This window comes from Natator depressus, chromosome 12, assembly GCF_965152275.1.
Source record: "Natator depressus isolate rNatDep1 chromosome 12, rNatDep2.hap1, whole genome shotgun sequence".
In the NCBI taxonomy this organism is placed as follows: Eukaryota; Metazoa; Chordata; order Testudines; family Cheloniidae; genus Natator; species Natator depressus.
This window is the reverse complement of record NC_134245.1, coordinates 11674386-11800185: the sequence shown is the minus strand read 5'-3', so window position 1 is coordinate 11800185 and position 125800 is coordinate 11674386. Positions and strand designations below refer to the sequence as shown.

Sequence of the window (125800 nt, the reverse complement as noted above, 5' to 3'; positions counted from 1 at the left end):
GCCCACAACCAGGGGATTTCTAAACCTAGTCATACTAATGGCACAATTCCTCAGCTATCGGGAAGCTCAGTCCACTACTCACACAATTACAGTTTGACATCAGATGATTGATGGCAGTGTTCTTGTATTATTCACTCTTGCCTTGGACGTCTACCCCACTCATTCACAGTGCAGCTCCTCAGCAGAAGAGGGGGTGTTCTGCTTTTCCTGTATCATACACACACCCAGAGCAGTATCCAGTTGTCCCACCCCACTATCCCAAATAGCTAGTGATGCACTATGATTAGTAGTCATCCTCACAGAGACTTATCATTCAAATGCATTGACTTTAGAGCACCAGGCTTATAGCTGCAAAGGACATGGGTAGAGGAAACACTTGTATGGCAGCAGGTGAATATCCTGAATAGGGATATTCCTTATCCCTCTTTGTGGGGCAATAATGGCCTCAAACTACACGTTTAAATGGCACATGTGCCTGGTGTGGGATGCAGCTGCTATTTATACACATAGGGTCACTTCAGGAGGATTTGATATTATACACTGGCAGCTGCACAAGAAAGTGGATTTTAGAGTTTAAGTATAGTTTGGGCTTGTAATGAACCAGGCATGGCCAACAGCCATCCATACATTATGTAGCATACAGTCGTTTCTATGTCAGCCCCTGTTGGCAGGGGCTCACAACACTGACAAATTTAATTAGAGCACCCTGTAAGTAAAGTCAGACGAGCCACAGGTGAACACCATGTTTTATTTTCATACATTGCAAATAAGGCAATACATCTATGCACTGGTGAGCCAGCACCGTGGACTGGTTCTACACCATGAAGTTCAGCTGCTCTCCCCCAGAGTGTACTTGTCAAACAGGTACTCTCCCATGCCGTTCTGGGGCATTCCCAAGAGCTTCAGGTTGGTGAGGTGGTCTCCCAGCTGCTTGATAGCCTTCACCTGCTCCTCCAGGTAGTCAGACTCCAGGAAGTCACAAAGCTGCAGGAGGATTACAAATAGGAGTTAGAAGTGCAGATTTTTAGCTATCACAGTTACTCATTAAATGGCATTATCTTGTGAAAATAAAAGGAGGACTTGTGGCACCTTAGAGACAAACAAATTTATTTGAGCATAAGCTTTCGTGAGCTACAGCTCACTTCATCGGATACCTTAAATACAGTTACTCGACCACTCTTCTTTTCACCAGCTCTATGGTGCCTTTTTAGAAAGGAGAGCTCAGTGCTAAGAGAACATTGAAGAGATGGCCTTTGAACACATTCAGCCTTGCGTGGTACCTGGCTTCATTCTCAAGGAGCTCTGGAACCATGGTTCTCAGAAATCCAATGCCAGAGCCCTGTAAACAGGAAGGATACCACTGTGCTTAGGAAGGGTTCCTCCCTCCCCTCAACTACAGCTTTCCAGGTAGCTTCTGACAAAATAACATCTCTGCCAATTGCAAACTGCTGCCTATAGAAGTCAGGGGGCAGAAGAACAGTCCTCTTGTGAGAGGTTACCTGGAAAGCTCTGTTTGAGAGGCACTAGACTGCTTGCTTGGGCAAGCTAGAACATGGCATCATTCTGCTTAATCAGAATCTTAGAGCACAGGGTGCTGACTTCTACTGGTGCCAGTGGGTGCTCCCACCCCCATTCCAGCCCCTTCCCCAAATCCCCACCCTGCCTCTTCCCCACCTCCTCCCCTGACCATTCCAGGTTCCCGCTTCTCCCCCTCCCTCCCGGAGCTTGCTACAGCTGTTTGGCAGCAGCCAGTGCTGGGAGATAGGCTGAGGAGCGGGGATGCGGCACGCTCAGGGAAAGGAGGAGGTGAGGTGGGATGGGGCGCGTGGCTGCCAGTGCGTGCAGAGCACCCACTAATTTTTCCCGGTGGGTGCTCCAGCCCCAGAGCATCCACGGCGTCGGCGCCTATGTCTTAGAGGTAAGAGATTTTCACCCACTACCTACAGTGATGGGGGAGACGGAATCTCACTGGTGTGGAAATACTGCCTGGAGAGCCAACAGTATGGCAGACTTGAGTGGAAGATAGAGATAGTTGGTTATTAAGTGACTATAAGAAAATAAGCTCATTTGTACGAACAGTACTTTCTGACTCTGTTTAGGGTAGTGGTTGAGGGATAAGACAAGAAGTGACTGAGCCTTCAACTATGATTGAGTGTTACGTGTCAGATTCCTGCTGAAGTGGGCATAGTCAAGAAGCATACGCATGTTATTAATGTGTAGTAGTTGGAGCACTGACAGTATTTTGAGTTCTATTGCCTGTAAGTACAGCAAAACTACACATGTAAGCCAGTTCACAAAATAAGGCCAAAAAAATATCAAGTTCAACTCAAAGCCATGTTTTATTCACAGTGTTTAGCGTTCAGTCAATTTATCTTCTCTGTGCACACAGATGTCACCAAGCTAGGTAGTATCTTGGAGTGAAGTTCAGCTGCTCTTCCCCAGGGTGAGCTTGTCAAACAGGCACTCTCCGGTGCCGTTCTGGGGCACTCCCAAGAGCTTCAGGTTGGTGAGGTGGTCTCCCAGCTGCTTGATGGCCTTCACCTGCTCCTCCAGGTACTCAGACTTCAGAAAGTCACACAGCTAAAGAGAGAGTTTATGAAGAATAGATATCACCTGTTCTGTTGTACTGTCACTTGATGTTTAAGTGATTTGTGTAGAGAGGACTAAAAATTGGAATTTCAGTCCTATAAAGTTTTGCTACTTCCATATTTCATCACAACTCAACCGGTAGGGGCAAGGTCCCAAGGGAACAAAATATATGAAGGGTGGAGGGAGGAAAGAAGGAATTCAGGAGAGCTGCAAGTTTCTGAAAGAAACAATATTAATGGCATAACAGTAAACTATCCCAATGTGGAGAAAAGATAGGAAGAGGCCAGTATGGCTCCATCAGCAGCTCTTTAATGACCTTTAAAAAAAAATGGAACCATGGACAAATAACTAAGGAGAAGTATATAAAAGAATATCGTACATGGATGAACAAAAAATCAAAAAAGCTAAGGCAGAAAATGAATTACACCTAACAAGGGACATAAGAAACAATAAGAAGAGGTTTTAAAACGCATGGGCAGCAAGAGAAAGAAAGGAAGGTATAGGTCCTCTGCTTAGCAGGGAAGGAGAGATAACGATGACGACCGCTAGAAAGTTGAGGTGTTTAATGCCTATTTTGCTTCAGTCTTCATTGAACAGGTTAATTGTTTTAAGCATCATGTCACAATAGGAAAAGAACATTTTAAAGAATATTTAGATAAGTTAGATATATTCAAGTCAGCAGGGCCTAATGAAATTCATCTAGGGTACTTAAGGAACTAGCTGAATCAATCCAAACAGGTAAAGGACTTGGGGAATTATAGAACAGTCAGCCTAACTTAGATACCTGGAAAGATACTGGAACAAGTTATTAATCAGTTTGTAAACACAGAAGATAATAGGGTAATAAGTAATAACCAACATGGATTTGTCAAGAACAAGCCATGCCAAACCAATTTAATTTCCCCTCTGACAAGGTTACTGGACATGTTATTCCTTGACTTTAGCAAAGCTTTTGATACAGTCTCCCACAGTATTCTTGCCAGCAAGTTAAAGAAGTATGGGCTGGATGAACGGACTATAAGGCGAATAGAAAGCTGGCTAGATCGTCGGGCTCAACAGATAGCGATCAATGTCTCCATCTCTTGTTGGCAGCTGGTATCAAGCGGAGTGCCCCAAAGGTCAGTCTTAGGGCCGGTTTTGTTCAATATCTTCATTAATGATCTGGAGGATGACATGGATTGCATCCTCAGCAAGTTTGCAGATGACACTAAACTGGGAGGAGTGGTAGATACGCGGGAGGGTAGGGATAGGATACAGAGGGACCTCCAATTTGTCTAGGATTGGGCCAAAAAGAAATCTGATGAGGTTCAACAAGGACAAGAGCAGAGTCCTGCACTTAGGACGGAAGGATCCCATGCACCGCTACAGACTAGGGACCAAGTGGCTATGCAGCAGTTCTGCAGAAGAGGACCTAGGAGTTATATTGGCAAGAAGCTGGATATGAGTCAACAGTGTGCCTTGTCGCCAAGAAGGCTAACAGCATTTTGGGCTGTATAAGTAGGAACATTGCCAGCAGATCGAGGGACGTGATCATTCCCCACTATTTGGCGTTGGTGAGGCCCCATCTGGAGCAGTGTGTCCAGTTTTGGGCCCCACACTACAAGAAGGATGTGGAAAAAAATGGGAAAGAGTCTAGCAAAGGGCAACAAAAATGAGGAGGGGCTGAGGGAACTGGGATTATTTAGTCTGCAGAAGAGAAGAATGAGGGGGGATTTGATAACAGCCTTCAACTACTTGAAAGGGGGTTCCAAAGAGGATGGATCTAGACTGTTCAATGGTAGCAGATGACAGAAAGAGGAGTAATGGTCTCAAGTTGCAGTGAGGGAGGTTTAGGTTGAATATTAGGAAAAACTTTTTCACTAGGAGGGTGGTGAAGCACTGCAATGTGTTACCTACGGAGGTGGTAGAATCTCCTTCCTTTGAGGTTTTCAAGGTCAGGCTTGACAAAGCCCTGGCTGGGATGATTTAGTTGGGGGATTGGTCCTGCTTTGAGCAGGGGGTTGGACTAGATGACCTCCTGAGGTCCCTTCCAACCCTGATATTCTATGATTCTACTGACCCAGAGGATGGGGGAAGCAGTGTAAAATTTTAGTAAGGCTTTTGACAGTCCCACATGACATTCTCAGAAGCAAGGAAAATGTGGTCTAGATTAAAATTACTATAATATCGGTACAAAATTAGTTGAAAGAACATACTCAAGGGGTACATTTCAAAGGTTAGCCCTCAAACTGGAAACGTTTATCTGGTAGGATACCACGGGGATCTGTCCTGATCAGGTACTAGTCAGGATTTTCATCAATGACTTGGATCATGGAATAGAGAATATCCATTTAAAAATCTGTAGAGGACACCAAGCTGGGAGGGGTTTCTAACTCCTTGAAGGACAATTTTAGAATGTAATACAACCTTGCCAAATTGGAGAATTGGTCTGAAATCAAAAAGATGAAATTCAATAGAAACCAATGAAGTACTCTGGACTTAGGAAGGGGGGGAAAATATGGGTACATTGGAGACAGTCCAGGGGAGAGCAACAAATATGATAAGAGGTTTAGAATACCTGACCTCTGAAGCATGGTTAAAAACTGAGCATGTGTAATCTTTAGAAAAAGAGCACAAGCAAGGATCCATAACAGTCTTCAAATAGGTTAAGGGCAGTTATAAAGAGGATGGAGATCCACTGTCATTTGTGTCTACTGAAGGTAGGACAAGTAGAAACAGGCTTAATCTGCAGCAAGGCAGATTTAGGTTAGGTATTTGGAAGAGCTTTCCAACTGTAAAGATAGTTAAGCCTGGGAAAAGGTTTCCAACGAGGCTGTGGAGTCCCCACCATTAGAGGTTTTAAGAACAAAGTTGCACAAACATTTGTCAGGGATAGTCTAGGTTTACTTGGTTCTGCCTCTGCAGAGAGAGCTGAACTAAAGGACCTCTTGAGGTCCCTTCCAGCCCTACATTTCTATGATTCTAGCTCTGGATGGAAACCTCAAAAAATTGGAGTTTCCTAATCAAGACAAGATTCCACACCCACACCCCCAATTCAGAAACATTCAACATCACATTTTGGCTAAGTTTGACATGGAACCTATCTGCCTGAGCTGCTGTGGTGGGACAGCAAATTGGGGCATGCCTTTTCCCTTTGGTTCTTGAGTCCAGCAACCCCAAATCACCCAAAGTCCCAAAAGTCCAGTGACCCAAAAGTCTCTGTCCCTGGTCAGGGCAGCCCCAGAGTTCGAAAGTTTATCTGCAGAGCTTTACCTCCCAACCTGGGTGGAGATGGCGGGGGGGTGGGGTAAGAGGCACCTTACAGGATCTGAAGCTGACCGCCCCACAGCTCCATAGGCCTTCGCTCCGCTCCACCAGCCGCCCCACAAACTGCTTCGCTCGGCTCCGCTCTGCGGCCCACAAGCCCCAATAACAGAGACACTGGGGATCCCACAGCAGCCAAAGTGACCATTTGGGCAGCTATGGCCTCATTCTAGGTGGGGTGGGTGTGCCTATGCCCCTGAAGTTCTTTTCCACAACTTGCCACCACCAGATGTCAGGGTGGAGCTCATCCTGACACTGCTTACATAGAAACCACATTTTCCATCAAAAATCATTGACAGAAGATTCCATTGTGGACAAGATCCTCATTTAGTAGAGGTCACTTTTGACGCCACTTGTCAAACCAGCATAGCTCCATTGAGGACTTGGGCCTGCTTCTCAGTGCAGGGTTGAGTGCCAAGCAGCCTGTTCATGGCCAACTACATAGGGAGAGATATTGTGTCAATAGTATGTCATTGAGCGCTTGCAGTTAAAACTCCCTCCATTTTGTGAGATTACCATTACATGGTGAAACTGGTAAGTTAGGGAATCTCAAAGAGATAAATGTCTTCTAGTTTGAAAGATTCTAAACAGGCCAACAGCTACTGTGGTCATATTAGAAATCTCCCACTTCCCTCTCAGAAAAGGTATATGGGAACATACGCTACATCTCCGCTTCAGTCTCAACTCACATACATACTCACATGAGGGTCATTCTGCTCTGTAGCCAGCTTGTGCAAGTCCAGCAGGGCCTGGTTCAGAGTCTTCTCCAGCTGGAGGGCACATTGCAGAGCCTCCAGGCTATTCCCCCACTCATCCCGCTCTGGCTTCTGCACAAGCCCAAACAGAAAATTATGTGCCCTTTCACAAATGGCCTTCTAGCTTCACTTACTGAAGTCTGTGCCTTCTGTAGTATGCAATACCGCTGTTTGGCCAAGCCCCCTGCTTCACTTTCTATCACCCATGTGCTTCACTGGCACAGGGACTTCACTCCCCTCACTGGGCTTTTGTTTAACTTGTTTTCTTAGTTATTCCTATTTAAAGATATATCCTTAATGCTGTATCAGACTGTGGTAACACCAGTTAGAGCTAAAATTTACTCAGGCTGGTGTGCTGCAAGCGTCTTGCACTGGTAGACCTGGATGACTATCAACTTGGCAGGACATTTACCTTGGTTTTCTCGTCCAAACGCTTTCCTCAAAACACCGCCTCTTTACCACAAAGATTAGCGGATGCCAGCCACCCCACTCCTCCAAGAAGAGACATGAATACATCTGTTTCTGAAGCCCATACCTCTTGTCAGAGAGCTAGGCAAATGGGTCAGACAGCTCTCTAAAATATTTGGCTGTTACTTTAGCTCATCGGTCACATTCATGTAGGAGTCCATCAATTACAGACAAAAAGTATACCTAAAACAAATATTTAGACTCCTTAGTTCCAGAGATCCTTCTCTTACATCCTGATTTGTTTCTCACCTTTATGTCCTGCAGGATAATACGTCCTCCTCGTCTGTTCTGGTATTTCAGGAACTTCTCTGCATGTTCCCTTTCCTTGTGGGACTGCTTCCTCTAGAACTGGGCCATGTGCCTCAAGGCCACGTCATCATGGTCAAAGTAATAGGACTGGGGAGAGGGACAGGAGATCAGTGGAGGAAATTAGACCTAAAGAGAGAGACTATATATTCAGATCTGTCATTAGACATGGATCCAGGTGAGGCACGAGTTGTCAGTTAAATGTTCAGCTACCTATTGAACGCCATGTGTAATAAGGTGTGTACACAATGGACATTGTCTGAACACTAGTGTAGGAACTGCCTGACTCTATAGCCCATCTAATCCAGTATCTCGTCTCTGACAGTAGCTAGCATCAGTTACTACAAAGGAAGGTCCAGGGACCCCACATTAGGCACAGGTGATGCAATCTGCCTCCCCATGGATGTCTCATCCTAAAACTAATAAGAAGAGATTCGTTTAAATGCTGAAATATGAGGTTTTTATCCATTCCAAAACTTCTGTATTAACTGTTTTAAACTCTAGGTATTCTTGTTATCCATATAACCATCCAATCCCTCTATGAATAATAATAAATTCTTGGCCAACATCTGTGGTAATGCATCCCACAGTCTAATTACACATTCAGTGAACAAATACAGCCTTTTAATTCAGTTCTGAATTTGCTACCATTTGCTTTTGTTGAATTATGTCCCCCATCTCCATATAAGAACACACTGAGCTGCTCATTGAGCAGATAGCTTCATTGAGTTATCCACAATGCACGCAGCCACACCATTTTAAAAGCAATTGAAACATTAAAGTGCAATTGGCACATATATTCTTAAGTGATTATACAATGGGAATTACAGTGACAGCCCCTTCCCTGCTACTGCCTCAGCCACCTCAGATTTAGAGCTCTCTTTTCCCTACTTCCTCCTCCACACTCTGGCCAACAACTTGCTTGGAAGTGCTGAATGGCCATAGTGTAACATGGGAGATGTAGTTCTCTATTCCAGACTCCCAGGGTGGACTACAACTCCCATGAGGCAGCTCAGGCAGATGCAGGTCATTGTCAAACCAACCTGAAACAAAACATTTTGAGTGTCCAGGCAAAATGTTACAGTGTTTCCTAATTGAGGCTTTTTGTTCTACAAAAATCTCACAGTTTCATCCTAATTCAAGACAAAAAACAAATGTTGAAATATCAGTTTCTCCTCAGAAGAATAAAATTATTATTTTCAAAAAGGCGTGCTACCTGGTAACTGCATACTACTACATAGTAACAATATACAGTTCAAATCTAAACTACACTTGTAACTGGATAGTATTTCCCTTCTATCTATGTGTGAGCACCCCATGCCAGAAAGGGGTGCTCAGTTTTGAGCTGCATATTTTTCAGAAGTTGTAGGAAAACTAGTCTGAGTGGAGTGTAAAGCAATAAGTATATTGGGGGGACTAGATTAATTAAATTAGAAATATTAGAAGGGCTGAATATCTACAGTTTGCTTTAGAGAGGACCAAGCTAGGGCAGACAGACATAGCAAGTCTATAGATATTTGACAAGTATAGACATCAAGTACGACAAGACATTTAGGCTGGTGCCTTGGAGGATAGCTAGGAATTATGTACAGACATAGACTGAATATCACAAAAGACTTTTGATAAGATTTATTAGCCTGTGGAAACTATGATTTAGGGCTTTGAAAGCTCTACAAACTAGCTACCAAATTTAAAAAGATAGAAGTATGATGAGAAACCATCCTGATTTAGCAGAGAGATCTAACAGGTCTTCTCCCCCCCGCAGTACTTTTTAAAAATTAAAAAAAATTTAAAACAAAAAAACTGCTTCTAAATTTTGCCCCAGACAGCTACAGTTCAGAGCATTGCTCAGGAAAAGAACTTTTAGAAGTGCTTCTGTTTTAAACCATTAAGCATACAGCCAACACTCACCATAGAGAGATATACATAGCTAGCATACAGTTCCAAGTTCACCATCTGATTGATGGCAGCCATACATTCACGATGAAAGTTTTGACGCAACTGGGACTCCATTACACTACTACTCATAGCTAGATATAAATTTCAGTATAAACTAACAATTTAAACACCACTGAACCCAGAGTTTGGGTTACGTTCCACATCTGGCATTAATACTCTTCAGAGTAGGATGGGTGTGCTTGTCATGGGCTCTCCAACCAATTGAAATTTCTCCCCTCATCCAAAAAACCAGTCAGCGTTCTGGGGATGGTTTGTAACAGCATTGCCCCAGCTGAGCGGATGATTCAGGAATACAGAGCAGCTGTTGTCCTGTAACTTTAGGGGTTTACTGATACTTTCTTAGAACAGCATAGTCACTAAAGGAAAATCTCTGGTTTTCTTGCACTGAGTCCAAAGAAAGGGAGTTAGTAATTACACCCAATTTCCCAAGGAAGAAGTGCTAGAATGGGAAGTTTGAAGGAATTATGCCTGTAATGGCATGTCTTATTGTTTCCAATACTATCTTTTGAATGGTGTCAAGGTTACTTACCTACCAGAAAAGCTGTTTGATAATCTGCCTATTATATAGAAAGCTCTGAAGTCCTGCTTCCCCTGAACCACTTAGTTCAGGGGTCTAGATCTGGAATTTTGGGTTGACCCATTCTAGAGTGGAGCCAGCTGCAACATCCAGACCCAGATCTGAACATCCTCAGAGTTCAGGTATTTTGGGATGTGGGGTTTTGGTTCAGACCCACCTACAGTTTCTGTAGGTTCAGATCAGCTGATGTCTGTCACAGAACACAGAGCAGTGATAGCGGGGATATCAGAGAGTAGTGATGTGAAATCTGTGGTAGGGACAAAGAAAAGCAGCAAAAACAAGTGGAAGTGGCAGAAAATCAGGAACTGCTGAAACACTAGTAAGAATCTGATGTAGCTGACAGGAGCATCTTCAGAACACAGAGGAGTAAGAACGGTCAAGACACAGAAGGACAGGGAAAAAAATCAAACTGAAGTGGGAATAAGAAGAACGTGCCATGATGTGACATGTGCTAATGCATTTGTAAATATCAGTAGCTTAAGTAGAAGTGTAGTGGCCACAATGGTTCACACACTGGGGATTGAATTGGAGAACCTCCAGAACTTAAAAATTGAGCAACTACAGTTTGAGTTTAAAAGCTAAAGCTTTCTCAGTGCGGCTGTAACAGACTCGTATCCTCTATGAAAGGGACACTGTGCAGACCTATAACACACACTCACCTGGGGGTTACATGGCTGTGTTTGTAGTTCTTGATATTACAGATGAGTTCTTCAGAGGGTACGCTCTCTTTTTGGATTTTCTGATGGTCGCTGCAGAAACAGGAACATCCATGGCCAATTTTCTAAGAACACCAGAAAATGGAGCTAATGGATCTATTGGAGAAAACGTACTCCAATATATTTTTGCAAAAAAGGCACCAACTCAAGGAACCCTCATTTCATTTATAAAAATATTTTTATTTATGTGTATTATGCATATGCTGGAGAAATTGTTCACCGGGCACATGGTGCCATTGGATTCATTCTGCACTGTAATTTCCTCAGCCCCCCACTATTTGATTTCCTTTCTCAGGAAACAGCCGTTCACCCAATAAGTCCAGGCCTAGTTTTCAGGAACAAACTCTACAGAACTCACTTAAACAATACAATTCAGACTTCTATTTAAATAGGTTATAGACCTTGTGAAATAAACAGATGGGTGGAAAAACTCAGCTGCCTACACAACCCTCATTTCTCCCCCAACTCTTACATATGCTTTGGGGTTGTATGATTACATAAACCTTGAGTTTATGCCATCAGAGCCTCAGAACTTCCACGTCCCTGGAGTTAATCATGGATTTCCCAGAATTCCATCATGTAAGGAATTCTCCCATATGGAGTTAATAGTACTTGTCTTTCTATTAAGAGACCTGGATGTACAAGTTACTGTAATACTGTGTTTGTTGATGTATGACTTTGATACAAGCCGTTAGCAGAGGAGTTTTTTAGTCAGTGTAGTTCTCCTCAACAGCCTAAAAGTGTCCTTAAATAGAGATTGAAAATGAGCTGAGTTTGTTTTGTATCCTGAAAGATCTAACCCAACAACCTCAATGTTCTTACTAAAGAGAGCACACCTGTATTCACTTACATGCTTACACCATTAAGAGCTACTAATCAGAGAGTACTAGCCCTAACAAAACTTGTTATCCTCAACCAAACATCTTTACAAGAATTTTCTTTTTGTCACATGTCTACAATGCATTGTACTCTCTATTTTAGAATACGAGAAGAAATAAGGCCTTACCATGACAAGTAGATATAGCTCTAGGTTCACTATGTGATTAACAACAGCCTCACACTCAGAGTGAAAGTTCTGACACACCTGGGAGTCCATATCTCTGTCTAAAAAAATATAGGTATAAAATACAAACTTAGAACCTGTTCTAAAACTACTGAATGAAGAACACATCCCCAGAACAAATGTAGATGCCTCTACCCTAGCACAGTTGGTACTAATACCATCCCCAACAAGGTGGGAGTGTGACTGGCAGCTACTGCCACCCAATGGAAATATCCTTCTTCATCAATGCCACTCAGCATTGTGGGTGGGGCTATGACAGGATTTCCATTGAGGAAAAAAGGACTCCACTGTATAGTTAGCTTGTTACAATGACACGGCTGAGGAGAGAAGGACCATATCAAACACAATGCTCTCTGGTTTCTTGGTTCTTTTTTAATGCATTATGCAGGTAATGATTACAAGTCGCCTAATAAATGTATCTGCCCACAGTGGTCTGCAATGAGATAACTAAAATGTAGAGCGTGGGAGCGTGCATGGCGTTTTTTGTGATATTTCCTAGGCATCCATACAGTTCCTCTATATGGTTGTTAGTTCTCTGAAACTTTGCTTCCCTGTTGCAGTGGAAGCTCTGGAGGGTCTGCACTGTTAATTTAGCTCTCCCTACAGTAAGGCCCCTTACACACTCATGCCCTGGGGTCATGAACGGTCCACAACCTGATGACAAAAGGGACAGTTGGCTGCTAGCATGCCAGAAAACTAGAGCAGAGATAAGTACTGGCAAGACTCCTTAAATTCTCTAGTAACTAGGATGATGGTGGAGGAGACAGTTAGCAAGTGGGTTTAATCTTACCCTACTACTTGCAGGAGAGGGACATCTGATATGGCTGTGATGTTAGATGTGACATTGGGGATGGACCATATGAGTATTTAAGGTAAGTAGGAGATGAGAGAAAGGTGTCATATTAATAGCCATGACAGAAACATTTATATATAGTTTTAATAGATACCACCCCTCTGGGATAGCAGGATTTTGCTGGCACTAGCACCCAAAGACAGTGTGGGAGGAACGGGCCTGGTATTTCCAAATCTGAAAGTTCAGATCCCCATAACTGAGCACAAGCAACAACATGCATTTACTCCAGTCTGTGTCAATCACTTGAGCAAAAACCTTTTGAGAATGTTTTCCTGGTTCCATCCATTTGTGATGTGTCTTGGTTTCTGTTGGTTTACTGATTCTGTAGAGTATGAGGTTAGGCAGGCACAGGATAGTAGACTAGCCAGGAGCTAGTGGGAATTATTTACATATATTGGCTGTATTTTTTTAACCATTTCTGAAATAAGTATCTGCTTTCATGAAGTGAGTAACCTGAAGAACTAAAAAGACAGAAAGCTACAATATATGTAATTTAGCATAGCAGAGAACAGTACAGTTTGGTATTAGCATATACACTAGGCAAGGTTAGGCACTCTAGCACCTTGTTCTCTGTAAGGTCCCAGAGCAGCAAACACATTGAACTTTACTAACCTAAGCAGTGCCAGTGAAAGCAATAGAAGTACTCCTGGTAGTAAAGTTAAGCACATACGTACGTGTTTGCAGATTGGGGCCTTCATCATAACTCACTGGGGGGCAAAAAAAAATCTGTGCTTTGGAACTGAAAGTCTCCATCTTTAGTCTTAGCCCAAAAAGTGAGTTTCCATTTTCATGGAGGGAAGAAGAGTGGGGAGTTCAAGGAAAATGCCCATTTCCTTTGTATTATGGGACATGGAATAAAAATTTAAAATTATACACAAAATGTTAAAAGAGACCCAACTTTCAGACTTGGGTGCCTAAATCTGTACTTTGGCCTCAATCTTGCAACAAGCTCCCCTATCTCCACACACAACCTCACGGACCTCCATGGTGTTCTACATGGGTAAAAGGATTCACCAATGCAGGAGTGGGAACTTAAATACATAAGATACCTGATATTCCGGGGTGCTGGCCATCTACAACTCTCTTTGGCATCAAGACATGAGCCATGTACAATTGAAAATTACACCCCCATGTTTTATAGATACTTGTGGACCCAAGAAGAATTTTTCACTGTGCACACACATCCTCTTGAAACAGTTTAAACAACCTTCTGTCACCATAGCCAGCATTGTGCTGGCTATGAGTATACATTTAACCCAGGAAGACAACACACACAACTGGGATTCGATTGAAGTTCTACTTTGAAGATTTCTTTTGAAGAGACAGAATATTAACTGAACAAAGTAAATGAAACCAGAACAGCCACAAAGTGTGATCTAAAGGTTAATAGCAATAAATCATATTATCAAGAGATCAAACACTTTAAGAAATAGAAGACAGCATTCTATAAAAGTCCATAAGGGATAGGATAGAAATTCTATATATAAGTGAAGGGAGTATGAACAGCTAGTATAGTTTTACAGCCCAGTTAAGTTTATTCGTTAAATTAACCCAATAGTGATTTTAAGTGGAATGGGGACTTATGGATTATCTTCTAGCTTCTTCAATCCATGTCCCTCCTTCACTCCACCCTATTTGTCTTGTACATGGGAACTACAAAAAATGGATTCACTTCTACCACTAAGAAGTCTATTTCCACTTATTGCAATAATTGCACTACAGCACACAGAGTGGGGAAACAAGAAAGTAGTAACAATGAACCAGGTTTGAGAGAATGAAACTACAGTAGGGTTACTACATGCCCACCAAAAGCATGGTCCCAAGGACAATCCATGCAGCTATTGACTTCCCCAGGGTTATACTGAGCAAGAAGGCACTTCTTGTAGCTATACCCTGTAGAACATTCTCACTGCAAAAAAAAAAAAACCACCCCACACAAAACACTTGCTTTATTTAATGAAAGCAAATGACCCCACCCCTTAACCTACAGAAACCAGAGGAAATTGTTCTTTCAGAAAGGTTCCTGATCTGATCCTCAGTGCACAGCAGAAGATAGGCCTCACGTGTGTTACTGTTAATTAACAAACTTTTATTAACAAGAAGAAAGTATGGGTCATTTAGATGAGTGGAAATAGGTCTCATCCAACCCAGGAGTGCATTTAAGGATGATGGCCTAGTATGGAAGGAAAGTGATGGGGTAGAGCCCAGGAGCAAGAGACAGACAGACAGACTGCCCCAGGGCAAGAATTGTAGTTCCTACTACCACAAGCCTATGCTGCAGTTAGATGAGAGTCTCTCCCTTCTCTTAGGGAGACAGTCTCTCAGTGAAGATGAGCCCCAGCCAGTGCTGGACTTCAACAAGATAAGGCCCCATCCTGCTGTGGGTTCCAGAACAATTATCTGATGAGGCTCAGCACCTCCCTTTGCTGCTATGCCTGTCAGGTTTCCTTCTGGGTGGGGGGGGGGGGAAGGGGTTAGAACTCCTTTGGAGGCAATGAGTCTCAGCCCACCCCTCCACTGAGTCAGATTCCAAGACTATAAGGAACCATTGTGATCATCTACTGTAGAAGACAAGCCCAGGAACTTCCCCAAATTCCTGGTGCGTCTTTTTTTTCCCAAAAAAAAAAGACCCAATATCTTCTAGAAGTTGGGAGTGATTGAGAACCTACCACAACCCTTCTTAGGTTGTTCAAGGATTAATTATGGTCACTATTAAAAGTGTACACCTTATTTCCTGTTTGAGTTTGTCTAGCTTCAACTTTCAGCCATTGCTGTGCCTTCTAGAGGTATTGTGCCAGCACCCACCCCTTCCTGCATTTGTCTTTTAGGGTAGGAGTGGACTTCACAAGTGGCTTCACTTTGCAACAGGTGCCCAGGAGGTGAGGTGGTCCTACACCAGAATACACCCTTTTAATGCATAGTTAGGGCAGGGAACATAGGTTTCCACCAGCCTACCCTGGTCAGAAAACTGGAGGCTGTTGGTTTGTTCTATCTAAAAAATCAGAAGGGGCAGGTGTCCCTTATTGTTATATAACCAGTGTGCTATTCCAATGCAGCCCTGATACAAGGCCTCTCAAAATACTGAGTGACCTGCCAAATTCTGGTTTTATATTGAGGACACTAGCTAAAGTGCTACAAGACTCTGCAAGGAATGTGGAATCTTCCCTCCATCATCCCCCATTTGGGTTGGGTTTTTTCCTGATACACTCTTTAAGGTATCATAAGGGACAAACCCTGTATGTTAGGTCATTTCCTGGAATTAGTTTGCTTTGTACTAGTTCCTAGCGAAACTCTTCCTCTTCAACACTGCTCTCCCAAATGAATGTTGCTATTTGTAATCTGAGCACCATCATTCAAACCCACTTAGGAGCATTAAGTCTCCACCCCATTTTCTGCTGCCACCACTACCCATAGCCAGTCCCACTCTTGGATTTATATTTCTATTGCTGGCTGATCCGATTAATACTACATTCACAGGGATTCCTCCTGATCTTCTGAAAGAGGTGGTGTATACACACACACACACACAAATCTATGTGTGGAGGAAGACTGCATGAATAAATGCCTCACAGGGTCACATCTGTTGCTGTATAGAATGTTAGTTGAATTTCTTGGTCCCTCATTGTTGTCACCTTATGCCCTCCCTTGCTTTGTTCCAATACAATTTAGAGCATCCTATATATGCCAGTGAATGCCATGTTACAGACAAAACAGCTTGTATTCTTCTTTATTTTGAGCTCAGGTAATACATATTCCTTCTAAACACAAGAACCTGCACTGCATTCAGCTGCTCTCCCCCAGGGTGTGCTTGTCAAACAGGTACTCTCCCATGCCATTCTGGGGCACTCCCAGGCGCTTCAGGTTGGTGACATGGTCTCCCAGCTGCTTGATGGCCTTCACCTGTTCCTCCAGGTACTCAGACTCCAGGAAGTCACAGAGCTAGGGGAAAAAGACAAAACCCTATAAAAATGGAGATAACACATTCATCTCAACAAGTCAATATTGCAAGACTCCATAGTCCACTGGGGGCCTGGAAAGGAAGACAGCATGGAGCCCCCATTGCCAACTTCAGCTTTGAGGAAGGTCACTAAAATATGGGCAAAAGAAATCTATTCCCACCATAGTGGAGAGGGTAGAAGAATGTGAAATTAGCTTACTCCGCTGCACCTGATCTGCAATGGTCAAGCACCAAAAATGAGGGACCCACACCAGAGTTTTAACAAGCTTTATGCTACTAAAAGTTGCATGGAAAAATATTGTAAGCAAGATAAGGAATAATTCCTCTGCTCTACTCTGCGCTTATTAGGCCTCAACTGGTGTATTGTGTCTAGTTCTGGCCGCCACATTTCAGGAAGTGGACAAGTTGGAGAAAATCCAGAGAAGAGCAACAAAAATGATTAAAGGTCTAGAAAATTTGACCTCTGAGGGAAAGTTAAACAAACCCAGTTTTTTCCAGTCTGGAGAAGAGACCACCAAGAGGGGACAACAGTTTTATGTACTTGAAAACTGCTGTTACAAGGAGGAGGGAGAAGAATTCTTAACCTCTGAGGATAGGACAAGAAGCGATGGGCTTAAATTGCAGCAAGGGAGGTTTAGGATGAACATTAGGAAAAACTTCCTAATGGTCAGGGTGGTTAAGCACTGGAATAAATGGCCCTAGGGAGGTTGTGGAATCTCCATCATTGGAGATTAAGATCAGGTTGGACAAACCTGTCAAGGATGGTCTAGATACTTAGTCCTGCCTTGAGTGCATGGGACTGGACGAGATGACCTCTCAAGGTACCTTGCAGTACTGATGGGAATTTCTTTACTAATCCTAGAACTGGAAGGCAGGAAAGATACTGTAAAGTTGTCTCATGCACATGGCATGAGACTGCACAAGCCTTTCCCACCCAAACATCCAGGTAAGGTAAGAGGGAGAGAGAAGAGCTGGTAGTTCAAATCTGTCTCCTCTGAGTCATACACCTGCATTTCCTTGTGCTTTATTTCTATTGTGGCAACACTGAATGACACCAACCAGGGAGCAGATGCCCACTGTACAAAGAGTCTGCTCTGATGGTCTCTTAATTTACAATTAACCTAGTACTCACATGGGGGTCACTCTTCTCAGTAGCCAGCTTGTGCAGGTCCAGTAGTGCCTGGTTCACAGTCTTTTCCAGCTGCAGGGCACATTGCAGGGCCTCCAGGCTGTTTCCCCACTCATCCTGCTCTGGTTTCTGTCAAGGCAACCAGCCATAGAAGACAAGACATCCCACTGGTCTCATTTCTGACTCACAGATGCAGGCTCCTTTTACAATACACTGCACCATTTCTGAAGAATAAACTCAAGCTATGTTGTCCTTTTTATTTCTATGAGTTACTCCATTACTTAGCAGGTCATGTAGGGGGAAGGTAAGCCAAACTCAGGGCCAATTAAGCCTACTGTAGGATGCTCTGCCAGAGCTGCTTACTCCTGATCCACCACCTCCCCAACCGTACTACTTACGACATTCCCTACCTCTGCCTTCATCACCGAGTGTGCACTGCAAGAGGTTTTACTGCAGGAGATTGGGAGCCTCAAAATGCAGCTCCACTCAGATGTTTTTGAAGAAACATGATTGCACAAATAAAGGTTAGTAGTCTTGTAGAGGAGCAAATAGACTACAAATCCATTTGCCACTAGTAACATGCAGAATAACCCCCACCTCTAGAGTTTAAGAGATCAGCTGCTTTCTGGGTACTCACTGAAATATTTATTCACCTTGATATCTTGAAAGATAACTTGTCCCCCTCGCTTGTTCTGGTAGGTCAGGAACTTCTCTGCATGCTCCTGCTCCTCATGGGACTGCGCCTTCAGGAACTGGGCCATGTGCCTCAGGGCCACATCATCACGGTCAAAGTAGTAGGACTAGGGAGAAAGTAATGCAGAGGATATTTTCCTTGCAGTATCTCAACTCCTTGTGAGTAGTTATAAAGGGGCGGAATCTTGTCTGCATCCCTATATCACCACCTTCTGCCCTAGAAACAGTTACAGGATTCCAAGTCAGTCTGTAATAGCAATCAATCACCCCCACAACCTATAGAAAGAGGTTAGGCCTTTGAATTTTAACAGTTATGCTACATGAAAGATGGGTGTAACACCTGCACATGATACACTTCTCATACAGCACTTCGCTCTGAGTGAAAAATTCTGCAATGTGCTCAGGTGACAACAAAAGTGTCTGTTTGTTATTGAGATGGTTTACAGCATCAATGCAGTTGTCCCATTCCCACCTCCTCTTTCATTTTTCCACTACTTCCACCAAGGTGTCTTTACTGTTGATTTCAGCATTCTAGAGTTATCCAAAAACTTGATGGAGAAAAAAGGAAGTAGCTGCCCAGAATTCTAGAAGAGGGACAATTAGAGCCCTCACCACTCATGAGTGAATAAGGTTGCTTGCAATAAGATAAATACCTTGCTATGTTTTGCTCCCTTCGGCAATCAGAAGTTAGTAACCTTGACATTTCAATTACCATTAAGTTTGAAGGAATCACATTGAGAAATATACCCTCTTTTGAAACCACCAGCACATTAGGAAACACTTCTCCAATAAATTACAGCTACAAAATTAGAGCCCTATTCAAGACAAAGTTTTATATGATTTTAAGACAAAGCTACTCACCATAGACAGGTAGACATAGCTGGCATACAGCTCCATATTCACCATGCGGTTCACAGCAGCCTCACAGTCAGCATGGAAGTTCTGACGCACCTGGGACTCCATTTCCCTACCTCTAAGGTGTAAAATACCAACAGGAAGATATTCTACACAACCACTATTGAAGCAAGAGCTCAACCACACAAGGATATAAAAGCCTGTCTCAGAGCACCTGGTATTAATACTGTTCTGAGAAAGACAAAAGTATGACTGACAAGCTGCTGCCATCCAATGGGAATTTCCTTTCTCACCAAGCACCCAATCAGCATTGTGGGTGGGACTATTACTGAATTTCTACAGGTGAAAGAGGTTATTAGCCATAAGACACACCTCAACAGTTGTTATGAAACCCTTGAAAAGCAGGGAGCAATGGATACACTCCGAGAACAGCCCAATTGACCCGTTTCTTTATTGAGAAAAATGTGGCTCACTAAGTATCACTTTTATAGGACTCAGCAATGCCCATTTTGCCCTAAATGGGAAGATGGTACAGAATGGAGAATTTGAGAGACTAATACCTGCGATCCACCTAGCTTAACGTTGTGTGCAATATTTTCTTAGGTATATCAGGGCCTATACAGAAGCTCCTTGAGCTCAGGAAGTACGGGTTACTATGGTTTGTTATATCAAGAGCTCTGGAATTCCCGCCGTGGCATCATGATCTGTCCCCATATCCCAAAGTCGTGGCATAGTAAATACTGCTGCAAGGACAGAAAAGGGGCATCTGAGCGAAAGAAAAAAAGATTTGCAGAGACCAGGGGAATACAAAAGGGAATCACAAGATACAGACACAAGAAGCATGTCCTGGAAGATGATAACATCATGAAGGCAGGATGGGACTAATATGTAGAGAGGGATGTGGTTTGGGGCAGTTGGCTCATGTCAGCACATCCTGTAGGGTTCCTTACAGGTCCATGTTGGCACTAACAGTCCAAGAGCAGGACCCACTGCCCAGACGTACATCTTGAGGTAGGACTGACCTAGCTTCAAGCAATCTCATCTCCTTTTGAGTGATGTATGCATGAACGTTTTGGAAACACTCAAATGGCACAACAGAACTGGCCCTCCATTTGCTTTACGATACGGAGTTTCAAATTTCTTTACCATAACTACAGTAAAGCAACATTATAGTTAACATCCTGCAGTCCACAGTCAGCATAGTTGTGTGTTTTTCTGCATAGCAACAAGGCAACTTTTTGTCCATTTATCACAAAGGCAGCACTAGGATGGCTTTACATCCTACTGCATTTGGCCTTCATGTGAAAGGCGGCACACACAGACCAACTGCTTGGAGAAAATAAGTTTATATTGTGACAAGCAGATTTAAATCTTTACCATTGTTTGGTCTGGGTTTTTTTATATCTATACACACACACACACACACACACACACACACACACGTCAATTAAGAGAACAGAGAACAAACAATTTGTATTAACCACCTGGGTTGAGTTTTTCAGTGCAGTACTGCTTACAGGGCAGCAGGCTGCATGCATATCACTATATCCTGTTTCACCATGAGGTGTTTTTGAGTGTCAGAGTGGTGGAAACTCTGCTTGGCTGGAAGGCAGTTCTGCAGTTTGCCCAAGCTGTACAGTATTGTTAGCATCTTTGAATGGGTTGGTAATAAGGAAGTCCTCTTTTCCTGAGGGTGGATTAAACCCTCCCAGAAGTGGATAGAAATGAAAAGCTAGAAGATGTGTCTTGTCTTTAATCTGGCTTGAGAAGAAGTCTTGAACACAAGGATGGATCCCTTGTCAGATATGGGCAAGTGGAACCTAGCATGGGTGCTAAGCAGAGTGCTGTTGTCTAGCAAGCCAAGGAACAATGGGAGAAGCCTGCGTACTGCAGAGCCTGCTCACATGATATTTACACTAAAGCTTCTAATTCATGTTTTGGCCATCACCTAGAGTGAGTGCCACCAAAATGAGACAGTTTCATGAAGCAGGGACAGCAAGATGTTGTACATTTTAAAAAGCAAGCGTTGTGTTGCATTGCAAGAGGTAAGGAAAGATAGCTCAAAAATAGGTTTCACTCACCAATTCTAAATGTGGGCTTTGTCATTCCCACAGCAGATGCAATTATTGTTACAGGTGAGTTGGGAGTTCCTCTAACAGCCCATGAAGGGATCTTTTTTAATAGTGATGGTAAGCAGCTCAGTGTTTCAGCTATCCAACATACTGTGATCACTGCAAAGAGGTCTGATTTTGAGAAAGCATGATCCTACCTTTTGAAAGTCAGGCCTTTTTAAGGCCTCATACTTAGCAGAAAACAGACAAATTACTCTGCCAATGTTTAGCCCTATAATCTGAGGAAATGGACATCAGTAATGTAGTGTGCTTTATTCAGCTCAATTTCACATTCATTGTCTGATTAAGCAGCTATTAGACTACTGAGAGGACCAAGTGATGAGTAAGGTTAACTGATTAAGGGCAGAGTAGAGCCTTATAATTATGTAGTCCAACATCCTGTCTGCCACTGATGAGCACTGTTTCCCAAATGCAGCCACCAGGGAATTTTTCTGCAGCCACAACAGCCCCCAGGTGGAGATGAGCATGGGCAAAGCAGCAGCCCCTCCCTGCAGCACCCAGCTGTTGCTCCTGACTGCCTTGCTGTTTGTTGTCACCGCCAGCAGGGGGCCAGCAGCCTGCATCACACAGCCTCTGGGGGGACTCTAGGCCACACAGGGCCAGCGTGTGTGCTTAGTGGTTTTGGGCCATGACAGCAGGGGGTCTGGTTTAGAAAAATATTCAGAGCAGCCACTAGTGAGGGTTAGTGGCCACACTCCGAGGCCACCAAAAAAAATAGTTCCGAGACCCCCTGCACTAGAGAACCTCACTTCATAAGGTTAACCAGAGACCGATAAATTTACTACCCACTGGTTAGTGAGAGTTTTGCATTAAGTTTGACAGATATTTCTGTGCTGTAGAAACTACTGCAGCATATTTACCTGCTAGTTTAAAGCAGCTTTGTGGTCCTCACCCAGGGGTCTGGTTTTAGAGATTATCCATATGTCCTAAAGATAGGAAGGACCTTATAGCTTCCCTCTCACTCTAGTACAAGATCACACACAGAGAGAAGATTTTGCAGACAAATTGCAGCAGTTGTGCCAGTGAAACTATTTCCCTCACCTACCAGTCTTCCCCCAGCTGATTTTTTGAACCTTTCTTCCCTTCAGCTACTCAGCTTGAGCCCCAGACAGAAGACAGTACAGCTACAGTAGAGTGAGAAAAAAAAATAAAAATACCCACATCCCCCCAGGTTTTATTCTCAGACAATAAAAAAAAAAAAAAGTCAAGCAACAGATTTCAGCTCCGCTATGGGTGTCAGTCTTCAGGACCAGCATGCAGCTGCTCCCGTCCAGGCTGTGCTTGTCAAAGTGGGACTCTCCTGTACCATTCTGGGGCACTCCCAGGTTGGTGAGGTGGTCTCCCAGCTGCTTGGTAGCCTTCACTTGCTCCTCCACTAGTGGGACTCCTAGAGTCACAGCTGCAGTAAAAGGAGAAACCCAGTCCAGCCCTTTTGCACTTCACAGTCATGAAGAGACCAGGTCAATATTTTGCCACCTCATTACTACAGAAGATAAAATGCAGAGGTTGGTTCTGCCTCAAGGTCTGGCTGCAGTAGCTAGTTTGAGGACTAATGAAAAAAGCCACTGGAAGTGATAAACAGCTGATAGCCTACTGCTCAGGCACCCTTGACCCAAGTCCATGCAAAAATGGAGACAACTGGTACAGCAGTTGCTTTGTAAGTAGGTTGCCACATCTTGGAGGGACCTGGGCTCCTAGATGGAGAGTAGAACCTAGGCCACTGTGGTGAGGATTGGGGGAGAGAGAGAAGAACCATATAACAGGCGAAAACTACAGCCCATGTATAACTGGGGCCAGAAAAAAAAAAAAAAAAAACCAAACAACACTGGAACCTCAGCTCTAGAAATAGGACTGTGTGGGGTGGGAGGGAAGATCAGATCCGATCCTCCACACTGCAAACCTCTATGTTAGTAGCAGATTGAGACTGGACCCAGTCTCCCCAGAAAGCAACATGTGTCTTCCTTTTGTTTCCCCCTCCCTTCCCAATATCAGTGTCTCTCTCACACACACACACCCCCCCCACCAGCCGGGAAGTCAGAGGTTTCCTCACACAATGCTAGAGGCTCACAGGACTCCTCCCCACTGGGATGGATCAAAGAGGACTAGGAGTTCCCTTACACAGCACAGATAACAGTAGGGAACTTTAACTGCATAACCTTGCTTCTAGCTGCAAACACATCCAAAGCAATGGTTCTCAAACTTACATCCCCCCCCCCCCAAAAAAAAAAAAAAAACCCATACCTTATGGCCACCCAGCTCTGAAAGCAGTGCTGAGCCAGCCCAGGAGTAAAGGAGGCACTCTTTCACAGCAGGCTTGGCACCCTATTGCCACCCTTACTTCCGCACTGGTTCTGCCACCCCAAGCCTTGCCACCTCCTGGTGAGGGATTGGGGTGGAAGAGCTGTAGCCCAGGTGGCAGGGCTCTGGCTGTCCCCTTTATCCCTGCTTCCCAGGTGTGTGCAGCCCCTCTGCATGAGCCCCAGCCATCCAGGGTGGCCAGCCAGAGCTAAGGGGAACTCATGCTGTGATTTCACACCACCACCCCAAAGTCACTTCCTGGCAGACAGTTCCCTGCACCATTGCCCCATGGAGACACTGACCCATCATAGCTCTTCTACCACCAGTTCTTTAGTCTCAAAACACACCACTACTCAGGAACATGCTTCAGTCATTTCCCCTCTCACCTCACAAGATGCCTGCTCTTCTTAGTGAGTCACTACACATTAGCATTCATCCACTACAGTGTGTGTGGAGAAACCAGCCTGCATCCCCAGTTTGATGCATATCACATGAGCCAGGTTACACCAGAAAGCAGAGATTTTATTCTTGGTATTTAGGTAAGACAAGGCATCTATTTTCTGATCTATATCCAGAGTAATGCAGCTATGACATCATGATCTACACTATGGGTCAGGTCCCTAGTAGGGAGCTCAGCTGCTCTCCTGCAGGGTGTGCTTGTCAAACAGGTACTCCCCCATGCCATTCTGGGGTGCTCCCAGGCGCTTCAGGTTGGTGACATGGTCTCCCAGCTGCTTGATGGCCTTCACCTGCTCCTCCAGGTACTCAGACTCCAAGAAGTCACATAACTGCAAGAGGAAAGAGGGACTCACTCCTGCTCCTATAGGCACAGCTGCCAAACTTAGAAGCTACAACAGTCTTCTAGTGACCAGTATAGGCAGGCCTGAGAACCATGTGTTTAACTCAAGACTTCACCCATTGGTTAACTGGCCCTCATTTCATACGTTTCTATTTCACCAATTTGACTTTTGAGGACGCTCAGTGGCTCAGTCACTGAGCAAGCAGACTTCTACATCAGAAGAAAGTATTAGGGCCAGCTCTTGTAGCAGCTCCAACTCTATAAGACTCAAAAGGTGCACGCTGAGTCCAGCGGAAGGGTAAAAATATTCCATGGGTCAGGGATGTATACCTGAAGGGTCAGAATGAGCATTTGTGCAAGTGCAAGTTCCTTCTTGCCCACCCCTGCACACTCGTCCATGGCCAGGTCTGAAACCTCAGGGTAGGTCTCTCCCCCTCCCCGACAGCAATCTAACTAAAAGCAAAGCTTTCGCAGGGGCAACTTAGCCTACGGATACACCCTGGTCAGTGGCCACACACCACATAGTTCCCATGTGGAAGCAGCCTGTTCTGGTGCCAACACAGGGATTGCTCCCAGGGAAGAGGCGGCTAACCAGACAGCTGTAGAAGAGTTAGCTGCAAAATAATCTCTTGCATTTCCTTTCTCATCCTTACCCTCTCCTGCCCTCCCACATTAGGTTTTTTCAATCTGCAGTTAGGGGGGAGGGATAGTTTAGTGGTTTGAGCAGAGGCCTGCTAAACCTAGGGTTGCAAGTTCAATCCTTGTGGGGGCTATTTAGGGATCTGGGGCAAAAACTGGGGACAGGTCCTGCTTTGAGCAGGGGGTTAGACTAGATGACCTCCTGAGACCCCTTCCAACCCTGATATTCTATGATCTATCTTCTAAAATGCTGGTCCAGACAAACCTTCTCTTCTGACACCATCAACCCACGTAAAACAAACAATTAACTCACATGAGGGTCATTCCTCTCCATAGCCAGCTTGTGCAGGTCCAGTAGCGCCTGGTTCAGAGTCTTCTCCAGCTGCAGGGCACACTGCAAGGCCTCCAGGCTGTTCCCCCACTCATCCCGCTCTGGCTTCTGTAAAGGAGGTGGCCACGGAAGAGAACCAGACATCACTCTCCTGGTTACCAAATTGTAATTTTGCATCCAAAATAGCTTTCCACCCCCACCAAAAACAGCACTATTCATCCTTGTATTTAAGGTTCTATAATTATGCACTAAAGCCATTGCTTATGAAGTGATGGAGCAGATGGCCTGGTCACAGCTAAGCAAACCTAGTCTGTGCTTTTAGCACTATCAGAGGCCCACCCATGCCTTCAGATACCCTTTACTAGAGGGTCAAAGACTGATGCTTTTGAGACATGCAGCTCTAATTTACCACAGGAATAACTCCATTTGGGATAATCAGATCTCTCAAGGAAGGCCCATTGCTTTCCCCTTAGAAAAAGCGAGTTCTACCTCTACCCCCACACATGGTGATTAACCTCAGTCTAGAGTCCACTCCCCCACCCTCCCAGGGAGGCACATTGATTTGTTACATACCTTGATGTCCTGTAGGACAATGCGGCCTCCTCGCTTGTTCTGGTATTTCAGGAACTTCTCTGCATGCTCCCGCTCCTCATGGGACTGCTCCTTCAGGAACTGGGCCACATGCTTCAGGGCCACATCATCACGGTCAAAGTAGTAGGACTGAAGAAGAGTCCAGGAGATCAGTGAAGGTACTACAGCCTCAAGCTGACAACAGCATATAATCAAGCCTTAAACTTAACAAGGAACATGTCTGCTCATATTAACAAGTTTTCCCACAAAGAAGCCTCAGAAATGGCTTGTAAGAGTCAGACTCAGAGGCTTCTCCACTAACAAGTCACAAAACCACAAGTGTCAGAAATAGTCTTATCCCCTCACTGCTCTCCTGTATTGTCCACTCATACAGGATAAAAGGTACAGCATACAGCTAGAGTACTTTAAAAAAACATACAGTAGCAGACAAGCTAGCTCTCATATGAACTAAAACAAATTGATTTGAAAAAGCCTAACAGCACAGCTCTTGTACTACACTCACCATGGACAAGTAAACATAGCCGGCATACAGCTCCAGGTTTACCATGCTGTTGACAGCAGCTTCACATTCAGGATGGAAGTTCTGGCGCACCTGGGACTCCATTCTTCTATCTGGAAGATTTAGCTAGAAAGGATCTCAAGAAATTTCTAGGGATACTAAAAACAGAGCCCAGTAAAATACCAGAAATGTTCTTCTTCACAGATGGTATTAATGCTGTCCAAAGCAGGGAGTGGGTGTGATTAAGAGCTGCTGCTGTCCAATAGAAATGTCCTTCTTCCCTACAGCACCAGTCACCTTTGAGGGCTGGATCCTAACACAGTATCCACAGGTGAGGGCATGACTCAGCAGTAGGACCACACTTGTTGCCACATTACCCCTGGAGCAATGGGGGAGATTGACAGTTTGTTATTAGATGAAAATTAGGAGTATTCACCAAATTAATCCAGTTTCCTACAAACCCTTCGGATACAGAGAAGGTGCCAAATGGAAGGCTTTATTGCTTACCCCTTCCCAAAGTGTCCCTAGGTCAGTGTTTCTCTAACATATTACATCTGGGGAACCCTGGTCATTTTCTTCCAGTATTCAGAAGGCTCTCAGACAACCGATGAAAATGTTATTAAAGACACGGAGGCCCTGTCATCTGAAGACATATTGAAACTATTTAGTCTGGAGAAGAGATGAAAAAAAGAGGGGACCTGAGTGAGACATAAAATAAAGAAGGTATGGAGACTTTAAATTGGGTGCTCTTTCATCATTAGAAGAGAACAATGATATATCCAATAAAATGAAAGAGATTTAGAATGGATGAAAGGAAATGCTTCTAGGCACAGTACATATATATCCTGTGGATCTCACTGCTGGAAGATACAGGATTGAGGGCAAAAGCTTAAAAGGATTTTTATAAGATATTAAATATGTATATGACTGAGAACGTGCAGTTTCTTTAGATCAGATAAAACATGGTTAAATGGGGGAGATGGCCCCTCATGCTTTAGGGCATGTACCAGCTGCCAGTGTCAAAAGTTACAGAGTTGATTGGCTCATGCCTTTTTCTTTAAAGAAACAGAAAACTGCAGAGTTAACCCCCTTGTTCCACCCAGAACTCTGAGCAGAACCTATTTTTGGTCCAATAAAAGGCAGCAGCTTATTTCCCCCTGTTAAGTGTAATCTAAGCATTTTGTATTGCTGTACACTTCTCTCATGCTGGCAGAGAGATTGTTGGGGGTCAAATTTTACAGGAACCCATGCAACCTGATGCAGAACAGGTTTTAATTCCTGTTAGCTATGCAATAGACCTTGGCCCTTTCAGAAGCTGTTTAGCAAATAAGGAAGAATCACCCCCTGGGTAGGGTATTAACTTGGGACCTCAAAGACCTGGGTTCAATTCCCTGCTCTCCTACAGGCATCCATAGGTAAGTCATTTAGTCTTCCTGTGCCTTCTGTAAAATGGGGATAATGTACTTTCTTGCCAGGGTAGGTGTGGGGTGTTCTGAGAATTAAAACGTTGTGAAGTGCTCAGATACGACAGTAATAGGAGCCAGATGAGTGTCTTAGATAGGGGGGCTGGATTATATGACTTTGGTTATTTCAGCAGTGTTCTATGGCTTCCTTTCTGTTTTCCTCACCTTGGTAACCTTGAAATATTGCAAGAGTTAGGGCAGAATGCATAGTCCATGGGAGAAGTTGAAGGCAAAGTTGAAGCTCACTTTATTTGACCGACTGGTTACAAATATATAATCTCAACTATATGGTGTCCATCATTGCATGGTTTGAAAAATCTAATACTGAGGTTTCAGTGCTCATTGGACACATCACTTCATCTCTTTCTGCCTCCACTAACGCTCAGTACAATTTTTATATTATCTCCCGGAGAGTGGAGGTTAGAGAAATAATTATTGTTTGTAAAGCACTTTGGGAGCTATAGTGAATATATGCTAGAGAAGAGCAAAGCGCTAGCTATTAATCTGTGATCATGTTTACACAGCAGTACTCAGCTTTTCTATATTCTGCTTGTGACTGAGATGTCTCAGCCATTTTGTTTCTGGATTCTTTTATCTCCGCTCCATTGTCTAGAATATAAGCAATGAACACAAAGATTAGTCAATTATTAGCTGCTGCATCACCTAAAATATGGGCTGCAAGATCCTTTGGTCTTTTTATTGCCGAAGCAGTTTTTTCCAGAGAGAAGCATTAAGGGACAGCACCTCAGATGGTGCTCAACTGAATATCACTGGCTCCTGTCTTAGATCTCTCACAGGGGCACTCCATTCCTGTATCCAGAGCTGCTCCTTGTGCGACAATTTGAAGACCCATTTTTCAGAACCGTTTACTACTCTGCTTTCAGATGTAGTCTTTTCGGGACCTATTCAACGCTCCTTACTCACGTAACACTCCCATTAAAGGCTACACGGGCAAAACGCAGCACTGGCCTACAAGCAGGCACAATTCCCAGTGCCGTTAATGGACGTTGTGCCCATTCATACCCATGCTGAATTTGGTCCTGCAAAGTTTATCTTTACAGAGTGCTGGATGAGGCTTGTGTCTGATTCTTCTCATTGCTGAACTCTGCCATAGAAAAGGGTTTTCTCCTTTTATTACAGTGTGGTTGTGCTTTTCCCCCACCATTTTATTCATGCACTGGGGGTGACGATTGCAGCATTTATGCTGGGTTGTAAGGGAGTTGCCTTTTTTTAAGTGCCACTGATAGGAATACCAGCTTTTTACTAGGGGTAGACCATGTCTATGGGGCAGAACTGGAGATGTTTTTTATCCTTTGTCTCTGCTAAAGCAGCAATAACTCAATTAAACCTGGCAGGGTCCTTCTGTCCTTTGGAGCATAATGACTGTGGGAACATTAGCACAACCATGTCTGACACATTGCTACTGACTGAAACAGGAGCTGGACATTTCTACTGTCATCATGTGTTTGCTTCTCTACAGTAAACCAGGAAACATGAGGAACCAGGAATTTGTACCACTGCACTGGTTTCAGAGTAACAGCCGTGTTAGTCTGTATTCGCAAAAAGAAAAGGAGTACTTGTCAGGGGCCACAAGTACTCCTTTTCTTTTTACCACTGCACTGAGGTTTCAAATATCCATGTGTAATTCTGGGAGCAGGGGGGTTGGACACAGCAGCTTCTTTAGCAGTAATGATGCAGGAAAGCTGCTCAAATGGATTTGTACTCCCCTTTTTTCTGGTTTCATGTCATCTCTATTTGTACTCCCTGAGTTACCTGTGGAGCTGGTCTTACACACTACAACATGCATCCAGGTCCACATTTCAGCCATTAGACACCTCCTCCCCCCCCCCAATTTGCTTGACACACAGCTCAGGTTTGCTGAAAGCGCCACCAGTCTGCAAAGTCCTCGCTAAATCTCAGGGCTGTAAAGAAACTTGAAGCCACAAGCACTGCTTTAGCGGGTTTGGAATCTTATTAAAACTATTTTATTCAGGTCTCTTTGGTGGTGCCAATAAATCAGTCAACTGAATAGGCTTGTACCAGGGACTAAAGAAAGCCCAAAGGATCAGTTACAAAGTTCAAAAAACACATTTCCTTTGCCAGTTTCATCACCCTGATACTGTGACAATCTCTTTATCTTAACACATAAGGGGATTTCAGACCTATAAAAGAATATTTTAGAGGCTTCAATCTGTCAAGTGTGCAAATTTCTTGTTTTTCCTTTCCCCTCCATCTATCCATTATGTTGGCAGGACTGTCATCGCCACATGTTTTTGGTTTTAGAAAACTTTCACAGGTCCCCCAGTTTGGAGACACTATTGAATTTCCCTCAAATACGAGGTCAAGCAAGATGTATTAGGCAGGATTCCATTGTGGAAACATGGTTAGTAATGAGACTAATTAGATTTTGATACTTCAGACTGGTATGGGCAGGGTCAGTCCTCTGATCTTGTTAGGTTTTAAAGGGATTATGGGAATGACACTTCCCCACCACCCGTGCCGTATTTCTGCACTATAGGCCACCTCAAGCTCCTCTTTAAATACAGTGTAACTACAAACAGATGTAGCTAAAGTTTGGGTACATTATGCTGTTTTCTAAAGTACAGAATCACCAATCATTTTTAATTTTAGGGAAGTAACTGTACTGACTTGCAATATCAAAAGAGCAGCTGAGGCTGTTGGATTGTGTCTCCTCCTCCCAATACAATTAGAATAAACTCATAATTGCCCAATTCTTGGTGTTCTCAGAATTGTGCAATTAAACAAGCACTCTCAAGTCTAACTGGATTGTGTTCTCTGGCTTTAGACCTCCGCTGTAGCGGTGAGTGGGTAAAGAAATAATGAGTATTTTCAACATAAGCTTATTTCTGAGATTTCTATGACTTTCTGCTCTTGTTTAGCCCAGAGGTAACAGGTAAAGAGCCTCTCTCTCACTATGGCAGCACTTTTGCTTTCAGCCCCATGCAGAAGCAGAGTGGTCGGGAAACAAACAAGAACGGTGCTCTGAACATGTCATACCATGGCTCTGAGGATATGTCATCTTTTCTGACCACATGGCACTGCCCCTCGGCCCCTTCCCAGAGCAGAGGCACTAACTCTGACTGTCCTGGCCAGATTTTGGTAGTAACATTATCTGTCCTCTGCAGTTTGAGCAGCATAAATTGTTATGACAGCTCCTAACCCTTAAACAATTGTCCTGTGTCACCCAAGCAGATGCAGATGGATGAAGTATTCTGTGGCTATAGCTGAATCTCTGTCGTGTTACTCTTAGGGACCCTTGCAGATGAAAGATACTATGTAGAACTAAGATATTAGAAAGAGGATAAACCCACTGCCCCACAATTAACTCCCTGCAAGGCCTTCATTCCATACAATCATTGTGCCAAGCCTTACATTCTTTTTGTGATGACCCAACAATTAATGTCTGTTACATAGCAGAAGATACAGACACTGTAAATGGAGTATTCATACAGCCCCAAGGCAGTTTTCACATTTCTATTATGCCTCCTAAAGATCTATGGCCTGAGTTTCAGAGATGCTGAGCGCATGTGGCTCCTATTGCCGGCAAAGGCAGCTGGAGTTTCTCAGCACGGTCTGAAAGTCAGACTTATGGTTTTACCCAGTTATGGCTGTTTTAGACCTACTTCCTTCCATGCAAATACTGACTATAGGCCTGCAGGAAGAAAACCTGGGTAAAGGGAATACTAGGCACAAGTAGAAACACACAGCCTTTAAAATCTAATATTGCATTTTAGATGGACAAAACCAGAATGGATAAGTGGCCATGAGCAACTGAGAACTCGTGAGCTGTAGCCACAGCAGTGTCCTTACAGATTGAAAGACTTGGGCCCAGGGGGAATTTAGGTTCCTAACTTCAATTAAAATCCTGTATTAATGGAAGTTAGGAGCCTGAATACCTTTGAGGATCTGGCCCTCAGCATAGAGAAGAACAAATGCATGGGAGTTACACAGCTAAATCTGCCTATTGTATTAATTTAGATGGAATATATGGGCTCAGAGAGTCAAAGGTGTTAACATAAGCCAGTCACTGTCCAACATTAAATAGTTTTCAACCAGATTCGGGTTTGGTATACAGAGACTTCAGCCTGCTTAGTACCATGGCAAACGTCTGCTAAACCTTTTACTAAGGATGCAGAAAAGAAGGAAAAACGGTTCAAGCATTTGAAATGTAAAGTATTAAATAAGTCTTTTATTTTATCAACACCCTTTATTCCCTTTCTCTCCAGCTAGAGGGTGAGGGAGTTTATAAGGCAAAATCCCTTGTTTGACAGTCTTTTAGATGGTATTTTACAACAGTTTTACAGCAATGTTGTAAAAATATACAGTTTTGATCAGCTAAGCCAGACACAGAAGGAAAAAGAGAGATGGGAAAGAGGAGAAATAAGGGGGGAGTAGGTCTCACGTCCCAGGTGGTCCCACGAGTCAGCCAGAGCCAGTGGAGGTGGCAATATCATCTGGGTCCCTCTTTCTGGCCCGGCTAGAACAGCTCTCAGGATCCGATGACAAAGATCCAGCAGGGTTACAGGGGATCCCAGCTTCTTTCACTCAGTAATTGTTGCACTCATGCTTCTCCCCCTGATTTTTCAAGTATTTTGAGGCCCCCCAAATGAAGAGATGGGCAGAACAGTCCATCCTCTCATTATTTTATCCCCCAATTAAGCCTAATTTCTGATACATTGATTTTGATGCATTGATTTGCAGTCCCGCACTCCCTCTTGTTTACCAGGCATGACACATTCCTTGAATTACATCAGTAGGCTTTTCTATTTAGACTAATTCAGTCGGTCTCTCCTTTGCACCTTTTCCCATCAACATTTACTGTTACAGGTTATTGTGACACTTCATAAACTTTCTCAAAGTTGAGCTAACAATTAAGGTAAATATGAAGATCGAATTGCAGCAACATACCATAGGACAAAGGAAGGGAAGAAGAAAGTGCTTGTTTGATTTGTATTTTAAATATTCATTTTGGTTTGCTAGCTCAGCTGTCCACTCCTTTACGTTGGGAAATGACCTTCATTAATGCAGACAAGTTGTCAAGAATGGTAATGAATGGAACAGCACCTAACACACCTTTTATGAAAGGTAGTGGTTAAGCCATTCTGGCAAGACAGGAGTTGTGCTGGTTTAAAGTCTCCAGACAATAAACAGGGCCGTGCTTTACCCCTGGTACAGCTGGCCTCTGAGGAAGTACATTGTGCTTGTCCTTGAAAGAGAAAAGCAGCCTGGCCCACAAAGCATTTTATTATGGGAAATGCTTATGTGGATTCTCAGGTGAAAGCAGATGAAAGGGACCCATGGAAAAATACATTCAGCCTTGAATATTGCCAGCTTATTATGAGGCAGTGTAGTTACATATTTTATTTAGCTCTTTAATGTTTCTCTGCCCTCTCCCACCCCCCACCCCCCCTTTTTTTTTTTTTTTTTGAGCTCTGGTAACTGCTGTTTTCCATCTGAGAACCAAATTGAGGGTTTAACTAGTAAAATATGAAACTGAAAGCAGAGCATGCATTTATTATCAATTCAGAAAATTGTTTCAAATAAGGAGACATTTGACAGATACCCTGCATATTCAGTTACATAAAGAGGGCTGTGTCATTTTTGCAAAGTGCTACATTTAAGTCACTTATTATTCTCATTAAGTCTTTAAATTAACGTTTGTATAACTGTTTCCAGGCCCAATAGTTCTTGCGACCCAGCAGTATATTCTGATGCTGTCTGTCAAACCTTCAGGGAAAAGTTGATCTGTAGCCTGCCTTAAGGCAGTCATCCAATAGCATTTTGAAGTCCTGCCAGATGATGGCCCATTTCTGTTCTCAATCATACAAAAATAACTTATAAGTAGGCAAACCAGCTGAGAATATACACATCAAGACATCCTCACGCAAAGCTACTTTTGGGTGTTCAAAGCTTTATTTATTTAAAGTTTTTCATTTCCACACTCCTGGGTGTAGTGTCTGCTGGTGGCTGACACTGAAAAGAAATACCTAAAGGTGGATACTGAGAGAGCCCATTCCTGAAGCCCAGTTGGCCCAGCTGAAAAGCAAGAAATTTTATGAGGGGGCATGGTTTTGTGAGATTTCCTGCATGAAGTCTGGATTTTTATCTAAGCCTCTAGACTCTGCAACATGAAGGAATTGATCTAAGCTCCCAGAGCATCAGTTTGCCCATCCTATTCCAATTAATCAAATCTCTACCATATAAAATGTCAGGGGCTCCCTAGCGTACTTGCTCAACATGCCCTCCAAAGCCACATACTTGACCAAGTCGTTAACATGCCATCATTCCACCGGCAATGGGATGGACAGCTTGCAGCACTAATACGACTATGCAATACCGCCAGATTAATGATAACGGTGGGACCCACCCTTGGCTGCTACCCTCTGACCCATTGTTTCCAGGGTGTGCCAGACTTTGACTTCCATCTGTCCTACAAAAAAAGGGAGGCACGAAATGGATGATGTCAGAGAACAGCCTAACCCCAAAAGTAAATGGGCCAGCTCTCTTTGCACTTTGTGTTGAGCAAATGGAACACAACACCCCAGTTGTTAGAGCAGAGGTGGGCCAACTACGGCCCACGGGCCACATCCGGCCCGTGGGACTGTCCTGCCCGGCCCTTGAGCTCCTGGCCGGGAGGCTAGTCCCCGTCCCGCCCCCTCTGTTCCCCCACCCCAGCAGCCTCAGCTTGCCGCGCCCCCAGCGCAGGAGGGGGCTGCACAGCGGGGGCAGGGGAGAGCAGGGAGGGAGGCTCACCTGCAGCCCCAGGGGAGTAGACGGGCAGTGCCGGTGGTGGGAGCATGGCAAACGCGGGCAGAGGGCTCAGGAGGAGCACTGGGCGGCTGCAGAGCCGGCCAGAGAAAAGCAGCACTTTGAAGGGGAAACTGTCGCTTCTCTCCGGCTGCCCCTGCTCCTCCTGTGTCCTCTGCCCATGTTGCAGGGCCGCATTCCAAAAGGGGCTGGGGCGGGGGGGGTGGATAGGGGTTGGAGGCCCGTGGGGCCCGTCAGGGGGCGGGGGTGTGGATGGGGTCGGGGCAGTCAGGGAGCGGGGGGGTTGGGGATTGGAAAGGGGGTGGGGGCCTGTCAGGGAGCAGGGGTGTGGACTGGGGTCAGGGCGGTTAGAGGCGGGGGTCCCAGGAGGGGGCGGTCAGGGGACAAGGAGTGGGGGGGTCGGAGGTTCTGAGGGGGAGCAATCAAGGGGCGGGAAGTGGGACAGGTGGATAGGGTTAGGGTTTGGAGCAGCACAGCCTTCCCTACCCGGCCCTCCATACAGTTTTGGAACCCTGATGTGACCCTCAGGCCGAAAAGTTTGCCCACCCGTGTTAGAGGCTGGAGCCTGGGATGTGAGAGGCTATAGGGAGAGATTGTCTTCAGACCTGTCACCTGCCATGTTGTGTTGTAACAACTGCTGCGGCCTGCCATGACCGAAACTCACTGTAGGGGGGCACCTGGTGTTTGGAGTAAGGCAGCCGGCATTGTTTCCTCTAAAATTACTGAGCTTTGAATGACATCTTCTTAGCTACTTCCTAGGCCTGCTGTAAGTTTGTGCCCAGTTTTTACAAGAGGATTGTCTTGGAGATTGTTATGCCTTCAGCAAGTGCTGTGCTTGTTGAATACAGAAAACCAACCACTCCCCTGGTTTGAAAGTACAGCTCTGAATTTAACCAAGCATCTAGCCTTGGCAGTATCTTCCGACAAAACAGTGGCTAAATGATGAGGGTATAATTGCTCCAGAGTAATTTTAATCTGTCGACCTTCAGAGCACACCACAAGGCACTCCTAAACAAACAAATATTGTTAGGATGATGCATGGGGAACTTGATTTATTTTTGTCTGAATGAGTGGGAGTTTTGTTTCTTTATCTAATTACATGCCAGGTACCTACAGTAAATAACATGAAAAATTCAATAAGAATGGAGCCTCAGCAGTGGTTTATAAACAATCTGAAAAACTGCCTGTTTCTTCAAGTGAACAAAACTCCCAAATGACTGGCACTCTAGTTCCCTCTTGTGGATTTGAGTGTCTAAACTTCAACATGTTTTGCAGCATCTCTCCCGCTATAAAAGCTAAGTTTCAATAGCAGAGTCCCACTGTGGTCTTCAAGGAAAATACTGCTCCATGGTGAGTTTCGTAAAAAATGGTGCCTACGAGTGACAGCAGAGATTCTGATGCTTGTAGTGCATTAAGTCTCTGTTGTCCCAGGCAGGGGGAGGACGTGCAAATATTGGTATCTTTTCTTTCAAGTGACAGTAAAGATTGCCATTTGCAATTTAAAATGCCAGCTCGGCCTATAATATTTACATTTTTGATAAACAATAGTTTGCCCAAAGAAGAAATTTCACCTGTGAGCTTAGTCTTAGCCCCAGACTTATGCTAAATGTTTGTCAGCTTGTTATAAACTGGATCGCTGCCAGTGTGAACAAGTTTTGTGCATCTCCCCCATTACTGATGGGCTTGTAAACATGATCTGATGTGAACCCATTACATTAAAGTTAAAACACCACACCCAGGGGAAACATGAATAAGTGCAAGCTCTCTGCTTGAAAGAGAAATCTGGGTAGCTTAGGAAGGGAATGGAAATACCCATTCAGTTCCTCAACAAGCAGCAGGTAAGATGATTCAACTAGATGATACCTTTTTGCTTTGAATGTTTTCCTGTTCTGCCTGTTCCACTCCATCTCTCCCACGAGTTTGCACTGGACTTCTGCCACTCCCCCCCCTTAAATCCAATAGGAGAGGCTGAGAGATTGGGGAGGCGGGACTAAAAAAAAATTAGAGTAAACACTTTTGAACCCCCTATAGTAATGGTTCTCAATTATCCATAACATTTACTAAATAGTAATGACCAGACCCAATTTTGTGTTTGCTGTCTGTATATTCCTTAGAAGTCTTTTTTTTGGGGGGGGGGACAACCCACGTTGCACGCTTCCTTCATACATTCTAACTCGGCTAACACGAGGTGTTCGAGAGCACAAGCAACAGACTTTAGCAGGTTTCAGAGTAACAGCCGTGTTAGTCTGTATTCGTAAAAAGAAAAAAGAAAAGGAGTACTTGTGGCACCTTAGAGACTAACCAGTTTATTTGAGCATGAGCTTTCGTGAGCTACAGCTCACTTCATCGGATGAAGACTTTAGCAGTTAAGGATAAAGTCCCACAGTTTACTTGAACATGCAGTAGATGGCACTAAAACCCTTTAATAAAGTGGAGGCCAAATGCCACAGGACCACGATTTTCCATGATGAACAAACATGGTTATCTGATTCTTCAGCGTGGTGTAGCTGGGAAGAGTTTAAATATGGTGTGCTGAGATGGGGACAAAAAAGGGTAATTCCTCAGAGCTGTTCCAATAAATCCTAAGGAATAAACCAACAAAAATAATACTCTCCTATTACAGTGCATGCAAATGAGTGATTGTGATCAGCTTAAATTTATAGAATGCTTTGCTCTTCCACAACATCATTCATGGGAGGATTGCTTTACAAACGTTACTGTGCACTTCACATGCTCTACCTTTTCAACTTGTTCTAAAACAAAGAGTAAAAATGATTCATGCTGCCAGAGCCTGGGCTCCAGTAGAGTTAGCTGTTTAAGCAAAAAATCAGTTCTCCAGTACAGAGCAAGCCCCAGGGTCCTTAATTGTGCCAGTGCTCTTCAAAACTCCATCCCACCCCAGACATATTTCACTGGGAGGGACCCGTGTCCTTTTCCTGAAAGGGAGCACTTCCTTAGACTAGGGTGTGAATTGTCTTAGTGGACATTGCTCCTTGGAGGGTTGAGAAGGGGGAGAGAACAAGCATGGAAATGTGAAGAGCAGTTCAATGTAGTACCCGCCCATCAGTGACTTGACATGCTGGATTGTTTTGCCAGAGTTCTGGCATACACACACCGATTACATCCGGGATACACTGATAGCAGTGGAAAGAGCAGGAGTGCTCGCAACAGGAAGAGGAGATCAGACAACCAGAATATTTGATATAATTCCATGATGATACCTCTGTGCCCACACTGGGTAAGACATCTCTATCCACCCCAGGTTACACAATTCTCACTGTGCTCCACACCATGGCAACCCCAATATACACAGGGATAGAGATCAGCATCTCCTAATTAAAAAAAAAAAAAATCACAGCCCCTGCCATTTCACTAAAGGATACTTTTGTACAGCATTAATTGTAACCATCCAGTAAAAACACCTCGGTGTCATTATGACCAAGTCAAAGAAATATTTGCATAATGTGAACTGGCACATTATCTTTCTACAACAGAAGAAGAGGGGAAGGAAAGAAGTTAGCGGGTCACACATTTGGAAACTAGTAAGTGTTTAATACAATGTATCATCAGTCTGTGGAACTCACTGCGACTAGAAATCAAAACATTTATATGATTATATCAACTGCTATCCTAGACAGAATTAAAAAATGTATCAAGTGTATCAACCTTAATGCTTCAGTATATGCCAACCACTAACAGTTAAGGTGAAGAGAAAGTCCCTCCTGTTCCTCCCATAAATACGTTAGCGCACAGTTATCTATTATGGGGTATTATATACCAGGCAATGTCAGACAAGACTTTGGCTGGGGTGTCAGTTCTTATGTTCCTTTAACAGTTAGCAGTCTATACAGCTGTAGTTGAACAATCCCAATTCCATACAATAGAGAGAGTGGGGTGTGCATACTAGCTATTGCATTACAGCATATAGAACTCCACATTGTTTAGTAATTAAGTGTATGCTACATTTTATTGAAAAAATATGATCCTTCTGTACAGTAAGTATAATTTAATGGGCTTAGTAAAAGCCAAGCCTACAAAAAAGCAGCTCCTGCACTTGTGCAAGTGCAATCCATCGCTGTGTGCAAGGCAGCACCTCTATTTCCCTGTACTGGATTCTCAATATACTCAGAATCATACAATGATGGGCCGGAGGAATTTAAAATGGGGAAGAACTGCACAGGACTTCTCTTCAATCCGCTGATGGTTTGAAATTGATTTAAGAAACCTCTCTGGGAAACTCCTAGACTATTTGCATCTGTGTTTCCAATGTTTCTAACAAATAAATATAAAAATAAATAGGGACCTGCCTCCTCCACAGAACCATAAGTCTCAGAAGCTACACACTGTTTGTAGCAATCTACATACATAATCAACTATATCAACATAATTTATTTAAAACTATAAATGTATTAAAGTATAAATTCTTATCCAATACTCGAACTGTAGTTCTGGAAACGAACCCACAAAACTGTAGCTTTGTCAGTCAGTTCTTACAACTTCGTGTTTTGTTTAGAAAATGCATTATAGCTGAACTTCAAAAGAAACTAGCTTTTATATAATGTAGTCCTATCCCCATAAACAAATATAAAAGCTTTTAAAATCTTGTTACAGTAACTGACTTTCAAGCCTTAACTTTATACACAGTTTCTAAAAACACTGCATGTTAGCACTGTTTTCTAAAAATAGGTTTAGTGTTAAAACTACATTCACAAATGCCAGAGTATCAAAGCAGAAGCCGAGTAATATTGTAGATTCATGATTCACTTGTGTTGCCAGTTGGATGGTGTAGTACTGCAATACAAAAGATATGTATGTAGCAACTGGAGTGTCACTTGACAGAAAACCAATGGAATCAGTACTAAGATCTACGGTATAGTGTAAAGGTTGGTGAGAAAAGTCTAGTAGTCATTCAGGAGACTGGATGGATGATGGAAAGTCTGTGTTTGTTTGAGGGAAGGAGGAGAGAGGAACCTATTTTCTTCTCCATTTACAACTGGAATGTCCTTTGTCATCAAGAAGGTAAATGTGCGATGGGGCAGAAAGCTGTATTAAATCAAGAGTAAATGGTGATGACTTCACGACCACCTCCTCTAACAAGTAATACTCTCTCCAAGCCCTCTGTCAAAACCTCCAGGAATTCCATATCTGTATCAGCGAAGTCAAGGACAAAAGATATTTTATAACTTAAATGCAGACACTGAGTCACTAGCATCCTTTTTACTGAACAGTAATACAATAGCAATAAGCCTAATACATTGAGTGCAACTAAAAATCTTGAGCAATTTCTTCAAACAATCCTCCTAGATTTCTTAAAAATAAATTTATTTGTATGTCAGCTGCAATCTTGGGAGATTGAGTTCTTCTAAATAGTATGGGCAAACTTTTTAAAGAACTAGTAGAGTTAAACTTTTGAAGAACTGGTAGAGTTTAAGTTTCTTAAATTGATATAAACATTTCATATTCATGGCTCAATATACCTTGTAAATGTTTATGCTTTGAAACCAAATGAAAGGCCAAATTACATTTTAGCAGTAAATTAATTTATTGCAATTTGACTAAATCTGACAGATCTGCGTTGTCTTTGTGGACCAATATAGCATCAAGCACAAGATGTATGGGATGCCTCAGCCATATTTTGAGTCATGTTTCATCTACATCCTAAATGTTTTTCAAACACTGCTCCCTTCAGAGTGCAAACTGGGTCTATAACAGGGCAGGAGTGGACAGTTGTCCACCATGAGATTTTAATCTAAGCCAAACGGTAGGGGGAGCTAGGGAAAGCAGAGGGACAGCTGATTCATGGACAGTATACTACCGAGAAATTTCTCCCAAGCTGCATCTATTCCTTAAGCTGTGAGCAATAGGAAGCTATTTTAGTGTCTCACAAAAACTCAACATTTTCCCTGCTTTAGAAACATACCTGAAGCCACAAAATGTCATATATTACCCAAGCCACTTCCTGGGGATGATGTCCATACTGACTCCTAGGAACACGCTCTCAACCTCTCTGAAAATGTGAACCTCCCTGGAAGTGCATCTTAGGCCTTGTCTACACTGCCACTTTACAGCACTGCAACTTTCTCACTCAGGGGTGTGAAAAAACACCCCCTGAGCACTGCAAGTTTCAGCGCTGTAAAGTGGTAGTGTAGACAGTGCACCAGTGCTGGGAGCCGCGCTCCTACTGCTGGTAGCTACTCCCCTCGTGGGGGTGGGGTTTTTATAGAGCTCTCTCCCAATGCTGGTGCCTCGACTACACAGACACGTTAAAGCGCTGCCACAGCAACGCTTTAACGTTGCTAGTGAAGACATACTTTTACTCACCCCTACAGATTCACAGTTGTAAATGTCAGACTGGCTAGATTTCAGTTGTTATGAAATTACAAACCTAGGGCCAAATAGATGATAGATTTGAAGTTACCATGTCAGAAGTAGATCATTTGTTAGTTTAATTATACTAAATGCCTCTTTAGAATCCATTCAGGAAGCGTTAACCCTTTTCCCCCACTCTCCTTGTCGATTTTTGGGTAAAGGAGTTCATTCTTATTAATTGCTTCAGCGTACAATAAGAAAAAGGTAGCTACTATTCCTTGAAAGAGCAAAACATCACTTCCATGTGAAGTAATGTCAGATTGTTTAGCCTTATTCTGCAGGAGGCAAAACTCCTGCTACTGAATTTCCTTACCGTTGACAAAGCTTATGAAGGCAAGCCCATCAGAGAAAATGAAACTAATAAAGGAGTGTAGACAAGACAGGTCAGGCCCTATGACAGGTGACGTTAGCAAAGCATCCTGGGTACAAAACAGGAGAGTGGCAAGAGCAGACGTGACTTTCCCTTAAAAGTATTTACTGTATCTCAACAACCATGATTTACTACTTTCATACACAAATGGAACACTAAGTTACACTTATTTCGGTTTAAATAAATATCTTTGATAGGCAAAGTATAAGAACCTGGTTAGATAGAGAGATGCATATTTTGAGTATCGCCTTGGCTTTCCTTCAAAGGATACAGTTTTCATCACCATCTATGTTCTTTGGAGGGCCAGGCATGTTGAGAAGAACAAGTCTGGCATCATGAGATCTATTTACAATTACTTCATTTAACTTCACTGCTGTGTGCATTCTTCTGACATTTGACTGGTTCCTGTTGAAGAATCACATGTTTACTATTAGAAAAAAACTTGTAAAACTGAACTGGAAAAAAAATCACTAGAAAAATACCTTATCATGATCATATCTACGAAATGCTATTTAAAATGTCACCTAATCAAACATGCACATTTTTTCCAGATTTTATTTTAAAGGTACAGAGTTATTTGTACCTCTACATGTTTAGAGTTAATACTATTCCACTAGTTTTTGTGATCTGTGTTCTGAAGGCATCATTTAACTCATTTCCCATTCCACTGCTGTCCTTGGTCTCTCCTAAGCAGCTATTGCCAGACTGCATGAGATAAGAAATTCACCTTAAGATCACCAATACAAATATAAACTCTATTGCACTGAGGGCCTCATCTACTTACTCATTGATGGCAATGGTAAGAGTCTCATTGACTTCAAGGGGCTTGGGATCAGGCCCAAACTGAGCAAGACATGGGCTGGAGTGAATGGTTATTGACTATTAAAAGTGGAAAATACCACGGTCATCCACTGTGACCTCAGATTAGAGTTGAGCTGGAATTCTTGAAGTGAGTGTCACAGTCAACGACTTGTAACAACCTAAGGAGCATTCCACCAAACCAGCAGGGCTTTCAAGCAGGGCATTATGCTCCTACACCAAGGGATAAATCACTAGCCCTATGCATCCGCCCAAGGGGAATAAGGCACCGCCCCCTTCCTCTCTTGCATGGGCCACCCATGACTTGAGTTTCAGTGCAGAAAGGAAAGCAGACTCTACAGAGCCATTACTGCTCCCTTGCACAGATGTGTCTGCTCCTGCCAATGGGCCAGTCAGCAAAGCCAGCAGGGCAGGTGTGGTACATTGTGCTGAGTGTAAGCCTGGCAGAGTTTACTTCTGGTCCTTAGGCAGCATAACTACATACGGCCTCTTTCTCAGGGCACATTGCAAAACAATAGCCCAGGTCACGCTGACCAAAAATCCCCCACTCAACACAGTAAAGTACAGAAAAAATCCTCAACTCTGAGAATTCCATGTCTCACAGATAACTCCAGAATAGGGTGACAGCAACACCGGCCCACATTTCTAAGAAGTGCACCTGTGTTTTTTGAGCTGCAAAACACTCATATCCTCACAAAAAGCGTCCAGGCTTTATTACACTGAAAATATGATCACATAAGACCAATCCATGCTGAATAAGAACTGGAGAGTCAGGGAGTCATTTTTAGGCAGAAGATGTCTCCTTCCAATAGGAAATTAACTACTAGTGTGGTTAAAAAGGGAGAACAAAACAAAAGACAGACAGACAGATGCAGACCTAAAGGAAAAGTCAATTATCCTTTGCAACTTGGAAAATGATTTCTTTATTACTATTGATGCTTTTCAGTCAAAACCAGATATTTTAGGGAAAGGGGTTAGATAAGAACCCATTTTACATGCTACAAATTATGGTAACAGGCCTTACTGAACTCATTTCTTTTCTGGAGACTTTTTTGTTTTTGAAGTCAGTTTAATTTTAGCTTTTGTCTTGTGATGATTTATGGGGTTGCATGTTCATTGACATTTCGTAAAGGAATAAACTTCCCAACACATTCAGGAAGTGGCAGATACACTGAGATAACTCATTTGCACCACCTTACCAAGAGACAGTACTGCTGCACAGAACTATTTAGGGGCAAGATTTACAACAGGGTTCAACTTGCCCCGTTTGGAATACTTTCCTTGTGATGTCATGCTATGGGTGCAGGTTTTATTGAAAAAGTGAGCACAGCCTCTGCCTCTTCCATGTCAGAAACAGAAAGGTCACCGACAAGGGAGGCAGGACATCATTGTACTACAACAATGGGAGATGACGAAGGAATTGTTATTTTTGTAATCAACTTTTGGAAGAGATCCAAAGAGACAAAAATAAAATTTCAAGGTGACCCTTAAAACTGGCATCTATCCAGAGAGCTGAGAAAATGCCATTAACTGTGGTGTAGGCAGGTAAGGAATGGTTCACCCAGCCTCCAGGAGAGACTATGAACAGTGTGATTCCTCTGTTATATGAGCAGCCAATGAGAGTTTGGTCTGAGGATGTACAGCTTCTGATTGTGTTGACACCCTGCCCTCTAACTGATGTGTAGACATTTGGGCTGGGGCTGGAGCCCTAGTTCTGGGACCCTGCAAGGGTGGAGGGACCCAGAGAGCTTGGGCTCCAGCCCAAGCCCGAACATCTATAGAGCAATTTTTAGCCCCGCAGCCCAACCCCTGCAAGCCCAAGTCAGCTGACCCAGTCCAGCCACAGCCATGCCGCAGGGCTTTTACTCCTGTGTTGATGTACCCTTAGAGACAACTATTCTCCTCAGCTGAGCACTAACAATCTGTGAGAGGTTGGGAGGGGAAAGGCAAGAAAGAGGAATCGCCCCACTCCCACAAGTTACTGAGCCAGCCCAGAGCCTGCTGCTGCAGCCTATGACCTTAGTGTTCTCTCAGCAGTTGGGGTATAAAGGACTTGGAGGATCCAATGAGCTGCAGTTCTTCCAAATCAGCACAGCCTGCTACAATCCCCATTTGTGCCCCGTTGTGCAGGAAGCCCTGGACTGGACCTGATGTTCCTTTGGGGACAGGATTGGGGGCACGTGTAGACAGAACTGGACCTGAAAAGAATCTCATTTCAAGCTGCTATGCAAGCTATTGCAAACAATGGAGAGTAAAAACATTCAAACGATGGTAAAAGCACTTTGACTGTGTCTTTTGCATATCATATTTAAGCTTGTGAGAAAACTACAAAGAGCTAGAGAAGTTCAAGTCAGCACTGTCCTGAATTTCTGTTCTGTACGACAGGCTGAACTTTGGATTTCCCACCATCTGATATTGTGCCCCAACACACACACCCTTTGATCACCCACATGGTGGTATGCCATTCTTGAAAACACAATTAAATGCTCAAACCTGAAGTTGTTTTTCCCTGAGTCAGTCCTGGTTAGACAGAGTAACTCTTGCAGACTTTGCTTTATGCTATTTCTAAGATACCTATCGCCTTAAGAATTAAGGACCCAATCTTGCACCCTTTAAAGACAATGGCAAGTTTCCCCTCAACTTCAGGCATGCAGGATCAGGCCCATTGTACAGCATCACATGTAGGCTAATAATGTCATTCCTTTTCATCTAGGGAGAATTCTTGATCTTCTCATTCCCATCCACAGAAAAGCATTTTTAAACAATTAGCAAAAAAACTTACAGGTTTTCCCACTCTCTGAAAGCATGAAAGGGAGGTAAGAGTACATTAGTTTAAATTGAAACACAAACACAGAATTTCTATGGCTTTTTAACAGTAAAATATACTAGAATTACCTATACCAATGAATAGGAATTTCAAACACTCAGGAATTCTCACTGAGTTACTTAGCAGTAAGTGATATGATCATCTGCCAATAAACTAGTTCTGGATGGTCTCAGATACACATATATTACAGAAGGGATTACAGACAATTCTTCCGTCTTATATGAAGCCACAACTTAAGGGCCAATTCTAAAACTTTGGGGATACGTTTTAGTATTCATAACCACATCCCACCTTTAATCTTAGGGTGACTAACTCTGCTGACTTTCCACTATTAAAGCCTCTAACGTTTAAATGCAAGAGAGACCTGAGCAGTACTAAATCATTTTTTTTTAAAAAGGAAGTCAAGGTGTTTTGTCATTAGGGATGGCATACAGTGGACAGCAGCACAACCGGACTTTAACCCAAAGTGGTCTGAGATATGGGCCCCAATGAGACTCACGGTTTAATACTGATCAGTTCTCTGAAGTTTTCCACTGCAGTGTTCCGGTTCCGTTTTTCAGAGTCACATTTCTCTTTTGTCCATGTCATCTGAATTTTATCAGGTACTGTCTCCCCCTCATCTTCTTCATCTGAGTACAGGCTTTCCAGCCGTATTATAGAGTGTCTGTCCTTTACCAGCTGGGCCTGAGAAGTGTTTAAATGGCAAGTTGAATTCTACTTTCACAGGTTAATTTTATCTTTTCTGGATCCCTTTCACCAATTAAATAGCTCTCATTTCATTGTACTCTTCACCTGTGTTCAGGAGAGGAGCCAGAGCAGTTCACTAACACAAAGAGCAAATAGGGTTATGGTGAATATGAGTCAACCAAAATTTGGACCAGTGGGAGTGTCTCTATACAGAGAAAGAGAGAACTTGACATCGTAAGATAGTATGGAACCTGGCAGCCCAGACTGACCCCAAGCTGATGAAAACTGTTCTGCTCAGATGGAACAGGATGATACAAATTGAACAGCTTTGGTGGCCAAGTGAACTAGTTGCCTTGTTCTACCAGAATCCAAGACACGACATAAACCCACACTAGCAAAACAGGATGTGTCATGAAATGGGACAAACCCAGGATATCGCATGTACCGGAAACTCTTGAGACTTTCAAGAAACCTCCTGAGACTTACATTCTGAACTAACTGGACACCACATAATCATACAGGGAAATGCACAAAAGGCTTTTTACAGCTTATGTGACCGCCATGCATTCTTTCCTAGGACAAAGCATTTCTAGCATGGCTCCATGAGTGCAGGCAAGATGTTAACCAATAGGAATAAGCCTAGTTTTCAGACACAGCAACTGAAAAGGCTACACTGAATGTTCGTTTTCTTCAAGATGTGGGAGATGTCTGTATTAATTCATGGAAGTTTTACTATGCTATATGAAGGATATGAAATGGTGCTAGGAACAGCGCTTGGATTCATCCACCTTAGCTTTTTCTATAGTGAATGACATACCTCCCTTTCCCTTTCTGTTTTGGTCAGTCTCATTTGCCTCAGCATCTGAGATCTCTGCTCCATCATTAGGGTCCGCTCATAGGTATAAGCTGAAATATCACTGTTTTGCTGCAGAAATAAGAAAAATATTCCTCTTTGTAATCAAATAACTTACTAGCATTCAAACCTTAAGGAGAAATAGGATCAATCCCTTACCATTTCTACAACTTCCACCTCTGCCTCTATTCGTAGGTGATAAAGGAAAGTAGCCAGGTCCTTCTTCATCTGAATGCTGTTGTCATCCATCTGAGCTACTGTGAAAATTCTCATTTTACACTTTCTCCAGACCTATGGGGGAAAATACAAGTTCTCAAAACATGTGAACCAGCAACTTCTTTTCTACACAAAACAGAACTGTAATAAATATAGCATCCTTGTTTTTCAACAGAGTTACTGTACTGGGCTCTGTGGATTTTTTTTTTAAACACATCCATACTATTGACTTTCCCATCAGCGCAATCAAGCATAGTTTAGGAGCACTGCTGATGCATTGTGTTGACAAACTGAGATGATTATCAAGCATGACTTTAACAAACAGGGTTAATGAGCGATTAATGCAAGGCAGGCCCTAAATTTGTATCCAGCCTCTCTTTTGGCTTAAAGATAACAAAGAAAAGCCATATGAGGCCAGCCCAATGGTCCTATGAACTACAACATAAGAAAAATCCCAGTTAGGTTTCTCACTAGTGAGTCTGCACGTTTTTCACTGCTATGTTTCCCTTGACAAAACCCATGACCTGTTTTTTTTTTGTTTGTTTTTTTGAGGGGGGAGGGGATACCTCAATAAAACATTATTCATTCACCCTGGTCTGCTCGCTGGTGAGACTGCCACAAAATCTTGAAATATTTCATTCTTCTGGGGTGTTTTATGATCTTTATATTCTTTTAAACTTTAAAAGAAACTAAACTTAACACTGATATATTATATGCCAAGGGTTGTGAGATTAATTTTTTTCTTGTATTCTTGTCATGACAAAACCAATCATAGCCATTACATTAGCTGATAAGTGTCCTGGCCACAACAAGTGACCCCACTGGCCAAAGCTGAAGTGGCTCCAGCAGGCCTAATATTTTCCCATCCAGCCTAAAGCCATGATGTAGGGGCCAGCAAGTTACCTGCAGAGGACAAACTGGGAAAAAGTCACCAAAAAACCCAAGGTCAGTGTATTTTAAAATCACAACATTTTGGACACAATGCGCATAAATGCTGTCTTATTTTTCAAAGATACTGTACTATTTAAAGACCTTTTCAATCTCCTTATTTTAACCGTCTCTCCTCATGACAGAGAGGTTAGTGGACTCCTTTCACTTAAGGAGACCTAGGTTCCTCTTCTTTGTCTTTAAGAAATAACCACCACACTCTGTGTGCTCAAAATTTCTCAAAATAATCAAATTTGATGAAGAAGTCTATAGTTTTCATAATTTGGGGTCATTTCTCAACCAGCTGTACTACCAACACTATTGTGGTCCCTCATCTTCATGATCATATTGACTTTGTTAAATTCAGTTTAATTTCTGGTACTACACCCACTTAATACAAATGAATTCTTTCTTTGCTTAAATAGTACACCATCTTCTGAATTAACACTTGCTTCATAACTTGACAGTGTTCCTCTTTTGCATGCATATAATCCAATTATATTGCAATGAAATACATCTAGAGTCTAAAATTAAGATACTCATTAGGTCCTATAGCCCTTGTGAACATGGTGTCCATAAGCAGTCTGCTGAGTCCTTTATGGTACACGTCTTATTAAATTTACATAGCTACCAACAGAAGACTGAGCAAGTCTCAAACATAGCTCCAGGAACTCTGCCTTTTCAATATAGTACCTTTCATTTTTTTTAAAGGTAAAGATTTGTGTGTTTGTATGACCATTCCTGCTATGATCACGTAGGAAATATACATTCTGCTAATATAAGAATGTATTGTACATGAGCAGAATGTACATGTGGGTCAAAAACCATTTTTTATAAATATATAATACAAGAAAAAACTTATTGGGAGAACAGTATGAGGATCTTCACTTATTCTTGGCTCACTGTTCCACACCATACACTGATGCATACAAAGCAGTCGGCAGACAAATTTGTTCTCTAGCTCTTTTCATCCTTACTTTATGCTGTTTCAGTAGAAAAGGAAGCAACATCAACATGCCTCCATCATGCACAATCCACCACACATCAATGTTGCCTTCGTTGTAACGCTCATGGTTGCTGGGATAGAAAGACACGTTTTTGGGCACCAACAGAGCCAGATGGGCAGCAGTTGTACAACGCACAGTGTCTGCGGGGAAGGGGAAGAAAGCAAACAGTCACTTTTCTATGGTACTGTAAGAGAAAATAATAGTGGAAAAGGCTATTCAGTGAGCAAGTGCCACTTACCTATAAAATCGCCGCTCACATTAAATATATGTATTTACTCCTTTTGTGTAACTGTGCAACTGTAAAGGCTTTTTAATTGAAAAAATTATAGTGTTTATTAAAAAAAATTTGAAATGGCCTATAGACACATATACCTGTCAATGAGTGCCATTATTTTACATTTTACTTTTTTTGTTAATATTCATGCAAATAGTGGGAAAGTGATGCTGAACTTGCAGAATAAATCTGTTCAATCAAAAGTATAGTGTGTGTAGAGTAGTACACAGAACTTGGTTCTGGGTGTCTAACCACATGACATATCACAACTAACCTATAAATGTTTTCCATGCTCTTGCATCTTCACTTTGTCTCCAGCCATACGGCCATCCCAAAACCACAGTGTTGTGTTTCATGCCACCTAGTCCACAGGACTGTATCAAGTGGGCAATTCCTTCTCGAACCTTGGTGGCTACAACTACTTGACAAAATCCTTTCACTTTCTCAATTTCAATCATGTTCTTAATAGTCTGGAAGATAGGCAAGGGGAAAAAGTTCTCCATTAAAATGAACTCAGGTCCTCTATATCAACTGATTATACTTCTTACGCATGTTCATACTGTAATCTACATATACTCATCGGGGCAAAAGTTTACTGCCCTATTTTGAGTAATGAAGGACAGGAGAATCATATGTAGTATAAGGCTTCATTTGCTATAAGCCTTTATAACAAGGCTGCAACATATAAAGAGAACAACAATTTCATCCTTAGCAAAGATGTTATCCCAGAGATATATGAATTAGCTTTCCATTTTTAAAGTACTGTCTCCCACCTCTTCAAGAGCTGCTGGGGGGGCAGGGAATGTCATGGTATGCTGTGACTACACAGATGTAAATGATTAAGCATTAGGAAGGGTGCAAAGGACTTTATAAGTCTTCTACCACTACATCGAATAAGCAAAATACAGCAAATGGGGTGGGTTCAGAATAGCTACTGTGATGTTCAGAAAATTACAGAACACATCATTCTTTATGTGAATCAGTCAACATCATGAAACATTAGTTCTCTCAGTTTGGTGACAATGTATCCTGTTAAATGAGTTAGAGATGTATACACATAAGATCTAGAACATAATGCAGCAGCCATGACTGCACTTAGGCATGTCTTTAAGCACTTTGGGCAACAGGCATATAGTACGCTTGTGTTTAAGAGCTTTGTTTTACTGGGGCCTGCTTTATTTTCCACAAAGTTTAATAAAAATTCACTACAATTGTGTAAAATCATTATTATATGTCAATATTTAAAGCACGCACCTGTTCAGCAGCTTGGGCCTCTCCATAACTCTCCAGGAAATTCCCTTGGATCACTGTCCCTATGATAGTCAAACCTTTGCCAGCTTTCAGCTGAGAAGCAAATGTTAACAGCCTCGGATACTTCACGTGCAAATCTTCATCTAATTTCAGAAGCACCAGCAATTGAGGCCTAGAGGAAAAGAAAAAGCAGTCTGGGTTATTCTTATAAAACTTTTTTAAAAATGTTTGCCTCACTAGTTATCTTAATTATGCTTTAACATTAACACTGATACCCACAACAGTGAAGTACTGTCTCTGTACCATATGCCCAGAAGTGCACTACTTGATATTTTATTTCTTTAGACAAAACAGATTTGGAATACTGTCTGGAGAGTCTTCTTCCATGTGGTTTTGAAGAAAGGATTTTACTAGTCTGAGAGGTCTGCATTAGCATTTTACTGACAGAAACTGATTTTCAAGAATCTGCCCAACACAAAATATATTGCATACTCCATTTATGCAATAACGCTACCTTCTAGGTCTATATGGATATTATGTACCAAACACGTGGGATTAAGATTACATTCCAAATAGACAAATGAATTTTACCTTCTTCTGACATGTGAGATACATGCAACTTCAGTCTGACATCATCAACATTTGCAAAAAGAAAAGGAGTACTTGTGGCACCTTAGAGACTAACCAATTTATTTGAGCATAAGCTTTCGTGAGCTACAGCTCTCTTCATCTGATGCATAAAGATGAAGTGAGCTGTAGCTCACGAAAGCTTATGCTCAAATAAATTGGTTAGTCTCTAAGGTGCCACAAGTACTCCTTTTCTTTTTGCAAATACAGACTAACACGGCTGCTACTCTGAAACCCATCAACATTTGGATTTTCTTTCCCAACATTCAGCTATGAGTAACGGAATACCATGATGTATAGGATTTTGTTTGTATTATTTAAGGTAGACTTCTACTCCTCTCAATATCTGGAGGAGTGCTCAATATCCCTATACAGTAGTGCTAGTTAGCAATATAACAGAAGCTAGATTGAGCTATGCACTTCAGAGGTGAAAGTCATGGAGAAGTACATGCTTACCTTTCAGCTAATGAGGATTTCTCAGCCCCCTAAGCCTTACTATTTTCCAGCTGCTGCACGTAGAACTCAGCTCTCTCAGAGCAAAATGCATGTTGCCCATGTAATCTGGCTTCATGCAGCTGGAGTGCAGAGGCTAGAAGGAGAAATCCTTGGCCACTATTCCAGTATTAAAGATGGAGCCACATCAGCAACCTCTGTGCCACTACTGCAGGATATTAGGCCACTGCATCCCTGGAATCACACATCTTGTGTGTCATTCCCCAACTCCACTTTCTGAACTAGCCTACACAGGGCCTGAATCGAGACACCATCCACATCCCAGACAAGACAGGCCGCTGCTCTGTCTCTGCCGGGCACCCCCAGTGTAGTTAATGTAGCATGGAATATCCTACATGGGCTGCATGCATTTCACACTAAGTGTGCGGGACTTACTCACGTGCTTTGACTCCCATTAAAAGAGTTCTTAAACTTCTTTTGTATTTTAAGATAGCAAAGCTACTGTCCAGTGTCAAGCTAGATTACTTACATGTAAATTGTGGGCATTGTTTTGAACCCTGCACATGCAACCTTCAGGTTTGCACATCCAAAATGCTTACCTCCAGTTCTTGGTGTGGGGAGGACCTTCTTCCAGTCTTAGCAAGGCATATCTGGCAGCACTGAGTGACAGACCCCGAATACCATCGCCCCATTCCTTCTCTGCACTGCAAAGAAATCACATATTTTAGTGAATACATGGTTTGAGATCTGCTGATGAAAAGCGATATATATGAGCTAGGTAGTATTATTTCAGCAGTGTTTATCTTCCTTGCTCTTGCATGGAAGTCACAATTACTTTACAACAAATTTACGGATGTGCTTCACAACCTAATGTACTCACAGGGATGAACTGCAAGATGTATTTCAAGCAAACACATCAGGCAGAGAATCATAGAACTGGAAGGGACCTCAAGAGGTCATCTAGTCCAGTCCCCTGCACTTAAGGCAGGACTAAGTATTATCTAGACCATCCCTGACAGGTGTTTGTCCAACCTGCTCTTAAAAATCCTCAATGATGGAGATTCATTCCACAACCTCCCTAGGTAATTTATTCCAGTGGTTAACCACTCTGACAGTTAGGAAGTTTTTCCTAATGTCCAACCTAAACCGCCCTTCCTGCAATTTAAGCCTATTGCTTCTTGTCCTATCCTCAAAGGTTAAGAAGAACAATTTTTCTCCCTCCTTCTTGTAGCAACTTTTTATGTACTTAAACTGTTATCATGTCCCCTCTCAGTCTTCTCTTCTCCAGACTAAACAAACGCAATTTTTTCAATCTTCCCTCATAGGTCATGTTTTCTAGACCTTTAATCATTTTTGTTGCTCTTCTCTGGACTTTCTCCAATTTGTCCACATCTTTCCTGAAATGTGGCGCCCAGAACTGGACACAATACTCCAGTTGAGGCCTAATCAGCACGGAGTAGAGCGGAAAAATTACTTCTCGTGTCTTGCTTACAATTCTGCTAATACACCCCAGAATGATGTTTGCTTTTTTTGCAACAGCATTACACTGTTGACTCATAGTTAGCTTGTGATCCACTATGTCCCCCAGATCCCTTTCCACAGTACTCCTTCCTAGGCAGTCGTTTCCCATTTTGTATGTGTGAAACTGATTGCTCCTTCCTAAATGGAGTACTTTGCAAATTATAAATCACTCCTGTCTGTGGTTGAGATTTCCTTGGAACATCATCATGCATGAACCACACCATGTGCTTCACCATCTGATTTGTGAAGATGAAGTTATGCGGCCAAACTACCAGTCTAAGAGACTGAGAATAGTAATCTAATGTATCCCAAGCAAGGCTGAGTTTGGGTGCTGGTTATCTCCCTCAAGACTCTCTAAAAACCCTTACCGCGTGACCAATTTATGAGCCATGTGGAATGGCTCTAGAGAGGGCTGCATTCAGGCCTCCTTGGCTAGAAGTAGTCAAAGGTCAAAGAGGGTAAAGTGGAGCAGGGAACTAGATGCCCAAAATAGACCTCCAGTTCCCGCTATCACACAGATTTCAAGAAACATCTTGCAGATGCTTACCCAAGATGCTTACATCCTGATCTAATAAATTCTTTTTGGAATCATCACCGCAAAGCAGTTGCAAAAATACTCCCATGTAGAAAATGAATACCATAGACACAAGGCAATACCCATTCATGTGCCGAACCAATAAATGGTAAGTAAGTCCAAGTCTCCTCTTACCCTGCTCCTTCTGAAAATACTTACCCTTGATATTCAATGTACTTGTAAATCATGCCTGCAATGAGCATAGCCACCAGAGCATAATACCAGGATGAAATGAACATCAACGCAAGACAAATACTCATGCCTAAAAATGATAAAGCCCTGGGAGGGGAAAAAATAGATATTAGCAAGTACCTGGGGAAAAAGAGCTAAAATCTTGAAGTATCTGCTACAAACCCATTGGTTATTTTAATTGCTTTCCCCCTTAAAGTTTTTCACCTTCTGTATCCTCTCTCCTGAAGAGATGGCAATAAAAAGCAACCAATAACTCCCATCACCACTGTTGTAATACACTATATTGTGGGGATGATGCTATTACTACATTAATCACCACAATTCTGGTCCACACTAAACAGAGGAGTTTCTTCCTGCATCCCTGACTACTACTAGATGGATGGAAGAAATCCAGCAGCCTTAACCAAGTCCCTCCTGACAGCCCCAGGGCACTGAAGAATCTTTCCATCTTCTCAGCCACCCAAAGGTGGCCCAAGGCACAATTTCAGAAACAAGGTGCCTGAGTAAGGCCCTTCAAGACTAGCTGCAAAAGCCACCTACAGAAACACTCCATGCCCATGATCAGCAGCAGAGACACACACTAACATCCCCTCTATTAGGAAGCTCTTCACCTCATACGAAGGGTTAACAATAGTCTTCCAAATCCCCTCAGTAGACCACAGAATACGGACTAGAGTAGACCAAAGTCTACACTGAGTCATTTGCTTACCAATGATAGTATTTAAATCGGGGCCGCCAATTTGGAGTTCTTAAAAGTGTTTGTACTGCACATGCCAGATTGACAAAGAGGTAACACATCAAGAAAAACCTGTAGAGAAGGAACAATTGAGCACACGTTAGTTTTTGACACAAACTGTAAAAACGGAAAGGTCTGAATGTCACTCACATAACACCAAAACCAATATCTGTTTTGCCACAAGAGGCTATACCTCCAATTTGTTACTAAAGACAGGCCTAAACTGTTAATACAAATTAGGTGTAAAGGTTAGAGACTCTTTACGAATGAATCTAACCACATTCCTCCTGTCCAGTTGCTGAGCACCAAACATGATATTGTTTTCTAAAGGGAGGCCCAATTCAGCTTTATCAGAAAAAATGTTCACTCATGATATATTTCAGAGGCATGACAATTGACATGTTAATTAAGATGGACGTCAGGTCATTTGTAGTCCTTAAATAAATGGAACTTCTGTTCCAGTACCTATTGTATTCATCTAAAATTGAGGTTCTAAAAGGAAATCACATTAACAGAATTCACAGTGACTTCTGTTAATCTTGTAACAGTGACTCTGTTCCTTACATAGAAAGAATTGGAGCCACCATGTCAAGGGAAGCTATAAGAATTCCGAGTTCAGCAATTAATGCTGTTAGCAGAAGCGCCCATGTTGGTTCACCATTTGCTTTCCCATGACCGAAAACCTAAACAAAAAAAAGAAAAGGAACATTATTTATTTGTACTATCACACTTGACTCATAGCTTAACTTGACACTGCTTACAAATATGTTCAGTAACATTCTAAAACAGAATCTATTTCCCACTTCAAAGATAGCATGCAGCGGGTGATTTTCATATCTTTCATTGAAGGACAAGGACAGGAGTCCAGCTAGCCTCTAAACCCAATCTCTACTCCATTGAGTTTGATGTCAGACTCCTTAATGATACAAAAAATACTCATCTAAATCCTCCCTTCAACGCACACCTGCCTTTTATTTTAAGCACAGACCCTCACTTTGAAAAGGCGCAGCGTGCGAAAAATCTAGTTTTAGAGTGGGGAATCCTTGTCCGATCTCCCTTTCTTCCCGTTTCTAGGAAGAGCCTTCCCCTGCTTTTGACAAGATTAAGCAAGAAGCTAGTCGGAGAAGAGGCAATAGTGGTCTGGGGCCCTACTCTAGGAGAAACACTGAAGAAGGGTGAGAGATGACCACTGACTCTCAAGGTCCAAATATCCCATAGCGAGAGGGGCTGGAGGAATCTCAGCAGTCCCACTCCTCCTAGCACTAGATCAAAGTGTAGGCAGGGTTAGTAGTGGGGCTGGTAGGCTTGCGAACAGGGACTGGGAGTTTGAAGCTTAGTGGCCTGATTTCTGTATAACCAGCCTGCAACTTGGCGATCAGGTTTCTGATATCTGCCAACTACATCTACATATTCCAATTTCCTTCTGTCAGTCTCAAGGAAAATAACCTTAACCCCACTGGCTAGGCCATGGGGTTCGTGTATGCTGCGTGCAGCACAATGAATGTTCTTTAATATTTACAAACCCATAGGAAAGGAATAATGTTGTCCTTGGCTATAGCTTGCAGTAGCCGTGGGGCTCCAGTGAGGCTCTGTAAGCCTGCTCCGCAGGTAGAGAAGAATGAGCCTATCACAATGACCCATGGTGAGGGCCAAGAAAGTGTGCCCACCACTAAGTTCTTGTTCACCGCATCACCATACCTGTAGGATAAAGAAAGGTTAGCCAGTCCTATATTTCACTTGGACAGAGTCTGTCTTATCCAAATGTAAGCCAACAAGAAGTAGGTTAGATTTTATTTAACAAAAATTTCCAGCAACTTCTTGAACAGAAAACTGCAATATAGGAAAAATCTGAATCAGTAGCCCAAGCGATCCCCTACAGCAACATAACCACGACTGGAAAGAAGGTTGCACCCATTTTCCAAGGACAACCATCTGAAACGTCGCTTCCGTCTTTAAGTTATTGATAACACTTCTATTGCCTTGTTAACCGAGCACTCGTTTCTGTTCATCTGGTGAGAAGCCGTCCTTATTACATTGAAACTGAGCTCTCCTGTTTATTTAAACAACCAGTGACACCTACGTTTTTCTGCCCTAAGTCTTTTAGCATGCAATAACCACCATTAAGTACAGACACTGGTTGTACAATCCCCAATATCAGACTCATACAAAAAGCTTCAGTGACGTTAGACCTTTCCAACCAGATCATAGCCTCATGCCAAACTTTATGAACAAGCAGTTCCCTGCTTGTCCCCTGACAGATGATCCTCCTGGGAGCTTTCAGAAATGCTGTGTGCAGATTCCAGCATTAGGATAACTATAATTACTCGATTTACAGGGTTAAGAACCTGAGGGTAAGAAACATGATCGTCAAACATGGCAACATTTTCCTAATTATAACTGGCTGCTTGGATTTGACCATGTTCATGTCCCCTTTTTATTCTTAATTCACAAGCAGGATTTTAGTCACAAGCATTTAAGAGAAACAGCAATCCTTCATATAAATACCCGTATGTGAGCAAGACCACATATGAGCAGACATGATCATGCACTATCTTAATGAGCAGTCATTCTGGATTAAAAAGTTTCAGCCATTCAATCAAAGCAAAAAAACATCCTCCAACTTGTGCCCACACTCCCCACAAGTAACAGAGAACAAACAATTAATTTTAACAACTATCTGCTAAGATCACATTGGCCCAAGACTGTCTATACTATTAGAAAGAACAGGAGTACTTGTGGCCCCTTAGAGACTAACAAATTTATTTGAGCATAAGCTTTCGTGGGCTACAGCCCACTTCATCGGATGCATAGAATGGAACATATAATAAGAAGACATATATATACACATCTATATATACAGAGAACATGAAAAAGTGAAGTAAGAGGCTAATTAATTAAGATGAGCTATTATCAGCAGGAGAAAAACACTTTTGTAGTGATAATCAAGATGGCCCATTTGGACAGTTGGCAAGAAGGTGTGAGGATACTTAACATGGGGAAATAGATTCAATATGTGTAATGACCCAGCCACTCCCAACCTCTATTCAAATCCAAGTTAATGGTATCTAGTTTGCATATTAATTCAAGCTCAGCAGTTTCTCGTTGGAGTCTGTTTTTGAAGCTTTTCTGTTGCAAAACTGCCACCTTTAAATCTGTTACTGAGTGGCCAGAGAGGTTGAAGTTTTCTCCTACCAGTTTTTGAACGTTATGATTCCTGATGTCAGATTTGTGTCCATTTATTCTTTATAGAGACTGTCCGGTTTGGCCAATGTACATGGCAGAGGGGTATTGCTGGCACATGATGGCATATATCACATTGGTAGATGTGCAGGTGAATAAGCCCCTGATGGCGTGGCTAATGTGATTAGGTCCTATGATGGTGTCACTTGAATAAATATGTGGAGAGAGCTGGCATCGGGCTTTGTTGCAAGGATAGGTTCCTGGGTTAGTGTTTTTGTTGTGTGGTGTGTGGTTGCTGGAGAGTATTTGCTTCAGGTTGGGGGTCTGTCTGTAAGCAAGGACTGGTCTGTCTCCCAAGATCTGTGAGAGTGAGGGATCACTTTTCAAGATAGGTTGTAGATCTTTGATGATGCGCTGGAGAGGTTTTAGTTGGGGGCTGAAGGTGATGGCTAGTGGTGTTCTGTTATTTTCTTTGTTGGGCCTATCCTGTAGTAGGTGACTTCTGGGTACTCTTCTGGCTCTATCAATCTGTTTCTTCACTTCAGCAGGTGGGTATTGTAGTTTTAAGAATGCTTGATAGAGATCTTGTAGGTGTTTGTCTCTGTCTGAGGGGTTGAAGCAAATGCGGTTGTATCTTAGAGCTTGTCTGTAGACAACGTGTGGTGTGTCCCGGATGGAAGCTGGAGGCATGTAGGTAAGTATAGCGGTCAGTAGGTTTCCGGTAGAGGGTGGTGTTTATGTGACCGTTGCTTATTAGCACAGTAGTTTCCAGGAAATGGACGGCTTGTGTGGATTGGTCTAGGCTGAGGTTGATGGTGGGATGGAAATTGTTGAAATCATGGTGGAATTCCTCAAGGGCTTCTTTTCCATGGGTCCAGACGATGAAGATGTCATCAATGTAGCGCAAGTAGAGTAGGGGCATTAGGGGACGAGAACTAAGGAAGCGTTGTTCTAAGTCAACCATGAAAATGTTGGCATACTGTGGGGCCATGCGGGTACCCATAGCAGTGCTGCTGACTTGAAGGTATATATTGTCCCCAAATGTGAAATAGTTGTGGGTGAGGACAAAGTCACAAAGGTCAGCCACTATGTTCTCTGTATGCGTGTGTATATATATCTTCTTACTATATGTTCCATTCTATGCATCGATGAAGTGGGCTGTAGCCCACGAAAGCTTATGCTCAAATAAATTTGCTAGTCTCTAAGGTGCCACAAATACTCCTGTTCTTTTTGCAGATACAGACTAACATGGCTGATACTCTGAAACCTACACTATTAGACAAATTCTAACAAATAGTCAATACATTTGGAGAAATCAAAAATTAGTTTCTCAGAAGGAAAAAGGGCTGAATTCATCAGATAATTTATTTGCAAGGAAAAATTTCACCAGGTCTAGTAAGGAGGCAGAGAGGGAGAACAAGGGAGCAAAGGGGAAGTTCAGTGTTCAGATAACATCAGTGGGTTTTGATTTTCTAGGAAGTCAACTGTAATGGCAAGAAATTGATCTTTGAACCTAGTACCTCTTGGAACTCAAAAGGCAAGGCAAAATGGGTAAAATGTTCTTCTAGAGATTGGAGGGAGCAGTCACACAAAGCAGAGGGAAGTGCAGAACCCATTCGTCCAAAGTATCCTTTACATTTTGAATGCAGATATGCCTAAGAGGCAGTTCTAGTCAGGTGTGAAGACGAAGGCAAAGACTAAAAGATTCACTGGCCAAAGCCAGGGCACAACTTCCCCTACCATGTGATAAGATGAAAATATTTTCATCTTACTTACTTATCTCTAAGAACAACACCCTCTATGCAGGCTCCAAATAGTAATACACTGCTGAAATCTTGAGTACAGAGTACATTAAGGAAGGTAATTTTATTTAGACCTTTATTTATTTAAATCAATGCAATTATATTGAACATCATTAAAGCTCTATGTTTGCCCCTGTGCAAATGATTATGATACAGTGGTATCCTCTATATAATCAGATATCATGATCACTTGAGGTATGTGGGGCAGTGAGTTGTTAATATCACCCAACGTACATATGTATCTTTAATAGTTAAGAGACAAATATGATTAAATTGTTGTTCCAAAATTCAAATTTAAGAAAGACTGGATTAAAGAGACATGGTTAATGTTTTTAATAAAATTAGTTTTACACTTCAAAACTCCCCAGTGGGAGCTGAAAGCCCTAAAGGAGACTGCTTTGAACAGGACATTAACAGACCAAGGGAAGCGTAAGCCAGCAACCATGCCCCAAACAGAAGAGCTCCAGTCTGGTAGGATGTGACCCAGCGAAAGTGTAACTTGGAGTAGATCAATTACTGATCTAGACACTTTGACAAACCCCAAGGGTCCTGGATGGGGACCAGGTGGAGTGCGCCTGGGTCGCCCTACCGTGCCTGCATGCTCCCTTGTAAAAGCAGAACTAAGGAGGGATTGAGGCCCGCTGCATACAATTTGGCCGGGATGCCCTCTGAATGACTACGCCGTCAGAAACTGTAAGGCCACTGCCTGACCACTAAGCCAGCTGGTCACCAGACTGTCCCATTACATCAACATACAAACAACAACTTCTGGAACAAAAAGGTCCACTCCAGAAGTGCCACATGGGAGCTCTCTGGAAGACAGCAGGAGTATGCCATGGAGTACATTGTCCCTTGACTTTCCCCTGATCTGCAGCTTGGCAGATGTGCCAGAAGACACTTGCAAGTTACAGTTCATATGCCATCCTGGTTCACATTTAGTTTTCAGAAGAGTTTATTAGCAGAATATCAGCAGCTAATTTTAGAGTTGTCTGGTCTACACTGATTCCTTTTATTCCAACTTTCCGTCCCCACCCCAATTCCATTTCTTATTTAACAACCTTGCTACTACATCTTGCCATCTCTGGCTACTTTGATGATCCTTATGTGCCCTTTTACACAGACATTCGCTTACAAATTATTAGACAGCACACATTGCCCTCCCTTTACTCAAAATTAAAAACCTATTTGTTTAAAAAGGTACTGTGATCTAGAATTTCCTGCATTTAAGGTTTTTCCCCATCTTACCAGCTGGCAATGGTAATGGATCTCTGCATTCTGCCAGCCCAAGATACCACTGACTGCTAGTCAGCTTTATTAAAGGAGCAAATAACAGCAGCTAGAAAGCAAAAAGATAGAAAGGGGAGGAAGTTACATGCTCTCAATTGAACCAGTGTTTATGTTCTTTCACTGACATATGACAACCATAGGGGTATTTATAATCAACTGAAAACAGTGCAATGAACCAGGAACACAAATAATAATAAAAGTTCAATTGAATCACAATGTGCTAGAATTCCATTCTACTTTTAAAGGATACAGACGAGTGACGTGGTGACAATCGCCAGAATTGTTCCAACAGGAATAGATTTTTGTGCATCTTTGAGGTCTCCTGATCTGTTTGAACCAGCCATGATACCTAAACATAGATTTCAGTTTAAGAAAATGTTTTTGGAAACACCACAAGAGATCAAAGAAAGTTAATTAAAAATCGCACAAAACCCTTTCCCAGTATTCACCAGTCACTGAAGGGAAGAAGATGCCAACTAGTACTGTGAAGGAAGTGGCTATATCCGCAAACACATAAAGGTGAAGGTTGCTTTTCAGCCCTGGTACATCAACTGATGGATGATCAGCTTTTTCCAGTATCTCTCCTTTCTCCATATAATTGCTCCACAGATTATCTGGGGGGCGGGAGAAAGGCAGGAAAGGGGAGTTACCACCACAAAAAGAGAGCAGTAAATACAGGTTAACCCAAACCTAATTTACTGAACTCTTAATTATCTACTCAAAGCAATAACAAGCTGGAGTGAAACTTAGTGGGTTACTACAGTTACAAATCTAGACACACAAAACGTCCAAAACAGAAAACGTTTCCATCGTATTTTCATGCAAACTTTTCACAAGAGCAATGAACATGTTTGGATTATCACCACACAAACCAACTGCCTAGAAAGGTTTATGCAACATTTATTTTTTGATTCTATAAAGTTAACGAACTGATGTTATATCATTCTAACATACCACTTAAATAGACTTGCTTTAACCAAAGCAACATAAGTTTAGCATTGTCACATAAATTAGGCATATTAAATGAAAGAGTGTACATAACTGAAGAAACCTAGGTAACCCGGACCAGATATCTGGATGGAAGTTATTTTATTTTTTAGGAAGTGGAAGTATTATGACACCGCATGGATTTGTATTTAACTAATGCTTCGACAATGCATGGAATAAGCAGTGAGTATGTCTGCTAATTTTCCTTGTTAAATAGGAACTTTATGAACATATAGACATCACCTGCACACAGCAAACGTTCCCTTTAATTCTTGTTTAGAGTGAGCATTTTGTAATATTATATACTGTAGCTTTGCAGTAGGTTTGTAGAGAGCAAGGACACATAAATCGTGCTCATGCACACACTTCTATGCTTCTTCCAGCTAGAATCTACTATGTTATAAATCTGAATATGTAACATCCTACCACTACTCTCCAACCCAGACATTTTAGCCTGGTTTTGAAGAGTTATATAGTATGCCCATGTTAATTCGCCCTACAATATTAATATAGTTGAGTTTCTATTGCAAATATCAGTCTCATTCAGTCAATTTAGTAGAACTGAAACTAAGCCTCTTATCTAGAAAAGTGATTAACAGCATCTACTCTTTACAGTATTCTAACAGTTTTCTTCAAAAGGGTTTTCTTAACTGTAATTACATTTCTTTGGTGCTTTTTCTCTACAAGTATAGAACAGCTCAATCCACCTCAATGGCTATACATGCCTCTTAACAAGAGGATATCCTTTGATCCAACCGTGTTTTGTATCATACCTTTTAAAATGCCACTTGCAGCTCCAGGAATACCTGCTATCTCCGTAACGTTGTTGAGCAGAAAATATTCATCACAATTATCAGTTGTTAAGTTAGAACTATGGCAGAAGAGTTCCCAGAGCTTGGTGGCCACAGTCATATTGCCCACAATTGTTGTTTTGGCACAAACATCAAAATGATCTCTCGTCAGGGTCCTGTTGCCGAGCATGCAAATCCTGGAAGGGGAATGAGAGAGTCATTTAGAACCACAAACTAAGCAAAGATGGTTACTCACATCAGATGTTACTTGGAAAGTGTAGCTTTTCCCTTTTCATACACCGCGATTTTAAAGTGGTTCTCCTCCCCAACAACACATTCCAGATTTGAGACTCTCCTGGGCAGCAGAACCAGGAGTGTATAAATTGATGTTGTTTTGTTTTAATATTCAAAATGAAAATATATTTATTTCTCTCTCCATTTCCCCTCAGTGTCCCACTTCTAGGCTGCAGCTCGGGATATTTGCCTATAAGTAGGGCTGGCAGTTCTGAAGATCAGCAGCATCTGAAGGGTATGTGCCACCTAATGCCCCTTCCCCCATGAGGGGGATGCAGAACAGATGGAGGGAAAGGATTATAAGGCACAAGCCTTGGATTTGTGAGACCAGGGGGTCAATTTCCTCCTCTGCCACAGGCTCCCTTTGTGTCCTTGGGCAAGTCTCTTAGTCTCTCTCTCTCTCCCTCAGTTCTCTATAAAATGGGGACAATAGCACTTCCCTATGTCACTGGGGTGCTCGAAGGATAAATACATGAAAGACTGTGAAGTGCTCAGATACTAAACTAATGGGGCCATATGAGGTACAGTCTGACCAAGCCTAGATCACCAGTGTGAATATCGGGTCACTGCTACGTTTCTCCAGCTGGTTTGTCAGGAGTGGAGAGAAGAGAAATTCAGGAAGTTTCATTGTGGCTGTAATCCATGATAAAAAAGATATCAGCCAACATTTTTGCTCTACTTTTATGCATGAGTGACTGAAAGACCGTACTTAGAGTAGTTACCAATGGTTCACTGTCAAACTGGCAGGGGGGAAAAATGGGGAGTGTGTATACAATAGGGACCCACAGGGGTTCATCCTGGATCAAGTACTATTCAATATATTCATTAATTACTAGAACAACAGAGTGGAACGTATGCTTATAAAATTTGCAGATGACACCAAGCTAGAAAGGGTTGCAAGCACTTTGGAGGACAGGACTAGAATTCAGAATGACCTTAACAAATTGGAGAATTGGTCTGAAATCAACAAGTTGAAATTCAATAAAGAGAAGTGTGAAGTACTATACCTAGCAAAGAAAAATCAAATACACAAGAACAAAAGGGGGAATAACTGGCTAGGCAATAGCACTGCTGAAAAGGACCTGGTGGATCACAAATTGAATATGACCAACAATCCAATACAGTTTCTAAAAAGGCTAATATAATTCTGGGGCGTATTAACAGGAGTGTCATATGTAAGACACGGAGCTAACTGTCCCACTCTACTTGGCACTGGTGAAATTTCAGCTGCGGTACCGTGTCCAGTTTTGGGTGCCATACTTTAGGAAAGATGTGAACAAATTGGAGAGAGTCCAGAGAAGAGCAACAAAAATGATAAAAGGTTTAGAAAGCACGATCTATTAGACAAGGATTTTTAAAATGGCCATGTTTAATCTCGGGAAAAGAAAGCTTGGGGGGATCCCTGATAACAGTCTTCAAATATGATATGGGCTGTCATAAAGAGGACTTTCATTAATTATTCTCCACGTCCATTGACAGTAGGACAAAAAGTAATTGTTTCCAACAAGGAAGATTTAGGTTAAATGTTAGGAGAAACTTTCTAACTATAAAGATAGTTTAGTTCTGGAAGAGGCTTCTAAAGAAGATTGTGGTATCCCCTAACTGAAGGTATTTAATAATAGATTGGAAAAAAATCTGTCAGGGGATGGTCCTGCCTCTTGACTCAAGATCCTTTCCAGCCCCACATAAGTGCCAGCATGAGTAGACAAGCAGAGGGAAGCATTCGCTAAATAAGAGAAAGCCGCAGGGAGAGAGAAACACTGTATTTTAATTTATTCCTGATCATTTGTATGTGAGTTTGTTTTTTATCCACTTCCTTTGAAGTCAGTGGTAAAACTCCCACTCTTCACTGCAATGGTGCAGACTGGGCTCTACGTGCAAAGTGGGGGCCAGCAGAGGTTTGTGGCTACTCATTTAGCATGACACTACTTTTGTCAAGTGAAAAATTTGTCTGATTAAGCTACCCTAACTGCACTGCATAATCCCCTGCTACCATTGCCGGTGCTGTGCATTCCCTGGTACAGCATAAGCCTGCATTGAACTTATAACAAAAAGGACTAAGTCAACTGTACTCTGGCTCAGAACTAAAGCAACTCTGCAACACAAAATGAACTGATGCCATGTGAGGAAAGTTTATGTTGTATCTTGAGTATCTGCTTCTCTCTTTCTGTATGTGGGGGAACAGGTTAAAAAGCGTCAACATCCATCCATCTTCCTCTACCTGTGCAGAAGACACTATCCTAGTGGAACTGGCTGAAGATGGTAAAGGTTAACGATGTGTTTATTTTAGGCTAAGGAGCTTTGTTTCATGGGTTTATCGAACTATGCTCACTGCAACATAAAATTTATCATTCCTAAAGTAAATAATTTTTATAGCACATAAGTGCTGCCATATTTGCTGGGTAACTTTAATATAACTTCCATTGAATCAGGGCTTCCAAATGGCAACCAAAGATATTTCTGACTTGCAGGTTGACATACCCAGCCAGCAAGATTACTTACGGAAATGCAGGGGGATCGAAGATGGACTTGATAGCTCCAGCATAAATGGACAATATGGATATTATTACACAGGCCAAGAAGAGAGAAGCAAATTTGTTAACATATTTCACTCCTACAAAAACTACCACAGCCATAAAGGTGAGGAATATGGTTCCATAAACTCTCATGTTGTTCAGCGTAGCACTTGATGTATCATGGGCACCAGTGGAATGAAAAATTGCTGCTTGCGGTGCAATGTATGTCTGAAATAGAAAACAAAAAGTTAACTAAAGGCTGCAGTAAGACAACAAGAGTTTCAAATATACTTTCACTTATTGCATGTTTCAATTTTAAATAAGCATTACATACCCCGAAAATTTATTTCCATGTAAATCAATTCTCTATTTGCAAAATACATTGAGCTAGGATTCTTCACTTTGTAGAATAGTCAATCGATATGGGCAGTTTTGTAGTTTTACTTCCATAATGCAATTAACTAACCTTAGCTATGTCACTGACTCACTGGGTGGCTTGGAATGAGTCACACTTCAACCTACATTTTCAAAAGTGAATAGTGATTTTGGGGAGTCTCTGTTTTTTGATACCCAAAATGAGACACCTTCAAGGGCCCTGGCTTCCAGAGGGTGGACACTGCACTTTCTGAAAGTCAGGCCCCTAGAAAAGAATAAAAGTGGCACCCAATAATCACTTTTGAAAATGTAAGCCATCATCCTCTATGCCCCTTCAAAATGAGAATAACTCTATCCCTATGAGGCAGGAATTCTGCAGTAGTATCTACATGTGAATTGCCACACAGGCATTTCTACTCACCAATAAAATCTCAATGGCACCAAGTATGTACATAGCTCCTGCAAACGTTGTTCCCAAGTAAAAGCACAGTCCCACAGCTCCACCAAACTCTGGACCTAAGGACCTTGAGATCATGAAATAGGAGCCACCAGCTACAAGACAGGAAAGGGAGGTGGTATTTTCCAGAATATTTTTATATCACAAACTTCACATTTAAAAAATCCAGAACATTCATACAAAGTAATAAATTGCATATCTAGCTTTTTTCAGATCTTTACCAGAAATAACTTTGTTTACACAATAGCAAACTAAACAAAGATAGCTCTCATTTGCCTAGGCAGCATTCAGCAGAAATACAGGATATTAAATCAAGCCTTGTATCTTGGCTCAATCCAGGTTTCCTCCTCAGAAATGTATTTAATAGTTTCTGTCAACTAATGCTTCAAGAGATTTAAGTTTTAAATCTTTTACAGTTGGGGACAACTGCACAGGTGGGTGCGAGTAATTTGCAGTGACCAAAATCCTGAGCGTGCTTATGGTATTTAATCTTATTCTATTTTGCAATTTCCTATTCTATTCAAATTTGTTAGACTGAAAAACAAATCATATTTTCACCCTCTTCAGATAAGAGAAACAGTCATATGGACAGACAAACTGGGTAAATGAAGGGTGTCATAAATATAAAGGGAAGGGTAAACCCCTTTAAAATCCCTCCTGGCCAGTGGAAAAATCCTCTCACCTGTAAAGGGTTAAGAAGCTAAAGGTAACCTCGCTGGCACCTGATCAAAATGACCAATGAGGAGACAAGATACTTTCAAAAGCTGGGAGGAGGGAGAAAAACAAAGGTCTGTGTCTGTCTGTGTGATGCTTTTGCCGGAGACAGAACAGGAATGGAGTCTTAGAATTTAGTAAGTAATCTAGCTAGGTATGTGTTAGATTATGATTTCTTTAAATGGCTGAGAAAATAGCTGTGCTGAATAGAATGAATATTCCTGTCTGTGTGTCTTTTTTGTAACTTAAGGTTTTGCCTAGAGGGATTCTCTATGTTTTGAATCTAATTACCCTGTAAGGTATTCACCATCCTGATTTTACAGAGGTGATTCTTTTCTTTTTACTTCTATTAAAAGTCTTTTTGTAAGGAAACTGAATGCTTTTTCATTGTTCTAAGATCCAAGGGTTTGGGTCTGTGGTCACCTATGCAAATTGGTGAGGATTTTTACCAAAACTTCCCCAGGAAGTGGGGTGCAAGGGTTGGGAGGATTTTGGGGGGGGAAAGTCGTGTCCAAACTCTGTTTTTTCAGGAACCCAGATAAAGTTTGGTGGTGGCAGTGGAAATCCAAGGGCAAAGGATAAAATTAATCTGTACCTTGGGGAAGTTTTAACCTAAGCTGGTAAAAGTAAGCTTAGGAGGTTTTCATGCAGGTCCCCACATCTGTACCCTAGAGTTCAGAGTGAGGAAGGAACCTTAACAAAGGGCTACAACACAGATGAACTAAGTTACATGTAGTGCAAATCTGTTTAGTGTCCAATGAAAGGTTAGCTAGTATCACCATTCTGAAGAGCGAGCTACATTTTAAATTCCTGGATTTCACATTTTGTATACACTAAACTACTTTTCTTCCTCATTAAATAATAATAGTCCCTCAATCTGCTGTGAAGTTCAACTTGATGAGATCTGAAGCAAAAAAACCTTAGAAAAATAGCAGTGAGACCATAGCAATGATGGATAAGTCAGTACAGAATATGTTTCAGAGTTGTAGCCATGTTAGTCTGTATCAGCAAAAACAACGAGGAGTACTTGTGGCACCTAAGAGACTAACAAATTTATCTGGGCATAAACTTTTGTGGGCTAAGACCAACTTCATCAGATGCATGGAGTGGAAAATATAGTAGGAAGATATATATACATAGTACATGAAAAGATGGGAGTTGCCCTACCAGTTCTAACAAGACAATTCAATTAAAGTGGGCTATTATCAGCAAGAGAAAAAATCACTTTTGTTTTGGTAATCAGGCCCATTTCAAACAGTTGACAAGAAGGTATGAGTAACAGTAGGGGGGAAATTAGCATGGGGAAATTAGTTTTTAGTTCTTGTAGTGACCCATCCACTCCCAGTCTTTATTCAGGCCTAATTTGATGCTGTCCAGTTTGCAAATTAATTCCAGTTCTGCAGTTTCTTGTTGTTTTTGAAGTTTTTTTGTTAAAGAATTGCCACTTTTAAGTCTGTTATTGAGTGTCCAGGGAGGTTGAAGTGCTCTGGAGTACACAAGTACTCCTCATGGTTAGTACAGGACAGGTTTCTCAAATAGGTGAGAAGCTGTGTTGCCAACTCATGATTTTAGCAAGTCACTGTGTTACTTAAAAACCTGAATCTGGGAGGCATGTGATATGGGGAGAATCTCAGCTTTTGTTTAAAATAGTTATTAGCCCTTATGGTAGCAGATCAAAGTTTGAAAATGTGACCTACCCGTACCTTAAAGAAAGGAAAAAAAACAGGTACTTTTAAAAAAAAAAATGTCATGATTTTTAAGCCAATCTGGTAGGTTCGGGGAGGCGCCTGGCTCATGATATTTTAACACTTGGGGTTGGCAATTCTGGAGAAGGTACAATACAGTTCTTCACTTGACATTTCAGGATATTAGTTTGCCTTCTCATCTAATTTCAATGGAAAGCAACAAAAAATCTACATTTATTAAACCATAATCTTCTAGTTAGCATACAGATTTGCACATGTTTACAGTTGTACTTACAGAGAGGAAATGTGAGTCAAAATGGATTACAGATATGCTATTCTGACTGAAGTGAGGAATTTGCTAATTACAATTACCTGGAACAACACCATTTGTTGCTATTGCACTCATTGATATGGCTGTCAGCATAGTCTGTGGAGAACAAGACAATGGATATATTTACATAAGTAACAGTCTCAAAAATACAGTTCTTTCCCTGTACAGTAAAATAAGCAAAACAGAAAAAGTTGTCATGCTTAAGTATGAATTTACAGCATTCTGTTCTACCCCACAGAGACAGAACGTACCCCTGTATTCACACCATTTACACTGCTTACTCCTGATGGCATTCTGCACCAAAAAATTAAATATTCTGCGCACATTTTAAAATTCTGCAAGTTTTATTTCTTAATTAATAAATTCAGAGACTCCAGCACGGCATGGGTGGCACAGGCCACTGGTTCTATGAAGGTGGGAGATCATCCGGGACATGGGCTCTGTGTGGGGGGATCCAGGTGTGGGGTGAGAGGATTTTGTATGGGACAATCTGGGTGCAGGCAGCTCAGCAGGGGGTCTATGTGTGGGGGGATCTAGATGCACAGAGGCTTGTTGCAGGAAGATTCCAGGTGCAAGGGCAATGGGACTCTGCAGGGGCTTCCAGGTGAAGGTTGTTGGGGCTCAGGGGAGGGGTCTGGGTGTGGGGGTCTCAGCAGGGAGGTCTGGGTGCTGGGGGAATGGGACTTGGTGAGGTGGGGATCTGGGTGCACCTATTTGGGGATCAGTGGCATGGGGGTCTCGATATGGGGGCTCAAGGTGGTACAGTGGGATGAGGCTCGTCAGGGTGGAGGTTTGAGTGCAGGGAGCTCAGTGGGGGGTGGTCTGGGTGCAGTGGTGTGGGTCCGGAGGCAGGGGGGCTCCAGATGCAGGGGTTGAGGTTCAGTGGGGTGGGGTTTGGGTATGGAGGGCTGGGGGGTTCTGGGTATATGGGGTGAGGCTTCGTGGGGGTGTCTGGGTATGGGAGGTCCAGATGCACGGGGGTTGGGCGGATGGGGGAGCAGCTCCCCGTACAGTGACCCCTCCCCCCACAGCTAAGGAGTGATGGGGGCTGGAAGCAGGGGAGGATGCTGAACTTCCTGGAGCTGGGGGAGGTTTCTGGGGCCACTCTTTGCAGGGGAAGAGGAAATCTCATCCTCCCCTTCCTCCAGCCCAGCTGGGACTAGCAGCTGATCCCGGCGCAGAGTAGGAGCCACTGGCTGGGGTGTCCCCAGCCCTGCAGTGATTTACCTCTCCGCCGGCTGCTCTGTGTGCCTGAAACGATGCACCTGTGCAGCTAGGGAGTGGTGTGCAACTGCTTTTGCAGCTTCCCTTTGCATCCCTGTCAAAAAGTCATTTTTCTGCAGGGAAGCAAAGAAATCTGCACGCACAGTGGCGCAGAATTCCCCCAGGAGTAACTACTGCAATAATCTTTGTACAAAGTATGCCTTGTAAGTTACCATTTGAAAACTCAATGTGTTGATCAATATTGTTCTGATAAAATATGTGTGGCAACACTGAAGTTATAAGATTCTATCGTATGGTGTTATTACCAGATGGACCAAACTGAGGTTGGCAAACAGGTGTATCTTAAACGAATGTATGCTCTGATTAATTTGCATTTAAGCAGTAAACAGAGTCATCAAGCAGGAAGGGAAACAAAGGAAGCTCAAATAAGTGAGGGAAAAGCAGCAGGGAACTCCTTTCCTACAGACTTTTTGTCTCTAGTACACAGCTGGAAATGTTTTTCAAGAGGGGGACTGAAACTATTAAAAGGAGGGACAAACACCCCAAAGTACAAGCGTGCGCGCGCATGTGCGCGCACACACATATACATCCTGAAGCAACAAAGAAAGCATTCACTGGATTCTGGGAGAAGCAGTCCTGGCCTAGGGGATTTGGTCAATAAGAGAGCTGAAAGCATATGGTGAGAAACTTTGCTTGACTCTAATATAATTTGTCAAGTTAGGCACAAGTAGCATTTTAACTTTATTTTCTTATAACCATTTCTGACTTTTATGCCTCATTACTTGTTCTTTAAATCTCTCTCTTTGTGGCTCTTTTGTTGTTTTACCTAATCCGGTGTGTTTAAATTTAAGTGTCTGGGAAACTCCATTTGGGGTGGCAAGTTGTGTGCATATTATTTCTACTAAAGAAATAACACACACTATATAATTTGTATTGTCCAGAAGAGGGCTGGGAAGTACAGGACATACAATTCTGGGGGGGGAAATCTAAGACTGGGGGTGTGTTGGGGTCACCATGAAGTATAACCCAGGCTGGTGAGAGCTGGCATGCCCAAATGTAGCTGTCCAGCTGCAGTTACACACAGACACACAGGGTGTGGCTTGCATGCTGAACGGCTGTTTGTGAGTGGCCCAGGTGGGAACTGTTTCAACCAAAGCATTGTAAGGCACCGAAGGTTGCAGGCTAGGGTTGCAGAACACAGCTGCTCATTAGTGTGTATTGTACCCTGGTATGTCAGACCCTCCAAAGGTCATTTTCTCAATGCAGAAAACTCAATGATTTCACAACTCTTCAGCCTTTCATGTGGGAGATGAGTGCGGCTTGCACGTACAGCGTAACAGATGTGCCAAAGAGCTGAACAACAGCCAAGGAGAAGAGCTCTGTAAGACTTCACACATTTACCGTCACATTTACTTGGACAGTATTGCGGGATCTGAATTTCCAAACCCCTCCTACAAGAGCATGGCTGCGTAACTGCTTAGATTGCACATGCAATCTGAACAATTTATATTAGCACCGCAGGGTAGATTCTCCCATAGATCATGGCAGGGCTTCCTTCGCCACTCTTCACTACACAACGAACTTAGGCCTGGCCTACACTAGAACAGGTTTGCTGGCATAGCTATCCCAGCAAACCTCCTAGTTTAGTCGCAGCTTATACCAGCAAAAAAGTGCTTTTGCTGATAGAGGTTACACCGTTTCCCTGAGTGAAATAAGGCTGCATCTGAAGTGCTTTACCATCATAGGAGTGCCAATATGCTATACTGGCAAAAAGTTCCTACTGTGGACACAGGTATACCAGCAAAGCTGCACTTTGTAAGTCTCCCACCCCCACAAGCAAAATAAACATATCTGTAAAGCACCGACTCACTGATACTGCTGGAGATTCTGCCAGCCACAGACCTCTTCGCATCCTGACCAACAGAGCTATACCAGCAGAAGTCTAGTGTAGACACAGCCTAAGCTACACTGGCAAAAACACTTGTTCGCCATTAAAACTGCATCTACATTAGGACTTTTACCATTATAGTAATGTTTACCATCCCCTCCCACACCCACCCCAAAAAAATCACACTCCTAATTGACATTGCTTTGCTGCAAAATGTTTCTGGTGTAGTCCTGGTCTTAATCCTACACACATGTATAGTAAACCCCCTTAGAGGGGCATAGTAAAAGCTTTGCAAGAGGTGCACACGTGGTATGAGAAGTGTCTTAATTTGATCATGTACTCACACAACAGCAGCAAATTAAGACTATCAGGAAGGACTGTAGAACTCCTGCTGTTCCTACCATCCATGTCAAGCGAAGGAAGAGAATAACCCCAAAGATATTCTGCATACATGGAAGGTACACTCCCATCAGGGTGCCCATGCTGGGTGACTGAAAATAAACACATACATCAACTTTCATTCGCTGAGTAACTCAAAATAAGGGTTTAGAACACAGAGGAGGAAAATAGATTTCAGCTATTTAAATGACATCATGTTGTGGCAGATTATAATAAAAAGATGCACAAATGTTACAGTGCTGTGCTTACAAAAAACCTCAAGAGAATGGTTTAAACCAAAACCATTGGTTGACTGGCAACAAAATTTGGACTAGGATGCTAACTCTTCATTTCAGCCCCGCCTCTCCAGCAGTTACATATTTATATTATTTATTATTAGTACTGAGGTAGTACCTACAAGCAAGGCGCTGGACTCTGTTGCGTTAGATGCTGTCCACAACACAGAACAAGAACCCAGCCCCTGTCCAAGAAACTTACAATCTAAGTAAAGAACAGGTTTATCCCAACAAGTTCAGTGTGTTTCCAGTTACAACTACCAAAAGATTTGGAAACAGCTTTGAGAAATGTGCCATACATTTTCCATATCTTTAAATATTCTGTTTGTACAGTAAAAGCTGTGTTATCCAGCACTTTACCAACCGGAAAGCTCTATAAACCGCCATTTCTGATCTTCATTGAAAGTCCAGTTTATAGTCCGGTTGGCTCGGGGCCGGCAGGCTCCCTACCTGGCTCCGCGTGACTCCCCAAAAGTGGTAACATGTCCCTACCGCTCCTAGGCGGAGGAATGGCCATGAGGGATTCGGAGTGCAGGAGCGAGTGCAGGGCGTGGGCTCTGGGAGGGAGTTTGGCTGTAGGAGAGGGCTTGGGGCAGGGAACTGGGGCACAGGGGGGGTTTCAAGGTGCCGGATCCGGGCGCTGCTCACCTTAGGCAGCTCCCCGCAAGCGGCAACATGTCCCTGCTGCTCCTAGGCAGAGGCGCGGCTAGGCAGCTCTGCACGCTGCCCCCGCCCCTCCCCGAACACTGAAACTACCAACTGCCTTGTTTTCAATAGGATTTTGCATCACGTTGCTAATGTGAGGTAGCTCCACACTTCTAGCAAAGACCAGGCCTTAGGGCATGGGCAGAGCAATTCTCAAGGAGACATTTGGGAGGCAGGAGGGGGAGAGACCAAGTCTAAAGAGTCTTAGACTGGATTTTGTGATGTTTATTTTGAGCTCCTTCTGTAACTCAAGCCAACCCAAGTAATTTTTTAGCCATTGCAATTTGTGTGGACTGTTTGGAGCAGGGAGTGGGAGGGAGTGGGAAGGGGTAGCTACTTGTTCTGTTCTATTAGGCTGCCAGAATGTGGCTGATTAATGATGCAGTCAGTAACTGTTACTTTGCTGCACCCAGGTCCATCAGACAAAAAAGCTATCATTTGTGTAGCAAATAGTTATTGTACTACAACACTAACGGAATCAATGTGGCCCACTATGAAAATATGTTTTGGCTTTTTCCTTAGTGTGTATGAAGAAGCAAGAGATCATTGTCCCATGATGCTAATGGAAGCTGTGCTTGTGCACAGACATCCTAATTAGAAGTGCCCTAATTCAAATTTCAAAAAAGCTGAACACTCATTGGAAGAGCTGTTCAAATTATTTGTTACAAGGCTCTCGGAAAAAAAATTATGAGAATATTCTTAGACTCTTCCTTCCTTCACTGTTTTATCTTAAATTGTGTAGATATTAAATCTAGGAGGGTGCTATGTAAGGTTGTCTCTATTCACTGGACTGAATGTGCAAAGATCCAAAGACTTCCAGATATCATACTAATGTCTCTGATTTGAAATTAACTGCCCTTGCATGCTCTGAAGCACAATCTGGTACATTACACTCACATTTTAGTATCCCCACTCAGTCTGACAATCTGGATAAAAAAATGTATGTCTATTCAGATACTTTATTTTAAAGGTCTTACGCTCACTAACAAGAGAAATGTCTTAGAAAGCATCTAATTAGAATGTCCAGAAAGGTTGTCATGCTGTATGTAAATTACACAAAACATTTAGTCTTTGACATGAAACCAAGAGATCTAACTTTCCGTGAATTTGCACTGAACTAATTCCCTAGCATACTACTTTTGTTTACTTGCCCCAAGGCCTGCATCATTTCCTCTGCTAATTCTGGCTTTTGTTTTAAATACTCACTCCTTTTTCCCCTCCAGAAAACAGGATGGTATGAGGTGCTTGATATTGTTCAAGGTTTTTAAAACTTCAACCAAATCTGTGTGCATATAATTTGCATTTGAACGTGTTTGAAATGTAGTGTATAACTCAAGGATTGATTTGCAAACTAGACTGCCTGGCTGTGGCAGCAGGAGCTAAGTTTACAACTGCAAGGTTTTAACAGAGCATATTGAAGCTTTCAGTCCATATTGACAGGTTTCAGAGTAACAGCCGTGTTAGTCTGTATTCGCAAAAAGAAAAGGAGTACTTGTGGCACCTTAGAGACTAACCAATTTATTTGAGCATGAGCTTTCGTGAGCTACAGCTCACTTCATCGGATGCTTTCAGTCCAAATCAACCCTAACAGTGTTGTCAACTCCCAGCCTTTGAGGTGTTTTTCTTGTAGCCCAGCAAATAACGACCGAAAAATTATCATTTTAGAAAATCTCATGTTCTGGAGTGCCTGGGTCACAATTTTTCAACGCTTGGGGTTGCAATACTATTAAAAAAAAAAATAACTTGTAGCAGCTGCCATTAAATTTGCAGAGCTCAAAGCTGCAACGCAGTCTACTCTCCTTTGGCTAGAAAATTAAACTTCACAATGACAGAACAGTGAGTAAAACTGCCTTTGGTTTACTTGACTATCTCCCCCTCCCCATTCATTCAGAGCACTAACACAATCAAATTGAGGCTCAGTACTGCACTTCTCCCTGGTCCCAACCCCTTCACCCCCGCATTGTTTGTGTGCTTTACAGCAGCTTGGGCCACCCCTTTCCCCCTGACTGGCAATTTCCTGCTTCCACCTCCTCTTCTCTGATTGGCATCTCAACTCTCTTGCTCTGGTCCCTCTTCCCCCTCCCTCTGCAGCCTCTGCTATGCCAAGTTACAATCTCAGTCGTAAAGGGAAAACATTGTGCATTTATTTTATACTTTGAGAATGGCAAAGCAGTACAGCTTAAGAGATGCCCAAATCACAGCATTACTAAGTGCACCTCAGACATAAGTCGTCACTGGGTTGTTGGTTTCTTTACCCAAATAAATATACCGCAAACAAAGACATGAAGCAGGAGAAGAGCTTGCACCAGCAAAACATTTCTATCAATGATTTGCAGTGACTGAGCCCTTTTCTACATCCTCTTATATCAGCAGATGCCACTATTGTAAATGGTTATATGAAACTAGTCAATAGAAGGCAATCAGAAATAGCAAGGGCAATATTATACCAAAAACAGACTTGTCAGTACCAAAAGAGAAAACTGAAATACTACTCTAAAGATTGCACGGAGCTAATAAGATATTTCAAGCAGATATACTGACAATCGGCAAATGGTAAAAAAAACCCTCATATCTTCTATGAAAATTATCTGTTTTCAGCCAGGCAGCCCATGCTTCTACATGTGTGGTATCCACTTTGATCAGCTTCAAACACGTAACTGACGCAAGTTATTGATTTGAGTTAAAGGACACCACTCCCCTTGTGCTAGCCTGATTGGTTTTCCAAACAACTGGCTGCAGGGCCCAAAGAAATTGACAACTGCCATTACCAGCCACCCAATACAAGTAACTGATGATGCCACAGAGCAGCTCCAAAAGCCATAACAGATATTTGCATAAAGCTGAACTGCCCAGTTACAATGTAGAAACTGAAGTAGTTAATCTGATCTCCAATATGGGAAGTAGGAGTTTTATTATTCATGAATCATTGGTCTGGAAGGGATCTCAAGGGCTAGTCCAGTCCCCTGCACTCATGGCAGGACTAAGTATTATCCAGACCATCCCTGACAGATGTTTGTCTAACCTGGTGTTTGAAGCACCATAACTGTGTCATAACTGTGTCAGTACTTTACTACAGACAGTATTCATACTAACCTAAAAAGCAAAACAAAACCCCTGCTGCCCTCTTAAACAGAGAGAGGGTAATTGGTAATGTATCTTAACACAGGGTATGTCTACACTGGAAACTTCAAAGCACTGCCACGAGGGGATTAGCTCCGAGCGCTGGGAGGCCGGCTCCCAGAGCTCGGAGCCTGTCTACACTAGCGCTTTAAAATGCTCAGACTTGCTGCGCTCAGGAGGGTGATTTTTCACACCCCCGAGCCAGCAAGTTAGAGCGAGACAAAATGTAAGTGTAGACAAGCCCACAAAGCGAGGAGCTACAAAACAACGTAACACTGAATACTAAAAACTTATGGCAATACTGAAGCAAGGTGAAATAGTTACAGTGAGCCATACTCCATTTAAGTTTGTCTGTTCTTGACACTTTCACAACTGAGCAGGTTTTCTATAGGGGATTTTCTTTTCTTTTTTCTGGACAGAAATTCCATATAATGTATTTTCCACACTGCAAGTGTTTGTGAAAAATTTTCAGGTCTCCTTCAATCTTGTAATTTCAGTAAGACCAGTACGACGCAAAATTGTCTTCAAAGCCAAAAGCACCACATGATCTAGCAGCTTAAGCATACGATTATCTTTCCATGTCTGCCATTCACAGGTCTTTAATACTTTGCATTTGCATACAAGTGGGTTTTTTGATTTTAAGTGGCAGTGATTTTGGAAAGGAGAGTCTGCCTGTGCTAATATGGCTCTGGTGAAACCGGTTGATACCGACAAGCATAGCAGGAAGCAGAATTCACTGAGAGATTTGTCCTCTGTTGGCAGTTTGTGGAGATATAATTTTTATTTATAGAAAAGACTGAATTATTCATGCAGCTTGGCATGGCACATCCAATGATCAATTTAGGCATATTAGATGAGGAGGTGGAAAAGCCAGACCATTAAAAATTCACACCTGCAACATGCATCTAACAACACATATTGAGATTTTAAGGAGCTGGGCAACAGAGATTCACAAAGTCCAAACCAAAAGAGAGCTCATATTCCTGTTCCAGCATTTCCCTATGGAATGTCAATTCAAATGACTGAAGAGACAGGGTAGGTGAGATAATATCTTTTATTGGACAAATAAGTTCTCTCTCTAATATCCTGGGACTAACATAGCTACAACAACGTTGCATAATTCAAATGACTGACATGTCAGCACACGCAACTTACTTTCAGCCATACTAGGTAAGTACATTTGCTGGATGTATCTGGTGTATCATCCAGCAACAAATCAGTTAACAATGCTAATATTTAATAGCAGAGTGTCAAAGTTTAACTCCCAATCAAGATAAGTGGGGATTTCATGCCTCGGTGCTACTGTTTCCTTATGTCAGTATTTACACTTCAAAAGGAGAACTAGAAACTTTTTAAAATAAAAACCGGAAGCCTGTAGGAAAATCCCATTTCCACAGTTTCTGGAGGCTCTCTCAATGCAGGGGACCTCCATTGTCTCTGCCCAAGATTTTGCATTCCTTTTTGGTGACTTGAATTAGAATTTCATGTCTGTATTCAACTCCCTAGTTTTAAATTCCAAATGACATCTGACATCCTCACAGCTTTAATGTTATTTGAATTCCTCCCCCCATGCCAACTACAATTTAATTTAGATTACACACAGTGGGACCTTTACTGTAGTGTCCTTCCCAAAAGACAGACACTCTAGGCAGAAATTCACTAACTGGAGTTCCAGCATACACAGTGTACTGAAACACTAGTTCAGGATAATGTTTTCAAAAGATTTGAGTTACCCAGAGACTACAATACAAAAATTTAACACTGTGAAAACAGATGTGCCAGAGGCTAATGCAGGAACAGTGGGTTTTTTTGTTTGTTTTTAAAAAGTTCAGTCCTACCCATACAATGAGAACAAAATGTGCTGTAACCATGTCAAGTTCTACCATGGCAGGACCACAAACCACAACAGTATAGCTTAAAATGGGACAACTGAGACTTAGAGCTTGGCTACACTTACGAAAAATCACCCCGAGCTCAGCAAGTCAGAGCACTTTAAAGCGCTAGTGGAGACAGGCTCCGAGCGCTGGAAGCTAATCCCCTCGTGGAGGTGGATTACCAGGAGCGCTGGGAGAGCTTCCCTCCCGGCACTCACGCATGACCACACTCGCACTTCGAAGCGCTGCCGCGGGAGCGCTTTGAAGTTTCCAGTGTAGCCATACCCTTATTGTTATCACCCAGATGGAATTTCACTATATACAAGTTCACTTTAAGGGCTTGTCTACACTTACTGCACTGCAGCTGCGCTGCTGGAGCACTTAGCAAAGTCACTACCTGTGTGGACAGGAGACCTTCTCCCATCAGCATAGGTACTACACCTCACTAAGAGGCGGTAGCGACATCAACGGGAGAAGCCCTCCCGTCACATAGCGCTGTCTACACCAGCGGTTAGGTCAGTATAACTGCATCCTTCAGGGGATTTTCCACACCCCAAGTGACGTAGTTATACTGACATAAATTGGTAGTGTAGACCAAGCCTAAGTGGGTTACACTATATATGCAGTATCTAAATACAGAATATTTGACACCACCATGAATTACTCTGCTAGGGACTAATAATACCTTCTCGGCTTCCTATCATTGCCTAATCTCTTCCCCATCGAGGGTGGAACCAGCTATCAAATTCTCTGAAGTCTTTTCCAAAGGGAAAAGAAATGGCTGGCTTCCAGATGGCCAGTGTAGAATACCAGTGTGAGGTGTCATTTAATCATAAACCATCTTTAAATAACGCTAACAATGGCCAAAAAAGGTGTCATTTCAAAAAGTTAAGGATTTACCCTACCCTATTTCCCTACATTCTTTATTAGAGTAATTTCTCCCAATTTTTTAGGAAGAACAGACTGAATAATCAGTTGAGATTAGGCAATCCCATAAATTAACAGGAAAAGACAACAGCTCATGCTTGATTTTAGTATTATGCCCAGACAAACAAACTGATATATATTCCCTTTTAGGCATATCCTTAACGTATATATATATTAGTTAAGGTTATGCCTAAAAGGTAATCCATATATGTTAAGGTATTAAAATGCACAAACACCGAAATAACCTAACTCTGTCCTTTAGCGATACCATAATAACCACAACATTGAGACATTTTAATACTTGTGGTCCCAGATTAGAGTAAACTACTGTTTTTAACACCTGTTGGGTTTGGTGACTCTGTTGAAATCAGAAGGGACTACATGTGGAGTGAGGGTGCTGGAGTCAGACTTTTGGCATGGATTAATGTGCATTCCCTTTGAAAGTGAATTGGCAATCTTCAGTGTTACTGCCTCTGTCTTTCAGAGTAACAGCCGTGTTAGTCTGTATTCGCAAAAAGAAAAGGAGTACTTGTGGCACCTTAGAGACTAACCAATTTATTTGAGCATAAGCTTTCGTGAGCTACAGCTCACTTCATCGGATGCATACTGTGGAAAGTGTAGAAGATCTGTTTATACACACAAAGCATGAAAAAGTGAGGGGAGGTATTTTTTCATGCTTTGTGTGTATAAAAAGATCTTCTACACTTTCCACAGTATGCATCTATGAAGTGAGCTGTAGCTCACGAAAGCTTATGCTCAAATAAATTGGTTAGTCTCTAAGGTGCCACAAGTACTCCTTTTCTTTTTGCCTCTGTCTTGTTTCAGTGGGTCAAGACTTCTGTATATATGGCAACACAGGATGACAATAAATCTGCACTGTTCAAGTTTCACAGCAGTTTACTTGAAAACCTTTTGCTGAACCTTTGCTTGAAAACCAGCAAGCAAAGCAGCAAGACCTTTAAATAGGAAGTTTAGCCTTAATGTGTTGATTTTTAGTACCCTGTTGAGGCATATGGCTTCATTTTCAGAGACACTGGACAACTGCAGCCCCTACAAAAAATAAAGGGAGCTGCTGGTGCACAGCACCCTCAGATCAGGCCACTAAATCTCACCTGCTAGAGTGTTATTAGAAATGGGGCTCAAACAGGAAGCCTAAACACATACACTTCTGCCTCTAAAATGGTTTTGAAATCAGTGTGACAACTCAGAGACTATGTTTCTATTTAAGGTGAATAAGGGTGGCAGAAACAGGTTGTAAGACTTAAATGCATGATTTTTGTGACATTGTGACCTACTTAATCAAACTTCCTGAGAATAATACATACTAAGACTATCCAAGTGCACTGGAGTGGCTAGATTGCTTAAGCATTACTTCACCTCTGATTTTCTGAGGAAAACAGCTTCAGTCTAGAAACAAGAAATTACAAGCAACTCACTGCGTTCATTTGGGGCCCAGTCCTGCTCCCAATGAAGCAATGTCATGTCATGGCTTCCATGGCAGGGGTGGGGGGAAGAGGATTAGATCCGTATTCAGAAATGGTGACGAAGCACAAGGAATTTCAGAACTCTCCAACTGCACACACAAGCAATCTCAGTTACAAGCTGGCCATTGAGAGAAGTTCTACTTACTTTTGATACTTTCCTCTTTGAACCTTCAGCACTTTCTGCCTCCTCATGTTCTTTGGCTCCCTGAGTGAGATTTGTGTAGTTGACCAACTTACCAAGTAGAGAAGATACCTTTGGTCGTATATCCAGTTCCTCCTGTGCAGGAAAACAACTTATGTAAGCCAAAGCAGTCAGAAAGAACGGGGTGGATCATATACCTTCTTGGCAGGGCTGGAGCTGCTGATAAACTCACTGAAAGAGGCTGCAGTAGAATAAATGAAATATCAATTTTGTCTGATTTGGCTAGAGGACGTTTGGGTTTTGAAAGCTGTCTTAGAAAAAAAGAGCTCTGAACTCCATGATTGCAGGAAAGTGAATGATTTGCAGTTGGCTAATATGCATATCTTGGGTTAACATTAAAAAAACATTTTCAGGGACAATTCTTCAAATAAACCAGAGATCTGGTACCCAGAGTCCCAGCCATTGCAGTGTTATGGGCACATTCTGGTAGATTTAATATCAATATCCTAATCCAGGGCCTCCGAGAGGTTTGAGGTTAGATAAACCTCCCAAAATCTGTATGTTTTGTTTGACTGTATGAAGGTCTCACGATCCCCTCTCCCTAAATTCCCCACATCCAGCAGGATCCCTCTTACCCTGTGCTTGTCTTTGAGGGTGGGGAAAGCCCGTGTGTTGGTACTTTGCACCAATGCGCTCGAGGAGCGGCAAGCAGGCACATTCCCGTATTGCAGCTTCATCCTGTCTTCTGGAGCAGTATAGCAGGAGTGAGCCACTTGTCTCATTTTTATACCAGCTGGGATCTTTTGCAAAGTGTTTAGAGAGTGCTCTGATTATTCTTACAGCTTCTCTTCTCTGCCTTCGCTCCATATTCTTTCCTGCATTATCTCCTAAAGATCCTTAAAATAGTTCTGTTGTTCTGAACTTCCTGTTCTGCGCCTCCCCTTGTGCCTGCCCCACACGCAGAGCACGCCTGTCAGGTTTAAATTTTCTCAAGCGCCTACCCTACTACTGCAATAACTAAAAATTAGGGAAGTCACCAGTGAAGCCCACATTCTCACCAACACCAATCTCAGCAATCATAATTTACCAGCCACATAGACCCACAGGCCCTGCAAATATACAAAGTCCCTTCGTTCTAACACAGCCACCCACAACACACCTGATCCTGCTCAAAAGCAAAACTCCAGCCTCAGACAGATTATGATATCTTTCCTGGAAGACATGCATTTGAGAGAAGCAAACATCTGTTATCTGTCCATGAACTGGCATGAAGTCTCAGTGAAGGTTCTGCTCAGAGCGAGAGTGGCAGGAATTGGAGGCGGGCATTGTGACTGGTTCTATCTTACTGGCACTAGACTTCCTTAGCACAAGCCTCTACATGATGGGTTGTCACTGTGGAAACAGGGTGTGCTAAAATGGAGTTTTTGTGACCTGATGGAGCAGCTGCTCAGCAGCAGCTAATCTAAATGGCCTGTTGGGAAAGCGAGTGCTTAAGAAAGCTTGGAACATGCTTTCTCATGAACTGAGGCATCTGGATGGAGGGCTGAGAATTCTCCCTTCAAGAAAAAGTCGAGGATTCTTGCTTCTTTGGATTCTATGGGAGTGGCACAAACAACATGCAGTGACAGGAGAAAACTGGAAGCAAATGGGAAGATTAATGGGTTCTTACAATTATATTAGGGCCCTGGAATTACTGTCTTCTTTAAACAAAATACACACACGCACTCAAAGATGACTACCTAAAGTTAGCCACCTGTGTAGCCTGATTCAGAGGCACTGAACAGCCACACTTATAATTGGAGTTGATAGGAACTGGAGGTGCTCAGGACCACTGAAAATTGGAACTCCTAAATAACCAACTTTTGGCACTTAATTCTGGCCTTCATTTATAGAGCTTTCCATTATAAAAATGTGGCCTTCCCCATGTAAATCAATGCCCTGCTAACCCAGCCATGCAAAACAAAAACAAAAACAAAAAAAAACAAGCCAGAGCAACCAATCTGCAGACAAAGAAGTGGTACTGGTATGAAGTTACTCCTCCTCCGTTCTGTGTGAACCTCAGAACATACTCTCAGCATGTCAAACTTGCTAAAGGATGAAGAGGCACACTATCATACACTGCCAAGAAAAGGAGTTGGGCATGGGAGAAGCCACCATCCAGCTAGCTGGCAAAAGCGAATAATGGCAGATGCTGGTAGACTGGGTCAGTGTGGTGCGGCTGTATTGAACCTGATCTTCTGGGCTCTTTAGAGCCTCCTGGGCATCAGAGCCCAAACATGCTATTTTTTCCCACCCTTCCCTAATCAGTAGCTCCTGTCATTCCTTGTTCCCAATCTCTGGAACCCATGTTCCCAATCTTCAGCCTTCTGGCACTAGGTCCTGACAGCAGAGAGGCTGAGATAGAGACAGTTACACGTGAGTGCATGGTACCTGGGATGCCAGCTGTTCCCTCCGCTCTCTACTCCACACATCACCGGCCGAACAACCGCCCGCAGACACTGCCTGGGACAGTGGCATTATAAGTGTATGTTAACGGGCCTGACCTACCAAAGGCCACTCAACACTTTAAAAAGATTTTTAAAAGGTACGAATGGCATGAAAGGTGTCTGACTGCTTGACTTTAGATGGGAATTAGGCATCTACCTGCTAGTTGTAGCTTTGAAAGTCTCCATCCCCTCCCTCCACAGAAGAGAGAGAAAGACCTCATCTCCTATTCTCCATAACTCAAGATCAAGGATGCTCATGCCCAGTGGTCTGGAAAGCAAAATTAAAGTTTACCTCAAACAAGGCCAAGTTTCGATCATAATAATCGCTTCCCTTGCCAGCTTCAGAACTGTTGAGAAAAGGACTGTTTTCTTTATGGTTGCCATGACCTGCAGAGAGAATAAAGAAGTAGTTTTTGGTAAGTTTGGAAGGGAGGTAAAATCTGAGGAGCATCTCAACTCCCCAAGGAAGATTGCTCTATACAACAGCTGTTCTATTCAATTTTTAAAATCCCAATTTTTGTTCAGCATATAATTTTAAAATGGCATAACTGTGTTAGTTGTTTGATTTACCATGACACAGAGAAATTGAAACCATCATTGATATTGCTTTCAGAGTTGAAAGTAATCTTTTTTTTAAAAGACAAGGAGTAACACAAAACTGCCTCAAGGGGAAGTTTACAGGTAGGACCACTGCCAAGATGATGTCTTGGGCCTAATAACCTTGACAGTTTCCTTTTTACGTTTTTTTAGTAGAGTCTTATGATTAATCAGAAAAGACAGTTCCTGAGATCACTCACAGTTAGAGATTATTGCTGATTTGTAACACAATTTTCTGTTTAAGCAATAAGTAAACAAATCAGATAGATCTAATTGGCCTGATTCAAAAAATATTTAGTAAGAATTGTTGCAGGCTAGTTAAGATAAAGCCACGTCAACTAAAGAGTATTTTCCTTCTATTTTATTGCAAACTCTAAATTCTGTAAGTAAATATGCACTTTCTCAGTTGCACTAAACCAGTGGTGAGCAACCTGTGGCCCATCAGGGTAATCCACTAGCAGGCCGCGGGACAGTTTGTTTACATTGACCGTCCACAGGCACGGCCACCTGCAGCTCCCAGTGGCCGCAGTTCGCTGTTCCTGGCCAATGGGAGCTGTGGGAAGTGGCTCAGGCCGCAGGAACATGCTGGCCGCCACTTCCCACAGCTCTCATTGGCTGGGAACAGTGAACCGCGACCACTAGGAGCTGCGGGCAGCCATGCCTGCAGACGGTCAATGTAAACAAATTGTCTCGCGGCCCGCTAGCGGATTACCCTGATGGGCCACAGGTTGCCCATCACTGCACTAAACCCTTCCCCATCATGTTGTTTTTGTTCATAAAAAATTACAGGCTTTGGGGGATAAAGACTCTTCTTAAGAGTCTAAACTAGCATCTAGCACATTTGGATAATGTACAAACAAATAATTCATAGCTTTTATATACAGTACAATGTGAAAGAAAATTTAGCATAGCACCGAGGACCTAAAGAAAGTTTTAAAATAGTTTCAGTATTAAAACTTCTTAAGTGCAGTGCAGCATAAAATGATGTGATATTCTGCACAACTGAGCAATGGTTCAGGTTTTCAGAAATTCTCAGCATCTGCAACTACCATTGGAGCTGTAGATGACCAGCATTTCTTAAATTCACATCTTTTCTTTAGCACTCTGAATTGCATTCCCTGTGTTTCCCAGGTCCAATACACAAGGCACAGGTGTTTACAGGTTCATGTCCCAAAAAGAAAACAAATATAACCTAAAAGATATTCTAGTCACTAATTTAAAAAAACTAAATTACCAAAGAAAGTGAAAGAATATCAAAGACCATCTTAACAGGAACATATCCCTACAAGTTAAAAGACGGAATTGTATGTTGAATTTGTAAGAAAAAGCAGAAGATTGAGAAGTTGAAAACATTTCTTCAAAATTAGATCTTACAACTAATTCAACTATGGTTAAACCAATTTAAATCAACTGGGTTAGCCTCTGTTGAATTAGCACTACATAAGTGAAGGTATCTGTTTTGATATTATGAAACCTGGACGTCTCACAAAATTACAAAAATAAACCCAACTGGATAAGTAGTTGGCAAGCTAAATAGAAGGCTCCTATCTGTGTGCAGCATCACATGCTTTCAAGTGTATTTAAACATTCAACATGTTTAGTTGGATAATTGTTATAGTGAAAAGAATCTGTTCATATCTTGTTATTTCAGCACCATTCTCATCAGGGGAAGAGTTTGGAAAAAAGCACAGCTGGTTTGCTGGAAAGTAGAGACACATTGTGTGTCCACTTGTTTTGGTTAGTAAAAGCTAAACAACTAGCAAAAAGATATTCAGATATAGGCAAAGCAGTTTGTTTTATCCACCAAAAACAACGGATTGGGTGGCCCTTTTCTGCTGGAATTAAGTTTAGACTTCAACAGGTGCCATCACATCAACAGACACATATCATCAGGAAGACTTGAATCTTCAGATCCAGCATACAGACCTCTGCCACTTGAACTAATGGAGTTACTGGTAGCAGTAGTATGTTGCCATTCTCTATGTGGACCAGCACTAAAAGTTGATAAACTTTGCCAGCTGGTTTCACAGATTTGCTCGCAGGTATCTTGAGTTCCATTCCAGGATCTGGAGGGGAGTGTGCTCTAGTAGACACAAATTCTTCCGCCCATTCCACACCTCCATGACCACCTTCTGCTTGAGCCCTCCAACCTGTGCCTGTCCCAGTCCCATCTCTTCCGTACTGTGGCTTCTTATCACAGTCCCCTTGCCCAGCTATTTCTAATTTCACCACCATCACTCCCAACTCCTCATACTATCCATCTCTCCCCACAACTCTGGCCTTCAGTTGAAACATAAACATGTCCACACTGGCTCCCAGTCCTAATCTCCCGTCATCCTCAGCTCCTTATCCCACTCTTTACCCAGCCAGTCCCAGTTCTCCCTTTCTACCCCAACTTCTAGTCAGAGCTGTCTTCCCTCCCACCTCACTGGTTCTCAGTCCGTCTCCCCGCATCTCCACTCCCCATCCAATATTCCCTCTCCTAACCTACCATCCTCCAGCCACAGTTTCCATTCCAATCTACTCCCACCCACCTTCGATCTAACTTGTCTCCTTTGCATTCAGGTTGAGAGCACAGGAGAGAGCCTCTCTGCTGTCAGTTCAGGTTCCCAGATCCAGCAGAGCCTGCAACAGCTCAATTGCAGAGAAAGTCCTGTTTAGCTCAAGGTATGCCCAATGCAGACGGAATCTTCAGGGAATGCGGCTGCTAAAAATCTAAGAAGTGCAGGTGTAAAATCTGAGCATGTGTAAAAAAAAGATTTTCTAAAGGTTTAAAAAAAATTGGGCAGATTTTCAAGGAGCTAGCACAAGACACATTCATGGCACAAAAGTCACACACACACACACCCCCAACAAGTTCAAATCCCTTCTCGAAAACTTTGGGGGCACTAGAGGCTTTTCAAAGAAAATATCATCTGAACTTTTTAATATGGGCACAACATTTTGTCACTAGCCTCATTCTCACAAACAGCTCAACTGTTTTGTCTGAAACTTTCAGAAAAATCCCAACTGAGGCAGTCACTCAGCCTGGAAAATTTCAGCCCAAATTGTTGAAATTTGGCAGAGATATAAACAACTGAACACAGGGATTTATGAGAAGTGTTGAGCAACTTTAAGACGCAGTACTACCAGAGCTGTCTACAATCCACACATAGTACATAAGACTTTTTGGAACTCTTCAAGTAAAGAGACCCTACATTAACAACACGTCTATTACCATTATATCCCAAGTCCTGCAGAGATCGTTAACTAGCATTTCTGAAAAGGTGGGTTCCAGAGGAACAGCCGTGTTAGTCTGTATCCGCAAAAAGAACAGGAGGACTTGTGGCACCTTAGAGACTAACCAATTTATTTGAGCATAAGCTTTCGTGAGCTACAGCTCACTTCATCGGATGCATGCAGTGGAAAATACAGTGGGGAGATTTATACGCACAGAGAGCATGAAACAATGGGTGTTACCGTACAGACTGTCACCAGGGTGATCAGGTAAGGTGAGTTTCTCCTGCTGGTAGTAACTTTTCTTTTTTCATAGAAAGGTTGCAGTTCATTTTGGGGTGGAGAATGCAGGCTACAAAACTAGATTCCCATCCCTCTATATTGAACTATTTACTTAGGGCCCCACACCACAGTGGTTTTACATGGTTACTTGGCTACAGGGCTCGATCATTTGAAGTGTTTTAAAAACAAAGCAGGTATTCTCTGTTTAGAACGGTTTGAATGGCAACATTTTAACTGGTAGGTATCCATGAAGGAGCAGCACCCTGCTTGCTGCCACCCAAAGTGCAAAAGATTCAGACTGTGATGACTATTGAGCCTGCATGAGTTTAAATAGGCTTTGGATAAAAACGGTAAAGGGCTAGGGTCTTTGAAGCCCCCAGATTTCTGGAGGTAAAATAATTTAGTTCTGACGTAACTGAAGTATAGCCTGTTCTCCAGAGGCATAAATTCAAAGCTGTACTTTAACTATTAGTTGTCAGAAGTTCATTAAATTGGAACTTGTGTTTCGAGACCCCAGGGTTCTCAGAACCCGAGAACTTGGCGTAGTCAATGGAGCTAGCCCATTTAACAGGGCCTCCTAATTTCTAAGATGTACACAATCAAAACCACAAGTAAATCACCACCTGAAGGGAGCAGGGAGAATGTAATAATTTAAGTCAGAATGGTTGAATAAGTCATCTTAGAGTTCTCCTAAATGGAGATGGTAATGCCAGGTAGGTTTTCTGTAATTTGTTAGCATTACAAGTTCCCCAAATCATCTTTTAAATGGGCTAGTTTAATTATAGTGATTTTGAAGCAAGCCCAGGAGCTGTGCATGTTCCTTTTTATGGTTCTGCTAATGTACTGAAATCTTAACCAGTAACAGCTTCTGGACTCCTTTCACTAGGCTCTCCTGAGCGGACTACATTATTGCAAACCCCAACCATTCAAAACTCATGGATCATGCCTGTAAAAATGGTATGAGATTGTTTAAAATCTCTGGCTTCAAAATCAGTTTTATTTGCCTCTGGGTTTTGAGCTTCCAAGGATCTACATTTACAAGATTTCTACCACCACCTAGAGGACTAGAAATGTTCATTTTTTAAAAATGTGAAAGATTCTCACATAATCACACCTCTCCAGGAGCTAAGCTTTACGAGAAGACAAAATATCCCAAGATTCCATAAGAACACTCGTTTTGGCAACAGAGTGTCAAGCTGAAATGAGATGTTTCTTGACTTTTTAAACAGAGGAAAGTGTCTACTGGAGACTAAACTGAAAGAACCACCCACTCACTGCACTTGTTATTTAAGCCAGTTTTCAGACAGTCTGCAGTGGTGAATGATAATTGTAATAAAAATACTGCCCCACCTAGTTCCTCAAAATTTTGGACCACGCTGTAAGAGGTTATTTTTCTCTCAGACAGTTATTATAGCTTTGTCTCATGCAGTACTTAAATTGTCTTGATTATTTATCTTCTAGGGTTGCTCTGGTAGATTGGAAGTTTTAAAAATGAGCTAGTAGGTCATTTCTTAAACTGTACCTTTGCTGCTTGAAGCCTCAGGAAACCCTCCTCTGCAACAAACAGTTAGATTTTGTGTTTCTCTTGTAGCTGCAACATGCTACTGTCAGAAATATCTGCTGAATGGGATATGGGTTCATTTTTAATATCTCTGGGAATATTTCTAATGCTTTCTGTAGAAATGCCTGTGCACTTTTTATCTATAAAAGTCATGTGATTGATCCTTTTACTTTTATGTAAATTAGATTAAGTATGAACCCAACAAGCCCGTTTGCCCTCTTCAGTCCTTCGGTCCTCTCATCACTTTTCCAACACTCTTACCCCAACCAGGGTTTCACCAAACAAAAGTGGAAAAACCATTCCCCACTTCTCCCTGGACCTCGCTCAGATGATTAGTGTATCAATAATGGGCTGAAAATTTGTGTTTCATCGCAGTATTAGCGTTTAGGGGTGGCTACACTTCCGACATCTTCAGAAATAACTAGTACAATCAGCCAGAAATAGCACGTGATGCCTGCCTTCCGCAAAATTATAAGGGTAAAGCAAAACCACATCTGGATCACTTTCTTCTTCATGTATACAGCATTTGCTCCATCCGCTTGAAAGAGCATGCAGAAGTCACGAATTACTGATCGTGTAAATTATAAATGGGCCTCTGAACTGTATTCTTCCACTCGTCCAATGGTTAGCCACACTTTTGGTCTCACTTCTCTCCCCTCTCAAATACTGCAGACTTCACCAATAGTAACCAAAAGCTTAGAGGTTTACAGTCAAGATCATTGCAAGGACATCCTATTTTAACCTCCATCAATAGTTAGATTTGGCTGCTGCAGAGAGGCAGTTTGATGTATTTGTTATACTCTCACTGGGAGTACTGAATTGCTCTATTAGATACATCAGTGGACCAAAATCACTTTCAGCATAACAACTCTTCCTGAGCAATCTGCACATTTTAGATGTGTTCTAATCCACAACACCAAAATGATCTCATTTTATCTGGTTTTTGCTTGCTTCCAATGCCCTGAGTAAGACCATGTAAACTGACCCCATTTCCTTTATGAAACAAGAATCAAACACATTTGTAGCGTAATTTTCTAATGTACAATGCAAAGTAATTTTCACAGGATTTGCCATACTGGAATAGAGCATTAGTCCACTACCTTGCCTCTGTTAATGGGAAATACCTAATACATTAAACAAAAAAACAAAAAAAGCCCTCTGTACATGTGGCATAGGAAAGGGGTTAGGAGAAATTCCTTTCTCAGCCCCACATGTGATCAGCTGACATTCTGAAGCATGAAATATATCTTAGCATTAGGACAGGCATCACCACATGGTACTTTTTTTTTTTTTTTTTTTGCTAAGGATATGAGCAAGTGTTCAGTCTTAGGTAGATATATTAGGTGATAACAGTTTGTTATGGAAGGCTCTGTGCAGAGGTCTGCCAATTTCGGCCTGTGTAAGTCCCTAAAAAGTCCTACGATTTGGACATGACCAGCTGACCCAGGCACTCACCCAATTCCCATCAAAAGGAACCGACATTGTCAGGCTCTCTCTAAACTACAAAGTTTTGCGAGCATAGCTATGTCAGTTAGAAGGGGGAGGGGGAAATCAAACTATCACGCTTCTCAGGGTACCCAGGACTGAGAGGCACCTCAGTGCCACCTGTCCTTAGCATGAGGAAGCCTTGCTGTGCCTGCCAGGGGATCAGCTCCCCAACTCCACTGTCCACAGACAACACAAATACTCCCCTCTAGGCCTGAGCAGGCCCACTCTCTTTCTACAGGTTAGCAATAAGCACATTCCTACCCATGAGCATCTCCCTGGAGTGTCCAGCTCCTGGTCCACTGAACACTCACAGTATTCACAGATCCGCTGATCCCAAAGGAGCAGTATGTGCCAGCTTACCAGTTACACCTCAGATCACCACTTCGCTTAACACACAGTGCTTAGAGATGTTCATTGTTAAATAATTTTTTACTCATCTTCACTAAGTATAGGGATGCAAGTAAAAATATTGGAAATAAATGGTTACATATAAAATAAAATCATAACACGCATTCTAGAACCTAGACTTACTTAGTTAGATGCTTCCCCATCTTACAGAATAATGCTCACCGAAAGTCCTTTCAGCATTTTACAGCCAGCCTTGTCTGTGATCTTCTGTTCATGAGACAAGTCGCCCTCTCAGTGGAAGATGCAGGATGTCTGTTGGTACCCTCAGATATATCAGCACAGTCCTTTGTCCAACTGGACACCTGTTGCTGATTGTTTTTGTTTTGTTTTTTTCCCCCTGTGGCCTCCCTCTTTTGTCAATTTCACAACCTTTTGATAAGCATCAGGCTCAATATGCAAATAAGACCACCACTGTGAAGTTGACAATACACAATGACTAGACAGGGAAATAAGCATCTGTTACCCCCTGCCTGAAAGGAATCAGTCCAAGGCACCGGTGATCTGCCCTACTTAAGAACAGAGTTTGCAGTATATATACATAGCTTCTTAAATATTAGCCTTACATACACATCACAATTATGACAACCAGTGGGCTACTGGCTCTCAGTACAGACCTCACCCTTTGGTGAATTACTATGCATATATCTGAGCCAGGGGATCCCTGTAAAACTCTATACACTCCCTGTGCTCTCTGCCAATTGGCATCAAGAGGTCCCTGGGTGTCACAAACTCCTATACCAGAGTATCCTATCTGACACAGCTATACCCCCGGTGTAGACACAACTGTGCTCACAACAGAGTGCTTCTGTCATCTTAGCTAATGTCATTTGTGGAGGTTGAGTAGCTATGCTGGCAGAGCTACTCCTGTCAGCTTCTGCAGCATCTTCATTCAGGGCCTCTGCTGGCATAGACATACCAGCAAAGGCTCTGTAGTGTAGACATGTCCAGACACATGCTTCTCAGGCTAAGACAAGTTCAGCAAAGCTTCTAATGTCATAATTACAGGGAGTCCCTTCCAAACTCACCTGATAAGGCAACTTCCTACAGTCTACAATGTGAGATGACTGCATATGTAGATTCCAGGCACAAGATGGGGAACTCATGTCTACACTAGTGACTGACAGCTGTCAGCTAGGAGCATGTGGCATACTTGTCCTAGCCAGCAGCAATAGCTACCTCTAGTTTCAGTAAGAAGGGACAATTTAGAAGCTAACTTCCACCAATTTTAGGCCTTGTTTTAGCCTTCTCCTGCCCAACAATTCTACCTCAAATTTCACATATCCTGTCTTAGTCCAGAGTAGAATTAATTTTAAAAGTTTGGGGTAAACTGAAGAGTTTTGGAGATAATGACATTTTTGCAACACAAGAGGCTCTCTTGTATAAAGTTTTAACAATCTTTGTATTTAGGTCTTGCTGATTGTCAAGGAGACAACTTACTAGACCGTCAGAAATTCAGTGGTAGTCTATCCATCCATCAAATACAAATTTATCTCTCCAGAAACACAAAACCAAATCCCTTATTTGTGATCATGCTTTGCTTGTGTGGACCCCATTACAGACGTGCACTGTCTGCTGAAAGACACCTTCATAAGACAGACTGCACACCAGGGACCATCATGCTCTACTGTTCAGAGTTATACTAGTTATACTAGTCCAAAGGCTCTCAAACTGTGGGTCAGGACCCCAAAGTGGGTCGCCACCCCGTTTTAATGGGGTCACCAAGGCTGGCGTTAGACTTGCCGGGGTCTGAGGCCGAAGCTTGAGCCCCATCGCCCAGGGCCAAAGCCCAAGCCCAACAGCTCCAGCCCTGGGTGGAGGGCTCAGGTTACAGACCCCCTGCCTGGGGCTGAAGCCCTTGGGCTTTGGCCTTGGCGTCCTTGCCTGGGGCAGCAGGGCTCAGGCTTTGATTTGGCCCCCCCACCCAGGGTGCCTGGGCTTGGGCGGGCCCAGGCTTCGGTCCCCCCTTGTGTAGTCCTGTAGTAATTTTTGTTGTCAGAAGGGAGTCACAGTGCAATGAAGTTTGAGATCCCTTGTACTAGTCATTAGACACAGAGCTGGAGTGTCTACATATACAAACCTAGACAGGAGTATCACTTAGACTCAAACATATGCATGTGTGAAAGCAATTATAAAACCAAACCTTTGTGGTTTCAATATTCTGCCTGCAGAGGTACAAGTACATTGCCTGCAAATTTAAGATTGGAATAGCAAACCCTTGGCAAAAGAGTTAATTTTGGTTGGGTGATCTAATCTCCAGCATTCTGTATTTTCTGATACAAAGTGGAAACTTAGTAGCAAACTCCCAAGTTGCTATTTGTATTTGAGAAAACTACAAAACTCTCCAAAAACTTTGTTTGAAGTGATAGTGTGTAAATGAATTTTTAAAAATCTATTTTGTCTGGGAAATACAGAAAAAGATACTGGACTCCACCTTATACCCTCCTATACACATTTATAAAAGAGATAGGGATCAAACAAATGCAATCCAGTTAGATATTGTTCAGATGCAAAAATTAAAGCAGTGTTCAGAGTCACAAACAGAGTTCAGCAAGTTAGCTTTAACAGACAGTTATGGTTTCCTCCTACTCATCTCAAAAAAATATTGCTGATCTTTACTTGATTTTTTTCCAAGTTTGGTTTAAAAGTAAAAGGATAAAGGCATAGAACTTATTATCTCCATCTTCTCCGTCCCCCTCCAGTTACCAGAGGATCTTGGTATTTATGATTATTTTAGCCTCAGTCCTGTATCAGGCACTTTGCAGACATGAAGGAAGATACAGACATTCTCCCAAAAATCTTTATCCGCGGACCAGATTCTGCTCCCATACTCACAGGAAGTATGTGCTCAACAAACAGCTTCACTGACTTCTGTGGAGCTACTTGATGAGTACAGTACTGCTTAATACTATTAAGATAGCAGAATCTGACCCTGAATCTTTGCCAGTATGTATGCCAAAAGTCTTGGTCTTCATACTGTGGAATATTTTGACACTACAAAACTATTCAAGCCTATTGTTTAAAAATACCAGTGCACCTCAATGTTATGCTAACCTCATGCCTACGTAGAGAGACACAGTAATTCACAGATTCAAAGTGTGATGACCTACTCTATTTGAAGAATATACTTACAATAGTCACACATCGTGGTACTGTAAGGTATAACTGGAATTGCAACTGTCCTTTAACTGTTTGCTCTTGTTTACCAAACTTCTTCTGGTTCCATTACTACAGAGAATAGCATGAGGACTTCTACTGAATAAAGATATTTCCCAAAGCCTCGGTAAAATTCCATGGCAAACTATTCAATTAGCAATTGTTCTATTTTCTTCAGAGATTTCCAAATGTAAACTGCACAACTGAAAATCACATTATATTTATTTTTGAAGTTATTGGCTTTAAACTGCTTTAAAAGGCAAAAGAAATCATAATCCAATTATTTAAATAAGATTCCAAGGTGACTAAACTATAAGAGAATAGAATTTAGAATCTATTAGAAAAACACGGTTGGTTCTCTCTAGACAACAGTGAATAGTGTTTGCATTAAAATGTTTTACATAATGCAAGTTTCTGTCTATAACACATTTACACTATCTCTATAAACAGCTTACATCACAAATCTGATGAGGAATATTGATTTATTTTTGCTTCAACTGCATTTTGATCAATAATTAAATTGTCAGAGGCATTTTTCTTTAAAAATGTAAAAACAGTTACCATGGCTGTACGATTAGATTTTTAACCTGTTTATATTTTTTCAGAATTGAAAAATATAAATTGTTACATCTTAAGGCAATCAACCTTTTGGTGATTCATGTCTGTAGGCTACACAGATCAAAGACTCCTGTTGAAGTCTAGCATACTAAAGGGAATGAAGGGTTTAATGCTTTATTTTTTAAAATCATTACATTAAACACATCTCAAATTGTGAACAGCAGGAAATAAAAATGGGACTTTATTTTATAGAATACAACTTTATTTGATATACATACTGAGATAAGTACTGACAGTGAAATGACTGCAGGGGGGAAAAGAAGCCATTCTGAGTTCAGCAACAGCTCACCATCCTGGACTTCAGAACCCATTTCACTGAAGGAGAAGGTTGAGGGAGGAGCTGTTGAGGAATTGTTGACTGCTACTCCAGGTTTATCCTCTATTTTAAGACATGGTCACCGGGAAAAGCCAAATCTGTCCTGGATTATACCCCATGCACCAAGGGCAGCTGTATAGGATAGGGTAGACTTCGGCCTGGGATCTCTGATCTCTACCTGGGCTGCTTTTAAGCATGCAAAAGGAATCACATTGTACTTTAAACACAGAATTGAATTCCAGAGGTTACAGATACATTTACTCTTGTACATCATTATCACAGATGTGTCTCCATGAACCACAACAGCTTAAAGCCCAGTAGGAAAAACAAGCTATTAACATTTATAGATATTTTAAACAGACAAAATTGTTCACCACATCTTTTAGCCTACAATATAATGTTATCCATCTCAATGCTGGGTTACCACTATAACCAAGACTTTGTACTTAATGGATGTTACCTGGCAAAATAAAGGTTGATTAAGAACAGCTCAATTTGCACATGACACTGCATATAAAACATGTAAGAATAATTTATGGCCAATAACAGCTTTTGCATCTGAAAAGGATTTAATACAAGCAAACCAGAAATTTACAAATGAAATACTGTTTAAAAATGAGCCACTAATATGTTTTGAAATATATAAACTGCAATTTCCATTTCAATATTCCTTAAGATTTTTTTTTATGGTTTGTTTACAATGCAGGTATAACACCAGCCCTATGAAATCACAGAATCCACCTTTCCCAGTATTTTGAAAGACTGTGATAATACCTTCACAGCCATAGCAACAACGAGAACTGCACAACTTAAGTGATTTAGCACTGAAATGTTTGCGATTAGTGATTCAACAAGTCTCTCTATTTTACTCCTCATAAATAAGCCACACCGATACCTTCAGAGCACTGCACCCCTTCATCGTATTAATATCACATGCTATACTTACGCCTTAGCAGTAATTCTTTGCCATTTTCTGTAATTTGGCTGATCATTCTTCTCTATTCTTCAGATGACATTTAGTCAGCACATGCTTTTTTAGGCAGCCCTGAAGGACCAGAACAACTAAAACAAGTAATACTGTACTTCCAAAGTAACTGTTCACTATTTCCAGGGACACACTGACTGCTGGCTGCTGCACTGCACAGAATTGATTTGGTTCATAAAGCAATATGCTTTCTCACAGGAAGACTAAGCAGACATTGATATAGTCCTGAAACTATAATCCTTTCAACAGAGACGAACTATATAAATGTCACTAACATACTGAAAATGCTGTTGCTAAAATCCCAAGCTACTTTTAGTCAGAAGACACATTGCCTACCATCTTCCTGTGGCAAAAATGAACTCTGGAGTTCATCGTGACCTTACAAATATTGGAGAAGTCTCTTTTCCTGGGAAATCCTAGTGGAGAACCATTAAAGACAAGACAAAATTCAAGCCTTAAGTGAAAGAAACAGTGCCTATGCATAATTCAAGCTTTAGTCAGTATGCATAAGGAAGAGGTAAGTTTTAAGTACCAGCTCTGTTTCATCACATAAATCCCTCCCCACACTTGAGTCACAGGTTTTCCTCTCCAGCCTCGCACCTTGTAATACGGATGGCCCTGAAGTCATTAGCACTATCAGTTATGCCCCAATGTATTATATTCCCCTATTTTTCAGGGATGGTTCAGCAGAGTAGTTTATAACATCCAGTGCCTAGAAGCTGAAAGTAGAAATATTTAACAGATAGGGAATGAAGGAAACAAAAATGATTAAAGGTCCAGAAAACATGACCTCTGAGGGAAGATTGAAAAAAATTGGGTTTGTTTAGTCTGGAAAAGAGAAGACTGAGAGGGGACATGATAACAGTTTTCAAGTATGTAAAAGGTTGTTACAAGGAGGAGGAAGAAAAATTGTTTTTTTTAACCTCTGAGGATAGGACAAGAAGCAATGGGCTTAAATTGCAGCAAAGGAGGTTTAGGTTGGATATTAGGAAAAATTTCCTAACTGTCAGGGTGGTTAAGCACTGGAATAAATTGCCTACTGGGGTTGTGGAATCTCCATCACTGGAGATTTTTAAGAGCAGGTTACACAAACATCTATCAGAAGTGGTCTAAATCAAGGGAGGGCAACTATGGCCCGCGGGCCAGATCCGGCCCGTCAGGGCTTTCAACCCGGCCCATGGGATTGCCAGCCCCATGGCACAGTGGGGCTAAGGCAGGCTCCCTGCCTGCCCTGGCCTCGCGCTGCTCCCAGAAGCGGTCAGCACCACATCGCTGCAGCCCCTGAGGGAGGGGGAGGCAGAGAGCTCCATGCGCTGCCCTCATGTGCAGGCACCGTCCCCCGCAGCTCCCAGTTGTCACGAACGGGGAACCACGGCCAATGGGAGCTTTGGGGGTGGTACCCACAGGCAAGGGCAGCGCACAGCGAAGCCGCCTCCCCCACCCCACCCCACCCCACCCCCAGGAGCCACTTCCAGACATGCTGGCCACTTCCGGGAGCGGCGCGGAGCCAGGGCAGGCAGGGAACCTGCCTTAGCTCTGCTGTGTGCCACTGCCACCCTGGAGCCGCTCGAGGTAAGCAGTGCCAGGCTGAAACCCAGATGCAGAACCTCTCCGGCACCCTGCACTCCAATCCCCTGCCCTGAGCCCTTACCCCCCTGCCTTGAGCTCCCTGCCACACCCCTTCTGCACCCCAACCCCCTGCCCTGAGCCCCCTGCCGCACCCTGCGCCCTCTCCTGCACCACAACCCCCTGCCCTGAGCCCCCTCCTGCACCCTAACCCCTTGCCCTGAGCCCCTTCCTGCATACCATACCCCCTCCCACACCCCACACTTCCTCCTGTACCCCAACCCGCTGCCCAGCTCTACATTCATGGCCCTGCATACAATTTCTCCAACCATATGTGGCCCTCGGGCCAAAAAGTTTGCCCACCCTGGTCTACATAATTAGTCCTGCCATGAGTGCAGCGGCCTGGACTAGATGACCTCTCGAGGTCCCTTCCAGTCCTATGATTTCCAATCAGAAAAATGTATTTTCCATCATAGTAGACTCAGATATTGGAATTTTTTTAATAAATTGTTTCAGTCTTTCCCCAAGCTGTCTGTATTTTCCCTCTTATATGACCAAAAGAAAAAAAAAACCCATCAGTAACCTCAGATTCGCAATCCAGTTATATAAATTGGACAATGGAGTAGCTGCTCACTACTATTCCTCCAAAGGGGAAAACATTGTTTTAGCTAATCCTTGTTACATCTTGTGCCAATTAACATCTAGAAGAGATTGTTCACTGTAGCCAGCCAAGCTAACGGGAAACTGCAGGGAGCACTCCATAATTAGCAAAGATGTTCTGAGGGAAGAACACCATATTCCATATGCACTACAGAAAGCAGGTCCAGCTCACCAAGTTCAGATTATAAATTCTTTGGGGCAGGGATCATGTCTTCCTCTGTGTTCTGTGCAGTCTTAAGCATTCACATAACAGTTCACGTTTACGTAGTGGCTCTAATCCTAAACCATTCCACATAAACCACCAGGGAAGCATCCCCACCACAGGATAAATTAATAATAATTTGTTTTGAATAAGATTCATCCAGCCAGGACCATCAAGGGAAGTTTTATTTTTAATTAAGCTACCAGATTGACTGCTAAATATATGAGCCTTACAGAGGACAAGTGGAATGGATACTGCTCCAACTGATGCTCACCCATAATTTATTACTATTAGCTTTCTCTCTCTGCATATGTTAAGTACCCGTTTAAACGCTGAGGTTTCTACAACTAGGCTGGTCATTTTAGGTCCTTGCCAGCTCTTCCATCTTCAGAGGAGCGCCTGGTTCTCAAGAGAAAGCTGCAGCCCTCTGGCAATGGATGCTTGTGGCTCGGGTAGCATAACTTTATAATTGGGCTTTTTGTCACGGGAGCAGTATTCATCCCGAAGTTCTTTTCAAATTTAAACTTATATACAAGCTATACAGAGATGATTTCACACACCATTTTAAATGAAGGCCACAGCTGGAGTTAAACAGCAGCTATTTAGCACACAGCAACACTAAGTGACAATCTAGGCCAGAAAGTTAATAGACTAGAAGCCGAAGAAGGCATTTGAAAGACAGAATTACCAGACTGGAATTTGACAGGGCTTGTGGAGTGCCTTATGAAAGACAAAAGGTAGACTGCATAAGCAGTGGGTCTCTCTGAAAGATGGTACCAGCAGTAGCAGAGCAAACTATCTTGAGGTCTGGTTTAATAATGATCCACTGATTACCTGGGCAACACCCTGAGTTTCCATGGAGATGGTCTTTGCATACCCTGCCCAAGTTCAAGGCTGTTTAGCTTGGAAGCACAGACAGGCTCTCAGCACAAGGTGGGGCTGCTATAAAAATGTGTGGCTCCTAGGTATAAAATTTGTTTCTTACTGCAATCAGCAATTTAAAGTATGCAATAGCAAGCCTCAACAAGTCTGCCTTCTCGGAAAGTTACCGTAGCTCAGCAAAATAAACTACTTCAAATGGCACATAATAATGGCATTTTGTCTTTGAAATGGAGATGAAAGGCAAAATTACAATGGTCTGACTCCCCTAAAGATATATTTTTTCGGACAACATCTGATGCCCTAAGTAACTTCTCATACACAGGAGTAACTTCTCATACACTGCTTAATAAAAAATGAATAAGAAAAAGCACTGGGCTGTAAGTAGGGATCTCAAAAAGATGGAGAGTGGCAGCTGGTTTGTAGGGGGAAAGTGTGACCTCTTTCATCTGTGATAAAAGAGAAGCTAAAGTTGTCAGTAGAACGAATATGTTGTATTATTTAAACACGTATCTGCTTCATCTATTTATCAGAGGTATTTACATGCCCCCACTGCTATTGACTCTCTCGCAGTCAACTTCAGTCCTAGTTTTCAAAGCAATTAATGGATCGAGCCCCAGTTATACTGAAGACCAAATTTTGATCTGTGAACCAACACAACAGCTGCACTCCTCTGGGACAATGCACATCACCAGGACAAAGTATGTGAGATCTGGGAACAAAGCATTCTCGATGGAGGGGACCCAACTATAGAACAAATTTCTAGAGGAGATCAGGCAAATCCAGAGTGTTTAGGAAACACTGCAAAACTATCATCTTCAAAAAATCCTTTCCGCCATAAGAATGGCACTCAGCACTGACACCCCCTTTTACCCAATAAACCCCCACCAAAAGAAAAAAAGGAATAAGACCCAAAATACAAACTCTAAGCCTGCCCCCACCCCCAACAGAGATTTCTTCCCCCCCTTAAAATAACAGAAGTGATGGAGATGCCGTAAAATCCACTTCACTATGACTACTGAATTTATATTGAAGCTGCTCTGATACTATGGTGATGGGCAGCAGTATGAAACCATAAGACTGAGACGTCTGGATTCTATCTTTTTCTAACAGATTTATCTTCAATACCTCTTAAGTGTTAGAAAAGCTCTATTATCCCCATTTCAGAGATGAGGCACTGAAATCCAAGGGCCCTGTCTTCATTGGGAAAAAAGTTATATTTTAAACACATGTTGATAAGCTGTGTTAACATCTGAGGCCACGTCAACAACACAAAGTTCTGTCAAAGCGAGTTACGTTGGTATTCAGCTGCTGACCTTTGTATATCACTTCGGCATGTGCATACTTGGGTGCTTGCACCGACACTGCACTTACTCACCATGAGTGCTTGCATCGAGGTAAAATGCAATGCATCAGGAGAAGGTATCCCAGTGTGAACCACACTGCCATCCGGCTCAATGCCTTGTGGGGCATTTTTGCAGTGCTTTGTGGGATACCAGTGGTTCGCCCAGGGATTTCTGAGAGCTATGATCAAGTTCCCATCACTCCACTTTCTCCATCCCATAATGCTTTCCACATCCTATAATTTCCGCACCTTTTTAAAATTCCACACACTGCTTTTTGGTCTCCACCATCTCTTTTGGTGGTGGCATGGACCTTGCATAGCGCAGCACAACTGTGGTAGAGCAAGGACTCTGGAGTCCGAAATTAGTGCCCTAATCACCAGACCATCCTTCTTGTCATGTCCATCTTAGTACAGCGATCACTAGTAAAAATTCAGCATTTGTCAAATAGCTACAACACTGTTTCTCCTCATTCCTATAATAGTACATAATAGTATATTAGTGTGACAATGGTGACAAATGCTCACCACTGGTTCAGACATCTTGCAGTAATGAGCCTTGAGGTGTGTGTACAACTTAGCATGGTTATCAATCAAAGCAACTTTGGAACAAGCTAGAGACAAATGCAACTGTAGTAATAGCTTTTAAGTCAAGCAAAGACCTCAGAATCCTGCAAGTGGTACCAAAAAGAAAATCCTTTCCCATACATCCATGCAAAAACTAATAATTTAGCCTTTCACTCTTAAGGCTGCTACCACTTAATTTTCCACTCTGCCGGCCAAGCAAATGTATGCCTGTGGGCATACAGAGCAGAACAATGATCAAAAGATCATCCGAAACTCACCATGACATTTTGTAGTGCCAAATATTTCCACGGAAATGGATTCCTCACACTGTTCTAGGCAGCTGTCCTTCAAGGAAGGCACATACTGACAAACAGGGGTGCAGGGAAAAGGTTGGTTGGCACTTCCAAGCCCCACACTGGTCATGATTACAAAAGTTAAACCACTACCACACAGCAGGGGCCGGAATCCACTGAATTAGGTGGCAGTTACTAAAAAAAAAACCCTACAAATATAGACCAATATCAATATACAAAAAATATAAAGACAAACTTCCAGTAAGGAGATCAAGGTAGATAACTTGAAGTCCACAAGAGAACAGATTATCATTCTGCTGCTTACGGAATTATATTGATAAGCAGTAGGTGTAACAGTCTCCTGCAACATCCTGAATGAACTTAATTCAATAAAGTTAAACCTTATTGAATCAGGGGGTCCGTTGTATTAAAATTGTACGTGTTATTGTGGAATTATATGTCCCTTCTCTAGGAGGAGGGGGATGCTAATATACTTCCTCTGTTATCAGTGTGCACGCGCGAACACACACACACACACCCCTCCAGAGAGCAAGACAGTTCAAACTGGATTCTCCAGTGACCAAGAGCCTAAAAGGATTTTTGGATAAATAGCCTGGTTTTAAACTGGCTCAGTGCCTTCTTCCTGACCTAGGAATGGACATTATCCCTGGTCCACGGAGCGCCCCAATCCTTAGAGTAGGGTTGGAAAGACTGGGTCTACTGAGGCCCCATAGACTGGGTACTAGTTCTGAGCTGAAGCTGTGATGAACTTTTGACTACAAAGGAAACCCTGTAGCTAGGGTGCTGAAGGATTGCTCCTTCCAGAGCCTATGCTGAGATGGTGTCTAGTAAGCTGATTAACATGCATGTAGTTTTGTAGTGCTTTTATCTTAAGAATAAAAGAGGCTTGCACAGAAAGAACTGTGTGTTAACTTATAACTGGAGCACTTACACCTGTTAACCATCTCTGAAAAGAAAGTAAGCAGCCTGTCTCTGCAGGGAATAACACAGTAAAGGCAGGGAACTGTGCAGCCAGGAAGTAGCCCAGTCAGAAGGGAGTAAGAGGAGGTCTCCACCCAAGAAAGCCAACCGCTGGGGAGCTGAAATCGAGTGGCCTTGCTGAACCAATGAGGGGAAATACAGGTGCAGTTGCCCTGAACTGTGACAGTAGTATCCACAAACTCCACTAACATGTACCAAACCTGCTAAAGAACAAAGTCTGTGAACAGACTGGGAGCAGAAATACTTAAAGTAATACATATTCACTCTGTAGGATCTACAGAATCATCGTTTCATGCATGGGGGAGGAGAAATGCATTATATAACAACATTTTTTCCCCAAGGTACACCTACCATTAGCAACAACATTGCAGCAAAGAGCTCTAGGGCTATGTGTACACTACAGCTTTTATCGGCATAAATTATGTTGCTCAGGGGGGTGAATAAAATCATCAGTCCAGTTTAGACAGTGCTATGTGGATGGGAGAGCTTCTCCCACCAACATAGCTTCTGCCGCTCGCGGAGGCTGGAGTGGAGAGAGCTCTCTTAGAGCAGCTATATTAGACAGTTTACAGCAGTGCAGCTGCGCCGCTGTAAACTCTCTAGTGTATCCGTGCTCTAGATGCTGTAGACTTCTCTTTTGGTAATTGGCTTGAAAGGAGCCAAAACCACAGTCCATCTGAGCGATGACCGCAAAGTGCAAAGTTTGGTACTTGGATGTTAAAGAGCAGCCCATCTCTAAGAAACTGAAGCTTTTGTTGTTCCTGCTGTTGGTCTTTTGTGATTTTGTTCCATAACAACTGGGATTAATTGTGAGGCAGAAAGATTAGCACATGTATAAAAGATTCTGAAGTATGCAAGATAAAAACTATATAAAAAAAAATCTTATGCCCAATTTAACATATTTTACATACATTTATAAAGTGTAGTCTGATAGATTCATGTAAATGGGCTAGTGACTGGAAGCAGTTTCACACACCTGGCAAGAGATTCCCTTACTTATGATATTCTGTAGAACAAACCCCTCCCCATAGCATGATGTCTTTGTAGTGTTGCTGCTATTTTGCATACAAAAATCACTTGAGGACTCCTCTATACAGCCAATAAAGCATTTATAGAATAAGCAAATATGGCTGTTTGGACTACTATGAAGATTCCTTATTCTCTTCAACAGGGTCGTTGAATCTAGTCCTCAACAGTTACCAGTAGTGCTTAAATTATAACGAAAAAATTTATTAACCAGAAAACATACAGAAATAAGATTATGATAGGCAATTTACAGGTGATGTTGTAACAGTCATGGGAATATCTTTAAAAAGTTTCCTCAATTTTTTTTTATACTGAGGACAAGTCCATACTCTTAAGGAGTTAGGGATGTAGAATTTAGAAATTATAAATTAAGACATCAATTGAGAGGATTTTTTTTGCTTCCTACAGTTAATCTGATAGCTAAAGAAAAGCCTCATACACCAAGACCTCTATACTGTAAATATTTGCAAAGGCAAGTTATTTCATAGAGAAAACTTGACATTGCAATCTAGAAGGTTAAAATACATTCTTGTCTGAAACTGAGCGATAGTGTTTTAATTGAACATTAGAAAACTCCTACACATTAAAAGAGGACGGAGAAAAGACATTCACAAATTAATTAAGTTACAAGACTTAGAATACTCACATACAGCATTCTGTCTTGCTGCCTGCTTCAAAAGCATTAGTTCTGGAAGAATTTACTTGACTGCATATACCATAAGCAGACCTAAAGAAGAGCTCTGTGTAGCTCAAAAGCTTGTCACTGTCACCCTCAGAAGTTGGTCCGATAAAGGATATTACCTCACCCATCCTGTCTCTCTTAATATGCCATAAACACTTCAAATAATGTCTACCACAGCTGGCAGAACTAATTGTACACAGTTCTCTACAAACATGGCAAAATACATGTTTCCTGAGGAATAACAAGAGGGGAAAACTATAATACAACAATAGCATTGATACCTTTCACTAGTCTGTCATAAGGAAGACAGAGAACAAACGAATTGTATCCATCACTATTCATGTTCAGCTCACTATTAAAGAGGAACAATTAAGAAATAAAGATGTTGCCAGCCAAATCAAACAGAAATACAAAAAAAAAACAAAAACCATTGATCAAATAAGTCTGTTGCACTAACAGAAACAGTGGTATTTGCTTTACTGCATTACAAAAAAAAATCTGCTTATTAAATTTGGGAAAGCTATCTTGAATGACTTTGTCAAGATAAATTTAAGTTTTTAGCTTGTTCCTGGAGTTTTATATTTAAAAAGAACTTACCATAAAGTGTCTTTATCTCTCTGTGACACTGAGTGTCCCCCATTCCGTTACACACACTAAAAAAGAAAATAATGAGCAGTAGGGTTTTTTTTTAAACTTGAGTGAATGGTGTTTATGCCTGGCTGCATTTGCTGGCCAATAGGGCTGCAAAGTGTCTTAATCTCCACTTAGCATGGGGCTTCACTGCAAAAGCCAAGTTTTAAAAGATCAATAAAACCATAATCATGAAACGTAGTTGTTGGAGTGGGGAAAAGGAGAAAGGATGCTACTGTTTACTTTTAATGAAGCCAAACACTGGTAAGCAAGCTGGGGGAGAGAGGGAAGGCAGAATAAAGTTTTATATGAAGCAGAGATTAAGTGGGAAAAGACAAGTTGGGGATACCAGTAGCTGAGTTAGGATCCCTGAACAAGTATTCTGTTCGATGTAAATTTCCCCCTGCTTCAGCATTTAAAGAACTCTCTGAGTCTGACCTCTCTTGTTTGAAACATTCATTAGTCAGCAAATCACTGACAGTCGTCATTTGTGGATAAAAATCAACTAGAAAATCCATTTCTCTGCATATCCTTGCTAAGCTTTCTAATCACAGTTATAAACACTGAGCAGTGAAGTTTTTGTTTTACACTGCACACATCCCAACAGACATATGAGAGGGTTCTTTTTAACTAATGTTGACGTATCAGAACAATCTTTCCTAGACACTTCCAAATTACTTAAATTCCAGAGAATCCAGAAAAAGGCACAGGTTCTTCTAAATTTAGCTAAGGATTCTGGCAGCCGGCAAAGGGAGTCCTTCAGTGTACCACAGCTGCAGCTGCCTCAGCTACTGCGCCACAGAAATCAGAAGCTATATGTGAGAGGCGTATAAAACAGGCTAAACAGGGCATGGTTTTTTAAAGTAAGCAGCTATATAGAGAGAGTAAGCATGACAAAGTGCAAACTACTGAAAAGCTTCAGAAACCTGACAAGTCTTCTGGGGCAACCCTACATGGGGTTCCCATGAGAATCTCAGGGCAGTATCTTTGCGTTCAGATTGTCTGAACCAGAAGAAGAACTAATACACCTTCTCCTCCACCATATTCAGTTGTGTTCAATTTTGGGGTAAGTCCTGAAGCCCTTCTCCAGTCTTTCCATTTTCCACATATCACAATCCTATCTTTATCAGCATAAGTCTGCAGACCTATGCACCTGAATGTTGCATCCTGAGTTTGGTACCATTGCTATAGTAACTGCCATCTGCCCATAAGCCGGACCATACACTTGACTTCATAAAGAGCAGAGAGATTTTTACTTCAACCGCATACAATCTAGTCTCAGACTCTCAGTTTCCATTACAGGTTATTTTATATCCTGGATGGATGTTTACAAGGTGGTTCTACAGTATTTATCGCTCTGGCACCTAAACATAGCGTGGCTCTGCATCACATTCATATTGTATTTGTAGCTGGAGGAGGTGAGCCAGATCAAAGCATCAGGTTGGAAATATCTCAACTTCCTTGATCCAAGGGTTTACATAATAAGCATTTCGTAGAACTCACGTTATATTTGTCATCTGAGACTTTTAAAGCACCTTACATGGCATCATTATCCCCACTTAACAAATGGAGACACCAAGAAAGTGAGTTGAAGTGATTTCCTTGGCAGAGTTATTCAGCCCTTTATCTCTGAAAAGCAGATAAATTTAGACAAAGGCCCAGTAGCATTTATCACTGGACAGTGGTAAAGAAATCACATAGGAGTCAGTTCCACCATTACTAGAAGTAAAACTGTGCTCCACATTCCAAAGTTATTTCACTCTGCTTCCCTGTAGAGCTGCTTCCTAGAATCTTCCCCAATGCCCTCCTGTTTGGCTTCATTCTATATTTTTCGAGTAACATGAAGAATGACAAGAGTAAGTGTGTAAAAATAGGGTTGCCTCTTCATTTAGCCAAAAACCACATTTGTGTGGGGACTGGGCTCTGTTTATCCATATGGCTGCTACCCTCAGCCCCTGAAATACCTGAATTTCAGTCATGCTCTTTTATGTATGTACATAAGAAAGACTCTGTGGGTACACACTAGTTAAGATGTCTAATTTCATTACAAAGGCCAATTTTTCCCCTGTCTCCAGACTTTGCCAAAGGGTCAAGTCTTTGGAATCTTCTGGAATGAAAAAAATGCTACATACACTATAAGAATGTTCATACACATTTTACATGAGCTGCGTTCCAAGTTTTAAGAGCTGTTACTTCAATAATTTAACCTCTATTTAAAAGCAAATATTGTCATCAGATATTTAAAAAATACCTGTTTGGGGGAAAGATAAAAGTGAAAATATATGGTCTTGGTATCATCATTTCACTCTCCCGTTCCCCCAACCATTAAAAAAAAAACAGCTTGCAACAAAGTTCTTTGTATTGTATCAGGCCACCATAACCTATTACTACAAAAAAAACAACCAGCCCACACATCAATACAACATGTAAGATTACTACTAGCCTGCCATCTCTGGAGGAGAGGGCTCCAGGCTGGTTACAGGACTGTTTCACTGAGTTCCATGGATTCAACAAAAGCTGTAATACAACTGGCAAATAAGCATGAAAGTGCATTGGCAAAACCAGAGTTGGTCACTGCCCAAACTAGGTCAGCGACACAAAGCTTATTAGTCTCGATTCCACACACATCACTGAAAGATAAACAGCTTCCTACAGAGCACATATCTGAGGTTGTCAGACTTGTGTTGGCAGAAGTCAAGCACGTCACAGAGGTGAACAGCTCAGCCTTCTGAGGACTGGGAAGAGTAACAATCTTTATGAAAGATCAGCTTTAAGATAGAAGTTTTATCATCTTTCAAACCATTTCTTTGCCCCTTTTTAAATGAGCTCCCTACCAAGCCACCAGCTTTATCTCAAATGTTGAAAGGATACCAAGTGTGCATTCTTACTGTTGCTGACACACAAAGCAGGGCTCACAGATTTACATCCCTCCTCCAAATGAAGGAAGGTGTCATGGTTAGTCACAAACAGTGAGAGGGATTTATTTTATTTACAAGTGAGCAATTTAACCAACTGATAGGATTAAATAATCACATGTTAAATATTTTTGTTAAAATGCATTACTTGTGTTGCACTTTGTTTATTTGCTTATAACTAGTGTTGCCAAGAAACTGTAATGTTGAAATGCTGTACCACCATAAGATGGCAACACATCCCATAAAAAACAAAATAAAACATTCAAAAGCAAAAAAACCCCATGAAGCAAACAGACAGGGTCTGAGGGAGGGAAGGTATCAAATTAAGTTCCCCCAGACTCACAAAGTCTCACAGCTGTATTATAGCATGAGACAGGTGTTCAAGGAACATTCTGAAAGCCAAAGCCAGTGTTTTTTCTCCGTTATTTAATATTACTACAGTTGAGAGTCAGCATTACCCTGATAAAGTCATACCATAACTTGCATTTTAGGCCATCCACGTGATCAGTCAAACTGAGCTACCTGGAGCAGCATTTAAATATGGCTCTTACAAGCAAGCTGCCAAAGCAAGAGGTTCACAAAAATAACTGTACTTAGTTTTCACAACTCTAGCTCTGGTGGCAGGGATCATTCCGCTGGGCCACATGGAGGAAATGGACAACGTGCCAGCACACTTATTGCCAGACAACCCCTCCACGTACTCATGGATTGCCCATATAACAACACACACACTTTGGGGACAATCACCAACTAAAATTGTAAAGTGACGCATTCCAATTACACAAAAGTATAACATCCTGTCTGGCGTCACGGCTCCCACCAACTGTTAGCATCCTACTCACAATCCATACTCACAACTGCCACGGAACACCCTGGAACATTCCTTGCGGGCCCAATTCTCCCCTCAGTTCCAATCAGCTCCCTTTCACAGGTTTCCTGCTGGAACTGCCAGCCTTTCACGGGAGCTTCCCTCACTCAGCATGTGCCTTGTTACTTGGCACTCCCCATCCACTGGATGCTCCCCTACACCTCTACATTAAGCTGGAGGGAGGCACTTGGAAGCAGAGAAGAGACAAAGGGAGTTGTTGTCTCTTCTGCGCAACCACAAAAGGATGGAACCCAGCAGGAGCAAAAAGGGCCAGGTGACTTCTCCCCAGACCTGGAGTTTCTCTTTGCTGGGCCCAGAAAACAGTAGTAGTAAGTGGGTCTTTACTTCCCAGGCCCTAACTACAAGGTTGGAGATCACTGGGAGATGGGAAGCGAAGCCTTTCCCCCTTCCTCAAGCCTCCAAGCTGTGGGTCCTCAGGAAAGGCGCTAGTATGTCAGTAGAGGTAGCAAGGCCATTCATCATCTTTATGCCCTGCTGATGTGACCCAGCCCATATAAATACTATAAGGGGGATACAGAAATGGAAAACGTTACAGCTAAAAACAAAACAAAAAAATATTGCTGAAGCACAATACATATTAACACAGAACCTTCGCCGGACATTTGTCAGCTTCAGAGTATATGTAAGTCAGCTGTAGCCCTTTTGGCACATTTTTGTGTAACAGTCTAAAAAGCAACACAGGGGCCACAATGTGTCAGCCTGCCAGTATGCAGGACAGACAGCTGGGTTTTTTTTCAAATGGGAAATGAAGTTGCCTTCAGGACTTCAGCAGTGGCTAAGTGCAGCAAGATGGACACAGCCAAAAGCCTGGGCTCTCTTCCCTTCTCTACCCAAATGGAGCAGTAACTCCTAGTAGTCCTAGAGGTTATTCCTACTCAGCCCCAACATGGGGGCAGGAAGTGATCAATTGCTCCATCCTGTGGAGAAGGTACAAGCAAGGCTCCGCTCCCCCATAGCGGGCTGAGGTAAAGACTAACTCATGCTAAAACTACAAACTGCCTTGTCTTCACTTGGATTTTACCTCATGTTAGTTACCACACATTCATTAACATGAGGTAAGAACACACTTTTTTGCCCAGTGAAGACAAGGCCTAAAGGACTAATACATTTTATGGGTTAATTCCTTAAATATATTTTTGCGGGAGAAGGATAATCCCTAAAAAGCACATAGGGCCTTTAGGAGTGAAGGTTTTCAGGATTAAGAACTAGTCCAGCGGACACCGACCCACCTGTCTAACAAGCTGTTCAACAAGAGAAACATGTATTTGAATGGAGATCCCCCTGCTATACTTGTGAAAGAATTTTTACTTCTGAAGGCATTTTACAATGGCACACTAATTAGGCATCTCAGAAGTGTGCACAGATATTACAACACACCCTGGTCTGGCACACTGGAATGCAAAGGTCACTTGCATCTGGAGCCTCACTGTTTTGATCACTTATAGAGCTAGATTATTATTTGTTTTGCCTGTCTAAAATTCCATTGTTGCTTGCAGGGTTGTTGTAGCCACTTTGGTCATGCACCTTGGGTCTTTTAAATTCCATTTCCTTTTAAAAGTCACAGTGAAACATCCACAAAAGCTAAACAGTGACATCAGCAACCAGTTAACAGTAGCCTAATTAAAATTCTATTTCCCCACCATCAGCCCCCAGGGTAGGCCCCTCCTCCTTAAGAGATCGCCTTCTTTAAATAAATTAACTGTTAATGAGATGCAGTTATGCCTAACAGAAGCAGCTGTAAAAGCAGCCCAGAGACAATGCACAGAGTATTTGCTACATTATTTAAGCACTGATTTTACATTAAAAAATAGCTGTCAGACCAAAGGAATGAGAGTACATAACCACAATAGGAAAAGCTAACAGTAACATGAGATTAGATTATTTAGCTATAGTTTCTATCGTGAGTTTATTTAGTTGAGAGCACCTAAATACTTACTCATGTCAGCTTTTAACACTCCCATCACAAATCATGAAAAATCCTTCCATGTGCAGGATTAGGCCATAAAATAAATTCTACAATCTCCCTCATTAAGAAACTTACTTTTTGTTTTGAAAATTATCAACAAGTGACTGAGAGCAAAACTTGTTTTGAGGGGGAGGGAATGGGGCCAGGAGCAGAAGGACGGGTTAGCTTTTTAATTGCAGGGCCATACAGTCTTTTTGCATCAGAGAAAAACCACTGTAACTAAAATTATTTCTTCTCTCTCGCTGAATGTCAGTGCAACACAGACAGGCTAGCCATAACTACTATTTCGTGGTAAGCCACAGCATATTATTTAATTTTAAAAACCATTTCTAGATAATAGCCCATTACACAATTACATCAGGTCATGTCTAAGAAAACAGAACAAAAATAACTTTGATCACCTGTCATTTTAAAAACAAAAACGTGACATCTGAATTGATCTTCACATTCTGTACTAACATTGCATTGACTCCATGCATCTGAAGAAGTGGGTTTTTTACCCACGAAAGCTTATGCCCAAATAAATCTGCTAGTCTTTAAGGTGCCACCAGACTCCTCCTAGTTTTTTTTATTGCATCCTTAGGCTACATACAAAAGGCTAGAATGTTTAGTCACTGTTCCTAGGCAAGATTTTTCACCCAGTAAATCTTTACAATGTCATATAACATCACAAGCCTCACTATTACAGACAGATTTGCCAACAGTGGTAAGGAAAGATTTGAAAATCCAGATTCAAATATTCCATCCACATAACTTTTTAGTTAGCAACAATAAATAAGCATGTTCAAGTCTGTGAACCATTTCCATTACTGTATGGCTCTTTTACTGTTGTCTCAGCTTCCTTAAAATATTTTGCATTACTATACTATAGTGGCCAAAAGGCCCAACGCCTAATCAGGGTCCTATTATACTAGGCACAGCAGGAAGACTGAAAGAGAGCAGACAATGATCCTGCCCACACTCAAGCAATGAGTAACTTTACTCACAGGAAGAAAAGGAGGACTTGTGGCATCTTAGAGACTAACAAATTTATTTGAGCATAAGCTTTCCTAAGCTACAGCTCACTTCATCGGATGCATGTAGTGGAAAATACAGTGGGGAGTTTTTATATACGCAGAGAACATGAAACAATGGGTGTTACCATACAGACTGTAACAGGAGCAGTCCCATTCACTTTTCTTTTAAAGTAAGGAAACGAGATTTTAAAGAGCTGCTAACAGGCCACCCGCTGGCTAGTGGAGGTGAGTCGTGAGGGGTTGCGGTTTTTAACTGTTTCACTCTCTCAATATCAGGACAGGAGAATTGGAGCGTCCAGCGTCAGCTGATGTAACTACACATGGTCCCAGGCGAGCAGCTGGGCTTTGCAGGCGCACAGCCTCTCCCCTAAGGCGACACCACCCTCTGTCTGCCGGAGACAGGAATCGCCTGTCCCCGGGACACGGTGCTCATCCTGACAACAGTCCCCTCCATTCATAGCAGCACTGGCGGGGGGGGGGAGCCCTGGACCCCCATACAGACACAGCGCAAGGGAGTGGGATAGCTCCGTGGTTTGAGCAGTGGCCTGCTAAACCCAGGGTTGTGAGTTCAATCCTGGACGGGGCCCTTTAGGGATCTGGGGCAAAAATGGGGGATTGGTCCTGCTTTGAGCAGGGGGTTGGACAAGTTGGCCTCCTGAGGTCCCTTCCAACCCTGATATCTATGAGACGCCCCAGCCCGCGCCCCGTCCCTTGCTGCACCGGGAGGAGCGAGGCCGGCCGGGGCAGTTGGGGGAACTTTGCCCCACTCACCCTCGGAGCTGGCGGTGTCGTAGGGGTCGGCGGGGCCCAGCGCCCCGCCCGGCTCGCTGTAGTCCACCCAGCTCAGCCCTTCCAGGCTGTCGTAGTCCCCGCGCGCCTGGTCCGCCACCGGCACCACGGTGAAGTGCGGCATCTCGCCGGGGCCCCGCTCGCAGCTCCGGCGCCGCGGGTCGCTGCCAGCCGGGCGGGACGCGCTCCCCAGCCAGCGGCGCATTCCAGCCCCGTGCGGTCACTTCCTCTCGGCAGCCCGAGCCCGCCACCCCACCCAGCCCCGCCGGCCGCCGCGCCAAGCGGGGGGGCTGCGCTCAGCCCCGGGGGGCTCCCTCCGCGGGGGGGGACGCCAGTCTTCGGGGGGGGGGTTGGGGGGACGCCAGTCTTCAGTGGGGGGCTCCACTCTGCGACTGCGAGGGGGCGGGGATGGGGGGGGGCTCCATGCTGTGAGGGGGGACTCCAGGGGACTCTACTGTGTGAGGGGGACGGGGGATTTGGGGGGCTCCTCGTTGTGAGGGGGGACTCCAGGGGACTCCACTGTGTGAGGGGGAGGAGGGGATTTGGAGGGGGGCTCCTCGCTGTGAGGGGGGACTCCAGGGGACTCCACTGTGTGAGGGGGTGGGGGGATCTGGGGGGGGCTCCTCGCTGTGAGGGGGGACTACACTGTGTGAGGGGGAGGAGGGGATTTGGGGGGCTCCTCGCTGAGAGGGGGGACTCCAGGGGACTCCACTGTGTGAGGGGGAGGAGGGGATTTGGGGGGGCTCCTTGCTGTGAGGGGAGACTCCACTGTGTGAGGTGGAGGAGGGGATTTGGGGGCTCCTCGCTGAGAGGGGGGACTCCAGGGGACTCCACTGTGTGAGGGGGAGGAGGGGATTTGGGGGGGCTCCTCGCTGTGAGGGGGGACTCCACTGTGTGAGGTGGAGGAGGGGATTTGGGGGCTCCTCGCTGAGAGGGGGGACTCCAGGGGACTCCACTGTGTGAGGGGGAGGAGGGGATTTGGGGGGCTCCACGCTGTGACCGGGAGGGGGAGGGGATTTGGGGGCTCCATACCGTGAGGGGTAGCAGGGATTTGGGGGGATTCCACTCTGCGAGGTGGGTGGAAGAGGAGGAGGAGTGGACTTTGGGACAGGACTCAACCCAGTAATAGAGGGAAGCGAAAGGGGAATTTGGAGGGGGGCCCTCCACTCAGTAATAGGGGGTGGAGGATTTGTGGGGGGACTCCATTCCGCAAGAGGGCCGTCGGAGGAATTGCACTAAGCAGAGAGAGATTGAGAGCAATAGGGAGAGGGGAAGGGACTTGAGGGACCCCACGCAGCCATGCCAGGTTGGGAGTGGGAACGCCATTCAGCAGTGCTAAAGTGGGAGGAGAGTGGAAAGAAAAGGGTCTAAAGGGAGACAAGCAGGGTTTTGGCAGGAGAAGGGAAGGGGCAGTAAAAGGGGTCAGGGCAGAGGTGGGGAGACAAGGAGAAGTCAAAGCCATAGGGCAGCAGGCGAAGTGACTCAACTATGGCAGGACTGCTGAAGATGGGCCTTTTCCCTTCTCCATCCCCTTTTCAGGAGAGAGGCAAAGGGGCCTATTAACCCAGCAAAGCACAACAAAGCCAGATAAACCACTTAAAGCAGGGGAACGCTTAGAAGCAATGTCTTCCCCCCTGCTCTGCCAGAGCACCCCTTCTACCCCAATGCCCACTGACAGGGTCAAAGAGCACCTGTTCACCGCCTTGCTATATTGCATTACAGACTCTCTGTTTCCTGCAGGAAAGACATCCAGGGGTATGGTTATAGGCAGGGGAAGCCTCGGCCTGGCAGTCCAATGGGGAGAAGGGGCACCCCTACAGCAGGCCCAGGCACCTCAGAAACATAACATAACATTTTTCCTTTTCCTGCAGCTAGACCTGAGACAGTCAAAGAGAGGGAAAGGAATTAGTCTTCTCTGCTAAATAGAGGCTCCTGGGACAGACAGGACAAGAATAACCCTTCTATTGGGCTGATTTTTCAGATCAGTAGAGTAATTGCCCTAGAACCTAAGGGGGCTGGTTTGGGGAAAGCAGAAGACAAGCAAGCTAAGCCGGTTTGCTTGCAAGTCTCACAGCTTCCCTGTCTAAATAGGGAACAGAACTCCTCTTGCTGTGGAGAACAGACTCTACTACTGTTGTTTTCCCCTGGAGCTTTGCTCTAGGGCCAAACCAGTGATAAAACCATGCCTGCAGCCCAACCCTCCCCAAATGGAACCTATCAGCAGGAGGCAAAAGCTAAACAGACCCAGCTGAGCTCCAGGGAGGCAGAGAGTGCTACAGCCAGTGGGAGTATCATTGGTCCTACTCCCCAGGACTTTAACTGGGGGGAGAAACGGGGTCCTTAATTTGCGAGGGTTATTGGCAATAGCTGGGGAGGATGTTGCTGGACAGCCATGGAGCTGCTCAGTATTCTTTCCTCCAAATTTTGTATCAGGAACACTTTTAGTGCTGAACTGGTAAATATGGCTGAATCTGAACAGTGCAGCAGTATTGCCTACATTCAAATGTTCAAAAATTATGAGTCAGGCCACAAACAGAGATGATTAGCTTACAAATAATGAGTTGGTTTTTTTTTTTTAAATTGTGGATTCTTTGTATTTGCCTTCTGGGCTTGAGTCTTTCAAAGTTTTGCAGCTGGGATAAAAAAACTTCTTTAAAAAGGAAAGCTGAGATTCTCACATAATTGCATGACTCATGGCTTTAGAAAATACCAAATATTGCAAGACTGGTGACAAAACTGCAAGAGTTTGCAATCCTAAAATTGTGTCTGATAGGAAAACAGTGGTGGTTCTGTACCCAAACTCTGCTTCTAATCCTGAATTTCAATCAGATTATCAGCAGTGAGCTAATTAAAGGAACACTGTTGATTTAAAATCTGGTGTATTTTAAATTTTAAAAAGTTTTTTTTGTACTAGACCTGTCCCCATATTTTTCTGTCATTTGTGGTGGTTTCACATTCATGTTTTTATATTTCCTCTCCCATGTTGCAGTCTGAAAGACCCACACAAGCAAATAGAGAATTGAGAAACTCACTATATGGGGGAAACAGGGAAACTGACTGCCAGAAGTGCTGTCAGCAAACAAACAAAACAGAGAAAACTTTTTTTTTTCTAATCTTTCACTTAAGTATTAGAGAACTTTTATTTTTAAGTGATAGTGTCCCTTTAATGGCTTCGAGATTGAAAATTCTATGATAAGGCCTCTCTATTAACACCCTACTTAAGCATTCACACTTCTTTTGGGAAATTATCTTTGACGTTATAAGGGTTTGATCTTCTCTTATTGTTGTTAAATTAATGGTTAAAATTCTTTAAAATTCATAAAGTCACCAGAAAAGAATGGGGAAGAGATTATATGGTTGACTTTTCTCTATTGGCTCAATCCAACCTGATTTTAGATTTAGGGCTAAAAAGACTTCCTCAGTCAGGAATCTGACTCTGTAAACTCATTGCCCATTTAAGTTTTCTGTAATAATGCACTTTTTAGTTCCTGCCATTAGACAGCAAAAGAGTTCTCAGGCTACACAGAAGCCCATGGGAAACACTAGTCTTAGGGCAGGAAGAGTGGAAGAAGGTCTATTTTAGAGATTTCCTGATCTTAGATCAGAGGGGTAGCCATGTTAGTCTGGATGTGTAAAAGCGTTGCTGCCTTGATCTTAGAGGAACCCAACCTTTTGGTGTGTTTTTTTTACCTCATCCTGCCTTCTGGAACAGGATTTTACATTATTAACAGAGCAATGTCCAGCTTGTCAAAAGATACTGGTAGTGAGCAGAAATGGGAGACAAACAAGAGGGAGAACTCTTTGTTCACAAGAACTGAATAACTATTCTACTTTTAATTAGCTGGGTTTAAGGATCCGTGGCGACTGCTGCCAAGAGGGATGAAGGTTTCTCAGTTCACTTAATAGATGTATTGATGGGCCACCTCTGGGGAAAGCCAGAACAATTGCACCCCCTAGCAGTGATCAGACAGGCTTCTGAGAAAGGAAACAGTTTTCTATCATCTAAATTTTATTTATATCTTTTCACAGTGTTAACAAACAACAGAAGTGTGTCTGTGTTTGGTTTGGGGCATTTCATTTGTTTTGCTGTGAAGCATCTTCTCACTTCCCTAGTTCTGGCCAGATAAATGTATTTTCTCAATAATTTTAAAATATCTAGAATATTTAGAGTGGGATTTTCATTGACTCTGTTGAAGTTAATGGGAGTTTTACCAGCAACTTCATTGGGAGCAGAGTTAGTCTGAGCACTTCTGAAAATCCACTCCTACTGTAGATTTTAGAAACTCAGGTATTACCACCTCAGATCAGGCCAGTGACAGTGTTCCATATAGCCAGTAACCTGTGTATGACAGTGGCAGGTATCAGCTGCTCCACACGAAAGTGCAAGCATCCCAAAGTTGTCAATTATGGGATACCTGGCCTAAAGGAGAATTTTCTTCCCTAGCCCTTCAATTTGAGGTTGAATCATGTCTCACACAAAATTAAAGTAGTTATTAGAACTATAATCATATTTCATTGGATGCTGGATTAGCCCCAGAAGTTTGAAAGGAGGAAGAAAAGGTAATCTCTAGGGCACAAAAGCAGAATATTACAGAAAAGTAGGAAGATGATCAGAAGTGACTGTTCTATTCAAGTTCACATTTTTCTATTGTGTGGCTTCCATTTAATATCATTAGGCTTGAGGTGTTCCACACAACTGTGCTGTCCTAGAAAAAACAACAGGGATTGTAGCGACTCGACTCCTGGTGAGAAAGTGAGGGGTACTGCAGGACAAGCTTTAATATCTGTGGCATCCCATGTAGCCAGAAGGGAGAGTCAGACAAGGAGTTTCCTTCTCCTCTCCCCTTTCTTCTGCAGAGGAATTGGGTCTGTGTAATGCTCCCCAGGAGTACCCCACCCCCTGCCATTAGTGTGATGTAGTTCTGGCTGTGCCTGCTGTGGTCTCTGCAACTAACAGCCTCTCCTCTGGCAGCAGAAGCACTGCCTTCCAGGCCTCTGCAAGCCTCACTCTCTGTACAGGTAGCAATAGGCACCTCCCACCACCCAGCCCTCAGAGCATTCCCTGCATCGTACAGCCCCCTTATCCACAGAACACTCACAGTATTACCAGGCCTGCTGTTCCCAAAGGAACAGTACACACACCACCTTGTACGCTTCAGCTCAAGAGCACCACTTTGCTTGACACACAACATTTACATATATTTACAGCAAACAGAAGAATATGTTTATTATCAAAGATGAGAGATTCAAGTGGTAAGGGGTAAGAATATTGGAAATTACATGTAACAACAAAATCATAAAATGCTTTCCCAGGTTAACCTCTTATCTAAAGTTTATCTCGCCCAAAAGTTCCCTCCCATGTTTTCAACCACACCTAGTTAAGACCCCTTTTTCATGAAGCCAAGTTGCTGTCTGTTTACTTCCTCAGTGAAGGGGACCTGAGTATCTTCTCTGCCCTCCAAATATAGTCAAGCATATCTTTGATATAGGCCTCAAGATAAGGTTCTTTTCCCTGCTTTATTTCTCCTGTTAGTACCTTTCTAAAGTTCTTGCAATCTTTTGCATTCAGTTCAAACTGCTGATAAAAAGCCCATTGTGCATGAGGCAATAGTCAATTTACATGTAAACAGATACAAGGATAAACATCTCATTTGACAGAAAAACTGTTTTTCACCTTTGCTGGTGACCAAGCCCTGCCCTGCCCCGCCCCCCGCCTGCACACTTTTAAGAACATATTTTATAAGTAACTTGTCACATAGTATCTGTACATTAATTTCATAATGATATTGATGACCAGTGTGACACCAGCTTTCATGTAAGATCTCACATGGCATTCTTTGGTAAATGTAAATATGAGACCCAAAGGATCCCTGTAACCTTTCTGCACTCTCTTGCCAGTTGCCATTAAGAGGTGCTTGGGTCATAGCCTGGCTGGGAATTATTTCCCTTCTTCAGATACCAACCAGAAGCATCTGGGCTGCCTTAGAAAATGCAGGGCTTTGAAGAACCAGACTGCATGGTTTCCATTCATAGAATTTCAGTGCAACTGCTTCATTCAGCTAGGGAAAACTTCTGCTTTCCCACTTATGCCCACAACTCCCATTTTCTTGTTGAAGGGGAATTGCACATGCATCTCTGAAGAGAGAATTTGCCTCTAGGAAACTATGCAAATTTGAGAGTGAGATATTACTTTTGTCTAAAGTCAATGGCTTTGTTTACTGGTCAGAGGCTGGTCCATAAGTAAAGATAAGAGCTTACTTGTCCATAACAACTTTGTTTTGCAGTATCTAGATTGAAAGGGAACTGGAATTTCAAACCAGGCTATTAGGGATCTAATAACAGACTGAGCATAGAGGAAAGGAACTGGACTTACTGTTATACTGGCTAATGCAGTTTATTGTTCATCTTAATTTCTTTTCTTCACTGAACATACTAATCCTTACATATGAATGATACATGTGGAAATTACATAGCTAGTTAAAAGGGTTGTCAGAGATGGGCAGGATCCATCTGTGGGACCAGATGCTCAGTTTGTCTACAGTGGTGTCATTCCATTTACCTGAGAGAACATCACCCATTGTCTCTCATCACACCAAAGGGGTGAACAAGAAAATTGTAGGTTACCTGCCTGCTCATCTTAGGACCCATTACCAGCAGTGAGAAGCAGCCTTGATGTTATTTTAATCTATATGGGTCTGAGAACTGATGGGACAGAGAAAGCAGGAATGATAACAGAGGAAAGGACCTGCAGACACCTTTGTTTTCCTGTTTTTTTCAAAGGAGGAGAAAAAGTCTGCAGTTCTCAAACACACAATACCCATTGATTACAGCAGGAGTCACATGCAGGTCAGATTAGCAGAAGCAGATCTTAAACGACCTGATCTTGCAGATTTTACATGTTAGAAAACTCCAATGAAGTCAGTGAGTAGCACACATCTCTACAGGATAGGGACAAGAAAATTGATTGGGACAAAATAATTTGCCTGAAATTTTGCTCATTCCCCTTATCCAAACTGAAATTTAAAGCACAAACATGGTCAGAAGAGTGACTGTAAAGGTACACACTTCCTCCTTCACAGATCTGCTTCTTCTGTGAAGTCATGATCCGAAGGAGCAGGATTCTACATTGGCTCCTGCATCATCTACAAACTGAATAAGTAAGGGCATGGATCCAACTCTCATTTTACATCACTGGGTGTCTCATTAGGTTCGATGAGCAGTAGTTTGGGCCTGAACTTCCTATTGCAGGGCCAATATTTTCCCTCAATTTCACCCATGCAAGGGGGATTCAATTCAAAACAATGGGTTACACAAACACCACAGAGCCTCTTGGAAAGTTCAGTAAATTAATGTTGTAAGATGTTCTGATGAGCCCTGTCTAAATGCTTAGACAAAGAGGTATAATCAACGGCAAAGTTTATCCTGCACAATCTTTATTACGGGTAATAACATGCAAACAAAAAAAGCTAGCATGACATTCAGAGCCCACCATGAGAGGGTGGCACAGAGCCTGCTGGCAGTTATAAAACACGTTTTCACTTACAAACTGATGGAATTGTATACAGTCATTGAAAGACAATCATTAATTTATAGATTTTCCACTGAATGCATCCGATGAAGTGAGCTGTAGCTCACGAAAGCTTATGCTCAAATAAATTGGTTAGTCTCTAAGGTGCCACAAGTCCTCCTTTTCTTTTTATTACTATATAGGCATTTCTAAGATGTTAATATCAGCATCCTTGCCAAGCCCCTGAGACAAACCAGATTTCAAGTGAATCTGTGTAATATCTGGGGCTATTTTACTTGTTTAAACGTGTTGCAATGAACACACAACTAAGCTTCTGATGTTAATCTCAGTTGAACAACAGCCAGCACCTCAGGTCCTATTTTCCTTTCAATAAAAAATTATTACTGTAGGTTTGGGATTATGCATGCCCAGTATCTGAGATTAGATTTGGCCATAGCTTTTTACTTTTACATCCCCACAGAATTTAATGGGGAAAATCACAGCTGTAGATACATGTTTCAGTTTTCATAGAAGGGACAATTAAATGATGGTGTGTCAAAGATTATCATTAGAAGCAGGAGGTTGAGAAATTTTACTGAGAGCTCATATTATGAGGAATGAATTTTAAGATTCACAGAGTGCACATTTGTCAAACTGAGCTAGCTCTGACATTCTGTTTGGGCTGCTTTTTGATGAGAACAATATGAGATGTTGATTAATACAGAAAACTTTGTACATGATTCACATGAGATTTGCATTGACTGATTTGAAATATACAAGGATACAACTATACAGAACTGCAGCACCTACACAGCCTACAGCCACTGACAGTCAGCAGTACTGTATATATCCCAAGGGATCTGGTTAAAGCAAAATATATTTAGCGTGGTTGAAGGCACGTCTGCTGGAAATATTGGCCCAGGATAATGAAACATGCTACATTTATGCCAAGTACAAAGCTCTAAATTGCATAGGATACATATATTTCAAATGCCTTAGATGCACATATTGGGATTGTTATCCATTAAAATAAACTGTAGATTTAAGACTTCCATCTAATCTCTTTGCCTTATGCCAAGGCACCTCCTTTGCCTCACTGGCCGCAGTGTTTCTCCCTCTCCTACTCCAGAGGTTTTTTTAATGCTTCACTCTGGTTTATTTTTCAATATTTACAAGGTAGGCCCAAGTAGTGCTCTTAAGTAATAAATAAATAAATAAATAAAAATAAAAACCTTCACACTCTTGAGAAGGCATGCCTGGAACCCGCTGAGATGCCTGGGGGCTGCAAATCCCACACATGCCGCTAGGCGGTGGGTGCCATCACTGCTAAACTTTTACAGACATCAAAACAGCAAATGGACAAACAGTATCACAGACAAATCCAGCAGCAGATCCCTCCAACAGATGATATCCACATGCGCTTCATTGTCCCAGTGGTCTGGGCCATTCACCGCTAATGAGATCACTGCAGCCATGAAAATGGGAAAAGCAGCAGGAAGAGATAGTATCTATCCTGACAGGTTTCAGAGTAGCAGCCGTGTTAGTCTGTATTCGCCTATCCTGAGTTCCTATATAAACTTGATCCACTGGCATGGAAATGGATGATGTAGCTTTTCACCAACATGCTGGAGATTGGAGCAATCCCCGTATGTGGAGAGAAGCCAAGGTCATTGCACTTCTAAAGCCTGGAAATCCTGCAGATCACCATTCCAGTTATAGGCCAGTCTCCCTCTTGAGCACCACCAACATGATGATGGATCATATGATTCTGAACCAAATCAGGCCCACTGGGGATGCCAGTATACCCAAGGAGCAAGCTGGTTTTTGCCTCCACAGAAGTTGCAGTGACCAGGTCCTGGCCCTCACTACAGACACTGAGGCTGGATTCCAATGAAAACTCAAGATCAGAATTGCTTTCGTCGATCTGTCAGCAGCATATGACACAGTCTGGAAGGATGATCTGGTACTGAAACTGGCCAGTCTGGAGTATATATCCCCCGTGTTCAGATTCTCAGGTTGCTGAACACCATGCTTAGCAGCCAAAGGATGTGCATATACCTCAGAGGTCAAACCATCAACCCACACCCTTTGAATAAGTGGGCTACCAACTTCTTCTGTACTTGCTCCGACACTCTTCAGTGTCTACACTAGTGATATGCCTGAAACAATGGCACAGAAGTTTGCATATGCTGATGATCTCAGGCCTGTAGCTTTAAAGAACTTGAAGCGTCCCTTACATCTGACCTTAAGATCATGGAGGTGTACTTCCAAAAGTAGCAACTAAGATTAAATTTGGGCAAAATTGGTAGTCTCTACTTTCCACCTTGACAACAGAATCACAGAAAACACTCTAACTGTACAGTTTTCTGGTGTAACTGCACATTATGACCCAAAGCCAACATATCCTGGTATCATTCTTGACCACACACTGACTTTCATGACTCAAAAAGAAGCCTCTAAATCAGAGACTCATACCAACATTCTTCAAGTTCGTCAGAACAAGCTGGGGGATCAACTTCCTTGGTGCTGCAAACACTATGGCATTAGCCCTGGTGTACTCAGTTGCAAAGTACTGTGCATCTGTGTGGACAAGAAGCTGCCATGACCATCTTGTGGATAGGCAGCTGAATCAGACCATGCAAATCACCACAGGAACTTTAAAATTAACCCCTCTGCTGTAGCATTCTGTATTAGCAAACATCAAACCTCCAGCTAGCCCTCAAGATCTAGCCAAAGCACGAGAACTTAAATGCTGCACAGACTTCCCATCTAGGAGGTTATGGATAATAAACCCCAACACCACCTGAAATTGTGAAAACCGCTATGGATCACACGTGACCATCTTGTGTCTCTGGATCCAGCCAGTGAATAGCAGAGTGTCTGCACCTCATCTACCATTCCAAACAAGCACATTATTACTGACGTAATAAGCCGCCTTTCCAGTTTTAACCTGCAACACAGACTTTGAACCACAATGAACTGTATCCAAACAAACCATGGAAGACGCAGCTGCTTGATGCAGAAATGGAAAAATCACAGACCACCACCCCCATTTGACTGCAGTGAGAACATCCAGACCAAACACATCATGGTGCAGTGCCCCAAATATGGATTCAAAAGTGAATTGGATGATAGCCACAATGTCACAGAGGAGGCCTTAAAATAGCTTGTGGACAGATGCCATATACAAGAGAGAGAGTGCAAAACAAAGAAACAAACTCATAGCACAAAAAGAAATACCTTTCCCTTCCCCCTTTCCAGAGTGGTGCCGTATTACGCTAGCTTCTAGTTGCCAGTCCTTTCCCAAACAGCAGTTAACTGGGTTGTTTCCCTTATAGGGAGGACAGCAGCCTTCCAACCAGGAGAAGCCTTTTCTCCCTGCTGCCACTAGCTCTGCTACGGCTTGTTTCTCATCCCTCCTCCCTCTCTTACCAGAAGAGGGATTTTTAAAGGTCACAGGCAGCCCTTAATTGGACTCATATGTCCCTAGTTGATCTGAAGTAACCTCTTTTCAACTCCGGGGGGAAAGTGCCTTCACCATTAGAGGGCTGATAGACCTTCTTTCCACCACTCCGTTCTACTCCCTTGGCACATTTGAGGAGCAGTGGGCGCTGTCCAGGATTCTCTGCTCAGTGTCCCCTTCAGGTTCCCTTTGTTTGACCCTTTGACCTTCACACCTGCCCCTGTTATGTTTTTGGTTGTCCCCTGTAATTATTTGAGTTCCTGGACCTTGTGGATCCTCCCTTAAGGCTAGGGGTGGGTCCTTTAGCAATGGGTGGGCTTGCGCCCGCTCCCTTCCCAGAACCCAATAGGACCACTCCGTTCTACTCCCTTGGCACATTTGAGGAGCAGTGGGCACTGTCCAGGGTTCTCTGCTTGGTGTCCCCTTCCAATTCTCCATTTTTGACCCTCACACCTGTCCTTGTTATTTTTTCTGTTGTCCCCCATGCTTAATTACATCCAGGGCTCAATGGATCCTCCCCATGGGTTGGGGGGAGAGTTCTTTAGCCATGCACGGGCTTGTGCCCACACACTTCCTGGAACCCAATAAGCCCACTCTGTTCTAGCTGTCAGACGCAGGCCTGACTTTGTCACAGTCTGTAAAATGCAATACCAAACCAATCCTGAACTTACAGTTATGGGAACTCTGACAGATATGATACTGTAGCAATTTCAGTGATGTCCTGTGTCATCAACTTATATCTAAGGGCATCAGAATAGAAATACAGTTAGATGAGAAATTCGGAGGGTTTTTCACAAATGTATGATCTGTATAAATCAGCCCAAATGGCAAATGTTTTTAAAATAACCAAGTGACTTAGGTGCATAAGTCTCATTTTCAAAAGCAACTTAGGATTTTAGGAAACAAAGTCACTTTTGAAAATGGGACTTAGGCATTTTTGAAAATTGCACCATTAGCCTTTTAAGGCCATGGCACTATATACTTCATTTCCATGGCTATGCCAAATACAGTCTTCCAAATAGCATTGTAGTGTGTGTAATATATTTTTCCTGCCACTTTTTGCAACAATAATCTCCATATAGGGTATTATGGACAATATTAGGACAAATTTAAAAGTGCTAAACATGCGTGTGTTTTCAGCTACTAGTAGCTTTGTCACTCATTTGATATGATACCAACTTCTCTTCCAGGTAGGTGTGCAGACACCTGTACACTGCTGCAGAAAAAGTCATTGCTTATTTTTTTTAAGTACCATATGAGGCTGTGTTTCATTACAAAGGCCTAAAACCATGGCAGCATTAGCCAGAGCCCTGTTACCCATTTATCACATAGATGCTCTTTGTTTCTGGGCAGAGGCTGGCAATCTGCAACTTGCAAAGCTGCATGAGGCTTTTAAGAAACACCGGTGAATTCTCATTTCTGTAGCAGCATTAAACCTTATCCTTTGAAGATGCTTGTGTAGCTTTCACAAAGTAAACCAAATTGCTCTTCACTTGCTTGGGAATTTTCCACAGTATATTTAAGTAACTGATTTGGCTTTCTCTTGAAGGGCTAGGGAGCAGGATCATAGATAGAGCAGCTGGAGTCTTAACTTTTGTTTATTTTTCCCTATTAACTGAGATGGCTTTCGGCTTTCTCTTCCCATCTCCTACTGTCCCAAATCCCTTTCATTTGGGATTTTAATGAGCGGTTTCCGTTCTGTAGTTCTGAGACACTCATGACAGTTCATAGCTTGCAGCACAGACCAATCTAAAATCAGATGGAAACAATTCACAGTCCTCTGTTCTGAATTAATAGTTGCGGTAGAGTAAGTACCACTTTTAAACTGAAGATATGTAAAAAAAATTCACCACTTCCTACATCATTTGCTGTCCCCAAAGCTGGGAGAACCTGGGAAAAGGATACTAAAAAAAGTGAGGGGGGGGGACACCTCCTGCTCACTTCCCTCCAACCATGAGCCATCAACAGTAGACACATCTGCAGGAAATTCACATTACAATTCTGCAAAAGTTTGCATGTCAACTACAACTGTGGAAATTCTCCTTTTCTTTTGTGAGATGCACTGCGAAGCATGTGAAGGCTTAGATGCTATCAACCACAAGAGGGCATTATAGTAGCATCATGTAGGAGGGAGATTTTTCAAGAAACAGTTTTATCCCAAATTAACTTTTAAGAAAATATTTTTCTTTGAGTGATGGTCCCTATTGTATTCCACTGAGGGTTACGCATGCACATCATGTGCCCAGAGTAGGAGCATTTGAAAGCAGTATCCATTGGTCCATGCATGCGTCCTGATTCACCTTTTGCTTCCGTCCAAGGTGATAAAGGGCAGGGTAGACTGACTGCATCTCCAGTTCCTTCTCACTGCCGC

At 42.6% G+C, this 125800-nt stretch overlaps 3 protein-coding genes and 1 pseudogene across 5 annotated transcripts; all 4 read right to left on the bottom strand.

The window, feature by feature from the left end:
• Window positions 1–828: 828 nt before the first annotated feature.
• On the bottom strand, window positions 829–9434 carry LOC141996825 (ferritin heavy chain A-like; annotated as a pseudogene).
• Window positions 9435–16372: 6938 nt separating this feature from the next.
• On the bottom strand, window positions 16373–19332 carry LOC141996824 (ferritin heavy chain A). Its single transcript, XM_074969122.1, has 4 exons — window positions 19231–19332; window positions 18330–18476; window positions 17680–17805; window positions 16373–16528 (listed from the first exon to the last, which is right to left on the bottom strand). The coding sequence occupies exons 1-4, from the start codon at window positions 19330–19332 to the stop codon at window positions 16373–16375; spliced, it is 531 nt and encodes a 176-aa protein (XP_074825223.1).
• A 4954-nt stretch (window positions 19333–24286) lies between these two features.
• LOC141996823 (ferritin heavy chain A-like) lies at window positions 24287–26650 on the bottom strand. Its single transcript, XM_074969121.1, has 4 exons — window positions 26517–26650; window positions 25997–26143; window positions 25406–25531; window positions 24287–24442 (listed from the first exon to the last, which is right to left on the bottom strand). The coding sequence occupies exons 1-4, from the start codon at window positions 26616–26618 to the stop codon at window positions 24287–24289; spliced, it is 531 nt and encodes a 176-aa protein (XP_074825222.1). The 5' UTR covers window positions 26619–26650.
• Window positions 26651–37096: 10446 nt separating this feature from the next.
• Window positions 37097–112625, bottom strand: SLC12A4 (solute carrier family 12 member 4). 3 transcript variants are annotated; one of them, XM_074968592.1, is made up of 24 exons: window positions 112442–112598; window positions 83704–83798; window positions 80929–81060; window positions 72344–72490; window positions 68929–68983; window positions 66122–66252; window positions 65312–65553; window positions 62498–62712; window positions 61187–61351; window positions 60988–61086; window positions 59425–59482; window positions 55992–56166; window positions 55033–55151; window positions 54442–54540; window positions 53700–53819; window positions 52045–52149; window positions 50369–50537; window positions 49389–49584; window positions 48811–48980; window positions 46850–46981; window positions 46655–46762; window positions 45650–45834; window positions 41776–41909; window positions 37097–39910 (listed from the first exon to the last, which is right to left on the bottom strand). In XM_074968592.1, the coding sequence occupies exons 1-24, from the start codon at window positions 112581–112583 to the stop codon at window positions 39819–39821; spliced, it is 3285 nt and encodes a 1094-aa protein (XP_074824693.1). In that variant the 5' UTR covers window positions 112584–112598; the 3' UTR covers window positions 37097–39818. The 3 variants fall into 3 exon arrangements, with proteins under 3 accessions (XP_074824693.1, XP_074824691.1, XP_074824692.1); XM_074968590.1 differs by lacking the exon at window positions 112442–112598 and adding an exon at window positions 104219–104270; XM_074968591.1 differs by lacking the exons at window positions 37097–39910; window positions 41776–41909 and adding an exon at window positions 44322–44521 and having other exon boundaries at window positions 112442–112625.
• Window positions 112626–125800: the final 13175 nt, after the last annotated feature.

Bases quoted from the DNA above. Each gene is read 5' to 3' on its own strand.
- LOC141996824 (XM_074969122.1), bottom strand. From the start codon at position 19,332: ATGGAGTCCCAGGTGCGTCAGAACTTCCATGCTGACTGTGAGGCTGCT. The intron at 17,806-18,329 runs GTGAATAAATAT...TTGCCTTGACAG, and splicing joins TTATCTTTCAAGATATCAAG to AAACCAGAGCAGGATGAGTG. The intron at 16,529-17,679 runs GTGAGTACTAGG...TTTTTCCCCTAG, and splicing joins CTGAGAAGAGTGACCCCCAT to CTCTGTGACTTCCTGGAGTC.
- LOC141996823 (XM_074969121.1), bottom strand. From the start codon at position 26,618: ATGGAGTCCCAGGTGCGCCAGAACTTCCATCCTGAATGTGAAGCTGCT. The intron at 26,144-26,516 runs GTGAGTGTAGTA...ACTCTTCTTCAG, and splicing joins GCTATGTTTACTTGTCCATG to TCCTACTACTTTGACCGTGA. The intron at 24,443-25,405 runs GTGAGTTAATTG...TTCCTCTTGCAG, and splicing joins TGGAGAGGAATGACCCTCAT to TTATGTGACTTCTTGGAGTC.
- SLC12A4 (XM_074968592.1), bottom strand. From the start codon at position 112,583: ATGCCGCACTTCACCGTGGTGCCGGTGGCGGACCAGGCGCGCGGGGAC. The intron at 56,167-59,424 runs GTAAGTAAGATG...TTTATCCTACAG, and splicing joins GGTGTTGTTCTTAGAGATAA to GTATGGTGATGCGGTGAACA. The intron at 48,981-49,388 runs GTTAGTTGTGAT...CCTTCCCCGCAG, and splicing joins AGCATGGAAAACATTTATAG to ACACTGTGCGTTGTACAACT.